Source organism: Blennius ocellaris (assembly GCF_963422515.1).
Source record: "Blennius ocellaris genome assembly, chromosome: 9".
In the NCBI taxonomy this organism is placed as follows: Eukaryota; Metazoa; Chordata; class Actinopteri; order Blenniiformes; family Blenniidae; genus Blennius; species Blennius ocellaris.
The window spans coordinates 12,186,968-12,331,146 of record NC_137658.1 but is presented as its reverse complement, the minus strand read 5'-3'; the positions used below and the strand labels follow the sequence as shown (position 1 = coordinate 12,331,146).

At 41.1% G+C, this 144,179-nt stretch overlaps 1 protein-coding gene across 2 annotated transcripts; it reads left to right on the top strand.

Moving 5' to 3' along the window:
- Positions 1 to 27,256: 27,256 nt before the first annotated feature.
- gria3b (glutamate receptor, ionotropic, AMPA 3b) lies at positions 27,257 to 110,849 on the top strand (the record flags this gene model as incomplete). Of its 2 annotated transcripts, none has more annotated exons than XM_080502788.1 (15): positions 27,257 to 27,335; positions 27,775 to 27,933; positions 52,750 to 52,989; positions 73,205 to 73,392; positions 85,473 to 85,526; positions 86,495 to 86,656; positions 87,391 to 87,558; positions 87,948 to 88,052; positions 90,102 to 90,206; positions 92,085 to 92,291; positions 94,647 to 95,020; positions 95,489 to 95,687; positions 104,909 to 105,156; positions 109,028 to 109,142; positions 110,604 to 110,849. In XM_080502788.1, the coding sequence occupies 15 exons, from the start codon at positions 27,257 to 27,259 to the stop codon at positions 110,847 to 110,849; spliced, it is 2,649 nt and encodes an 882-aa protein (XP_080358914.1). The 2 variants fall into 2 exon arrangements, with proteins under 2 accessions (XP_080358914.1, XP_080358913.1); XM_080502787.1 differs by lacking the exon at positions 109,028 to 109,142 and adding an exon at positions 105,961 to 106,075.
- Positions 110,850 to 144,179: the final 33,330 nt, after the last annotated feature.

The window sequence follows — 144,179 nt, the reverse complement described above, 5'->3', positions numbered from 1 at the left end:
TGCACACATGGATGGGTGCTTCAGCTTCCTCCCACAGCCAAAATACTGGCTTGTGAAATCGATCAGGAAATTGAAGTTGCTTGTAGGTGTGTCTGGGGGTGGCATGTCTGGTCCGAGTTCTGTAATGGACTGGAAACCCCATTCAGGATCTACTCTGCCTTTTTCCTTTTGGCACTTGAGATCTGCTGCAGCTGCAACCTTAAGTTGGATAAAGTGGGTATAAAGAATTAAAAAAAAAAAAAAAAAAAACAGGCTGAATGGGTGCGTGTGATTTTCAGTACTAGCGTTTTAGCACCTGTCAAGCTTTAAAACAGTGAGCGGTGACTATGTGATCGCAGATCTCATTCCACTCATGATTATTGTGAAGCATTTAAATGAAAACTGCATTTGTTTATGGGGTGGACATGTTTTAAACCATGCGCAGTATCAGGGAGCAGAAGGTTCGCTTGACTGTGGCAGGCCGTGTTTACAATGATGGCGCCTGCGACGAGACAGCTGGTGGGCGGTGAAGAAAAGTTGGTTCAAGAGGGTCACAGTGTGAGTCACATTACATAAGGGGAAAATATATGGAAGGTTTCTAATAACAGCTTATTTGTATGGTCTATTATGAGTAATGGACAGTAAAGTCACAGTATTATCCATCACAGCAACATATGTGTGCACCTCAAGTAGACGAGTCAGACGCTTAAAGGGCCAACGATGCCATATGGGTCTCTGTTTTCACACACTGTGTGAGCAATGCACCACTGTGCTATGCTGGACTTTGCAGGTGGTGGGCCAATGTAGTTCTCCCTGCATCCCAGAGTGCAACAGGCTGAATGAAAGGTTCACCCTGGACAGGTCAATGCTGTGCCAGATGAATTACAGAGAATATCTGAGTAAATGAGAAGCTTAATGAATACAGATGCTTTCATACAGGGAAACGAGGTGTCAATGAATGATGGGATGACTTTGAAAATAATATGATTCATATGCCCTTTTCCTTCAAAGTGACCAGATCGCAATCCGACTAAACACCACTGGGAGACTTTGACACATTGGATCTCGTTAGCGTGCTTCACAACGTTTATGAAAAATTATGAAATCTGATGACATCAGATGGGGATTTTTTTTGGGGGGGGTGTTTTTTGGATCATGGTTGCAGGCTGTTAACCTCACTCTGTACATTACCAGCAATCACTGACTTCTATTTTACACAGGCTTCTGAATAAAACCATGTTCCACACCCTGACATCAGGAAGGAAGATATGTTGAAGTGAGACAGCAGTTTAGAGACTGCTGTGGTTTGTTTTGGGAGTATCTGGTGAATTTTGGTGATTTCAGTCATTGAAGGATTATCAGTTCACTCAAACCCCATCGGAGTGTGTTTGAAAGTGGCCATCGGACACAGTTTGTTAACGTGACTAGACACAAGCACTTCCGTGGTGCTGGCCAACATTAAGACAAGACAGAAAGCCAGCAACACGGCGAAATGTCAAGTGAAGTAATGCTACAGTTACTGAAGCGTTTCCTTTGTACGTGAGACACAAATAAGAAATAGCATCAATAACCATCATCATTAGCCAGAATCCTATGAAGGCAGATGTAGATTATCGGAATCGTGCTTTGACCATCTTCATGTTGCTGTCTTCTGGTAGAACTAGTCGCAAGGATTTCATCATTGCATCGGTTAGCTATGTATAAGAAGGCATTGCACGCAGACAACATTTATGATTGGAGGAAAAATGAATAATGCTAATTTATAACAAAATATAATGAAAAAATCTTGGAGGGACCAGTAAGTCCCACAGCTTACAAGGTTAAACAGAAAGTGAAGAAGTTGCTAACTAAATTAGCTCTCAGAGGAATTAGTGGCTTATTATCAAGTCAATTACCCAAAAGTCACACACACACACACACACACACGCACACACGCACACACGCACACACGCACACACGCGCACCCACACACACGCACGCACACGCACATAAAAAGGCTAATGAAATAATGATAGAAAAATCTTACAATTATGCTGATACCTGTTCTCTGTTAGTGCTCAATAAAACACAGATTTTACCTCAACATACTTGTCGATAAGCATAGTTTTAACCAGTTTTCCATCTTCTTGCAGCCAGCTGTAGTAAAAATCAGACCAGATGAAGACTTGTCAGACTACATCCAAATATACTTGATTTTCCATGCAGTGATTGACAACAGCTCCTAATGCCCTGGGATATTCCGTCCTGCTACCATGCCGGGATGATAGGATTGAATGACGGCTTTTCTCTCTCTTCAACAGCATTTTACTTATTAATCACATTGAGAGTATGAACCGTGAAATGAAAGCCATCCCGTTAAACTACTCTGGCCTTGACTAAATAAATGGTCCTCCAAGGGAAATAACTTTTCACGGGATTGGTTTGGTGGCAATATTCAGAGACTATGCAAAACATCTCAAATATGCTGTAAATCAAACACCAACATTAACCTTGAAGAGAACTAAACAAGCCACTTGTTTTCCACTATTTTTAAAGAACTTCACAGTACAGAAAACAATTTTCAGAATCATCATCAAATCTCACTCTGAAGATGTTTGTTCTTTGTCGTTGGACGGTTTTCCTTGTTTATACCCATCTGATCCAGGAAACTCTGACATGCATGTGATTCTTGGAGGTTTTGGAACTACTATTATTGCTAATTTGAAGGGAATAAGTTCCAATTAAACAGCAGACATATTTTGCCATTTGTTCGAGCTGAAAACAAGCCTGAAACTGAGGAAAAAAAGCCCCTAAATAGACATTGTAAGATTTTGTTAAGCTATGAATCTTTTTAATGTTTAGAGAAACCAAATCACACCTAATTTTTAGTGCCAACTCCCAGTGAAACACCATCTTTTCATAATAATGTAAATACAGTAGGGCTTAATGCCGAACAGTGCTTGGCATCAACTTTGTCACATTATATGAAAATGAGTCAGTTGCATCTTCTGATTCATTTAAATGAGCTCAACGAACTGTGAAAATGTTAATTTTCTTCATGGGGGCCTTTTGTGTTCCACATCCCTCAGGAAATGGCAAGAATACATTGCAAAAGTTGGACCAGCTGAAACTTGGTTTCAATTCAGAAGTGATGTCAGTCTCTGGGCACGGGAAAGATTTTCCTTATTTTAGGTGAGCCGGATTTCACCTACTTCATATTCAGTTTTGGGCTCAATAAAAGGAGACTTTCTTTTTTGAAAACAAACACAAATGTGGTATGCTGAGATATGAAAATAGGAAAATTTTTGTTTTAGTAAATCCACACATATGTGTACAGCCTCACTGGGTTGCAATGTTTAAAGCTCAATGCTTGTAAATGCAGCCAGTTGTGTACATCTACATGCAACTTGAATTTCATACGTAACACCTATCACTTCTGATGATGGTGTGCGTTATCTGCAGCGCAGCACTCCACTGGTTTCTGAATTTAATTCGACCTTTATTTGAGAGCTTCCCTCCTCCTACTTCTCTACATTCCCAATGTGGCGCACATTTTCACAGCAGATCAAAGACTTATTGAGATTAAAAAAGTACCACACTTGCCCCCTGGTATCCGTGGACATTGTAATGCACTAAGTGTTTAATCTGTGATTATAAACTATGGATGTTCATAATCAAGCCTGACATCTATAATTATCATTATATAATCCATCAAAGAAAGTGTGACTCGTCTAAGACCTTTCACCATGTAGTTCAAAGAAACCACGTCAGCCCTACTTGATATGTGTTCCACTTTATCTGATGGCTCTGTTTTTAAGAGGCTTTAAAGCTATGTAAAACTCACTTGAGTGATAATGACACCGCTTCTCATTTAACGGTCTTTTCTCATCATAGTTCCACATCAAGGCTATTGTGCTGTTTCAAGCAAATAAAATCCATGTTATCACACACTTTACAATGCACGCATTTCCTTTACAGGGACAGTGATGCCATTATTGCGCAGCTTTAATGGGAACACACAATGTTTAGGGAAAACACAGGCATTTATTTTACTGTAAAATATCAGACAGGATGTAGCAATATGTTTACTCAATGGGAAGGGATTGTTGTTAGAACTCAGTGCTGTAATTTTGTGGTTGTGTTGAGCTGAAAGGCTAAATATTCATGTAGATAAAAGTAATTAGAAGTAAAAGTCTCATTTGAAAAGGGCGGAAAACTGACTGGTGAATGACTGAATCAATATAGACTGAGAGAAGAATTCTACTTGTGCTAGTGAAATATCTTCAGGTTTGAATATTTGTGCACTGCAAATGATGTGACGAGCTTCTTGCCATCTTGGCAAGTTTGTCACTTTAAGTTTTTAGTAAAAAAATTTATTATTATTTTTTGTTCGTATTACAGACGTCTAATATTAATTATTTTCCTGTTAGAGTCTCTTGGTGATCCCATGTGATCTGAACATTGCCAGTCCAATTGAATGACTTTTATTGTCCATTATCATCTACAAAGATATGTAATAATGACTCTCAACTGCACCTATCCAAGGCAGGGAATGAGATTTATAGCCACGTTTTAGTGACTGTGGTGAGGAATAAGAACAGAGTTTATTACTCAGGAATAAGAGGCGACATCGATGGCTGCTTCTTTTTCTCAACTCAAAGCAATGTGGTATTTCCAATACTACTTTTCATATTATGGCTGATGATGGACTACTGCTATTGTGGTGTCTTACAGCTTGTTTAAATGTTGTGTTTATTCGCAATTCAAGTTAATAGCAAATTTTTAGATTAAGAATGAAAAGATTGGAAAATTATTGCAACTTGTTCACTTTTTTTTTTAAATAAATCAAAACACAAACAGTATAGTTAAATGTCATACAAGAAACCCTGAAAAGATTCAGCTTTAGTTGAATGATTTCCGCATGCTTTTTTTCCACATTGAAGAATATTTTTATTGACACTTTTAGCGATTAAAAAAGCATATCTGTTTTGCTAATTGGATCTATCTATCTATCTATATACATATATTTTTACAACATAATTCTTCATCATCTACATAAGCCACAAAATGCAGAAAATAACTACAAATGATGAATATTTTTGGAGAACATTTAGCTTTCGTTAATGGAAAAAAGACGGATGACCTTTCACGTCTGCGAGAATATTAACGGAGGCTTATACCTTCAGGTAGGTTTGAGTCAAGAGCCTTGATGAATGTACATCAGAAAGCCATTCACCGGGCCGTTGGAAAGGTCTCCGGTTTGGAGGGTTTCAGACTGCTGTCAGTGAGGAGGAGAGTGGATCCATGCAGAGCAGCTCGTGACGACACGAGGCATTGATGAGGGGAGCAGCGGGGGCCACACACTCTCCGTCCCATCTCCATGGTGCAACATATTAAACTCTCATTTACTGACAAAAGACATTCAACCCTGCTGTTAGTCACACTAGTTCTACAACAAGCAGAGGCAGGATGAGCGATGGCCCCTCTTTGTCTTAATCACTGTTCACCATATCTGCTCTCTACTTTAGGCTTTTCATTCTCTTGAAAACTGAAATGTTGCGAAGACACAGCAACATAAAAATCACACTGAAAGTAAACAACCAATGGGAAGTGATAGTTTACTGCTGAGTACTTTGATTGTTTTTTTTCTCTCTCTCTCTCTCTCTTCCTTTCACATTGAGAAAATGTAAATTTTCTTCACACATTTCAGTTCCTGTGTTGATAGAGTCACTATTTTCCATTTCAAACAGGAATTAGAAAGCGAATCATTTTTACCAGAGGCATCTAAATTCCTGCGGTACAGTAAGTGGTTTAAAAGCTGTGGACAGGGATAAAAAAACCTGACTGTCTGTTTAATGGGTGGATTTTGACACAGAAACACCCTAATCTGCTGTTACTGCTGTTGTAAACAGAAGTGTTCGAGACAGCTTTGTCAAAGGCAGCACCATCTTTTCATGTGCTGTGCTGTTTTCATAACTAACAAACTGCCTCCTTATATTTTCCAAAATGCATTTTCACAATTTTCAATCAATTACAATACGGGCAGATGTTCGTATTTTTCAGTTGAATTAAGTCAAGCTCAGTGTTTGCTTTTCTATTGCATTTATTCTATTCATCTATATATTTATGCTTTTGTTTTTTTAACAGGAGCACATATTGGTGCAATGCAGTATTATCCCGTGTTTGATTCCGGGTCGGGTTTTGTGGGGTTTGCAATGGATACCCCATGTTATATCTAGGTACCGGTACACTAAAGATACAAAAAGATGATTTTTAGGTTAATTATTCATCGTATATTGCCCATAGGTGTGGTTGTGAGCGTCTTAATTATCGGTCTGTTTGCCCCTCCATGATGGACTGGTCACCTGTTCAGTGTGTGTCCGCTTTCGACCCAACGCTAGATGACTCAAATCCAGCCCCCTGTAAGTGTAGTTTGGGTGAAGCAGATGTGGAAGACGTATGGATTGGTATGGAAGACTTTAAATGAGGAACATAAGGACTGATGGCATTTGGAAAACATTAACATTTTGGGCCTTTGTGTTGGTGGCGACTGTGTTTTACACTGAGTGACTTTGTTTAATTCCACTAAGTTGCAATAAAGCTGCCATAGCTTTTTTTTTTAACCGTAATAACACATTAAATTAAGTTCCATATATCACAAGATTAAATCAGCTAAGTGAGACACACACACACACGCACACACATGCACACACACACACTGCATAGTGGAAAACAAACTTTAGTTTTGCTTCGCGTCTCTCCTGCGATCCATAAGCTTTTTACTTTCTCCCCATACATGCAGAAACCATTCGGTTGTGTGGACTTTTAGATTACATTTGCTGCTTACAATGTAAAACAGAGATCCTAAACAACAAAACAAACCTCAAAAACTACATCTTACAAATAAATTAAACAATTTAAAGGAAGCCGATGGAGACTTTGGTCGTTCAGTAGTTTATCTTATCGCTCCTCATGCAGGCTTAAAGTCTGCAAGGTCTCTGATTCTAGACTGGTGCAACACCAGTATTTTCTGAATGTAATTTTTTTCTTTCCAAAATGAGCTCAAGGTTTTGCAGAAACATTTGTTTCTTCAAGATAAACAAAAACAATAGTGACGTTCCACAATGACAGGCAATTGGGGCAACTTCTGCTCAAGCAACGAGGGATATTATAAAGCATTAGCTGGAGAAACAAAATAGTAAAAGCCTCCAGATGTTAAAGAAAAACAAAAAACACAATTTGAGCACACATTGTTCCGCTGATGAAAACATAAACGTTTACCTCCAGAATCACAAATATCTAAAACCCAAAAAGATCAGCAAGCAACAAACTGCCCCTGCTTTTGACAAATTTGTGTGTATATTGCATTTCATAATAGGAAACTAATAATAGTAGTTCTTTGAGTATAATTTGTATTCTGGTCTGAGATGGATCTATGCGGTGGCCTTGTCCTTTACTCATTCACCTTGTCCCACAGCAGCTTTAGGTGACAAATCCAAATAGAGCATAACGCACCGAGGAGTGTTGCTGGAAGTGGGATCAGTGTACCGAGAATGAAAGCTGTTAGCTGCAGACGTGCTTATGTCAATGAACTGTGATCTCCTAAAGATGTTTCAGTCCCACTGGACAGTTTTAAATTTGTGAAACCTCACCGGGACGCCGGGGCTGATGACGACTGTGTCTGCTCAGTTGTCATTTAAAGTTCATGTGAAATTCATACATGTGGATCATTCAAGTCTATCGCCGACTATATTATTCTCCCAGTAGTGGGATTTTCTCCTGTTTCTATTCAGGAGCACCAACTGTTGAAGAAAGAAACAGCTTTTACTGGCCTTGGATTTCAGTTCATGCTTTTGGTTATTATTGGAATTACGCTCTCTCTGTTCAAGTGTAGGTGTTCTCCAGGTTTCCACCCACACAAAAGCAAGTGTGTGAAGCTGAATGCCCACTTGCCATGGGCGTAAATATGATTGTTGTGAAAATGTTTAAGAACTGATCTGTTTGCCTTGATGTCCATGGTTTAGCATTGCCATAGATGTGTTTGTTTACACGCACACATTTAGAGTCTTTTGTCAAAGTGATAGTCGGGTCTGTTGTCTTCTTCTGTTTACCGGTTGCACATGCGCTGTACCGCACAATGCTGCCCCCACAGGCCATCGGTGGCGTGACTCCGTCCTTATTTATCTGGGAGGTGTTTCAGCAGCAAACATTGTGTCCTACAATAAATACAAAATCCAAATCCAATGTAAGGCCACTACTATGCATCAGTACTTATTCCACACCAACATGACAGCTGATCAACAACCCCAACACATCAAGACACCACTGTGCAGCTTTGCCATCAGATCATCTTCCAGAGTTTCCAACAGGTTTTGCACGGAGGGGAGGGGAAGGGGTGCGAATCTTGTGCACTGCTGTCATGCATGCGTGCTTGTCTGTTTGTGTGCATGATTGTATGGGAAACACCACTTTACAATAAAAAAAAAAAACAGCACCAAATGCCAAAGCAGCACCAATCTAATCCAGAGAAAGTAAAAAAAAAAAGAAAACTAGCACTCACTATCACGTGTAGATTGAATCCATCCTGCACAAAGCCTTTGTTGGTCTGAGTTCGCTCATCCATTTCTTCTTCTTCTACTCACAACAAGGCTCCTGAAGCTGGTCCGCTATCGTATCATCCGATCCTGTTAAATTACCCGCCATCATCACTCCAGAGTAGCCGATAATAACAGTGCGTCATCACGCGCCTGCCCATGGGCCAATCAGTCAAGCTCATTTCAATGACGACGGCAAGGCCAGCGCTCGAAACTTTGCCTGTCCTAAGGCGGTACGTCAGTAACAAATCAAAATCTGGTTGGCTGATAATACTGTCACTCAACATTTTAAGCCAATAGCAGTGTCTATCTTCCATCAGATGGTAGCAATGAAATTACTTCCTGGCCCCCAGCAGAGGAAAGGAGCTGTGATGCGTTTAGAAGACATAGGAGGTTTGACCTCCACAAAATATAACCAGTCGTCTTCTGGATAAAGTTGCTAAAGTCACTAATTGATTGCAGATGCAGATTTCAGAATCACTTTTTTCATTATTAAAAAAAAAGACAAATCATTTTTGACAGGGCGAGCAGTGCTAGCCCAGCTGCCCCTGACTGCACACCACTGATGCTGAACAATTGTGGATCTTCAGCTGGGTTAAAAAAAAAAAGGTTTAAGAAAGGGGAGGATATTTAATATGACTTCATTATATGGTCTTTTTTGTTTAAGTCCAGGTGTGCGTAAGACACATTACAGTGTTGTATCTTTCATTGCGAAAGAACAGTGACAGATGCTGCACTGACATCATACTACTTACCTTTGAGGCTATGTTGTATCAAATCGTTCACCACACCATGTTGAACATTTAATATTTGTATGAATGTGTGCTTTTTGAATAATCCTTGTTGTGGAGGGGAAACCTCCACCTCAAAGTCACACATATTATCTATGGTTCTTATGCAAACAGCATATCCTCCTACTGTAGGTATCCTAGTATTTAGATGGAAATGTATGGTAATTCTAAGCTTCATATGACAAAAGTTGTTCTTTGTAATGAGGCCTAAGCTCCACAGTGAAGCATATTTTGACATAAAAAAAAAATTAGGCATTATACAGAAAAATAGTGAAGAAATTCAAAAAACAACGTGGTCATTTTTGAATGTGCTTTTTGCTGTGCAGTTTTGTGGGTGGTTTATGTCACACAATTTGTTTCAACTTAATTTAGCAGAACAACAAAGGTGTTTAAATTGGGGGTTTCATGTAGAAATAAATCACTTTATAGTACACTGGTGTTTTGACTCTGCCTTTAGAGCTCAGTGAAAATCCCATTACCAATTACTGTAGCTGCCTGACAAGTTACCACATGAGGGCAAAGCCTTTATTATAATGCAGGTTCATTTTTTTTTTTTTTTAGACAAAACATTTGGTGCCGATGTCTCGAGGCACAGCCAGCTACTCAAATAAAGTACTTTTTAGTTGCTTTGTTGTCCTGTTTTTGCTCATTGTTTTGATATGCTGTGAAGAAGTGAGAAGCAGGCATATAACCGCAGTATGTAAAGTGCAAATGTAGGCACACGTGAATATACTGGGTTGGTTGCATTTATTTGGAGCCGCCGTTTTGGATGTGATGGAAGAATAAACGTCAAGCAAGATCAAGGTGAAAGCAATGTTTCAAATGTAGTTCGATGTCTGGTTTTACATTCGAAGAGGTTCATCTTGTTTTAACAATACCACAAGGTATTATTTTAGACTACCACATTCCCACTATCAACATGCAAGCGAAATCCAAACGAGTTGGCACAATTATCAACATTATTTTGCAGTTAGACATGCAGTGAATCGTCACAACTTGTAAATGTGCCTCTGATGATGTTAATTGAGTGTTCTAGACAGTATATACAATATACTGTCTCCAACACTCTCTCCAGAAAGTGTGTGATTTATGCAGTGTACACATACGCAGTCTATTCTGCTCTCCCTGCCTCATATTTCATTGAGATAGACAGATTTTCCGTGGCAAGCTGTTTATCTAAAGAAGAAGAAGAAGAAAAAAAGAAATGCGTGGTCAGGGTTCCGAAGCAAAAGCACGACGTCTTTCATAAGACCAAGAGAAATATTGTGGCTATCGACTGACACTACATGTAAGCTCCATCTGTTAAGTCAATAACATGTTAAAGTATTTCTCGATTCATAGTGAAGAGAAGCCCTCTGATGTCCCGAGAGGAAATTGAGTTTTATCTGAAAAAAGGTTTTTAAGATTCAAGGTGAATTTAGGAGGTTGTTGATGTGATATGAAGGTAAAATAAATCTGTGATGTGACAGGAAAATCCAATGTGAATTGATTCACTGTGACAATTTACGCCTCATGCTTTCTGACATAAATGAAAGACTTTAGCATTTATTCACAGTGCTGTCATCATACGTTTATATACAATTGTTTGATCATATTAACACTGAAGTAAACACGTAATGTTATTTTCCCTTACACCCAGTGACATGTGTCAGTGGTATTTGTGGCTTTATACATCAATGCCATAACTTGTAATGAAAAATATAGCTGTAGAAGCCACTGTGAATAAAACTCTATTATTGTACTCTGAGTGATTAGTTTTGAGAGTATGCATTTGCCGTCTTGTGTCAGTAGATACAACGTAATTTGATATGCAATGTGATGCAGTTTAAGTGTTTTGTCAACTGCACTAAACCTTAATTTGGTGAAAAATTAACAAACAAAAAGTCAATCTTAGAGATCACTGGTCACACAAAGTCAAAATATTGGCTACAACAATGAAAATATCAGATGATAAAGTCATGATGAGCAATATGAGGAAAATATTCTGCTCACACTGACAGCTGCATCACAAATGAAAGGTGTCCCAGTGGGCACTTCCTTTTCACATACTGTAAAAAATACATTGATAAGCAATGCAAGCATTTCAGAGTGGGTAAATCACATTGTGAATTGTACATGAATCTTTCAGCATAAACTCCTCCCACTATTTTATGAGATCAGGGAAACATGCCTGATATTCCATATTCATGAAGGCAAATGCACTAAATTGAAAGTGTTATTTTGCACATGTGTGTGTGTGTGTGTGTGTGTGTGTGTGTGTGTGTGTGTGTGTGTGTGTGTGTGTGTGTGTGTGTGTGTGTGTGTGTGTGTGTGTGTGTGTGTGTGTGTGTGTGTGTGTGTGTGTCAGATGCAACCCTTATACGCCTCATTAGTTGATCAGCTTCCACAGCGTGTGCACACAACATTACATTTGCACCCATTTTCAGACCCTCAGCATCTCGAAAGCCAAAGCCAGCTGACTCTGGTCCATCATAGGGCAACACTGAAATAACACTGAGACACACACCACAAACACATAGTCATCTATGCCTCTGGTAAATTCAGGTTTACCTTTACTTTAAACAAAACAAAACAAGAACACACAAATAACACACTAACTTCACTCAGAAAAATACACATAAATGTCACATTTTAAACAGAACATTAAGAATAGCCTTCACTTTGTGTCTTTCAGCAGCCATAAAGCCCTTTACACTATCAGTCCTATGCACAGATTTACACATACCAATATTTATGGAGCTGTAATAGATGGTGCTCGCCCTCTATTACAAGCAATTTGGAGTTCTGCGTCTTACCCAAGAGCACATTCAAGTTGAAATGGAGATCCTCCAGCCAGTAGTAGGATTCTACGACAGCCACAGACAAGCCATCTAAATTAATGAAACACATGGAAAACATTTTATGTGGATTTATTTATGCAAATATGCCAAATCCCATAAACATTTGGAAAACTGAATCTCTACATGGAAACTTTAGTGGTTAAATGATTGAATCCTGTTGACTGGAAGCAGCCTGCAGCATTGCCACTGTTTCCAGACCACATCAAAAGAGCGAGCAGAGCGAAAATGCCCTTCTCTCAGGACATTTTCTGCAGGCAGGTGCCCAGTGTGAACTTGTAACTTCAGCCTCCATGGTGCTCAGGGCCACTGCAGGGGCAGATTACATAATAGCTGAATACTGTACGCTAAAGGCAGATGAAGTCTGTCTGTGGTGGTTTCTATTTACTTCTCGATGTAGATACAGTGTGATATCTAATAACACCAAACAAACAGCAAAAACAAAAACAAACAAAAAAATCCTTCGAAAAGAAATGAGCACAGCTCCTGCAGTGTTATCTCATGAAATGTTCAATAGTTTGTCCGACTCTGAATTTTGAGTTGCTGCACATTTTCAGGTATCAGCTATGTGTGTCTGTGGGTCAGACTAATCAGCTGAAACACGATTTTCTTTTTCCTTTTTTTTTTTTTAAATCACTGAATGTTCTTGCAGAGCTGAGCTTTTTTTTTTCTTTTATCACGTCATTGCTACACCAGCATTTTGCCTTGAAAACAAACACAGAAGCAACCACACACAACCTCCTTTGCTGCAGACAGTCATCCACCAGAAGTCTGCACAGTGACAAATGAACACTGTCACTCGGCTAAACACCCACTTGCACTTTTATTCCAGTTATGGACTGCAGTTCATCTTTTGGTTTTGTTGTCGTTTGGCTACGTGTGCAATGCTCAAAAATAGCACACATTTTTTTTTTCCTTCTCCAGAACACATCCCTAACCCTTCTCAATATTTCCACACAGCAAACAAGATGGATAAAAATAAAATGCTTGCCCGTGAAGAGCAGTTTCCCTGGTATCTTAATGCGAATGTGACAATAATAGACGACGTTTGATGAGAAAGAGAAGCAGTTGAACAAATGTGTAACCCTGTGCCCTTCACGGCACCCAGCGCTGCATGTCTATCTGTGGGCCATTAGGGGAGTCGCTGAGAGAGCGAATGTCACTCTGCATTAGTCCAGTTGCCTCGTCCATCTATTCCATCCTGTCTGATAGGATGCAGTCTTATATCATAGCCCACTGTGACAAATCTGAAATCACATAGACCGCGCTGAGCATTATCGCCACCCCCGGTCCGATCCTAATCACACTAATGCATCCTTTTATGCAAAGGGTTGGACATCATGTCTGGGTGCAAATATAAAGATGATGTTCATACATGCGGATCCTAGTAAGTCAGCATATCTGCAGCTGGCCAGTCTTGTTCATGTCCTTGCAGCAACATTAGCTCCGGTTCTGGAAATAATTTATCTTGAACTGACTTGAAGGAGCACAGGTGAAAGAGATCAGCCTCTTCCCTTCGCAGAAAAAAAAGTGTTAAAAAAAAAAAAGAAATATGTAAACCACTGTAACTATTATGACTGTGTGACAGCTGAAAGGACACCCCCTGTGGCTTAGGGGCCTGGTTGTTTTTGCTTTGTTTATATAAAAAAAAAAAAGGCCAACTGTGAATATTGTTACATGTGATGTGCCTTTTTCCATTAGATTTGTTTTTTTTTTTATGAAACGTCCAATATCCGAACACTCCTCTTGAACCTGTCACTTTGCTGCATCATGGGAGCGTTTTATCAGCCATGAGAATATTATGTAAGATCTTACAGTTCCAATTAGATCCTCTGCAGCTGCAGGAATGATAGACTGTATCTTGAAGCCTGAAATTCAGCGTTGCTGGTGTTTATAGGACTAATTAAAAATGGAGCTAATTTTGCCTCAGTGAGTCGGTAGAGTTGACTGTCTCCTGCTGATTTTCAGTGTTTCGTGCTGAACTGAAACTGGGTAAAAGGGATCTTAAAATGCTCTCGATAGCTGCGTGCATGATATCATGCAAACACACTGAGGCACTGCATCCTTATCAGCTTTTAATCCCCTTGGAAGATAAAGAAACAGGATTGTTCTTGTGTTGCAGAAAAGAGCTCAAGAGTCCAAGAGCATAAAGTGTGTTTAAGTATGATAAAGAAAAAGGGTATACGTCAGCCCACATGCTGGGACCAATGGAAAACTGTTTTGATTCAATATGGGTAATGTTTAAAGGTACAAGATGTCTGTTAGAAGGATAAATTATCCACATAATCGTGGAAGACGATTTCCGAAGTCACAGAATGCAAGCCTGTTAATGCAAGTGACAACAATTACTTCCTTTCTCGGAAGATGCAGTTACTCAAAAAAATCAAAGGGAAGTAATTACTTGGAAAAATGCCTTGTGTATTTTAACACCTTTAATTCTCTCTCAGTGAGCTTGACTTCAGTGGGTATTTAGAAGTCAAATAGCAATGCACATTAGATATTTATCAGATAATATAACTATCATGCACATGCTTCTGAATAAGGGCTTGACTTTTGATGGGTGAGCAATAGAGCTCTTTTGCCTGAACATGTCTATTTTTCATCTGTGAGGTTTTTTTTCTTGTGAATACATGAAAATGACAACTTGTCGTTTTTGTTTTATTTTACCTTTTAAAAGGAGACCAGGAGTCCCTTTCCTTGTGAAACAAATGGAAGCTGGTGTGCACTATATGCAAAACCTGCACGTATTTCTAAGACATCCGAACCTGAAAAGAGAGCTATTAGTTTATTGATTTGTTTTCCTAGACAGAAGAGGCATTATTTTCATTGCTACTTCCTTCCAGAGAAGGTTTTCTTTTGTACTGCTGACAGTTGAAGAGTCATAATAAAGCCTTTTTGAATGTGAATTTTATTATGAGAGATATTCTATTCATATATATATATATATATATATATATATATATATATATATGGATTTTCTATCAATGCAAATGAGCCATTTTACACTGGAATTATGGGACATATTTGACTAAACTTTGAGAATTGTTTAAGTATTTAAGAGTGTTTTCAGAGTCAAAATATAGTCATTCAAATTTCTTGGCAATTGTGCATAACTTGACAGAACACTTCCAAAGAATGAAATAATGACAACAAGAAGCAGCAGCAGCAGCAACAATAACAACAAACCAGCTGTTATAAAGTACCAATATGCTGACAAACTGTTTTTTTCAAGGTAAGCTTGTGTTTACTTACAAGCTCGAATACATCACAGACATAATGTAAACAAAAGTTGGGCTAATGGTGACGCTAACAGCAAAGATGGACAGAGAGAAACAACAGATTCACAGCTGTTTATGAAAAATGACAACTTTAAAACTTGAGTGATTGTAAGTGCATCAATACTTTTATCCGGGTGATCATTTGCAGTAATTCATTATTCCCAAAACAGTCCTATATGGAGAGAGGTGAATGTAAACTGCATCTCCCTTTTAAAATAAACATCAGTGTTAAAAGAAAAATAAATGAAAGGATCTCAGTTTGAAATATGCTATGCAATCACAATGCATATCACTTCCTCTGAAGAACTCATTTTAATAAAGATACAAAGGCTTTATTCTTGGATTGCAGCCACACGATATGGGAAAATGCATAATTTCTCACAAGCAGACAGTCGCTCCTGCAGCTCAGTCTGCCAAATACAAAGCCTCACAGTTCTGCTGTGCTTCACTACAGTTATTAGTTGTGATTGGACAATTGCTGTTTGGAGGGAGGGCTTTGGGAAATTGTGGATTTAAACTCTAGACATAATTGAACAACCTGATTAAATAATACATAAGCAGATTCATAGAATTGGATTTCTCATAATGATAGAGAAACTGAGAAAAAAAAAGGAGGTTCTTTAATCTGACACACTCGCTTTCTCTATAATGCTGTTGATTTAATATTTGTGAGATACATCTGCACAGTGATTAACTGTTTTTCTTTTCTTTGACAAGAAATTATTTAATTAGCTTGCCCTTTCCCCAGAGCTTAACCTTTTAAAATGTCAGGTGAAGAGGTTTTGAAATAAGTGTGCCACATCCTCAGAATTTTCTTCTTTTAGGGGGCTTATGATGACCTATAGAAATGTGGCGCAAAGAAAGTCTGACAGTGATGAATCTTACAGCCCAGAGCAATTTGTTATAGTTCAGATATGTTCTTAGAGATCTTTTTTAAAGCAGAACTACCACTCTGTTGGACTGGCCCGCCTGGTGGCTTGCATAACAACCGCCTGTCTCGCCTTCGAGAGAACTTGTAAAAATGCAGGAATGTGCTCTGTTTGGGTTTGGGTTTTTTTCTTATAATATTACTACACACATTTCTACAAAATTCTGTGCTTACGAGATAGGCAATAGACGATGAAGTATAGCTATTCCCTTCAGTGACAAGACCATTTGTTTGATCCCAGGCAGATCAATCCAACTCTATCTACTTTGGGTTTCCTCTAGCTTTGTTGCCACCACTCTAGCTGTCTTTAGCAATCATCAGCTTTCATGTCGAATAAATGAGGTGTTTTATTCGCCAGTGTTGCTGTGTCTCCACCACCGGTTGAAATAAATGGATATGAATAAGGGCTATTTCGCGAGGACATACGTACATGTGGAGTAAACGTGGCTGAGCAATAAAGGCTTCTGTCGGAAGGGATCGGCTCACGTGGATGACACATCAAGTGCACTTTACCTCGACAAGTGAAAAAAAAAAGAGAAAACATGTGAAAATTTAATGACTCTAAGAGGAATACAGTGTTCGGGAAAAACGAAGTGAGAAATGTGTTAAACGGCGGCATGTCCAAAAGCCATGTCGCAAGCACAGGATGTTAAAGGAGGAACTTGTGGCCTGTTTGCCTGAGTTCATATTGGGATTTTCCTTCTATTTCAGTCCTCCAGACAGTGCCTTGATATAGCATGCTCCTGTTTAAGCATGCATACCACAGCTCTGTGGTTTAACCGTTTAAAAGCAAGGAGTATTCCACATAAAGTGAGTAAAGTACTTAGAATAACCCCTCCAGCTGTCAGGTGTATTGTATGTTCTACCCATACAGGGGAGCATCTGTGTTTCCTCTGCTGGCATCAGTAAATAATGCACTCCTGCGCATCTGCAGCCTGACTTAATATTTAATTCAGACAACATATGCAGTGAGGCAACCCTTATTACGTTCACACACGAGGTGGGGACACTGCACAAAATGTGCTGCTGCAGACTTTTATTCGATCTTTAAAAATACTGAGGAGCAAGCGTGATTTGCTATTTGTCGATAGCATTATTATCATCAGCTTTGCCACTTGCCTCTATTATCCAGTGTTGATCCGTCTTTCCGTGGTCTCACAGAAAGAATGCAGCCGTAAACTTGTACAGAGCGAAGCACGAATTGGATATTTTTCCGCCTTTGTTTGTGTTGCTGCAGTCTAGTTTTTCTTTCTCCTTCACATCACTTTATCTTGGATGAGTCACCCCTGATGGGAACCTTTCTCTGACGGCCCGAGCTCAGGTATTGTACAGAGTCATATAATCTGGGCAGGGACGGTTCTGAAGGCCTTGTCTTCTGCAGGTGATGTTTATAGGTTGATGGTGGCCTTGCAGGCATTCTCGTATAATTATAGCAATAGTCGAATGCTGAACTGAACACTGAAGCCTGTGCATGCTCCCGAAGCCACCCGCTGCTGCCTCTGACAGCACACTACATGAGAATATGCAAATACGTCTCAAACCGGAGAGAATTTACATTAGGGTTCATATTCCGAGGTGCTGTTTCTGGGGTGATTTGTGATTTGAAGAACGCTTCATTCTCATTCGGGTGCAGACAAGCAGCCCGGTGCTGGCCTTGTCAACCACTCGTCAGCATCATACATGCGAAATATTGCAGTTGGATTGCAGTTGAGCTTGTGTGCACTCAGACAAAAAAAAAGAAAGAAAGAAAGAAAGGGGGAAAACTGGTGTCATTTTAACTTGCGCTGCTTAACTGTTCTGTTGAGAGCATTGCATTAGCTTGATTACAGTTTTATCTGTCAAATGAATGCACAGAAATAGCTGACATAACATTATGTTGCAAATCCAATTTCATATTGATTGACAGCATTCGATTTACCAGCCCCATGTTATGGCTTCCTGCACTATTAGAGCATATTGTGGTGTTATTTGCTTTGGAAAGACAGGGCATTTGCCGGGAGTAATTAGTTAAGCTCCTCTGACTTTGGAAATTTAATTGCAGGTACAGTAGAACGGACTAACAATGGAATAAATGAAGCATTACAGTCTGTGTGGCACTAACAAACAGCCTCCCTCTTGATAAACAGCGCTGCAAGACACACAAACACACACACACACATACACACACTCACACACACATATACCAGCACAGACTGACACACGCTAAGAAAAACATACATGAGCTCCTGACTGTTGCTTAGTTCTTTGATCCATTAATGACGTGCAATATTAACTCTTATGGCCACTGAATGTTTCATTATAACTAGAGAGAGTTGTTGAGTGCATTATCAAGACGTATGGCGCAGACTACCTACCGAATGTTGGTAACGTCGTTGTCGTTTATCACGGCCGTTGGCTTCGGTGTGTTGTTTCTATGAAACGCCTGACCTTGAATTCTGCTTTCATACATGCTCGTGTGTTGTAAATGAAAGCATGAGGGAGTGCCATTAGGTTAATATGTACCAAGTGTGCTTGAAAAACATCTCTGTCTGTTATATAAAGATAAATATTTTTCTTACTATTTTTCCCCCAACATGCCTGTGGTTATTATTTGCGCACGCTTTACATCCATGTACTTTTAGTGCTGCTCATCATATTAGCCATTCAGCCTACACCGAATCACATGTAACCGTGTTGCCAAATCACCTTAATCTGTAGTATTTACACAGCGAAAAAAAACCTGTCATACATTAAAACATGTGAGATTGATTTCTCTTCACATTAGCAGCTTTATCTTAACAGCCAATAACAGCGGAAACATCAATCACTGGAACACCGTTGGTAATGCGGCACAGTGGACGCTGGTAATTATTTAAAAGGATCACTAACTATTAATGGTGTTTTACCTCACCTTTCCCATTATCTGTAGCAACCAGTTTGTTTTCCTCTCAATTAGGCACGCAGGCAGTGAACAACACCCATCTCCTATTACTGGGATATGGCAACAGAGGCCATGGGGGAAGGGAAAATAACAGGCTGCTGTTGTTACTGCTGCCACCGCCACAGAGGGGATTGTTTTCAGCATTTTCTTGGCTGCATTTCATTTCTTTATTCTTTATACTTGCTCCCTTATGAAACATTCGTCACTCGCTGAGGTCTGAAAAGACCTTAACGAACCTGAGTTGGAGCCATGATGAGCTTTTGCTTTTCCCCATTTTTTTATTATTTTTTTTATTTGCCTATTTTGCAGCATTGGTGTCAGAAGAATGAAATCTGTTCCTTTGGTCATTTGATGTTGTGAACAGCTCTGTTTGTAACTTGGAAATTACATAATTGGACATGTTTTCAAGGATCACGTCAACTCCTGATTAATACATTAAAGCCTTTCAGGGTCACTTAGTTAGGGTGGTACAGATTTTTGCTTAAGCTATTTAATAAAAAAATTTTTTTTCCTGAGTTTTCAAAGTAGTGAGACAACCAAATCCAATACATTCCATCCATCCATCCATCCATCCATCCATCCATCCATCCATCCATCCATCCATCCATCTATCCATCCATACAGGTATAGACAGTTTTGGAGCCTATCCCGGCGGTCAGTGAATTAGTTGCAAGGGGCTGGAACCGCTTTCATCTGACCATGATTGAGAGCTGGGTATACTCTGGGGACCCCCACTGCTTATGTACTCAGGGAAAAAGAGTTAAAGGCATTTTATTTAAAATTATGGCAATTGAAAAAATACCAAAGCAAGCAGAATTCTTAGGTAATATTGTATCAACCATTTCTTCTCTTCATGAAAGTAATATATATGTATACAGACATCAAAGTAAACACATGTAATCATAAATAGCTACATTTCCAAATGAAGAAATAGTTCTAGTAAATCAAAGGCAAGGAATTCAACAACCATCGCTAGATTCTTGTGTGCCTTCGTGTGGGTTTGTTATCTATAGAATAATCAATAATACACCTATGAACTCTCTATATGTGTAAATCACCCTTAGTATTTGGAGTATTTGGATGAAACTAACTTGCCGGGATTCCAGGCTTTATTGATAATCATAGCACAAGTTAGAATAATTTATTGTAATAATGTGATGATATTTCACAAACCAACCTCCACGCCTCAAAGTGAATTGGTGGAGAAATTAACTTTCCATCATTTTATGCAGGAATCCTCATTAACAGTAGCCAATACAATGTACTTCCTCTACATATATCAAGTTGAACAAAAAAATTATGATGTTTCAGTGTCACTTACAGTTATTTCAGCATGAATACACAGCAGAAGAAAATCAATGTCGAATGGTCAAAGAGAAACATCATCAACAGTGCACTCTCTGGATGTTGCTGTTTGTTGCTGCTTTCTGAGCTGAAAATGAGCTCCAGCATGTGTAAGTGAAAGTACATAACTGTAATACCATCTTTAAACACAAGTGGAGGAGTAGATATTTGTGCTGCTAACCATGAGGAGATATCACCTCAATAGCATAGTGAATTATACCTTTAATGGAAAAAACGTTTCAACAAACAGCAGAAACATTAACATTTTGCTATGCTTTGTATAGCACATATTTTCAGACATTTGCAATTTTCCTCATCGAATTTGCATTTGAAGATGTCAAGCCGATATGCTCAGACCTCAAAGTAGCTACTGAAGATATGAACCGCGCACTTTAAAACATCAAACTGGAATTTAAATGGAATTTTAACTTCCAGCATCCACATGTTGTCAATCATAAAGGTATCATTTTGAAGTATATGTATTAGCATTTAAAACATCATCTTGACTTTTTTTTTTTTGACATCATAGCCTTACCTGATGTCAGAGTAACATGTTCAGATGTATTTTTATCGGTTGGTAGCCTACATTTGATTGTTTAGCTGGGAAAAGGATTGACAGGAAAACATATGTATTGCTTAGGCTCCTGAAAAACATTTTCTTAGTTTTTTCGTGTTTTTTTAATTGGTAATACAAATAATTGATTTCAACATCACTGTAAATGTTTATTTGTGCTTTTGTGGTAATTAAACATTGCAGCCTTAGTAATTCACACATCTTTTGATCCTCTATAGTTACTTGAGCTACAGCCATTAATCCTCGAACTCCATATCATGTGCAGTGTGCAGCATAATTAACTAAAAAAGCACCTGAGTTTTATTCGTGCACACTTGTGTCGGTGTGCCTACACATGTTTGTCTTGTCCATATTTGTGTGTGAAGTGGGGGGTAACCCTTGTGCACACAGCGTATTACATGTAGCCCCAGCCTCATGTGGTGAAGATGTCTTCTTGCCACACTGCGTTGACTGTTGCGGTCGCATGGTTCTGACTGTGCAAAGCCCCGAGGCAAGAGAGTGAAGTGTGTCAGCCTGTGCAGCTGATAACACAGCCTCTGTCACACTCGGGCCAAAGAGTGTTTGCTGGGGAGCCAAAGCGCGTGATGGGTTTGTGACGTGGCACGCAGTGTTCGGATGGAGAAATTGGGGTAGGTACTTTCCCATCATCCTTTGAACTGTGTCACGTCATTTATTTTGTGCCACATGGTGTATTTTCATTTTCCTCATGGGGAGCTAACGGCGATTATGGCTGAACATCTTTTCCATCAGAATGTTCTGCCTCTTGACATAAGCTGAGTTCTATCACAAAAGAGATTTTTTTTTTTTTTTTACACCTTGTTAACTAAATGTGATTCCTCCTTTGAACAGTGTTCACGCTAAACGTTTTGTTCAAGGAAAGTTGTTGTGTCTTTACATCTGTGTGACACTTTACCACAATGGCAAGTGCTTCCCTATCTCCGTGGGCCATTGCCTTCCCACAGTTTCTTTCAGGGAAAGAGGCACTGGCAGAATAAAGAAGAGCTCCTTGAGAGCAGACTCCCTTATCGGCCCCCAACATCTGGCTAAGACTGATGGGCCCTTGAATAGCACTCCAAATATCATTGAGTTTGAGCTGCATAATGCTTGTTTCACTGCATCCTTCCTACAATACTAATTCACCCCCTCTCATTGTGTGTCTTTTACCAGAGAAGCTCATTTCCATGATTACTGAAATTAGTTTCTCAGCATGATCAGATTGATGCAGCACACTGAGGAAAGACAACAAAAAAAAATTGATTGTGAGTGAGTTAAGTCACTCGTGAGTAAAGTGAATGTCTATGGTGCCACTGACCCTCATCTTGTTTTACTCATCAAAAGAAAGAAAATATTAAATTTGCAAGCTGCTAAGTGTTTAAATCCTTGACACAAAAAAATCTGAATATATTTTCCTGAACGACAAATTTTTTAGTCATGTATTTATTTATCTGCAATAAATCTTGCTAAATATAAGTCATCATTGCTGATTTAACACAAATGGCCTTGATGCATTGCAGCCCATTAGATTAAAGCTCCAAGGTAATCTGTAACAGATTTAAGAATTTATCCAACCACCTGGTTCAGTATCTGCATGTCACTGGGTGCCAAGCCTCTGATCACACACAAGGAGGGTTTGAGCAGATGTGGCGTACTGAGACACTCTTGTTTTTGTCTCCGCAGTGTGACGAGAGCAGGATGGACCAATCAATTATGCTCATGGTTTGTCTCTTTTTGACAGACACATTTATAAAAAAAACAAAAAACAATATGGTTCAATGGTTCACTTTTGTGATCATGCGGTTTTGTTTTCACCTGCAGGGTTTTTAATTTGTTGATTTTCTTTGAGTCATTTTCTTCTTATCTTTCCCCATTTTTAAAGGCCAAATCCTCACAAGCCCCCAGACCTGCAGGGATGAGTCCCACTGTTCACCTGGGCAGGAAGTAGACAGCCGTGGCCGGGCTCCAGTACACGAGGAGTCACCCACTCCTGCTGTTCTTTGACCTGACAGTGAGAATCTCAACAATGGGAGCGAGTCCGGCAGAGCCACGCATCTTCAGACCAAAGACTTTATCAATCAGTGGGAGCAAATCAGTGCCAATACAACAGGAAGCACTTAGATAAAACCTAACACTACCTACAAGTCAAATACTTGTAAATATCAGCAACATAATAGCGTTTTTAATCACCTACATTTAAAAAAGTAACCTGGAGCTAAGTCAGAGACCAAATGAAGAACTGAATAGCTTTCAGTCATTTCAGACAATGTTTTGAGTCCTTGGAAGCAATAAAGCTGAAAATCACAGCAGAATAGTCGGCAAGACGTTGCTTTTTTTTCACACTGATTACTTGAATAAGGCAGACTCCCAGGATAAATCAAAGAGGTCGCATTATTTATTCAATCAAATAGTTCTACAGATAGTTCTTTTTTTTATTTTTTAAGTACACAATACTTGATATTGTTCACCTCCCACAAACCACAAGATTATTTACATAAATGAAAAGGAAGACTGTTTTCACTGACTCATATTGCTGCTTACTCAGTAAACATGCTTGACACAATGTGGGGAGACAGAAAGACGACATGGGGGGAGAGAAAAGGGGAATGACGTAGAATGCAGAGTTAGGAATTGACCTTGGACCTACATGGAGAAGCAGTTGTGTCACTGATGTGCCCTCGCGTTTGTATAATAACCATCGACTTTAGCTCACGTCAAGACTTCAGTTTCAAGAGACAGTGCTTGAAGTGGCATGGACAAAGATTAGCTGATTGTTGGCATTGATTGCCATTAATGACGTCCACAGAGATGAAATATTCTTTAGATATCTGGAAACCAGAAGATTAGACTTGAATGTAGAAACAGTGTTTCAATGTGTAAACGATAAGGGGAGATGAAACAATCTGAACTGTTTGGTACAAGAAGTAGTACAAATCTTTATAGGAGCACTGGTTGAATATGGAAATTGGTCATTTCAACACTCAAGTATTGTTAAAACCAGAAAATAGGCTGGTTTGTGTCCAGGGATGTGTCCTGTAATTGTGACTGTGTTTTATCTTTAGTTTCAAAGGAATAATTCAAACCATTGACCAGATATGGTTAGTTACACTATAAAGCATAAAGAAAATAGCCAAGTAAATCTAACAAATATCACAAACTCCAAAAATATGACATGTGCTGACATGAGGCAAGCTGTGGCAATAAGGGAACATTTCACTTTCTTATTTATTATTGATGATTGTGACATTAGATTAAAGATTTGAGATTTATAGCACACAAACACAGCAATTTACAGCATGCATTAAAATCCCCATTATGTATCCCCTTCAAGCAAAGACAAAACAGTTTAAAAAGGGTACAATTAAGGTAACAAAATAGAAAGGAATACCCCTTAAATGAGTCATGAAATATATATTAATGAGAACACAATAACCGTACAAATACAAAGAAGAGGTGAGTACTGTTTAAAAAGTGCCAAGTCTAAATGTTGTTTAGATGATGAACATTATGATGACATGAATGTACACTGTGTCATATATTTTCACACATAAGTTTCATTTTGTGCTCAAGAGAAAAAAGAAGCTTGTGATGTCAACTCAATGAAATAATTACTTGTAATAATGAGCAAATCAAACACAAATATTTGCACTTGCCCTCTAAACTCCCACAGAAGGAGAGAAGAACCTTTCTTAATTAACCGTAAACACGTCTTAACTTTGTATCCTCAAAGAGGTGAAGATGAGGATTTCACCCTGTTGTGTGTGCATGGGAAGGCAGGGAGCAAATGAATAATTCTTGTTGGTGCAGGCTCGCACTGCTCTGAGCTATAGCCTGTGAATCATCGTCATCATGAGATAAAAGCCTACATCTTTTCATCGGTTTGTCCGCTTTTTTCTCCCTACGCCTGCTTGAGTGCCATTCCTGTGAGTGTTTTCAAACCCAAAAAGGCATATCTCATAATTATTTGTTTTCATTACAGACCTTATCTGTAAAATGTTCACATTTGTGACTGAAAGGAGTTCCTGCCGAGGTGGAGCCTGGAGCGTAATGCGGCGTGGCCAAAATGTCCTAATTGCAAATAATGCAGCAACACTCATCATCATTTATATCAATTATATCAAAGGCTTATCTCAAATACTTGGGCTCCCCTTGTAGCGAATAATATTTTTTTCATTACGGGTTTTGTTTGAAATTCTAAGTGATTAGCTCAGTTCTCACAGAGAATCAGCATGCACTGTAAATGACCAATTAAACTGTTTCTTTGGTATTCTTTCAATTAACTGTTTTGTGTTGCGCTTCAGTAACCCAACATCTCGGGTGGTCCTTTTTTTGTTGCTGTCCTCAATCAAACCGCCATCAGCATTTCAAATCAAGGTGTGATGTGATGAGCTTTGTGGAGACGTCTTGCAGGTCAGGGTTTGACATTGCCCGGTGTGACTTCATTTGCTCAGGTCAAGCAGCCAACATGCCACGGCTTTGACACACAGGCTTTCAGGACCAGCGAATCAATGTGCTACCATTCTACATTCATCCCCAGAGACCCAATGAGTTGTGGGAGCAGACATCAACTTTGACCCTGTTGGGAAAGAAAATCCCTTCCTGTGATGACTTGCTCACACTACATCGCCACTGGATTGAGATGTGTGAATAACGACACACATCCCACTACACTTGTCTTGGTTTGATTTTGAAATGACAACATGTAAAAAGATCAAACACTTCAGTCACCCTGATAGTCTTAAGCTCTATCATTTCCTGTCCTCATGCAAAGCACAGCCTGCACAAATCAATAGTATTGTTCATCTGTTAGTGATGCCAGATTAGCTGCATCTCACCAGCAGAATCAAAGCTGTTGTTGTCAGTAATATTTGTGTTTTTCTTGAACAAATTCAAATGTAGAGCTTTTTTATTAAATGCACACATAGGATGCAGAGTGTTTTTGTGGGAAAGAAATCTTGACGCCTTACACTATTAATGGCTGAAGCCTCAGCCATTTGCAATGCAATTAAAAACTCAATTTTCAAAGCACTTTGGTGAGGGTGATAAATGGGCCAGTAATCCCTTAATTGTCCGGAATCACAGGAATGATAGATGTTTCATTAGAGGCAAAACTTGAGGTAAATAAAATGAGTTTACAGAGGAGCAGAAGTTTATTAGCACTCAAATTACTCACTAAATAGGTGTGTGCATTTTGTGTGTATTGCAACTGACCAGTATTCTTCAGTGATCTGTCAGAATTCATTAAACGATCACGTTTTCAGGACCATGGACAGCTATGCTGGCTCTCTGCAAGTCATTCCGCCAGCGTGTGCCTGTCCATGCAATGTGCGGCACCGTATGAAACAAAGTCAAAGAACATTCACTGATCACGTTGAAATGATACAGTTTATTAATTCAAGAAGAGGGACTCAAACTTTTCCAGACAGTGCGTGTCGCTAATGTTTGTTTCATGACCCATGGTTGAAATGCAGCAGACCCAACAGCTCCAAGTGGTCGGGAACATTCAGAGTCATTGGCCACCTGAGATAGCAGGATTTTTCTTTTTTTTCTTTTTATTATTGATCCGGGGAGCAGTGGGCTAATATTGACAAGTGCCGCTCTTATTTCGAGCTGTCGTAATAATCTAGCGGGCTGAGGCGTTTTAATTTAATGTCGGATCAAGTTTGACCAACATCGGCCCGCTGCGACGGGTCCAATCGGAGTTCAGATCAGCTCCTTCTCCTTCTTCCCTCAGCAGCCCACCCCTCCTCTCTCTCTCTCTCTCTGTCTCTCTCTCTCTCTCTCTCGCTCTCGCTCTCTCTCTTTCTCTCTCTCCTGCCCTATATCGCTCTCTCCCCTCTCTCTTTCTCTCTCTTTCTTAGTTGCAAAAAATGCTCTGCAGCTGGGCTGTACCTCAATGAATGAATTGGTGCACTGTGAGCGACCATCATCTCGCCCCTGGATTTCCTCTGCGCCCGGCTTCCATCCCGAACATATGAATTTGCTTAGACAGACCCTTTTAAGGAGTTGAACAGATAGGTCGGAGAGAAGAAAAAAATATGGCACAACGCTTGGCTTTCTTTCTCCTGTGGCTCCTTGACCCGTCATTCGCAGCATTCCCTAATCAGATTAATATCGGTAAGTGTGAACGGTGGCGGACTGTGGTTCCGTACGGGCAAATTTAATGCAAGATTGCATTTTTTTTTATATATATATATATATATATATATACCGGATACAGCGCGCGGAGCTCTGCGCATCGAGGGGGGGACTAACTTGAATATCCCATATGCTGCAAGCCGCGAGTCGGCGATTATTGAAAACTCGTGTAAAGCAAGTGCTGGTGTCGACTGTGTGATTGTGATCAGTGGCCGGTAATGAGCGGGATGTTTAATCCAAAGAAGAGACGGTCAGTTCCTCCGAGTTGCAGACGGGCGCGCATCAACATGCACGGGAGTTATAGTTGAATAACAGCTGGCTCCTGTGTGACATTACAATGCGCATAGAGTTTGTAAACACTTAGTGAAAACGGGGGCCTGTGTTGCGACTGTCTGATCTTGGTTTCCATGTGTTCAAGGGGGACTGTTCATGCGCTCCACGGTGCAGGAGCACAGCGCGTTCAGGTTCGCGGTTCAACTCTACAACACCAACCAAAACACCACGGAAAAGCCTTTCCACCTCAACTACAATGTCGACAACCTCGAGTCGTCCAACAGCTTCTCGGTCACCCATGCATGTAAGTGCATCTTCTTTTGTCAGTCCGTCCACATCATTCCCATCCACTCCTGTCCACCAGGAACGGGCAGAATTATTTATGACCAACTCATGCGGAGCTTATAGAGACTGCTGCTGCAGCTGCTGCTGCTGCTGCCCCTTGCAGGACAAGCTGACCAGCTCATCTCAATCCACTCCTTAAACTCCTTAAACACATTTTTTTTAATGGTATATGCAGCATTATTACATAATTGTACAGTGTTACCCAAATATATATAAATATCATTATACGGTATAACTGAGAAATGCGATTAGACAGTTTTTCAACACTTTTGCCTGTTTGAGTTCACAAAAGATGGGATTTATTGCAAATGTATTGAATTAGGATTGTGTATTAACTTGCCCTGGTGACATGCATTTAACAGGAAATTACACAAGTCCCCTGTGACATACTGAGCACTGGAAGAGGTCAGGGGTCATGACGTGGAACAAAATGTAATGATGGAGATCTTCAAAGTGACTCTGTGTTCACTAAATGTCTTATATTTCATCACTGGAATTATTCACTCATCAAGAAACATGTTTACTAATGTTTATATGATATGGGATAGTTTTGATGTGTATTTATTCTCATTAAGTGGTACAAATGTATCTTGCAGCAATTTCTTTTCCTTCCCCCCGTTCAACAGCAGCCCCTTAAATCAGCAGCAAGAGAGGAAAATTGGACAAAATTGAAAGAAAGGGGCTTGACAGCACTTTTTTTTATGATGTCGTTTTAAATGGTGACTTCAGTTTGGTTGAAATGCCGACTCCGTAGGCGCACGACTCACTCGGACTGTTGGGGGGGATGTGTCCCTGCTAACCCCTGTGTGGTACGGTCATAATGGCCCCTGTGACTCTTCATGTGCCAGAGCATCTCCGCCTGCTCCATCCTCTGACTCCCCCTGTGTTACAGAGCATCTCCCCCAGCATTGCAGAGTCAGCTCATTAGCACTCAGCCCTCATAGCACCTCACTGTGCTGTCATTGGGTGAAAGGGGGGGGAGAAAAAAAAAAAAATCCATAGCTCCCCAACCAACGCCAGCAAATGAGTTGAGCTCAGACCTGCAGAGGAGGTGGGTCTGAGCATTGAGGGGAGATGAAGCAGAGCATCATATCACAGCCAGCAGAGCTGCAAGTCCTGTAACGGAGGCATCCATAAGAAACAATAAGCAAATGAGAGTGAATAAATAATAGATAGTGCTGTGCAATTTCACGCATGTTGAAGAGGAATGGGAGCATAGAAGGGAAAGGCTTGATATCAGAATCTAATTAAATTCAGGGGCAGACAGAGCTTTCGCAAAAGGAAGAGGTTCCTGTGGGAGCCGTGACCCCGTTTCTTATTTCTTGCTGCCATGTCTTTGCATCGTCGTCAAGAGTGCCGTCTCAGAAGTGCCTTAAACTTCAGATAAAAATGAGAATGTGAGCTCTTTAATGATTCAAACAAGCTCATGTAATAAATAAATAAATAAGTAAATAAATACATTTAAAAAATAAATAAATAAATAAATATATATATACACACACACACACACACACACACACACACACACACACACACACACACACACACACACACACACACACACACACACACACACACACACACACATAGAGGTTCTTATTAAATATCAACATTTGTGGCACTTGGACGTGCATGTATAAAAATATTTTTTCTTAGTCTTGCAAGATTACTCTCAGAGTTGTTGTTTTTTTTTAATACAAAGATGATCAACAAACTGTCCTTCAATCTTTCAGTCTGAGCCGCAGCTTTTATTTCTGTCTAATTTGTGTGATGTATGATCTGAAACTTTTTTTTTAAAGAGGGCGGCATGAGACTGCTGTCAAGCTGAGCTCACAAACCACAGACAGCTCATGCTGAGCTCAGTCCACAAGCACCTCAGAGTGTCTCCACCAATGTAGTGAGCAAAACAGAGATGACGGTTATTAAATATCACTTATCTGCTGACTTCCAGGCCTCTGAGACAACACAGGGTTTTACATTTGTCAGCGCTGTTGTTTGTTCTGCAAGCTGTCACAATTATTTAGTGGACATTTGAATTCCCTGTGTCATCAATAGCCCCATGTGAATGAGTCAGACCTTTGTCAGCAGTCACACGCATCTACTTTATGATTGGACAAGGTTTCACAAAAGTGGCATTTATGTGGGTTTTGGTGGGGGGGGGGGGGGGGTTGAGCTATTTCGGGACAAGCTGCATTGCTTTATTCAAAATGAGCTCTGGGTTGCTTTTTTGATGCTTTTCTTTTTCCGTTTTCTGATGTTATATTGCTTCAGTGTGCTTCCTGTCTTTGCTCTGGGACAGCCCGTGCCACAGTCCTCTCTGACTCATCACAAAGATCACACCCCCTCATTTCCTATACATCCCTCCGATGTATAATATAATGTTGTGCGCGGAGCCATAATACATGCATTCAAATTAAACTTTAGTTAGCATTTTCAAAACAAAACATGGAAATCCTTTACTATTATGAAAACCCAGTCTTGGAAGAAAAATTTCTTTCAAGTCAGTTTCAAGTCCCATGCCATTAATTGAATTAGTGACCGTCAGGAAAAAATAAAAACAAAAACAATGGTTGGCTCCAGTAATCCTTAAGGCCTAGCTTTGTACTGCAGCAGCATGGTGCGTATACGCTTTGGTGGCAACACTGTTGTTGCTTTGAAGTGACATCAGAAATTTTGAAATGTGTAATTACCAGTGCAGGGTCCATAATAGCTGTGGAAGCAAGGAGTCAGGTATACTCACAGAAAAGGCAGGAGTAGTTCAAAGCAAAGGGTACCAGTTTGAAGAAAGCAGACCAGACAGCTTTAATGTTCCTGATGGTCACGGCCAGCCAACTTAATGACACCACCATCCTTTTCTCTCCTGTTTACCCTTCTGCTTCTTCTTCTTCCCCTTCTTCTTCATCCTCCTTTACCTGAGGCAAGAGGGGGAAAAAAAACATCAAGCGTTGCTCTGCTTCTCCTTGCCATGCTATTTATTAGATTACTTGCCTTGATTCTTGTTAAAGGCAGATTTTGCCCTGCTTGGCTTTTGAATCTCATCTCACTATTCCTCATTCCTCATTCTGTCATTAAGCTAATGGTCTGTGTCCCTTCTGCCAGCCTTTTTGTATGTGCCTACCCCTCTTTTATTGAATCCTTCAGGTCCTCAAACCCTGGCAGTAGCAGATGCTTTTTTGGCTTCACTGCTAGGCCCCCCCCCCCTCTCTTGTTCTTCTGCCATTGTTGGCCATGGAGAGAAATGCTTCACTTCAAGCCCAAGAAAAAAAATACAGACTAAAACAAGACACGGTTACTCTGTGTTTGTCTATAATGGCACAAAAAAGGGAGTGCAAAAGAGCAGAAACAGAAAACGTGCATTATATTTTATTGTAAAAACAATGAAACAGAGGTTAAATGAATAGGACATCTTAAGATATATACTGGCTAGTTTTTGCTGAGAGTTGCATGATAACGTTGATACTGCAAAATTGTCTGCAGTATATCGCATAAAGCCGAATAATTTATTGGCAACTGAGCCAGCAAAGTAGCTGGCCAAGAAACAGTATATAAAGGAACCTAAACCCCGGTGAAAACTGCAGTATTGTGTCTTTATTCATGTGTGGACGAGCTATTAAAGTGTAGGAAGTTGCATCTGGCTATCTTTGACTTGAGCCAATTCTAGCTGATTTCCCTGTGTCCAGTTCTAAATGCTCAGATGAGCTATGCTGGCTCCAGTTATTCATACACAAAACAATACCTCTAACACAGCTCTGACGGGGATAGCAGTTGACTTATGTAGTGCAAGAAATTTCACACTGCAGGACCTGCTTTGTCAGATAGAAAATTAATTAGTGCACATTGTGGTGTATTGCACTCTGACTCGATGCTAGATTGATCATAATGCAGAATGATCTTTGGTGACAACATGTGAGCACTGTCAGTGCGGGTGAGGATCAGAAAGTTTATGGAGCCAATTAAGACGCATGGCATTTCCCTTCTCACTCAGGAGGAAAAACTGCAACAGATGCTTGTATTTACGTGTGTGTGTGTGTGTGTGTGTGTGTGTGTGTGATATCGACAGCACCAATCATGCTCATCATCAACTTCCAAGAACACAAACTCCGAGCTCTCCTATTATTTTTGGCGAGACGGTTCCTTAGAAACATCTTCTTTACTGACCTTTACGCCCACCCAGAGAGTGTTTGCTCTGCGTATGTTGCAGAGAAACACCAACAGTCTCTGTACACCGGCGGCCGACACAATGACTGAGCACATGTGGCAAATGGCATATGTTGTGAAGCAAAGACGAACGGGTCCTTATCAAATCTTCACATGTATTGTTGAATATAGCTTTTGGGGCTGTGGCCGTGGTGGTGTGTGAATGAATGGTAAACAAAGCGACAGGGAGACATGTTTTTTCAGTGTTTGGCCTGACAGAGACAGGCCATGGTTGAGAGACGCTCCTGAGGTGATTGTAGTGGTACCACAGTCCTTGTTGTTGCAGGCTGTAACTCAGCTTGAAAGGTGTGACGAGGAAAAGGTGGCCGGGGAAGGTGGGAAAGGGAGGGAGCAACTGTGTGGTGGGAGGGAGGACAGTGACAAAGACTGCAGCAAGAAACATGAGGGAAAATAATGTGCAGACGGATGTTTTTAAGGTTGCTTTGGGTATGTGCGCTGTAAGTGTATGAGTGTTTGTGAGAGGGAGTGAGATCGAGAGAGAGAGAGAGAGAGACTTCTTCGGGCGATGGGGGTTGTACCAGGACATGCCATCATAGTCCAGCTGTGTTGGAGGCACAGATGGAGGTTTGTTTATGCTTTCATAGGCATGTGCATGTGTGTGTGTGCGTGTGTGTGTGTGTGTGTGTGTGTGTGTGTGTGTGTGTGTGTGTGTGTGTGTGTGTGTGTGTGTGTGTGTGTGTGCGTGCGTGTGTGTGTGTGTGTGTGTGTGTGTACAGAGACAGACACACAAACATGCACTCTAATGGTGCATGTCATCAGACACATGACAGACACGTCATATGTGCTTCTTCCAGTTTGTTACACAGGAAGATCTTTTTGAACTCAAACTGCAAGGACACAATTCATCATTCATTTGAAGTTAATGTCAAGGTTAAAATAAATGTTTCATGGTTATCCTGTGTCTTCATGTGCAAACTATATAACTTTCATAAATATGATTTTGGAAAAAATGAACACAACAATGTATGCAAAAAAACCCATGAGTAAGCATATATAAAACACCATGACGGAGCAAAATCCTCAGAGAGAAAGACGAGCCAGAGTGCAGTGATGTAATGGTGTGATTTTGAGGCCAGCGGGTCAGGTGGTCTCAAAGGACCACAGAAGTGGTTCAATGTGGGCCTCGGTCAAATGAGTGGTACAGAAAGGGCCTGCAATGGGGTCGCGATGCTCTGGGAGCTGCAAGTTCCTCAGGAGAGCAGCAGGACGTCAGCAGAGGAGAGAGACTGGCAGCTGAGCTCAGATAAAGAAGGATGAGGCATGGAGAAGGTTGGTGACTGTGTGAGTACAGTCATATTTGAATGTGTTTTTAACCAAGCATTGTGACTTGATGAACTACTTCTTAGATTGGTAGAATTTTGATGAAACACAAATTAATAATTAATCATTTTTATACAAGCACCTCAGCAATCACTGCTACATTACATTTTGTGCGAATGGATAACTTTCCTGCAAAAGTCTTGACATGATTATTATCACTGGAAGTATTTTGTTATAATCACATGAATTTGAAGCCTTTCTATATATTTACCACATATTTAAAGCTTGGAGAAGTTCCAAAGGCCAAGTCTCCAAAGGGAAAATTATTTTGACCTAATTTACGAGCCATGAGACATCCTCTGCTGTAGACTTTTTGTCTTCAGTCAGGCAGCACATTGCTAAAACAGTAATGAGATAGAAAAAAAAAATTAAAATACAGAACATTGAGCGCACTCCAAAGCAGATTCAATACACTGAATTTTTAATCGGCATATCAAACGATTCTCTTAAACCCAACCTGAGGAGAGGTACTGCTGTCAGAGTGTTATTTGTCTTGGAATCAATGATGCTGGCAGATGTTGTTTGGTAAAACAACAGATTTCCTCCACTCGCTACTGTGGTGGCTTCAAATCTCCACCTGCTTTCACACACAATGGGCTTTTGGCCATTTTCGGCAGCTGTGGAGTCTGAAAATATTTTTGTCGGGGCAAATTTTGGATTTGGTCGATCATATCATCACATCATCACATCATCACATCATGGTAGAGAGCTTTCTCCAAACCTGACAGTTTCAATCTTCTTCAGGCGTGTTCAGACAGTCCGTACAGATTTTTTTTTCAACTTTGTATTGATATCCTGCTCAGTTTTCCTGAGCAAATATCATGAATTGCAAGATCGAATTGTTATTGAGGTCGATGATTATGAAGTGTCAGCATGTCACGCTGTAAATATCAACACCGGAAAACCAATAGTTTCAATACTGAATTACTGTGGATATAATGCAACTAACACTCTTAATATAATGCACTGTGAAGGAATGCTTGTTTTGGATACAAAGGCTCTTGCATTAAGAACACATGCATGGATAGAAGCTATTCATGCTCCAGCTTAAATTCTAACCTTATCTGTTTAATTCAACAAGCATAGTTTTATGTACTGAATAGTCAGTGATACACTGACCCACATGTGTGCTTTATGGCAAAGCCATGAACAAGGTGTAGATCAGGCCCCTGTTTTTCCCGGAAGACATAATGCAACATGACAGCCCATCTATGCACTGCACATCTGTTCACCAGCGTTCGAATAATGGGGTGGTTTTTGAACTACAAGTCAACAATGACAGGCTAAGTCTGTGTTCTATTGAAGATGATATCAACACAGCCTCTCACGATGAACAAGAGGAGCTGGCTGTAAAAAAAAAAAAAAAAAAAGAGATAAACACAATGAGGGACCTCACAAGGGGAGGCGCACAGAGTGGTAGTGGCGCATTAAACACATTTGCTGGTGTGCTCTGTGCAGGAGAAAAATGTTAGTGATAAGAAAGAGGCCCTACATGTGGTGCATTTTAAGTGAAATGAACATGGAGAGGCAACTGTGGTGAACTATTCAACGTAGGAGCACTGGGGATAAATACACCAACTCCATGTTATGGCTGGTTTCCATTTTGTTTTCTCTGTCAGCAAAATCGCTCAAAGAGAGTGGGGTATGTTGTTGGCAAAGATTATTTCTCGTCTCAAAATGTCATTTACCTATGTGCACCAGGGAGGGAACACGTAAAAGAGGAAGAAGAAAAAAGGAAAAGCATTGTGAAAACTTGTCACTTGTAAAGATCTTTGGTTGTGAAGTCAGCATTTCGTTTTTAACTTTTTCTCCCTCTCTGCGTCTTTCTCATTTCTATCTCACTCTCTCTATATATATTTAATCCCTCCCACAATGCCCATTACGGCTATGTTCCTGCAGCCATTGCAGTCACACTCAGCTAGCTATTGGCCATTCACTAGAGTCCTCTACAATACCCATAATCACTGAATCAGTAATCCCCTACTTGAGCTGGAATAGCACATCCGCATCGTGCCTCATCGGAAGTTGCTGCATTGGCCTGCCTTCACTGGGTCCTAAAGAAATAGAGGGAACTCTGTAGTCTTCCTCGGTGTGAGCTGCTGACTGCATTGTCCTAACCAAGGTCAGACATCCATGTGAGAAAAGAAAAAAAAATACTTATTTCCTTTATAGAGATGCCAGCAATAGGCATTATTGGGCACCTATGTGTTGTTTGATTTTAGAAGACCACTCAGAATACATCTTTTTTCATTCGGTTTCTCTGTGTATGTGTGTGTGTGTGTTGAGGTCTAAATTGTATATAAAGACAGTCAAAAATGAAGAGGACATCAGAGCTGAGCTGCGATGAATACAAAACACCAACAGGGAGTGTCACGATGTACTCCCCCAACTAGTAAATATTGGATCACAGTGCGACAGGGCTTCCAGCTTCCAGCGCTCCGTCTGCCGACTGAGCAGATTGATCTGCACGTTTCTGGCCAGTTTCAAAAGAGGCAGTCGCTAGCAGAGCCCTGCCAAAGCAGCATGTCTGTGCAGAAACAAGGGCTCCATCATAACTGATTGCTTGTGACAGTTCACAGTCGCCGGGCCACTGAAGCATCATAACCTTGTGAAACTCGTGGATGGGCACTCTAGCATTCAGGCTGAAAGAGAAGAGGAGGGGAAAAAAAAAACTAAAAAACATTAGCATATTTCTTGCAGTGTTACAAGATGCAAATGAGACATGCCTTGCCATGAGAAGCCTCGCTGGGTAATATTAAACATATCTGATATTATGAAAGAGATAAAGCAGAACCACACCTCAACAGATAGTGTGGACTTGTATACATTTGGTGCAGCTGTTATTACAGTTGAAGTATGGGACTGTGGCGGTGTCAGAGAGAAGTCTGTTGATGTGTTGGCTTCAACAGCTAATGACAGTGAAGCAGAAACATCTTCGGGCAAGGCTAAAGAACAAATCCCAGGCCTCTCAAATCACTTTAGCTGTGTTGTCACCATAACAAGCACCAATACACTCCACATTGTCCACTGATTCACACAGAGTGCATGAGCTCAATCCCGTCTGCATGAGTGCTGCAAAGAGTGATAATCAAATGAGCATGAGTAATACGCTGTAAATCTGTCTGAAGCTCCATCGGTGCATTGGTCATCATGAAGGTTGTTGCCATTTCCGTCCATCAGTCCGATATTAAGAAGATGTTTGCACACGAGGAAAATGCTTAAATGACACGCAGTGGTGTGATCTTGCTTTACATGTTTCTTACCGCTGTTCTCCTGTCCTGAGTGCTTACTATCCCCATGAGTGAGAATTAAGTGAACATGATGTGCTCTTTCAACCATGACCCTCCTCTGTTTCTCCCTCCAATGGTTAATTCGGAAAGTGCTGTTGTGTGGCCCTTGCCATTTCACACATGGCTACGTAAAAACCTGTGGGCGGTTGCTCGCAGGCCACTGTCCATGTTTGTGTGTCCATGCATGACTGTGTGATGAAATATTGAAGTGTTTTATCATCCTATCATCAGCCAATGGGTAGCTGTCAGTGCCATTCCTGTCCTTTATTTAATTTTCTCCACTCTTCTTTATCACGGTGGTATGGCTTTATTTTCTGCAGCGTGGCGTGCAGATCAGGGAGGCAAACCTCATCTGGACCCATGACAGAGCTAATCCATCGCAGCTGCAGAATGAAAAGGCCGTTTGGAGTGAATCCATTCCAAAGACCTCAATGGAAAGCTTCTCTCAGATGCCCGTGCCCTTTGCAGCTCTGACAGTGCTAGAATATGATGAAAAAAGACATGGTTGAGTTCAGTGGCTTAGCTATGCCTGTAAAAGCAGGGAACGGCAGAGGAGAGAGAGGCACAGTGCTAAATATGTAGCGATGGAGTGACCGCTCACTGTGTTTGAGGACGTGCATGGGCGCTGGATCGTAAGAAGATAGCACATCGGCTCCACTTCCATTCCTTCACATGCGTGTCGGGCGTGCAAAAGTTGAACATCTGCATTATGCACTTATTTTTCTACACCTCTAAAGAAAAGCCGCACACTTTATATGGTACGCCGACAATGACTGTGATGTGGAAAGTGGCCAATCGCAGCTCTTTGAGATTAACCTACCACAAAGGAATGGACAATGTGCTTGAATAGGGATGGTTTTATAACAGTTTGCTCCACCTCGTCTACAGTCACAGTGAGATAGAATGACGTGTCTTTTTAAACGTGTCAAGGGCACAGATTGTCATATATCCTTTATCTTCTGATGCTTATTTTTTAGCACTCTGTGCAATGCCTTTTCCTCCTACCTATTGTAGTGTTGCTACTGCTGCTGCCGCTGCTGTACAAGTACCATCCCTAAGCTGTAAAGGGATAGACTTTGGGGCCTTTATGCATAAAGAAGCTTAAGTTTGGAAATTGCTCCAGAGTGGACAAAGTTTTTGAAAAGTCAGCAAACATTTGACTCCCACTTTCAGAGGTTTGTCTCTGAGTAAAGCCTTTTTAGCCCTATCGGTCACCTTGTAAAGGGCTGAAACACGCAGGAGTAAAGAAGACTCCTATTGCATGAGCACACATTGAATGATTTGTTTTCTTCTATCAGCCCTCTGTGATCAGTTCTCACAGCCAAAATCATACAGCGTTCATGCTTTTCTGAAATGAATTTTGAATTTGTGTGAACTGACGCAAATTCCATCATGCTCCATCTTTGTCCTGTCAAAACGGAAAATCTCAAAGCTTTCAGCTTATTGTGACTTGCCTTTATTGGAACATGCAGATCATATAAAACTAGAAATCAAACTGACACCAATTCTTTTATTTGGCATTCGTTACTAGCAAATAGATATTAAAAGTCCTCTCAGAATATAATAGAGTTTGTATTTTTCAGTAATGGGAGAAAACTGATTGCACTCTTTTGTTCAAGTCACTCCATGAAGTGGCTCTAAATTGAAGTCCTTTTGCTAAAAATCTTTATTGGTTTTTGTGGGTAGATTTGTTTCAGAAAAATATGGGGAGTAAGGCACATTCTAAGGGTCTGCATACTGAAGCTTTAGAATATAAACAGATTGCAGCTCACTCACTTACACAGGCCCCTGTTTTCCTGCTCAGTCTTTCTGGTACCTTTTCCAGCATTATCATTCAGGGATGAGGCGCCGTCTCAGCAAGGGCACTAATAAGATGAAAAGTGGCACTGGACTCTACATATTTAACCATGCCTGCATCTAGACTGAAAAGGAGAGGGAAGTCTTTAAGCGATGTCTTCAAGGTTAAACAACTAGTACCATCTCCTGCCCTCTGAATTGACGTATTCTATTATTCTTCAGAGAATGACAAAGTGCTGGAAGAGACTAGTCCTGGAAATGTGCTGCTTTAAAATTTGGCCCCGTAATCAAGTCTCACAATGGCAATCCTTCAATGGATTGGTTTTCATGCCATAGGATATGAATGGTGATATGTAATTTGATTAGCAACACCAGGGGCAAAGGCTTAGTTTACATGCGCAGGAAGAAGACTTCATAAGATTGCCAGATAGTTATTCCCTCTAGGTGTCCCTGTGCAGCACACTCTCAGCTTTGTGCATTTAAGACGTACATGAGACATGGGAATCTGAAATCCCCCTAAAGGACAAAAGCAACCAGTCAGGAAACATTAAACTCAGATGATGTGCTCTCTAACTGGAATATGGAGATTTCAAGACTCCTTGCATTTTTGTCTCGCTGATGAGAAAACGAGAAAAAAAAGACAAAGGGAAACTGGCTTAGTAAGTAGAGATAGAAGTGATGGCATACAGGAGCACAAGAAAAATACCCAAGCATTCTGACATTGATGGAAAAATATATTTGCCTGTCTGACATCCATAGAGTTTACTCTTCTCTCTTTTCAATCATCCGAATAAGTAGAAGAACAGGAGCGATTTTCAGCTGCCAGGAATTTTCCCTGCTGTGCAGAATTGGACTCAAAACAAGGCAGTTGGGCGCGGCACTGTATATCATCACACATTTTTAAGTCAGTGAAGCCCGGCTCTCTTGCAATCACCTTAAATAATTTAAAAGAGTTTCTCAAACTATCAATTTAAATGTATTAACATGGTGGCAGGATTTGTTCATGTTCTGTGATTCCGCAGAGCCAATCTTCTCCATTTCATGTGAAGGCAAATACCAAAAATCACTCCCACAGCCAACAATTTAAATGTTTTCTGCAGTGTTGAACTGAGTCGTCTGAGCTCTATTTCATCGCTGTCTTTGTCACCCCGCCTCCTCTATTTCATGTCATTCCCACCAGACGGTGATTACACTGCGATAGGTGATACAGGTACACCTTTAAGTGGTGGTCTGTCCTCATGCAGTTGCCCCAGACATACACACACACACACACACACACACACACACACACACACACACACACACACACACACACACACACACACACACACACACACACACACGCACACACACACACACACACACACACACACACACACACACACACACACAGTCCACACCCCTCATCGACCACAATTCCCATGGTCTTCCTCAAGTTATGCACCATTCTCTTCTCCTCTTTCACAATCATCCTGCAAAGAGGAGCATGCTTTAGGCCCACAGTGCTGATTGGGAGGATTAGTAGTGTGTGAGGGACTTTGTCACCAGCTTCCAGGAAATCCAATTACAGAATATCATAAGCCTTACATGTTTCATGCTCTGCTGAATCCGTCTTAAAAATGCACACAGCCATACTCAACGGGTCAGCGTTTAGCCGCTGTCCTCCCTGTGTGTTGCAGTGACATCCTCCTGAAGGTGAGCGGAATGATCATCTTTGAAAGGATAAGACAAGTCCTGTAGCACTCCTCTTGCCTCTGCATTGCAGCAAATGGAGAGTTGTGTGTGCCTGGTGGAGCTGGGATTGTTGTTTGTTCTACATAATGCACTGGGATCTCTGTGCATGGCTGTCAAGGTGAAGCACGAGGCCGAGGGTTCGGGGATGTTTTCTGATCACGTAGATAGTCCTTAATTGCATGTGTCAGAAAAATGGCAAGCTACGGATGCAAAGTGGGATTCCTGCACATATCGGTGGAATCTTATCAAGCTGACTTTCCATCCAACAAATCTCACAGCTGTGTCACAACACTGTTATCAGAACTTCTGAAATGGACGATGTATTGAACATCTAAACAATATTCTTGGTTAGACCCCTTTGCTCCTGTCGCTCTGCATAATGAAGAAGTAATGGGGTTTCCATGACAATAAAGACATCGCTCCGATGTCGTTCCTATTGACCCGCATAGTGACTTCAGTCCAGCGTGTTGTTCTCTGTTCAGACAAAAGCACGATGCTAAGGCCTTGAAGGTGAAAATATCTGTCAGAAGGAGATGGAGTTGAGAGTCATTAACTCCCTTGAGGATTGCTCACCGGCCGATCGCACAGGTACAGGACTATATCATCCAAATGGCAGGTGAAAAGGAAAAGGAGCTGATGGAAGAAGGGCTGCAGAGAAAAACAAGAGAGGAAAGAGAATAGTAAATGAACTCTGGTGATGTGTGCCACTTCTGACCTCAGTAACTCAGGTGCTGGGGTGAGTAATGCTTTTATTGTACAGTCTTTTGACGTTGATTTGTAGCAGTGGGAACTTTGATGTTTTGCTGAAGACGACGAAACGTTTTTTAATGCGGACCTTGAAATTGACTTAATCCTGTGAGGTTCGCTGTGGTAATAAAAGACAAATGTCTTTTGACAAATAAATTCTGTGGATTTGATTAACAAAAAGCCGGTTTAGTCTTTAATAACACCTAAGAAGTGAGAAACGCTGCACTAAATACATATTATCAAGGTATTATTCCCATTTAAGTTCAATAATTTATTTATTTTAGATAGTTTTTCCAAAGTTTCACTTATGTATATGTTATTTTAGAGTTGTCCTTTCACTCATTCAGGAATACTAAAATATATTACTATATTTCCTGTTTTCTCCAACAGTCCAAAAACATGCATGTGAGGTCAATAAACCCCTCAGTGTGAATGTGAAGGTGAGTTTGTGCGGTTGTCAGTCTGACTATGTGTTTGCCCTGTGACAGACTGGCAACTTGTCCAGGGTGTATCCTGCCCTCGTCCACAGTATTCTGGGTTCGGCTCCAGCGCACTGCGACCCTGAACAGGTTCAGCAGGATAGAAGAAGGATGGATGAGTATTGTCAGTGTTGCCAGTAGCAATCATTCATTGATCGAAATTGTACGAAAACTTGTTTAACTGAGATATTGGATCATTGGATCATATTTTAAAGTAAATAATGTGGGCTTGAGAGTCAGATGAAACCAAAGTACACAGAGAACACCCATGCACACAGAGAAAACATGCAAAAACAAACCGGTGAATAAACTGTATCCTGGATTCTTCAGTCGTAAAGTGAAATAAAAAAAAGTGTATTTGCTTTGCTCAACAGCAGCTCTAATGTTAACAAATCGACTGCCGTCGTCTCGTCACAGCCTCTGCAAGGATAGAAGGAAATATTCCCAAACAGGTTCTCATTGTCCTTTTATCCCCCATGGACCTGATTGGCATGTCCAATCAGTCGGAGCTCTGCAGCTCACAGGTGATCTCCATCTCCCTTCCAATGCAGCTGAGGAAGACCCAACTGTCAAGCGCCACAAAACATTCAAAACATTCCAGCAGATTTCAATAACTTCTTCTTTTCATCCAAAATAAAACAGATTGCATTTTCTGTACATGCTACAAAAAAAATAAAAATATATAAACACATTCTATTTACAATGCAACCATCTTTAAAACTACGAGAAACGTGCAAATTGCCATCACCAAAACACTGATCCAAAGAAAAAAGCTATCATGTGCCAGTGGTGGCTCCGTGACAGAAAGTGTTCACTCAACTGAATGAGTGTTTAGTTCCAAACACCCACAACCATCTCCTTATTAGCGTAAAAGGCTGTTGTCCACGTGACCTCACTGCTCATTTAATTTGATCTACCTTCACAAATTTACAGCACATTTACTTATGTCATAATGTTCAGTTTTTCTATATAAGTTTCTTTGACACACATTTTAATATGCAACATTATGCAACACCTCTGAAAGAGTTTAATTGGAACCTTAACAAGCATAACTGAATGGTATTACCTTTTAAAACAGATGACTCATGGCAGAGCTCTCATTACGGATGGCAGTAGATTGTGCAGGTGTAACATTTTGAGTGTACAATAACAGCTGTTGATGTCAAGTGGGCCCAAGGATGACCTGGTCATTATTTCCATCCATCCATCTTCAATCCCACTCCCTTCTGTTTCGGAGTGCTGGAGCCAATCCAAGCAAACTACAGTTGAGGGCAAAGTACAACATGGACAGGCCAGTCCATCACAACGCTTGGATTCAAACCCACAACCTCTTTACTTTGAGGCGAAAGCACAATTTCTAATATCAACCTTTCCGTGTTACATGGTACCTTGACAATATGCTAGACCCCAGACTGTTTTTGGCTGAAGTTTAGGTGGCTGCCTGCTAATATATTGGAGACCATCATCTTTTTGTGTCTTAAATAAAAAATATTGATTTTAATTCTATATTAACACCTTGCTGATCTATTAGATGCAGTCATATTTTGAGCAAAATTATTCTTATTCTTATTATTTTGCTCAGGCTAGCTGTCGATGAGGCTGCTCGCCTCTGGGGAAGTAGCATCCATCATTTATTGAACAGATCGTGCTGTTTTACCCGCATCATATAACTAGCCCATGTCAAGAGTGTGACTGAGGCAGTTTTGTCCCAGAAATTACAAGAAAATATTTTCTTTGAATTAAAAAATATCTTTAATTTATGAATGTATTCATTTCATTTTTTTATTTTTTCATTAAACAGAACTCTTCTAATCAGATACTATTTTTTTGTACCACAAACATTCCACAAAGTTTAGTATTACTTACAATTGTCTTCTGCAGTTCACCAAAGAGCTGTCTGAGATCTAAGTTGAATTTAGTAGTGAAATTTTACATTCGGATTTAATTTTAACCTAATTTCTTTGCAGAGTTCAGGCAAATACCTCCAGGCAATTATTGCCAAACACTCGATTGCAGGGGTGGGTGAGTTCAACGTCTCACCGTATGAATGAGTTGCAAGTGCAATTCAAACAGCTGTGCCGGTTTATTATTTCTGCGAGAGCTTTCACAGGATTGGCTCATGCTCACATGAGCAACATCAGGTCCCATGAAAAAAATCTGCAGAATGTGAAGAAGCGAAGGAGCACCCACTGCTCTCCTGCTCGCTGAAGGTTTTGTTTTAGGAAATAAAATGATGATGCCAGTTGCATCCCAAAATATGATTAGCATCTTTTGATTGGCTGCTGTCTCTGAAATGCTGTACCACATCTTTAAAGCATCCTAAACATTGACTGGAGGAACATTTTCACGTTATTTTATTAGTAGAAAACTCATTTAGTGATCACAATGTCTGTGTTCACTGGCCAATTGCTATTCTCTCATAAACTGGAACCTTTCAGACCAAATCCCATAAGAAAAGATACATTTTAGCCAATATTGAACTGGCAAACAACAGTACTCCTTAACTTGTGCATTTATTGAACTGTTTTTTTAAGGCTCATCTTTCTCGCTATGGATTTCCTTGAGCCTTAAATACAATTCAATTGAAATCAAATAAAGGCGGATGAGTTTGGGCTTTAAAGGGAGAAAGCACACCGCTGTAAAGGAAGAGTGCGCTGGATTTATAACGCCACAAAACAAGAGGAGCATTGCAAAACAGACTGCAGCACTATAATTGGTTTTATTTGTTTTTCAAGTTCGAGGAAATCACAGTTACAAAAATGACCTAAAAGTAAAGCCAGTTCAATACATTTCTGATGTTTACGAGTTCAAAAATAAAATCTTGTTCAATAACTTCCCCGAAAATATAAAACATATTGACCTTGTTGGCTGAATGAGATGGAGTAATCTTTGTCCACAAAATGTAATTTCATGGAGTCACAATAGATGGAATAAAATAACTGGAAACCTCATACTAAAGATGTACAATCCAGATGATCAAGAAGCATATTGATACTTAAGAAAGTAGAACATCTTCTAGATCATAAATCATTACATATTCCGCACTGTACTCATACTACCATATTTAAATTACCATGGAGTGGTTTGGGACATTCCAAAAGTTCATTGCATCCACAAATCATTCAACAGAAAAGAGCAATAAGAATCATTCATGAGGTTCGATGTCTAGATCGTAATAACACATTCTTTTCAAGCTGAAATGAATCAAATACATGGGTATGGTGTAATGTTTTCTTTTTGTACAACAAAGAAGGAAAGCATATTGTTTTACAAAAACTGTAGAAGAGGTTGGATTTAATAAATGTGTACTTATCAGTATTTCTTTTTAAATATGCATGTTTATATATAAGAATATGCTTTTTTTTCTATTTTATTTTGACAAAACTATTTGAGGGAGATTCTGAAAAGTTAATTCATCCATACACTGCCATTCCAAACTGGGTTTTCTGTCAAATATATACTGAGAAAATGTCTCCACAGCTCCTTCCATGGGACTGGTACAGCATCAGTCAGGCAACATAAGACATGAAGACTTTAACTAATCACATACATATGTGAGGATACAATGATGACTGGCTCTACCTACTTACTGCAATACCATGCCCCCCCCCCCCCCCCCCCCCCCCCCAAAAGAGAATAAAGAGACAACTACTCTGACCAGCGGGTGAATATTTCAGCTTGTTTGTTTTTTTTTACAGGACACAGTTTTGCCTACACAAGATCAGTCATTCTGCACGGCTCATTGAGTTGCGTCCGCGGCTCCCTCATATTCATGCACATTTATCTTATTTGTGCTAACACATTTTGGCAGCGACTTGCCACCATATCATGTTATTTGTCTTATTACAAATGGATCAAGTTTTCATACATGTTTTGTGGTGTATGGCATCATTTTTATTTATCCTGACACTGAAAACAACTGCTTATCCTAATTGTACATTCATCACATGCTGCCATTCAGACCCACGTTGATGCAGACACGCTTATTCGACTCATTAATGTTATTGTGCGTTGTGACTTTTATTACCATATTTAGCAAAGAAGGAAATGTTGGGCGTTTACAATTTGCAGTTGCGTGCGCTTTATAGATACAATAAACCTCACATTCATTTTCTGTTATGAAAGCTAATCATGTATATTTCATTGCTGTTTTATTTGGCTGGAATAACATAAATTCATTTCAAGATGAAGTAAAAAAAAAATCAACAACTAAATTTGAGAATTTTAGTTGGGTAAGATGACTGGGGAAAAGTGACCGTAGGAAGTTAGAAACCTGTCCTCGGGATGACCGACGTGCTCTGTGTGCGGCTGAGCTCGAGGCTAAGCAGCCTTAGTGACAGAACATCCTAAGGGCAGGCTCCATACTCCCCTTCATCCATCATGGACTGCACTGCTCTAACACATGTACATGTATAAGAACACACACACACACACACACACACACACACACACACACACACACACACACACACACGAAAGCACAGGTTTAAACGCAGGACACACGACAAGTCTTGACTTCAATGAAACAATGATGAAACTTTCTCAAATGCTTCAGAGTGAATGTTGTTTTTGTTTTTTGTTTTTTTTGCTGTAAAGGCACCTGGAGAGGTCAAACTCAGTATATGCTTACCTGGAAGCCCACAAATATGAAGAATGCATTTTATCTTTTCTTATTCTCAGAACTTGCTTATTGTGCTGCCTTGCAGTCTTTTTTGTTCTGAGCATATGCATATTTGTACTCTATGGCCATTGCTGCACCTGTACTGCGGTTTCTCATGATTACATCATTATATATATGAAATGACCCCTTTGCAGTCTCGGTAGACTCAAAAATCTACTTTTGTAGTAAGTACTGAATCTGTATTTATTGATTTTCTGTTGTCACTGGAGTCAACAAGCATAAAGTTTCTACTATAAAGAAGTAGTGGGAGTTGATTCAGCAGGACTGGAAACAGCTTCTTTCCACCGTTTCACGGCGCCATCACTCTTGAGCAGTTCTTGAATCTTGGCTTAACAGTCTCAAGCACTTCACATCTCAATATGACAAGAGCTGATACATTCCCCCAGGCCCCTACAAGCTTTCTCCCCACGACAGCGTCCCTTCTTCAGCACAGGACTGGTTGTTCCTGGTGGGGGGGCGGGAGTACCAGTGAGAGCAGCCACGAGGGCCAGAGGGAGGAGAAGACCCGAGATACAGGCAGGGAATGGAGGACGAGTGGCTGAGGGGAGAAACAACGGAGCCAAGGAAAGAAAGTGAGAGTGTGGGTTTTGTGAAAGAGGCGAGGAAAGCAGCAAAAGCGATACAATCATCATTGACATTTACTGTTGCTGGCCTTCTTCCCAAGGCTGTGCAAGGCTTTGGCTCATGGGCCACAAAAGAGCATGGAAGTCCAAATACTCCAAGTGCATGAAAGGGTGGTTTTTTTGTGGGGTTTTTTTTATGAATTAGCTCAGCGTGCCTGCAGGATACCACATATCCTACTGAAGTAGCATTCCAGGCCAGCCATCTCAAGTGATGCATCAGAAATGTAACATCCCCGTAGCACTGCTGAGTGTCCTGATTATAGAAGGGAATGAGGGCGGCACACTGTGTGTGTTTGACCAGTGAACTGGAGACGGGATGCATGGTTCCCTGCAGCAGGAAAGGGGAGGAAGAGGAGGAGGGAGAAGAAGGGAGGAGGCACGGTTAGCTGCAGAGGAAGAAAAAAAAAAGGGGCAAGTGAGATACAAGGAGGAGGAGAAGAAAAGGAGGCCGATGATGTGGAGTGTCTTCATGCAGGTCCTTGTAATGGCTGTCAGTGCACAGATAGTTGTCTGAAGACTTGTGAGTAAATTAGCATGAATGAAATTCATGGTGACACACAATCACCAAATCATTTCAGCTGATGTGTCATCGCTTCAGAGTTTGAGACAGGTTCAACCACCTCATTTCCACATCGGGCGCCACATTTGTTTCCCTTGTATTTAATCACAGCGAGACAAGAGGCTGGTGCTTCTCTCCACAGCAGCCCCGTGCCAGTACTGTGTCATTTATATATATATTTTTGGGGATCTTTCCAAAGTGGAGCAGCAATCTTTGGTCCACTGATGGAGCGCAGAGATATTATGGGGGGAACAATCTGAGAGGGAAAGAGATGCACTCAGGTGGAGAGAGATACTGCCATGCTTGAAGAGGTAGTGTGCTTTGGGGGACAACCAGATGGCCGAGGTAAAAAAAAAAAAAAATGCAAGCAACAAAAGAAGAGGTCAAAGAGGATAGTGACGATAGCGCAGAGGAGAGAGACCAAGGGGTGTTAAAGGCGAAGAAGTTTAGCGCCGCATGGGAAGACATCTCTGAAAGAAAAGAAGTCATGAAATACTTTTAATGTATTTGGATCTTTTCTTCACTTCAGTTTAGTTTTGATTTGAAAAAAAAAACAACCCAAAACAAATCACAAAATCAAATAAATGCTTCAGTAAAAAAATGTGATTTCAATGGATTTATCCATTCCTTTCTCCATGTGTTTTTTAATCACTTTTTCCTCACGCGTGTCATTATTGTTCTGGTTAAAGAAGCACATGTTGATTTTGAGCAACTCAAACAAACCCTCCACATATATACACAGACTTAAATAGGATGTCATGATGAATTAAAATCCTAAATAACAATTGCGAAAGAGTACGCTCATGCTAATAGATTCCGCTTATTTTGCATGTATTTTGTGGCTGATCAGCTATGAATAATAGTGGGATTGACGACATGTGTTTAAATGAGGGTTGCTACTGGAGGATGGAGAGCTGAGTGTGAGCAAGCACAAAAATTTAATTTGGTAACAAGAAGCTGGAAGTGTTGGTGGAGTTACGGTAGTTAAACTCATTGGAGAGACAGCAAGAAAGATTAAAAAAAAAAGAAAAAAAAGAAAAGAAAATCTGAATTTGGATTAAAAGGGCAATAAGGGAGATGATCTGTCACAAATTCAATGCTTTGAAGACAAGCCCGCTATATATACACTATAATATAATCTTCAGGCTGGAACAATTTGAGCAGCAGCAATGAGTGTGCAATCAATTCTTCCTGCACAGATTGCTATTATTTATTAAAAAAAAAATTTATTTGATGATATTTATCTGGCTGACTCTGCTTTTCACTGCAGAGAAGTTTTAAGTTTTTTCATTCTAAGTTGGTTAAAGTTTCTTTCTCTCTAGTTTATGTACTAATAACCATTCAGCCATCGTTATTCGCACTCAAATATATAGAGTTTCTTTAAAATGAAAGGTTGAAAAAGTCCATGCACGGCAAATTAGTGAAGTAGCAAATTGGGTCAGCTTAAAACAAAAATGCACATTAATTAAAAAAGTTACTCAAAAATATGTCATTAAAAAAACCCCACTTCTGCTCTCCTTACAGGCGAACCCTGCTGTTCACGATAAGAGCCAGCACTTCTTTGTTTTCCCTCTCTTGACACGCAAAATTGGTTCGTTCAATTTTCTCTCAGCAGTTTTGAAAAATAATGGTTGTACCTGTTTTCTATTTTACAAAGGAGATTGCATATTTCTTCAATCACTCATGACTCCCAGCCACTTACTGTACTTTAGGTTTTAAGGTTTTTGCAGCTCAGATTTACTCTCATCTGCAGGCCACGGAGCATAAACACCTTCTGAACCCAACAAGCACTAAGATGTGGTTTTCCTGGTTGGCCTCTCGCCATGAAAATGAACCAGCAGTGATTAAAGGGTGAGAAAACAAAAGGTCTTTCCACAGCCCGGCTTACGGCACTCCAATGAGAATCAATACTGCTGCTTCTATTAATTGTATGAACTGTTAGACAAACTGTGGTCAGGCCTACATGGCACACACACACATCCATACACATGCATCTCGGTGAAACCCAGCTTTTTCAAATCTAATGATGTTTGCGAGGGCTCGGGAACATGAAAGTGCTGGTGGAGATCGAAGAGCGAGCGTTCACTGCAGACAAAAAGTTCCGCGATGGTGCAGAACCGCAGCACCGGCTGGAAGATCTGAACCGTTGAGAGCTGAGGGTGTGGGCCCATAAAAACAGGACATATCACTGTCTGTGTGGAACACTGTTATTAACATCACCACTATGAGAGGAATATAGAAGGAGTTCAGATCACTCCTCAAGGCATCGCTGTAGCACATAAAGCTTTCAACTACAATGAGGTGGCAGCGCTCAAAAGGCTGCAACACTGGCGTGGGGGCGTAGAGACATGATGAGGGGTGTGAGTGCAGCAAGACGATACGGTCTGGACGTATCTGTTTATTGAAGCTTGGGCTTGCTCAAAGCTCAACCTAATAAGCAGAGGACAGCTGAGCGGAGAGAGGGAGAGTGCCAGATCTGCTCTCCCAGGGTAGGTTCTGTGTCAGTACTGGCCCAAATTAAGAGGGAGTGCAGAGGAAACCGGGCCTCGACAAGAGCTGCAACTCCTCCTGGCTCCCATTCAGTGTAGGAGATTGCACCACTCACCCTGCAGCACTTACCCACAATACTGCTGTCCATCTGTTGATTCACTTATCAAGCAGCTGTGTGTGTGTGTGCGAACGCATGCTTGTGTGTGTACGCATGTGCTCACGTTTCCATCCGCGCACAGCCCGGCCCTCGTGTGTATGTGAGTATGCATCTAGCTGTGGCTCAGAATGGATGCTTATACCTTGGAAGAGGTGTCTGTGCCAGGACAGATAGGGAGGGAATAGAATTAAAAAGGATGAGTCAAATCCCACCAGTGACTCCATCTCTCATTCACACAGCAATTGTGCTTAAAGAGATGGACACATAAGAGGTGTCATGTTAATAACTGAGCATCAGAAAAGCTTCAGCGGGTTGGAGTGTCACTCTGCACAAAGACACGCCAATAATCATGGGTAGAAAGGGAAAACTAAGTAACACGGTTGTTTATATGTGCAGCTTTAGCTCGAGAATGTTGAAGGCACAAAATGCAAACCGTCAGCCTGCCGATGGATTGTTTTCAGTTGGAATACTAACATCTCTTTTTCAGATCAACATTTAAACAAGTGACAACGCTCTCGTTGATACATTCCTCTAAACGACTTTGAATGGTTATCCAACAGCCAATCAGAATCAAGTACTCTGTCTCGTCATGGCATATGCCTGGGTAGACCCTTCCCCCCCTGTCATCTAACCACTGTACTGGAATATTCAAAGTGTTTACGGATGTTACGAATGCTTGATTACCCAGCGGGAACACTTCAGAGTCAATCAGAATAAGTGAACATTTATTCATGATAGGGTAGGAAAGCAAAACACACCTGTAGCTCTGAATATTAGTTTATGCATTAATGGCGTCTGACTGAATCGAAGTCACCTCTGCCTAACAATTTACGCTGTCCCACTAGAGTGCATGATGAATACACAAACAAACGGAAGTAAGTAATGTAAGATACACATGCTGAAAAAAAAAAAGACAGAAAATTGCTCATCGTGCTGAGGTATTCATTTCCTGTAGTGGTTGTGAAAAACATTTGAATGATTGTATACACAAACAATTTACCATTTTATTCTTCAACCTTTAATTATTTCAGTTAAATGTTTTTACTGAATAGCTAGTTAAAGACATTATTTTTTATGAGGAAGCAGATCTCCAAGGGTGCTTTATTAAAACTCAATTTTGGCCAATTTAAATTTATTATTATTTTTTTTTCATTGTAAAGGCTCTGCTCTTACCGGATCTCATTTGTCATCCAAGCGTGGATAAAAGCAATGTAGGTGTAACTGACACCGTGGCATCAGCTCGCATCGACGTGGGTATAAGGTCATTGAAAGTGATTCAGCATTCACTTTTCACTCGAGGCAGAGAGAGTTGTCTTTTTCTTGCTCTTCCGTGGGAGGCAACAGAGGCAGCGACAGGCAGCGGCGGCTGCGGCGGCCACAGCGGCGGCCGCGGCCACGGCGCTCACAGCGACTGTGAGTGCTGCAGTGAGTCGTTCACTGTGGATGAGGGAGCAGAGCGATAACTGGTGGGAGCTCCTAGTGGGAGCTGGGGATCTTGGCTGAATGGAGAGACGTTTCTTTCCTGACACTTCATAGCAGCACGCATGTCCACACGCACACACACACAGCTTCCATTTGCCAATGCCGTCTTCTTTGTGCATGGTGCATTAAAGCACATTTGTGTTTGCCAGATGCAGATGAAACAACGTTAACCCCTCAACGGCTTTAGGCTATTGTTTTTATTTCATTTATTTCTACCCGATAAAACAGCGAAATCCACAACAGTGCATCCATAAACAAGTAATCTATGAAACGAATACAAAAGGCCTTTGTCCTAACCACCCCACCTTATCAAAACTGTGCTGGATTAAGGATTAACAGTACTATAATACTGAGTAAGCAAGCAAACACATGATTAAACCCATTCTAGAACTGTGCAGTAGAGGCAGCAGATAAAGACAACATTTATTTTAGGCATAGTGAGACTATAGGTGAGTATTTCACTGAAACACCCTAAAAATGACAGAATTCTGCATTAATATCAGATATAGTGGAAGGTGTTAACATGGTGTATAAATCACACAAAAAATGTGTATCATTTTCTCGTGTGACTGCCAATTATTCTCGTTACTAAGTAGATCGATCCTAAATTAAGGAGAGTGTTTTGGGAGATTTCACACAATGGTAATATCTGTGGTCACAGTGGCTTTGCAGTATTTCATTAAACTGTTATATCACACCAGTAAAAGCTCACTTCTTTCAAGTGCCAACCCCCACTTCACTTTGGTGTCTTATAATTCCTTCTTCTTTTTTTTCTTCTTTTACTTTTCTCCAATCCAAGATGATGTAACCCTGACGGCATCGCTGGAATTTGAATTTTCGAGGAATGATGAATATGTGCTCCATAAAAGAAAACGGCTTTATTTGAAACATAAAACATTGTGACGCTGTATGTGAATATTATAAACAGGAAAACACTTCAAGCAACTGTTAAATATATATATATATATATATATATTTATATATACACACATTTTATTTTCAATAATATATTTCAAAGTGCATGGGATATTTAGAGTGTCATGAACTTTTAACTGGCCATTAGTGGTGTGTCAAATAACTCAAATGCTCTATCGCTGCCTTAAAGTGTTGAGGCTCACATCTTTGCCATTGCACGCACGCATTTTGCTGACGAGTGTTTTAACACTGGCGCCCTCTCGCCCTCTCCCTCTCTCCCCAGTTTGCTCTCAGTTTTCCCGCGGGGTGTACGCCATCTTCGGATTCTACGACAAGAAGTCCATGAACACCTTGACCTCGTTCTGCGGCGCTCTGCACACCTCCTTTGTCACACCCAGTTACCCCACCGATAATGAGGTGCAGTTTGTCATCCAGATGCGGCCCGCCCTCCGGGGTGCTGTCCTCAGCCTGCTCTCGCACTACAAATGGCAGAAGTTTGTCTACCTCTACGACACGGACCGAGGTAAGTGACAGCGTGAGCCTGAATTACAGCGCAGGGCCACGTTACAGTGATGCAGAGTAGGGGATACACAGCGGGGTTAGCAAAGGACAGATTTAGCCCATAATACTTCATGAAAGCCTTGTAAATGCTTGAACTGTTAACACTGCACTATTTCATACAGCCGTGTGATGTTATGCAAATGTGAAATATGTTCATGAGCAGCTCGTAACACTTGTAATAACGCATTACACTTAAAGAAACGGCGCGCTCTACGAGCTATAACCTTTGGATTTTTCTAACAGTTGGTTGGTTGATGTCACTTAATCTTCTGTTTAATCGTGTTGTTGATATTGGCTCGTCTTTCATCTGAAATGAGGTATGTCACAGCTGCTACTGAAATGTTTTCCACAGAAATCGGAGGCTGTGGCTGCCTGTGGGGGCTGCTTATTGTGCTGCATCAATGAGGGGTTTTGTGTCGTTCCCAGATTGCATTGCCTTGTTGACGCTGCGTATATGACAACCTGTCAACATGGCGAAGTGTTCATTTTCTGGGATTTCTAATGTCAAACGAGAAAATGAGCTCATTATCTCTCAACAGAATACTGATCCCCTCCTCCTACAGAAACTTTAGTTTGCTCACACTGCACCTGGGCAGGAGGGAGGGTTATTTCCAGGAAGTGACAGACAAAGCCGAATTATGTCCTTGTGAGGGGGCCAGATATGAGCAATACATTTTACTGTTGCACTGTACATTGCACTTTGTATTTGCTTTGTTTATTCGCTCATTATAGAAAGGTCCTGAACTGTAGATATGCTTCGAGCCACCTGTCTTTCCCTGCAGCATGCTTTGCACTTTCTTTCTTTTTTATGGGCCACCCTCATGCCCCTGCCTCCCTCGGTTTCTTGCTTTGAGGTGGAATACGAAGTGAGCTTTTGCGCAGGGTTTTCTGTCCATGGGTCTGTGGGCCTATAGGGCCCAGAGCTGAGGGCCTTAATCCTCCACACAGCCTGCAGATAATATGTGGTTAATTAGGGTCACTCCGACGAGGACACTCATTGGATCTTCCCTGCGGATGCTCACAACCCACACGTCCTTCAGCACAACCGATACAGCTCGGCCCCCGTCCCACTGCTTTTCCACTTCTGTCTGGCAAGTGAGACTGTCTGGGGCAGAGTTTGATTTGCAGTGGAGGAGGGACAGGCAGCCTGAAATACCAGAAAGAAAAAAAACAAAAAAAAAACCAACAACAATAAGAAGAATGAGATGTTGCAGTGAGGGAGAGAGTGATGATTAGAGGAAGGGGACTTAAGAGGAACGAGGGAATAAAACACCAATTCGGTCCAGCAATTAAAGCAACAGCAGGCACGTGTGATTTACAGCCCGTTACCTGTGTACGGACAATTCCCAGTGTACAGTACATCCCTGTGTGCCGAGACGCATGCCAAGCCAGTTTTACCCCTCTCCTTACTGCCAGTGGTGTAAGGCGATCCCTTATTAGTGGGAGGACATTGGCCCCAGGAGGGGATTAAAGTCGTTTATTGATGCACTCCATCCAGCACTTTGGGGGGCTTTGACACTTGGCTCATCAAGCAGACAGATGTGTCAGAGAGCTCCTACCTCCGCTTATCAGGTAGCACAGCTCCCCTGGCAATATGGACACTGTCTGCTGGCTAAACCACAAGGACTGACATGGGAAAATTGTCTTCAAGGGTGTACGCCTCTTTTTCTTTCCGCTTCTCCTTCATCCCTCCGGCTCTGAAGCAAAAGGTAAACCCCTCATCAACCCTGCACCGTTAGCGCTGCCCCATGTTTTCCATTTAAATTCATTAAAAAGTTGGTGACGGCAGACAATAGTGAACGGGGGAATTCTCGATGCCGAACATAACGCAACAATGGCTCATTACTTTTAGTACTGTAGTTCTATATGTTATCATTACTCATTGCCATTTACATTATTGTTTGCTTATTACAACACCAATTTAAGCTATTTTCTTATGTTTGCTCCAAAAACGAAGTATTCATTTGTAATCTAAGCAATTAATGATCCTTATTTATCATCATAAATCTACATTTATCCATTACTTGGATTGTCTTTTTCCCACTTCTGCTCATTTACCTTTATGTAATGAATTAAAGCTTCGAGAGGGAGGCATTGTTGTTTGTTCTGTCAAGAAAACATATTAATCAAGATGAGCTTTAAAGTTTTTTTTCTTAATGATCAATTTTGGCTATTTTGGACAAATCAAGTTGTTGGAAGAAGATTCCCTTCACAAAGCTTGAATCAAATTATGCCCAATGTCCACACACACTTTTCCCCACACCAAGCAGTTGCCTGTGTTTAAAGTTTCTCACATTATAAGACTTTCTTGTTAACAGCTGCTGGGATATGTAGGTAATAGTAAAAAGAAAAATGACATATCTCTGTGTTTGTGAGCTTCTTGAGACCTTCTGTATAATTTGCAACTACTGTAATCCTTGAACTGACTTTGCACTTTAAAAAAACAAACAAATAAATGATGACTCTGCATTACTGATGATGACCTCAGTTAAAAATGTGTTCTTCAGAAATATTAGATACACCTAACACTCACGTGCTTTTATAATGAAAGGGAGAACTCATGTTGTGAAAAGGCATCCCCCTGACCCCGTGACCCCCCAGATTCCTATCCACCATTAGACTTTCTGGTACCTTCCATGGGAGGCCGACACCACACTATGAAGCCTGCAGACAGCCACTGTCATGGTCGTACAACCATGTTTCATTGTTTTTATTCGTACGGTTCAGTTAACTGTGAACCTTTAGATCATTCTAATTAATTTTGCTCACACATTTCTCTGCCTTCTTTCATGTAAAATTTGATGTTTCAACATATTAGAATATAATCCTGGTTGTGAATCAATGAAATATTAGATTTTTTTTTACTGACTCTTGGTAACATGGCCCTGCAATACCAAATGGTTTCGTATGAAGCTTTGATAATAGATTTTCTAACCAATTCCAGATCCTTCTGTAGATAAACAGCAAATTAGAAAAAAACAACCCCAAAATGATGAATTAACTTCTGCCCACAATTCACCTGTTGCAGTGCATTATTCTCCTGAGTGCCTTTTTTGCTTTTTAACTTGTGTTTGATAAAAGCATTGATCATCCACAACACTGGAAGCAACTACACAATTCTCCAAACTCTCCTATTAGAGAGAGAAAAAGAACACAGTACAACAGAAAAAAGAAAAAAGAAAAAAAGCATTCACATAGCTGAGTTCTACCAAGAGGTTTTATTCAGTCAATAGAAAAGATTAATTACAACCACACTATTCATTTGGCTCTGTTATTGGACCGGCAAAAAATGCTTTTAGGGGTTGAAGTAGTGCTTTCAGTCGGAGAGTGATGGTCCATATGCTTCAGGCTCAGATGTATTGGAGGGAAATGGAGGGAAATTTGTTCCCTAAATGCCAATATCAGACAGCTGTTTGAAAGCAGACGTTATGATGAAGGAACTGCACTGGAAGCAAATGGAGCCTCCGTAGGCAGTGTTATACCAGCTTAATAAGTGACTACTCTCCTCTTATCAGAGGTAATATATTGACAAGCTGCCTTATATGTGTGTGTGCATCACAAAGAGGGAAAGAAAGAGAGAGAGAGTTAATATTCGTGTGGGTAGCGAGAGAGAGAGAGAGAGAGAGAGAGAGATGAAAGATCCTAACTGATATCACCACTCTTCCCCTTTGATTCTCCCACAAACACCACATGCAACGAGTTGGGGAAAACCTGAATATTCCTGCAACACACCTGTCCCATATCCTGCCTCTTTTTTTTTTCAGTTCACATCAGCACTTCGATTTCCCCTTAAAAGTGGAGTGGTATAAGGGTGATGGGGTGAAAGTAGATACAGCTTGCCCTTTTGGTTGTGGCGGTCAGGTATGGGCAGATAATTGCCAGGTCTGTGCTGCAGAGACAGATGATTACAGGCTTTATTGTCTCTCCCAGGCACAATCAACCCTGATTCAGCAATCTTACCTCTCCTTGATTTATGAGCCACTCTCTCTTTCCTCTCTTCCTCACCCCCGCTCTATACCTCTTCTTTATATGCTTTGTCTGATGTCCCTCCTTTCTCAGTGTTTACCTTTTAGCTCGCTGCGACTGTCATTGTGCACAATTCACAAGCTTTTTCTTCCTCAAATGGAGCAAAGTGTCACGGCGTAAGATGAATTGGGAAGCAAACCACAAGCAGTCAGACAATTTGTTGCGCATCGATGTTAAAAAACAAATTAGAATTTTTCAGGATCAGTTAAGTCGAATCTCAATGCCGCAGTGCTCTCGGTAATTTTTTTAACAACTGGCTGCTGAAGTATACAAAAGCAGCCTTCTCATTATACCTGATGACTGTCGATTTTGCTGGCTGGAATGAGAATTGTCTCTGGCAGCTTTTATCAGCTCTTGCCGGCTAATTAGGATTAGGTTAGCTCCATAAGTAGGTTGGAAACACTGGCTCACTTTTTAATGCTTCCAGCAGAGTCAATTTAAAACAAGAACCCTGTAAAATGGGTTCCAGATATCAACTTAATAGCAAAGCAAATGGTATTGGAGCCACGGCAGCATTTCTATAGCAAAACGTCAGCTTTATAATTCCACTTGTTGATTGTCACCATCTACCTTAAAATGGAACAGAATGTTGTTTTTTTTAATGTAGTGCACATCACACACAAGACAAGTCAATATATTAGACAGTTAAAGACTGCATGTGATGCCCTTTTTTCCCCAACAGCCAGTGCAGTGCTGGGTGTCCCGGTGAAATGTTAACACAAAGACAAAACATTGAGGAATAAGTGTTTTACACCAAAACAGGGCATCTTTAGGTTGAGTCCATTAGATTCTAATCTGCTTGAATGCAAATAAGCAATTGCTCCTCTTTTCCTCGGTATACTTACGCAAACAAAACATCCCCGTCTCCATGACAACCAGCAGGTTGAGCTGCAACTGAGACTTAAGAAAACTAAGGTGCAAACTATATATAAACTATATAATGGTGAATAATAATCCTTGTAGCTGTATGCAGACTGTTGCTACTCATACTTAAGGCAAGTACATTAGCATTATTAATGATCCTACACAACATTGGTTTTCAATTATCACAGAGTAACAGAGTAACAGAGTAACAGAGTAACAGAGTAACAGAGCAAGATCTAAGCAGGATGTTAAAGTGCTCACAGTCACCTCCTCTGGTCTCTGGAGAACAGTTGGTACTGCACAGAGACTGAGTCTTGATTCATGTCCTGAATTGTCCCGACCTAATGTAGAGAAGCAGTCCAATAGAAAATGGTTGGCACATACAGGCTTTTATCTTTACTTGCCGGGACATTGCCATCATAAATAAAATGAATACAGGCTGGAAGCCTCTGTAGAGGCACATGTCTTTACAGCCCAAACATATTTGCTAAAACGTGGTAAAACTTCTAACTTTTGGATGGAGATACTCAGGAACATATAAAGTAAAATGTTTTTATGATTACTAAGTTGGTGGGCAATTTACTGAAAATGGTTAAGAAATACATGGACTTCTTCCTTGGAAGGCAATCAAGTACCACATCACAAGATACCACAATAAAAGTGATTTTTTTTTTTCTCATAAAAAGTCCCCTTTAATGCAAAGACTATGATGGATAGGCTATGCATAAATACAATATTGCATCTTATATTGTGTCCGTATTGTAAAAGTCTGGATGCAGGGATATTATTACAATTTGTATGCGATGCCCTTTCAGGCATTTATAGGTTGCATTAAAGTAATGCGGTATAATTTTTTGAGAATGATGAGGAGCTTGTAGAGTATTGATCATTAAAAGTTGCTGCAGTGAACCACAGGGAGAAGAATATTGTTATGAACAATACAAATTCTGGATGTAATCTCACATGCAGTCCTTTATCAAGCTATACTTGTTGTTGTATTCATTACTTCATGACATTATGATGGTTTTTATAATCATCATAATGTGATAATATGACTTTAAAGTAAAGTACTTCTGTAGACAAACAAGGTTACAAGCTTTTAAATTTCACTAAATGCTGGCAGATATCCAAACTGTCCTCAGTAGAATCTCAGTATTAAAACTACAGCTGCATTTTTGAAGCAAATAAATTATCACTGTGGTGTGATTTGTTTGCATAGTATACACTACACACACATTGTATTATAATAATTTGAGACTACACACAGTCTTAGATGTCTGCTCATTGATTTAAAGGCTGCATTAAAGCAAGTTGGCATAATTTTACATATATTACAGACTGACGTTTGTGTCTAATACATTTTGTCGTGCTAACTTTTTCCAACAGTACCTATTGCTTAGATATTGTAGTAATGCGTGACAAGGCATCAGGATATTTAATTTCATTCATAGCACTTACACTAAAAAACAAGTATGCCTTTCACACATTTGCTGGCCAGTGATCGTTGCTATTAGAAGTAGTATAAAGTCCCAATTTACCACTCTCTGTTGACTTCTTCTCATTAGCTAAAAGCCTTTAAACTGGAATGAAAACTTCTTTAACACGTTGTCACACTTATTTATATGAACTGGTTGAAACTTTTTAATTATGATTACAGTGTGGGCAGTGGGGGCCATGCTGCTCTTCTAACTGTTAAGGATAAAGACTCATTTACATGCTTGTGCAAACATCTTCTCTAATGGCTTTGGCTAAGGTTGGTGGACTTTAAACTCCCACAGATCCAATACAGAGGATCCAGCTGCAGATAATACCCCAAACCCTGTTAGTACCCAGTTGTATTCACCCCGACTGCATTAATACGATGCATTTGATGAACGAGGTATTGTTCATGCCGGCTACAACCCCTCAATATTAGGCTGTGCTCAGTTACATGGAGCTTTACTGCTTTGTTGCTATGCAGATACACTTTCTTTTTTAAACAGACAACACACTTCTATTTATTTTTGCATCTTTAGCTTTGATGATACTGCTAAATCACTTTAAAAGTAACATATACTTGTAAGACTAAAGCTTTGCAGAACTGCTTTCAGTTTAAAAGGAAGACCTGTTTGGAAAAGGGGTTATCAAAGGGTCAGGTGTGTATTCTTGCTGCCTTCATTCATCCTGTCAGCGTTTACATCACCGCCCTCCCCCTTTGATTTTTTTCCCCCAGTTATGTCCTTGATCTCTGCACAGATGTGAAGAAGAAAAAAAAACATGAATGAAGACATAAATTTAACTTTCCATTGTGTTTCGTGAGTGCCATTCTGCAGTTCGCCTGCGTGGAGCTGCCACCTTTTAAATCTGCCACAGTGTTGTGGTACATGAGGAATTCAGCCTGCTCTCACAGCGTCCAGTGCCAGGCTAAGACACAGATGACATATTGAGAACAACGCCTGTCCTCCTGCTGTCTCTTTCCATCATTTCCTCCACAAATCAATATTCTGAATGTGATCCGGTCGAAATGAAAGCGATCTAACATGTAGCTGCTGGAAGGAAAGCAAAGAGTCGTTCACTTTCATCATCTTGCTTCTGACGGTTGAAACCACGATGGAAATTGTGCTCTATGTCATAGCCTCATTATTGCACGAGGAAGTTAAATGTTCTTTGAACAAAATCTGCCAGGTAGAAGCTGTACTCCGGCACGTGGTCTTAAAATATCTTCAGGGTATTCTTTCATTTGCTCCCTCAATATTTCCAATGACCACAACTATGGCTGAATCAATTCAGCAAGTCTGCCTGGAACAATAAGAAGCATGCAGAGTATTGATCATTAAAAGTTGCCGCAGTGTCTGGAATCACGGTGGGAAGAAGATTCTTTGGTACTCTACAAATTCTGCACATAATCTCACATGCAGTCATTGTTGGACTTGCCTGTTTGTTTTATTCATTACTTAAATATATTGTGATTAGATTGAAATAAAATACTACTGCAGACAAACATAATTTATCACAAGAAAGCCTTTATAGTGTACTTAATGCTAGGAGAAAATGAGCTACACCCAAGCTGTCCTCAGGAGAAATATATTGACTTTATAAAACAGAAGAAGAAATAAAAGAATGCTACTTGCTCCTTCATTATCACTGAGGCAGCTATCTCCCAGACAACAGTCTGAACCAAAACCCAAATCAAACAAGCCAATCTGGAACCCCGATTATTGAAGCAGTGATGAGCTTCTGATGTTTTAAAAACAATTCAATTGATAGAAATAAATTGTCCTTCATAAAAAGGAATACCTTGCAGTGCAGTGCACTTCATAATAAAATGTGCTTGTGGTTGCTTTTTTTTTTTTTTTTCAATTTAAAAAGTGCTTCAATTCAAACCAAACCAAAGTCAGAATAAAGTGAAGGTAGTAAAAACTCTGTGTGAAGCAGCACGCATATAGATGGCGCTTTCAGTTCACAGGCATTTTGATCAGCTAAGAATAACACCATGAGGGGAATCACATGCAAACATTCAAGGATTCAAGGGAGGGTTTAGTGTGCATTACTCTGTGTTTACACAACATTGGAATGCTTTAAATACTATCAGTTCCATGTTTGTTTGGGTTCACCATGGAGTGACTGGATGGAGCTGAGCCCTCACAAGCAGAAAATGAATGTCACACCATGGAGTTACCAAATAATAAACCATGCTACTGAGTTCAGACATTGTGAATCACATTGTGCATTGGACACTATTTAATTAGAACTTAAACTCCTCCAAGTATTTTACACAATCTGTAAGACATGCTATAAATACATTAAATAGTTTATTTGGAAGTCAGTCACACATGTGTTCCTTGATTTATTTATTTTTGGGTTTTTTTGTAGACCTTTGGTTGATTAGGCCCTAAAATAATAGAAGTAACAGTAATTTTCAAAATGTCTAAATATATACTTTATGCCTCGAAATTGATGATAAAAGTGCGGATTCTTTAGGTTTTACGGACTTGTTGTCTCAGTCAGAGGATGCTGACACTATGTGACAAAAATGACAGAGTGGAACAAGCGTGACAGTGACAGAGGACTCGTTCACACTGCTGACATGTTGCCTGTGTGGCGTGAAGGATTTCTGTAATACACGAGTATCAGGGCAGCTGGAGTCTCACACAGCTGCACTGATTTCAGCTTTTGTAGCTTGCATGGTCAGAATCAGAGCTGCTGTGGTGGACTTCATTAACATTTTGAAAGGCTAATGTTCCACTAACAACCATCCCTACAGTCCCAGCCCACTTACAGGAGTGTATTAAACTTTCATTTTCAGCTTTGGCCAGAGGTAACACATCTTTATTTTTATCTGTCATTTTCTTTGATTTTTTTTTTTCCCCCAAGCAAATTGGCCTCCTGTGTTGACATCTCACTCTCAGTTTATTGGTTAATAAAGCCATGCCTCTTGTCTATGTCCACCAAAAGATGTCCTTTTGTTTGAAAATAAATGTGCTTTTGATGATCAGAGCAATGTTTTTATGATACCACTGTTTGGCTGGTTACTTGGTTTTAAAAGGAACATATTCGTGTGTGTTCTGAATGCTTATTGCTTCAAACAATTAGTTAAAAAGCATGCTTAAGCAAAAAAAACCAAAAGAAAAAACAAAAGAAAAGTTTGATTGATATCATTCTGGCTGCATTGAAAAAAAAGTTTCTCTTTGTAACAAGCCTTCATAATTCACCACAGACAGTTAAAGAGCCAGAAACTCCTGGCCTGGCACTACTTGCAGGCCGATGCGCCAACAGGGCCAGGAGGCTTGTGGATGGGAGGATTGGATGACCGCACACAGTTAGCCCCATCTCTTCTAGTTGCTGCCAAGCTACAGCAGATAGAAATATACAAAGACAGATATGATGGGAGGGTGTGCGATCAGCCAGACTCAGACGTAATGTAACTAAAGCGAACTTTGCTCCCTGTTCTTCTGCAATCCCTCTAATTGGCTGTCCAGAGACGGCTGCCTTTGTACCCGAAAAAAAGAGTCAAACAATAAATGCCTCCCGCTGCTCTCCTGGATGTCTTGGATGGCACACCAAGTCAAGTCGCCCATTTAATTTGATTGCAGTGGCTTGGTATTGCGTTTGCTGTTGAGCACAACATAACAAATCAATGTGATGTAGTGCCAAACGCACTAAGGACAGTCCAAACTGAAGTGTTTCAACACATGAGGGACGGGAAAACACTGTGCTGTTGTTTGTCTACTCCCTCATGCCCACTGAAGAAGGTGCAGTTGATGTGCACACTCTCTGTGGATATGCTGTGTATCTCTTAGCTGCCAGCGGCGCGCAGACGCCTGGACAGACAAACTATCAGCTCTCTCCTTCTCTCCTCTTTCATTTGATCATACAAGTAATTTGTATGCCATTCTGACACATTTCACACAAATGATGTCGAGTCAAGTGCAACATTGTCACCCGCAATTGTTGATTTAGATCCTCTGCTCACAGTGTGAGATAATACGTATGAATGCCAGCTCCCTACTGCAACCATGTCTATATCATAGGCCGCAGTCTGTTTCCTTAGCTTTGTGTTCTCATCACAGCCTCTATAATGGCACATCAGCTGCACCCAGCTGAGACTTTACACAAACACACACACACACACACACACACACACACACACACACACACACACACACACACACACACACACACACACACACACCCACGTATGCCCCTTGTGCTTTAGTGGCCCTCTTCTTCATAGCGGCTTCATAACAGCTAAATTATGCATGCATCAGGAGAATAAATCAGCTTGGACACGCTGACAAGAAAGGGCACATCAGAGGAGCCATAAAATGCACAAGAAAAATAATATTAAAGAAATATGGATGAAACTGTGCATCACTCGCATTCTTCCCCTCCTTTTTATTTTGCAAACATAAACTGGTATCACTGCCAAAGTGGCTTGGCAATATACTGGTAGTCCCACCTGCAGCAGAAGCCTCCGTAGCTCAGTAAACCCCCTCTGAAAAAAAAAAAAACGACAAGTCAAGCACCTGTACCTTAAAAAATGCAGTATGAGAGCTATCGTCTGTCACAATAAGCACACAATAAACCACCATGCTCTCTCTGTGTCCTCTTAACTGAACCTGGAATAAAGCCATTTTACCACCTACCCACTGCTAGCTTCAGCAGCCATGAAATTACTGCTGGGAGCTCCTTTTTTTTTCATTATAACAAAATGTCCTGGCCTTTGCTTCAAGCAGCCGTAGAAGAGGTAGATTGCTTTGATGTCACAGGGCCAATTTGTTTGTTAGAAATAACAAACAAAATATATATGTCATCCTCGAGAGTAAACACACACGAGGAATAAGATTTGAAGGTTTTTTTTGTTTTTTGTTTTTTTATTAATAAAAGCCTATGTTTCTCTTTTTTGTCATTTTTCTTTCTGTTTCAGCTGATTAGCTCAAGCTGCCCAGAGACTCTTGGCAACTTTTGTGTGCATGATCAATTCCTTTATACAAACAAACAAACACACACCACACACACATACCACATACACAGACACCGGTCCGTGCGCGCATCAGTACGCATGCTCCTCCGTCTGTATACAGTATGTGCAGATATGTCACAGTATGCAGCGTGAGCGAGAGGGAACAACAAAGACTGACAGGGAGAGATGGAGGAGCTCTGGAATGTCTGTGGGTGTTAAAGCGCCTCTTTCCTCCCTCCTGCATGTATGCACTTCTAAAGATACGGACAGCATGCTGCTTCTGTTTGATTTGACATGTGCTGTCTTTTTGATTAGGACAACACTTGGCAGGGAAACTGTTTTGGTTATAGGCCTACTGTAAATACCACATCAAAGCCTCGGCTACACATTTTTTGGGCTACTTTGGCATTCCCTGCACGGTGAACGCTTCTTCTCTGCCATGGCTGTAAATGTCTGAAGCATTATTTTCCCATCGGCAAAAAGAAAAAGAGAAGCCTTGGCTGGAGCTGGAGCTGATTTCACATATATTTTTTCCTTTAGAATACAAAAATTGAATCGATCTGTTTCAGAGTCCTTTTTTTCATTATTAATTGTCTTTCTCAAAGATACTTCTCTTGCCTTTGAAGCTGCTGCATATTTCCCCCGCAGGCAACAATTGGACATCGATCTGACTCCGTGTGTTCGATGTTGCCGTATACAGTTCACTGGTGGAGTCAAGAGCACAGGTCATGTAATGCAGCGGCCCATTTTATACAAGCTGTGGGCCTCTGCCAGATAATACTAATGGTAGGAGATATGAAGCTTTCCTCCTAAGCCCGAGATTTTGATCTCCACTGCACAAACACCGGAGGGATCCTCTGAGCGTAGTGAGCATATTTAGCCCAGAGGCAAACACTCACCAGGCCCTAAATATTGCAAGTATTTATTCTGGCTTCCTCACAAGACAATGAAGACAAAGCATCTCTGGGAATATTGATGAATTAGCACATGTATATGGATACGGTTAATGAAGAGTGAGATTCTGACACTTGAGAGTTTTAAACAATCGCCTGTATTCTCCACGTGGTGACGGCAGCTCGAATGTGTCACGTCAGCACCTTCCAGCTTGTTCCAAGGCCACATTTTCATGAAAATAGATGCACCCGTCTTCTTTTATCCAAGCACATGTTTCCAAATATAAAGCATGCACATGTTTATTTTTACCTATAAAATACATTTTGTGGACATCAGAGCATGATATGTACAGACATGTGTTTAACTAGCTGCGCACATCTTCATTTTATATGCTCCATATGTTATTTTTACTGCTCTATTAAACGGGATTAAATGGCAATAAAAAAAAAGAAGAAAAAACTTCCTCCAGCTGCATCCATATGTGCAGGAAGTTGTTTCCAAAGTTTCAGACATTCTCCTCTGCCTGTGTCATCATGACAGAGTCGAATAAAATGTTAAAACCTCCAAAAATCTGGAAACAAGATTTTAATTACGACTATCTTAGAAACATGTACACACTCAGAAACACTCATGAGTTAGTTTTTTTTTTTAATAGAATTTCTAAAAAGTAGTCTTCTCCGGTTATGTTGACTTTCTGTTTCTTCTAAGCTGTGCACCAAACCAACCTTCCAATTGTGAATCAAAAACATTATCTTTGTGGTTTCATCTTGTTTCTGATGCCCTATGAGACTCGACACATTATTCAGCAGGACATTTAAGCCCACCGGAGACCCTCATTTAGCAGAGGATTGGCAAGTTCGAGGGGAAGGCTGCCCCATCTAATGTTGGCTCAACCGCTATCGCCTGTTTCTCATGCGTGCCCCTCAGATTGTTATCCCTCAGAAATGGGCTGGGTTCATATTTTCTTGGCTCTGTGTTGTTAGCTGCTTCAGTTGATTGCAATTCACTGTATTTACTGTGTAGCGTGATAACAGTGACTTATTTACTTACATTTTATTATTTGATTAGATTAGTAGATTAGGCTGTGGAGTGATGTGGATTATTCTAATGCCAGTGATAATACAGTGTAATGTTACAGCGTAATGTGAGCAACTGATATGGCTGCACCTCTAAAGCTGACAGTGGATCGTCGCTAATGCTGAGGTGTATGCTTTGAGGAATTTGCAATATTTCTCTAAATTGCCTTGTTAGCCTGGATCAGATGTGAGATAGGAACAACGGGAAAGGAGGAGGAGGAGGAGGGAGAGAGAGAGAGAGAGAGAGAGAGAGAGAGTCAGAAGGAGGCCTGTGACTCTCTGCACCGAACCCTAATGAGAGGCAGGGAACCAAAGGAGCTGGGCAATGAGATTAGATGCAACTCAATTCAATTACTGCTGAGCCGCCACGGGTGACGCTTCAAAACTCATCCTGTTAAGATCCAGCTCACAGACGAAGGAGAGGACTGCAGCTCTCACTCAAGCCCCTGTACGCTACACTGCCACAACATCTCATTCGCAACACTTGTGATTTATAAGCGCACGGGGCGTCTTTGGGCCCCGTCTGGATTTCATAGTGGGAAAATGCAGGAATAATTGAGTGTGCACCCATCGCAATGGTTTATGCGCCGGTCCACAAACTGTACATCTGTTTTAAGAGCACGTTTAAGATTAAAGAGCAACTTAATACTGCATTCCAGCTTGAAAACACCCCATTCACACAAGTGAATTCAGACAGTCACAACATTATCACTCTGCCCTTGCAGTTACCCTGCCACCACAAGCCCTCCTACTTCCCTCTTGGCGCTCAATGATACTTTCTCCAGCATACATTTCACTCCCGTTTCGCTCCCCTCATAAAAACTCAGAATGCTGTTTGTTTCAATTGCTGCTTTCGTAAAGATACTCATAGCACCCCATCATAGGCAAGGCTTTTACAAGCAGCTATAGTTCAAATAACACCCACATCATAGACAAGCCTGTATAATTAGAGAAATAGACAAACAGCTGGACCTTTGTACAGCTCTTCAACATTGTAGCATCACAAGTAACACCATAACACATTCAAGGAGTTCTTTATCTTTGTTATAGCATATATTCTGATGATACAGCAGAATGTATGATTATATCACTAAACTAAAGAAAATCAGGATCACAGGTTGTCGACAAGACTCTGTCTTACGGCTTCACTAAATCATTATTTTTAGCCTCGATAAATAAAGTCTGACAATTCACTGGGTAATAAAGTGCTGATGTCAATTGCCAAAACTATTATAAAACAGAACATAAGCATTCTGTGAGAAAAGCTTGGTTGAGTTGAAGTCGTCTTGCTTGGATTCAGGACAAGATGCTTTTTATGTTTTACAGATAGTATTGATGCAAAGAGCCCATTGTAAGATAATGGTTGTCCATAAGGTTTAGACACGTTTCGTTCACACTTGAACCTCCCGGAGTGATATGCATACTCTATATAGAAGAGAAAATATTGTGCACAGCTTAAAGATCAGATTTGGCTCTTTATCCAAATAAAGTGTAGTGTGATGTGGTTTGTTGTAGTTCACTAGGAGTCACATGAACCAAAGAGCTCAGAAGGAGTTCAAGTTATAACTGATGTGCACAAGTAGGAGACAAAGTTAATTACCAGCAGGTAAACATTTATTCATGGTGTCAGAGGGACAGCAAATGAGACTCGTACTTAAGAGAATAAAAGAAAGACGGGGTCAGAGCAGGTGGTTTGGACATGTGCTGAGGAGAGATCGTTGATATATTGGACACAGAATGTTGGAGATTGAGCTCCCAGGCAAGAGGAGAAGAGGAAGACCTCAAAGAAGATTCATGTAGTGAAGAACGACATGGAGATGATTGGTGTAACTCTAGAGGAGGCAGATAATCCACTGTGAAAATCCCTGAAGGGAGCAGCTGAACAATAAAAAAAGAAGATTTAGTCTGATTATGCAGACTGGATTAACGGTTTCATTCCATAAAAAAAAAACAAAAAAAAAAACAGCAAAAGCCTGGGCGCTTGCCTCTAAAAAAAGACATCCTACCTGTAGTTTCAATAATCAGGTTTTGTTTATTACATTAGATTACTTTTCCGATATCGTCTGGTTCCTCAGCACAGTTTTCTTAGGCACAGTTCAGGTCGTCAGTCACATCCAGCCCCCAGACAACGAGTGTCTCCTGTGTCCTGATGCTGCCTCTGTCATAATTACAGCAGTAACTGGAGGTCATCATAAATCCTGACTGCTGGCCAGAGTATTGAGCTGGACTTTAATGCCACATATTTATGGGACTGATCAAGGAAGACGGCAACAATTCAGTTTGGCTGACAACCTTCAAATATGCTGTCATAACCTACAAACCGGCAGATTCCAAACTGGAGTGAAAATAACTCATTGCACACCAAAATATACAATGAAAAAGGTGCATGGTGGAACAGTGGTGAGTGCTCCTGATGTGGGTGCTGTGGGTTCAAATCCAGGAATGGCTGAGTGCATTTTCTCTGGAAAAGTGCCTGTGAGGTTAATTGCTGATCCTAAATTTCCCAGAGATCTTGATCATTTTAATCAGCATCAGGCCTTGATAAAGATAAAGAGGAATGGACATTTTTTTTTTTATTGTATCCATTCATAGAGTGGTTGTGGCTCATTTGGTACAGTCATCGTCTCAATTGGAAGGTTGCAAGTCCGATTCCCTGTATATAGAAGTATGTATGGATTGAGTGCCTTACATGGCCACACTCCACTGGTGTGTGAATGGGTGACTGTGATTAGCTTTGTAAATGGCTTTAGGGACTGCTGAAGCAGTGGAAAAGTGCTAAATTAGGTGAACTCCGTTTACCATCCATCTTCTAAACCACTTCCTGCAGCTCAGGGTCACAGTGGGTTTTTGACTGGGACACTCTGGACTGGTCGCCATCATGAGATAAACATGGTCACACTCACATCACGTCGATTTAGATTCAACTAAATGCTTTTGGAGCGTTGCCAGTAAACCTATGCATGGGAGAACATGCAAACTCAGCCCACAACTAGTCTCATACTGGGGAAAAACAACAAAATGATTGCGTGTGAATTATTTCAATGTGCAACTAAATTGTGCCTTTTGTGTTTCACAATGAGAAAAAGCATTGATATTCATACAGTACAATTAGAGTAAAGCATGTTTTTTTCCCCCCTTCCTGTTATTATCACTCTGAATGTGGATACACATATACCACAAAGATACTGTACTTATTATTCTGTTTTTATGTTTACCATCCATCGGGTGACAAACAGCAGCGAGCAGCATGTGAGAACTCTCCCCTCCCTGTTCGATGGCATGATTAGTGCTGAGGAGCATAATCAGCAAAAGTCGCCGCATGCTACTACATTTGTACCGGAGGGATTTATAGGTGGTGATAAGGAAACCTTGTTGTTGTCTTTCATTATTTATGTAGTCGACTGTATTACATTTTCTCATGCTACAGAGCTGTGAGCCTCATATTGGTGAGGAGATGTGTGGGATTTATAGCTTTTCTTCATGTAGCGAATAAATTCCACTATCAAAAGCATTTATGAGGGTCTCCGTTGCTGTCAAGCAAAATGAATTCATTGATTAGCTGAAACTAGAAATGAGCATTGGTCCTCGAAAGGCAAGTATCAGAGGTAAATCTTTGATGGAATAACAATATGATGAATTATTTGTACTTGTTGGTATGGATGGTTCTGTCACTCAAAGGATTTTGTTCACTTTCAATTTTGAAGTCTAAATCACAAAATATAAACTTTTCTGCTGACTTTGGAGGAGGAAAAAAAAAAGAACGCTAGTAAAAGCAATCAATTTCTGGACACACTATTTACCACCACCAGATTCCATCTCTTAATTTCCATACAAATGTAAAATCCAGGCAGGCAGGGAATCTTGTGTGAATCTTAAATGAATCCAATTGTTCCCATACAGTTCAGGGTTTGCCTGAGGCAGGGATGACACAAATCAGCAATTTGAAAATAAAAAAAGCTCTATGTGATGGTAATCTGAGTGGCAGAACAGTGTTTCCCATTTTCACGTCAGCATAACGCCTGTATTTTTTTTCTGTCTGCACATCATACTTCAAAGATTAAAACAGAATACTTTTTAAGACCGAACACGAGAGATGTTTAGATATATGAAGTGGAAAATCATCAGTTCCCAAGTGAGCTTTTGTCGCTTTCTTTTTTCCAATCATTTGAAATATTCCGAGAAATAAAACAGCACGGCGATCAGTTATGACACCACACAAACAGATACTCACGTCAAACCCACCATTTCAACCCACATACATAACGTGTCTTACAACCAACACCACGTGGTAGTTCACTGCCATTTTTTTTTTTTTTTTTTTTTTTTACCCCTGCCATCCTCAACAGTTTCCAAACCAACAGAGACCATTTTGACCCAGTTAATCTGCATGACATCTCTTAATGTGAGGAGCTTTTATAGCCGGGAAGGCTGCCATGCTATCCAGCTGGCTTGCGGTAGGTGAGGTTCTGAGCATATGCCTGAGGAAAATAAATAATGCATCCATGTTATTCAAACCTTCGTTTCTCTAACTTTCCATTCCAAGGAGGAGATGAGGAGAAACACAGTACAGGAGAAACTCGCTGCCGCTGGGTTCATGTAAAAATAATTGTGAAATCTTTAGATCTTTCACACATTTAAGTTCAACTTTGAGTGTTTTTTCCCTTCATTTTCAGAAGGAATCGTGAGACATGTACACAGATGTCCATATGTATGGTAATCTTAAAAATGTCATATATAATTGAAAAATTACTTGTTTTGTCAGTGTTTCTACATTTTCCTGATTTTTGAACTTTTGATTACTCTGGTGGGGGAAAAAATGGAAGATATAATTTAAGATACTGTAGATAATGTATTGAATATAACAACAAAAGGATTGAACTCTTTCATACTATAAGTAATACATATAAAATGTATTTAATTTCCACTGTTAGAATCAGACAAAAAAAAGAACTTTGTCATGTTATCTATAATTTTAAGCTGCACCTGCATGTTTGCTGCAGTGCAGTGATTAGCAATCTCGCCTCACAAAGGTTCCCCGGTTTGAATACTTGCTCTTAAGCTTTTCTCTATGGAGTTTGTATGTTCTCTCTGGGCCTCTGTGTGTTTTTTTTTTCCTCTGCGTCGTGTGTATGCGTGTGTGTGTTTGTGACGGACTGTCTCTCTGCGTTTGCCTGGTGATGTACTGGCGATCCGCCCATGCCATCCACTGTCAGCTGGGATTGGCTCCAGGACCCCATGACCTTAAGTTAAATAAAGAGAATGGATGCCCCTCGGAGCACTTTCCTGCACTTTGTCATGACAACATCTCTGAGTTGTCTCTACTCTCCTATGACCCAGAGACTTGGGAGCCACTACATGTGTAGGTATCATGTGGACTGAGTGTTAGGCTACAGTTTCATTGGTGAACTCTGGGCCAACTCCATGAAGATGCGACCTGATAAGTGGGCTCCCCACATTACCTCGAGTCCTGACTGGCTGATGTCTCCAGGCAGGATGCCAGTGCTCCTCTGGACAGATGACACAGTGTGTCCCGGTCTCCTCTACTTTGCTATGTCACTTACTAAAAGGTTATTTCATAGAGAAGAGGTAGTGTCCTGTAGCTTTGCCTCTGCGTGGGGAGTGCAGACTCACACGATGCAGCAGAGTCAGAAATGTCGTAATGAAGAAGAAGAGGAAAAACAATGAACGCGACTTCGCTTTTCAAAAGGGCTGGAAATGAAGGGAAATTCCAAAGCAGAGAAAGGAAGAGAGTCAAAATGTAACTTTATTTATTTATGTAACTGTAGTTTCTTTCGTTTCCATGTTGGCTTTGTTGGCTGTCTGCAGCCAGTTCATGGAGATAAGGTTGTGCAGAGAAGCAGCTTATAGAGAGAGGGGGCAAAAAAAAAAGACAAATGTTTACTCTGCCCGCTGCGGCTCAGGCTGTGTCAGACAATTTGCATAGTACCCAATCACACCAGACTCTACTAATCGTCAAATAAAATCTGCATATTACTGCGTGTGTGCCAGAACTTGCTGTTGTTGCAAGTTGTCTTTTTCTTTGTCATTCTGTTTGCATTAACAGGCAAAAAAAAGTATTGTACACAGTTTCAATTGTATTCTCCTTGTCCTAATGAAATACCAGCTGTGTGTTTGATTTCCATTAATAACCCTCATGTTCAATTGTGTTCATTGTACATGGGAAGTGAGTGAAGCTATTTCTATTCCAGCTTGTGCTACATGCAATCCATCCCTCCCAGAAAAGGGGCTCCATTATTCATTCTGTGGTATGTGATTTGACCATAGTGTTTCTGAGCGCTCTGTTTAATGAAAATATTTCACGTGTGAATTAATCATTAGAAGGGCTTATTCACCATTCCTCTGGTAGCATAATGATCTCTTTCTCCACCACTGGCCTGGATGAATCTTTCATTGTCTTTATGTTTAAATGAGTTGGCACAATTCTCCAAGGAGACAGGGGGCCGCGGTGTGTATCACCGCACTGTCAAAGTTAACATGTGGCTGGGCTAAATGCCAAGCGCAATAACATCACCCACTGATCTTTTAATAATATGGAGATATGATTCCTGTCCTTTCACTTCATTATGATATTGCCTTCTCAATATGCAAATGTGAATTCACACACACTTACACCCAGGAACACAAAGTCTAGACTCTAGACAATATTTTAGTGGGCTTTTCAGAGTTTGGAATGCTATTTTAGATTGTAATGAGATGGCCTTTAACCTTTGAATTTGAGCAAAAACCTCTCCAGAATAAATTAGAAGCCACTCAGTTCTTGCATAACCATTACTGTGCACCAGTCTCCTTTGTGTTTAATCCTCTGGGCCATTTCCTCCCTCTCCCTTTCTCTCTCTGTATCGTTCCTCCTCTAGGTTTCTCCATCCTGCAGGCCATCATGGAGGCAGCGGTAGCTAACAACTGGCAGGTGACTGCTCGCTCTGTTAGCAGCTCAACGGACGCAGCCGAGTTCAAACGCATCATTGAGGAGATGGACAGGAGGCAGGAGAAGCGCTTTGTGATTGACTGCGAGGTGGACAGGATCAACACCATATTAGAACAGGTGAGTCTCACACACAATGCGCACCAGGTACTGCGGCACCAAGACGTGACCGAACACATACACAGCCCGTCCAAACTTGTTTTTTTTGTTGTTGTTTACAGCTCCGGATGCAATTTGATGGATAATTTTCAATTCGGTGGTCAAACTGATATATGTTGACCTTGTGGGAAAAGCTGTGCCATAACTGTGTCACTTTAGTGGAGCTTTTGAGTCCTTGAGCATGTGAGTCCTGAAATATAAATATATGGAATAAAATGCTCTATTTTAGAGTGGTTTGACTGTTGTTCCAGCAAAAAGCCTCATCGAGTCTACAGTGCAAGTAGCAGTGACTTGCTATGGCAACTCCTTCAAAAAGAGGGCAGCAAAATGTACATTTTAAACCATGTGTGGTGATAAGTCTTTAAATTGACCCTTTCACAGTCAGATCTGATAGTTATGGCTTGGCATTATAGCTTATTACATCAAATTAATTTGCCTTCAAGGGATTAAACATTAATTTTTCTTCATATTATTATATATTTTGCATCTATAATATGTAGATGATATAGTTCTGTGGATTTATGTATTTCAAATAATAAGACAATGATGTTTTGCTGATAAAGAAGACCAAACTAAAATGTGATACGAAGGAGTTGGGCGTGTTGGTGGAGTTTGTACACATCTTTATGCGAGTCCTGTCAAACGACTAAAGTCTCTGGTTTACCTCGTCAGTATGTTTCTGATAATTATAACCAATAATTAATTTGCTCATAAACCAGATAATGTAAAAGTTTAGATCATTACAATATCCCTACACAATATTTTTTCTTGACTGTGCAGTTCTCTAGCATGTTCTAAATTTAGCAGGACTTATTTTATGGTATGTCTGCATTTGCTTTTATTACTGTTTCCAGTTGCAGATACAGCTCCCTGTAGGAAGCAAAATATTTCAAATCCAACTGTGCTCTGGTTGCTCAGCCAGCATGCTGATGAGGTGAGGAAAGAAAAGAAGTGTGATAGTTAATTGCCTAAGTGGTTCCTTTAATTTGTGAACTTAAATCCAGTCTATATTTCAGCTTCTTGCCTTCAGAAGACAGAAATTATGGCAAAGTGTTTAAGTGTATCTTGAGAAGGAGAATTAAAGACAGCTAATTGTTGAACAACCGGATTGCTCAGCCGACTGTTTTTGGTGGCTTGTTGTGAGGCCGTATTATTTGGAAACCAGTGAGTGTCGGAGTTGCCAGAGAGCCCGAGGTGGAGAGGTCTGAGCGTGAGCAGCCATTTGGAGAGACCACTGATGATGCAGCCTTTTTAATCCTCTTCGCACCACCCGAAACCCCACGGTTCCTCCATCACGTCCATTGCCTGAGGAGGAAATGAAAGGTCCACCAGTCCTTGTAGTGGGGGAAACATAATTACCATGAATAGATGAGTGGCTCTTATGCCATGCATCTCGTCTGTTTGCCTGCCCCGCTCCACCCTGCACCCCTGCCTGCTGCCGCCTGCTCATAAGGCAATCAGTCCCTGAATTGGATTGTGCTCGTTAACATTCATTTAGATATTGGCTTCTCTTTGCTTCACAATATCCCCTCAACGACTGTTGGTTTCACTTGTTTTTTATGAATCTAATTTGATCCCAGAGTCATAGTTTAAAGCAGAATTGCTTTTAGTATTAATTTGCTGTGTCTAATTTAATTCTTGAGCTGCATTCCCCTCCACCCCTCTTCAACAATCTGAGGACTGTACTGAAATCTATTTCATTTCTCTGTCACGAATATGCATCAGCTTTTAAGAGAAGCTTAGACTATTTATTACAAATCATGTGAGGCATATTAAAGGTTGCGTCTTTAATTGATTTTTCCCCTGCAAACAATAATAAAGCATGCAGGGCGATAATCTGTTTGATGTTTTTCCTACCAATGTTCCCATTAATGAATTGTATCCCTTGCTTAGTGAGCTCGTTCTTTCTCACATCTCATCCCTCCATCATACATTTTCAGTCTGAGTGGTGTTTCAGCTCAGAAGAGGAGCGTAAAGCACATACAGGAGCTAACGCAGCAGTGTGTCCGGTTTTGCTCGTTGTTTCAGTGACAACCTCAGCATGTGATTTTTTTTCTTTTTTTTTCTTTCCTGAAGCTAATTGAAATAATCTGGCTGGTGCTGCCAATACAGATGAGTCACGGGCATTCAGAGAAGCTGCTGGACTTCACTCTGCAGCTGCCCCCTATTGGGCCACACCATTATACACTGAAACAGGAATGGACTGTCTCCCATGAGGGCAATCACACCAAAATCGGCACCCACTGTCCGCTCTGTGGAAACATGCTGCTTGTCCCTGCTGTTGTAGTTCTGTTAACCAATGATTGCGGACAGATAGAGTTTCTTTCCTGGCAGACTGGTGGGAGGATTTAAACCCAACCTATGCGCCGAGGTCATCGTGCGGCGTGTCGTAATGTCGTCGAGACGTCGCTTCAATCCGTCAAGGTCACTGCCTGTTGAGAGAGGATCATGAGGCAGAGCTGATCCAGCTCGCTGATTGCTGGGGGGAAATGGGAATTAGTTTTATGATTTCAGTTGCAGTAATCCCACTGCAGAGCGAACGCCTTTATACCAGGCAATGAAGTTCATGGAGTGTGGAGTTGTCTTGAATAGGCAAGTGTTGAGCTTCCACACTTTGGCACGATTGTTACACACAGAGAGAGAGAGAGAGAGAGAGAGAGAGAGAGAGAGAGAGAGAGAGAGAGAGAGAGAGAGAGAGAGAAAATCCATGCTGCTCTTCATTAGCACCACTTTTCATCCAGTCACTGCTAATGCCTCTTTTCAGTGTTTCGGTAATCTGCCTAAACGACTAAAAGGACATCCGGTGGTAGCATATTTACTCAAGTGCTGGACTTAAGGGACACCAAAGCAAGACATCTCACAGGCTTTATTACACTAAGTACGTCTCAATAATTTCCATTTTAGGCTTGTACTTCGTTATCCTTCGAATTAATAAACTTGACTGCTCGCCTATATATAGTTCTTAATTATAAATACAATATATTTTGATCTAAAATTAGTTCTACTTTCACATGCTGATAAGCTTCGGCTTTATAATAAGACATCAATCCCGTACATCTTTAACTTCAGATATTTCAGATGAATATATGTCCAAGCAATGCAGTATATTTTCAAATTCACACTTATACTATGTCCATTTTGCTGCACCTTTTTTTCAGGGTTGACCACAGCAAGCCATTGCAATCACACTGAAGACTTGACTTCTCTGGATGCCCTTATTCTTCTTATATGGCACCATAATTATTCATATGCATGACTATTATTACCAATGTCAATTAATCTGACCTGATTGGATTTTGAAGTGACTACCTTGTAGCTCAGTTTATGGTATTCCAGCAGTTTATTATTTGGTGTAAATCTCAAAACACACACAAATATGTTTCGCTTTTCTAAGAAAACATTGAGAGATTAAAAGATAACTGCTGTTTCGGTGAAGCAAAGATAACCTGAAAGTTGAAGACCTTTTGTATGTATGAAAATATTCAGGTTCCGTCAGACGTATTAGAATTATAGAAGCATCACTCTTCACTGCGGCAACAGCCTATTGGTGTCCCTGCTGAGAAAATGTTTTGTTTGCCATATGATTGAAGCAAATGTTATTGTTCATTATACATTGGTACATTAGCGAGTGAAAAAAGCCATGTAATGACTGATTTCTGGACAGCCCACTTTCACATCTCCTGAACATTGCAAGATGTGACCATCCTTGTGTCTTTTATATCTTTTATATTTGTCATAACCGACAAACGTGTTAGATTAAGGAAAAGGAAAGAACTGGGGGTAGTGAAAGGTGCAGGGATATAAGTCTATACCTTTAAACCACAAGTGCTGGTTGAACTGATGAGGGAGAAAACAGCAGAAAGTAGTGAAAAAAAATCATTGTTCTTAATTAAATAACAGTGATTAAACAGTTATTAAATCTGCTGCCCCTCAATTTTCTGGTTGTGCAATTGATTAACAAACTAATTGTTTTAGTCCTGACTCCTCATCAAAACGGTCCAAGAGGTTCAGGATACATACAGAAGTGCCTCTTCTGATGAATCCCATTTTTATGGCTTCATCTTTCATTTCACTTGAAGTCAAAACACAGTAGGGGGAGTATTTGCATACTGCTGCATCAGGACAAGTTTTGTTTATCCCAGTGCGAGCAGAGCGAGAGCCTCCTTGCAGATTTGTTTTGGGCTACTGAGGAGAATGCTACGCTCGGGCCATTATCATTTCATGCTGGAACAACCACTCAGGATTTATCACCTATAGGACTTCTCCATCAATACTCCACTGCAGATAAATTAACGCTATGGCTATCCCTCCTTCATGACAAAAATGGGATAGCTTCTGCCAGCTCTGCTCTCTCAAACACGTCCAATCAATGTGTTTCATTGAACCAGCAGCAAAATAGAAATATAGGAATAGAAATAAGGGGAATGATTAAGTGTAAGTTAATAATTGTCTTGTTGCTACAACTTGTGATGGTGATTGTTTTGAACAAGGTGTAAATATTCTCTGGACTTTCTTGCTTATGTGTGTTTGATCATGTATATTAGCATTCTCTCCCTCTGTCAGGCTGCGCATATCTATCGTTATGTTCCTCACTCGTCCCCCTCCTCCTCCTCCTGGGACTTCGATACTGGGGTGTGCTGAGAGGCAACAACCTGCTCATCACTAGTGTAAAGAGAAGCAGGCAGAAAGAAGAAAAAAAATAGAAAAGAAAGAAAAATGGCGTCTGGGACCGGCCCAGGGCAAGCAAGCTGTTCAAAGACAGGCAGACAGTGAGCGCTCTGCCACCCACAAAGCAGCATTTTTCTGCAGGAAAAAAAAAAAAACAGCAAGAAGTGAAAAGGACTTTCCAAAAAAATAAGAGAGAGACAAAAAAGAAAAGCACATCTGGGGATTTGTTAGAACAACATTCTGCCGCCTGTAGAGGCATTAAGGGTGGCCATATTGCCTCCCCATGGAGAGTTGGAGATTGTCCATACTCGCCTATCTGCTCTTGAATACAGAACTCAGACAAGATCCAGTTCGATGTACGACAGTCTGAAATCTTGGTGTGATATCAAATTTAAAAAAGGGAAGGAAATCTGACCATGAGATATAAGAAGTAGAGGGAGAAAGAGGGAGAGAGTGAAAAAGGATGATAGATTGCCAGAAGAAGATAAAAAAAAAAAGAAAGAATGTCAGCAATAAAAAGAAGGTGCTCAATCAATGCTGTTGAGAAAAAAAAGAGGAAGCAGCACGAGCACAAACCTTCGGATGGCATGTTGTGATGCGCTGGCAGACAAAGATGTAACTGTCGTCATGAAAAAGTGAAATTAAGTCTAAATAAATGTTGACTGGTAATCTTTGATTTCCCTCCAGTTAGAAGAGAAAATCTGCCACATAAAACTCTCTGAGGCATTCGGTGCTTTGATTACTTTGGCTCTGTTTTCAAGTAACATTACCTGACGTGTCTATCACTTAGCTTGAAAAGATAAAGATGAGAAAAGGGAGAAAGTGAGAAAATGTATCCGCTGATATGCAAGGTTTTTCTGATCTCTGCATTGGCGTTTTGTAACCAGGTTGGCGAGAGGACAGGCTGCAGGGAATATAGCCCTTTCTTCGATGCAAAGTTGTGGATACGTCGTGCTTTCAAATCCCTGGCACCTACCTCGGTTGTTAAGGTCCATTTACTGACTGCGATTATAGAATTAAATGGGATTAAAGTGTTATCATTAAAGAGAAAAAGACCTGCTGACTCAAGCACTGAATGAGAGGCAGAGGCCGGTGTGCTGCGGCTCTCAGATTTGAACGCGTTGCAGGAACTGCATGAGAATACACTATTTAATAATGCAGTGTATAAACCAGAGAAACCATTTTTCCTTTCTTTTCTTTTTTTTTTTTTTCTTACACTATCAGCCTGACAAAATTACCCCGATCACTTTCAATAAAACCGGGCAGCCAATCTTGGTGTTTCAAAGTTTTTGGCACAGAAACAAGAGGACGTCTGAGCTGCCATGAGTCCTTCCTCCAGAGGTATCGAATCTCTCGAGTTCTTGTATCTCAGTGCAATGATCGACATAATCATCTGAATATAACTATGAGTCAGGTGTTTCTAACATGATCTGCATTTGGCGGGGAGGCCAATGCTCGTGCCCTCTTTAGGGGAATATTCTGCTCCTGCCAAGAAAAGCATCTCAACCACAGCCACTGTTGACTGTTAATTAGAAGCTTCTCTACTGAAAACACATACAGCAGCATTGAAGTAAAAAAAAAAAAAAAAAAAAGGAGGGAAACTGGAGGAGGGACATCCTTTTACATCAAGGCATGAAGAGCTTTAATTTACGCTGTAGATCCTCTGTGAGAAGTGGTGACTTTAGTAGCTCTGCCGTCCAAATGAATATCGCTGTTAACAAAGCTGTTAATATTCCTTTGTAGGGTTCAAGTAATGATGACTTTAAAATGTGTTTTCTCAATGGATGGCACATTTAAAGGAAATGGTTTCCGTTGCTCCCCCCTAACAGACAGTTGTTGCCTTCATACTGACTCATAAGTGTACCAATTTGTCATGACGTCAATAGTGGACTAATGGAAGAGTTGCTGGACAGACGATTATCAGCAATTTTGATATTCATTAACTGCTCAAGTTGTTTAGAACAGGTAAATGTCCGAAGCACAAAGTGATTGTTTGCAGCTCGTGAAATGGCAGGTGTTTTTTATTCTGTTTTGTTTTACTCTAAACATAATGTCTTTAAAGTGCAAAGCACTAATTGGACAAAACAATATATTCAAAGGTATTCCTTTGAAGGAGAATATATTTCTTTTTCTGTTTTGTTTTGACAAGAAAGGCATCAGTTGCATTATCAAACTATCAGAATGTTTTGATAGTTAATTACACAACTACACAACACACACACACAATTACACAACAGTTTAACTTAAGCAGCAGCACACTGGCATCAGTAAGGCTGTGATTTGCACTGACTTTGATAGCAGAGTGGAACCAGCCCTGAATAAAAGAACAAATATTTCTGTTCTTTATTTTTGGGGGGATTTTGTAGAGACCTATAGTGTTATGTTCAAGGCAAAGCCAACTGGTTTTAGTGGCATTAACACCATATAAATGCTTCCCAGTGCTGTTAAGCTGAAAATCAGAGCTCAAAGATATATTTGAATTCATATAATCAGTTTACTTATATTATAGAAAAAAGTTTTCTATACCAGTTAAATATGGAGTTTGCCTGATCTGTATTTTTCATCACGGAGTTGGGAGCCTAAAAATAATTGCATGGTTATTTGCTCGTCTTTAATAAGCCTCAGTGAATGGTATGATATTTACAAACTCTGGGGAGCCTATCGTTTTCAGTCAGCCTCTTCCTGTGTTGTGGCAAACTCTGCAGTGTAAAGGTCACTCTTGGAGGAAAACGTTTATTAAAAATGTGTAGCTGTAGTTTTACATTTGGGGCTCTCCATCTGGTGGTGCCGAGGCAGGATGAGGGTGAAGTCAAGGTCATGCTAGTTGTCTGTCCTCATCAGGCTTTAAAGAAAACTCCAGTCTGCAGAAAAGCGGCTTTTTTCCCCCCCTTCTGCTGCAGAACAAAAGGTGGTGAAGCTAAGCAAGCGGATCGATGCACAAGAGGTACACTATATGAAAAAGAGAAACTGCATTATTGAAGTGGCAGATGCACTAAACACATTTCTTCTCTTCAGTGTCACTGCGAAGCAAAATAATTGGTTAGTGGGCCTGAGACTGTACAGTATTTATGTGATCTATGAGAATCTGAGGCAAAACGTAGAAGGGCAATTATAAATAATGCAACGTGTCTGGATAATTTCAGAGAAATCAAGACAAAGGATCGATAAATATTGGTTTTATTCTGAATCCAATTTGCAAAGGCAGCAGTCGTAGAATCTATGTATTTTTAGTAACATTTAGTTTGAATTGATTTGAGGTGTTATGTATATAAAAAAAAAAATCGCATCACTTTCACATTTTCGGGTAACACAAAGACAGGAGGCAGGAGGAAGAGTGAAACAACAAAGCTCCTCAACAAAGGTGTGAGTTATAATCATAATTCTATTTAAACTGTCGTCAGACTGTTGGTTTGTAGGTTATATTTAATGTGTGGGAGCACTTCATGAGGTACTAAGCTGCTCGACGCATGCTGCTCATGTCACATTTAATCACCCTGCACATGCTTGTAAGAAAAATAAATTAAAATAAATTCACCACCAAGTGGTTTTCAAAGTGTGTTTCAAAATATGACCTTGTTTGCTCAAACCAGCACACCAACAAGTTCTTCACAACATCAAACCTTAATGTGAAACAATGTTTGGGTCCATAGGCAATAAAAAGTATAACTTTTCTCATGCTAGTCAAATACTTTTCACCGAAAGTCCTTTTTTCTCCTCTTCAAATCTTCAACTTTTACACCGAGTTATACTTCTAACCATCAGTTCTAAAAATAGACATTGTGATGAAGTCATGTATTATTTTATCACCCACTTGCCTCTTTTCCTCAGGAATTTTTATCAAATGTTTATTATAAAAACTCATTTTGAGCAAAGGTATCTCCTTGAAATCTTTCTTGTGCCCCCCATTGGGTAGTAAATATAAACATTTAACACTTCCAAATCTCCTTCGGATAACCATATGTTAAATCTGTCATAAGTCACATGTTAAAGTTGTGAGATTTTATGTTTTTTTTGTGTTTAAAACAAGAGAGTCTGAAAAACTTACTTACCTACACAAGTATATCTGAATATATTTTCAGTGTTCCAATCTGACATAAATATTGTTGAGGCTAATTATGTGTTATTACTCTAATAAATTGGATTTTAAAAGGAAATGTAGCAAACAATGATTGTTTGTATGAATTGAATTCAAAAGACGGCCACAGCCTAAATTATCCGAGAGCCCGCGGTGCATCAACAACCACAAAATGTGTCCGTCTCCGCTGGAGTCATGTCTTGCCGTCTGCCTAATTAAAGAGATTGAGGGGGAATGGTTTGTGTGTTCTGGCCAGAGGATTTGTGTGTCCCACTGCCATCAATGTCTTGCTGCGCTCCATCCCAAGGTTGCTGCTTGTAGCCGCTGCCAGGCCGGCTGTGAGCTGCGAGCTGTGGGCAGGTGGCGAGCTCGTTCTCTGCCCACCTCCAGGTGCAGGTGTGAGGAGGCTTACGGCCAGAGTCAAGGTTAGCGCATGGCAAAGGAGTGTGGAGCCAAGGTCTCGTACAAGGAAAAAAAAAAAAAAAAAGACCAGTGCTTTTTGAGAAACTTGAGGCCAAAGAGGTCAAACTTAACAAGCTCTTGCTTTTTTTTTTTGGGGGGGGGGGGGGGAATTGAACACTTGGGGAAACAATGGCACAGTTGGCAGAGCAAGTTGTCTCTCTATCAGAATGTTGCAGGTTCAATTTCCCATCTGTCCCCATGTCAGTGTCCTTGTGCAAGAGACTGAACCACAAGCTGCCTTCAATGGATGGCCTGAGCTCCTTGCATGGCAGATGCCTCCATTGTTGTGCGACTGTGATTTAACTTTGAAGGCCGTTACATCAGCAGATAAAGCACTTGTGTTTTTGTATTTTTCGCAGCAATTCTGCATTGACGAATAATACCACATTTATGTGACAATTACAACAAAGAACCAGGAGAGGATGCAAAGACAGAAACACAAAACAATTCACCAAATGTCTTAATGACCTACATAAGGGCGAAAGAGAGGGAAATGAGAGTCCAAACATGCAAGACAGACTGAGACACTGGGGAGCCGCCAACAGAGACAAAACAACAACCAGAACACACAGAAGATGCTCAATAAATACCTGAACCACCAGGTGAAGACAATCACACACTCAGGCACAGGTGAAACACATTAAGGAGCAGCAATCAGACACCGGGAGGGGAAGTGAAGGAGTCTGAAGTGAGAAACTGAGTCAGAAGCTCAAAAGATCAAAAGAGCACAACATGTATCATGACACGTAAAAACTCAATATTAAATCCTTTGGTTTTCTACAGTGCCAGGTGGAGTGGTGGAAAGTCCTTCATATTTTAAGCCAAGACATACAATATTTAGGTTAAATGTATTTAGTTTACTGAGGGTTAAACCCTTTATTGGCCCCTCATTGGAAAATCAAGCTTCACCGAATCTATCCCTATATAAGGTTGTTTAAGAACTGCTTGCTTTTTCCTTCAGTCTGAATAAAAACACTCTCAGACAAAATAAAATCCACTTTGAGTCGAAAAACATCTTTACACGACAGAAGTTTGGATTTCTATATTTTTTTAAAAAACAATCCTGTTGAATTTTACACAATAATGTGTAAAGATGACACAAAGAGTGCAAATTTGCAAATCCTCCAAAATCTTACATAAACTGATGAGCTGCAATGTTTCTGTGACTATGACTGTTGTTTGTTTGGAAGAAACAAGAAGAAAAAAAATGTGTTTGCTTTACTTAAATAACATTTATATATTAATCTTCATCTTCTGTAAAAGGGTTGAGGAGGATCTTACATTTTGTTTCCCCAATATGGTTTCTGTCATTAGGATCAAATTGATAGTTCCTGAAAGCCAACTCCAGCTATTTCTGAATTATAATCAGCTCATTTCCTCTTTATTTCTCTTTCACTTTCTTAGTTTGCTCCTCGCCTGTCTGACATCCAGCAGTGTGGGAACTTTAAAGCCTTAATGATGGGAAGCTGTCAGAGAACGCTGACCCACCCGAGCAGCTTGATAGCCTGAGTGAAAGGCTTTGTGTGTTTGTGCTCCCTCATGCGCCGCTCTTTGTGAAAAGAAACAATAACACCCCCCCCCCCCCCCCCCCCCCCCCCCCCCCCCAGTACGCGAACAACCTTCAAATGTCCACAAGGAGGGAACAAGTGTTTATTTAATGTGTGGAGGGCGCCCGATCTGAGAGGTTATTTAATTGTTTGGTGCTGCCATGCGACAAGTGCAGCGAGGTCAGTGGAAATTAGCGTAGGTGACATTAAAAGCTGTAATCGTCGATGAAGCGGGAGACAGCGAAAACGTTCTTCAAAGATTATTTTTTTTCACCTCGAGACGAGTGCTTTTCATCACTCTCTCCTACTCAGCGGAATGTTGTAAATTATCCACAGTAACAAAAATCTGACATCCGACAGACACACACACACACACACACACACACACACACACACACACACACACACACACACACACACACACACACACACACACGCACACACACTAAAAGATGATAAACTGACAGTTTGTTTTTGTGACAGAGCCAGGGCATGTGCAAACATGCTGATTTTGCTGTAAACTTGTGTTGCCCTGTTTGTAGACCTCAGATGAAAACCGAGACATGGATGATAGGTTTCTGCATGGCAGCTGCTCAGAAGTCCATTCGCAACACACTGCAAGCTCATAAATAACAGACCCCATAAGACTTGGTCAAGAAAAAAAAAAAAGAAAAAGAAAAAACCTTGTCCAACATGTAATGCACAGAAAGCTATCTACACGATCGGATTTATCTGCAGGCCCAAAACAAGAAAAAGAAAGAAAATCTGAAATAAAGGCAGCATATGGTTAGTGCCACGGTGATGGAATGGCTTAGAACACCGCTTACTATTTTCAGACAAGCAGCGTGGGTTGAAACATGCTGTTATGCTCCAAAGGTGTGATATTTTCAAAGCAGAGAGAGAGATCTACATCTTACTGTCTCACTGTACATTCCTTTGAAACGTTCTTTCTCCAGCTTCCACCTTCTGTCCAGCAGTTTCCGGGACGGCATCATGAATGACTTCAAAGTGAGCAGAATATCCAAGGAAGCTCATGTTGTTCCTGTTTCTACCTCATTATCTATTCCTCCTTAATGAACACTTCCTCTAACGTCTCCATCTTCTGTTATTCCACAGAAGACTTTTGCTTTGTTTAAACTTTTGTGGCATCCTGTGTATGCTCGCATGACGCCGACGTGTTTTTCTGAGACCGCTGTCGCCGTTCACGACGGCCACGGCTCTTAACTCTCATCTCATGGGTGGTTTGCTGTATTGATGTTTTTTGTTTTGTTTTTTTTTTTCTCCCATAGGTTGTGACCCTGGGGAAGAACAGTCGTGGTTACCACTACATTCTGGCCAATCTTGTGAGTAATAACCATGGCGCTCCCCTGAGAGGGAGTGGGACTTTCTTATAACTACATGTGTGAGAACTTAGTCTCAGCCGTGAGCTGAAATGTGCGCACAATCAGTGGATTAAAGGCTGTATATATAGTTAAAAAAAAAAAAAAAAACCTGGCTTGTATATGTTTTGTTTTTCTCCCCGTATATGTATATAGGGCTTATTACATTTGCTGCCTGCTCTTCATAAAACACAATCCTGCATTCATACAGCCAATGAATGTCTTTTAAGTATGCGAAAAAAGTAAATGACAGTTTTGTACAATAAATAAACAAATTTTTTTTTTAATCTTTTAAACTATTTTCCCACAGTCTGGGGAAGGAAACGCTCAATATTAGCATTGGAGTTTTAAAGTAAATGCTGATGCTGTTCTCACTCGCCGATCTCCTGCTGCCTTTTCTCTGACTTCACAAGATGTGATTATGCAGCAGTCAGACACATGTCCTTGCACACCATGACACAATGCTGAACCTAAAAAAACTGCAATTTGACCATAAAAAGAAATACCTGTCATGGTTCCAGGGTGAAGAAGTGAATTTAAAAGCAGCTGGAGCTGCATAAGCATTCCAAATGCATTAGAAAATGTTTATTTTACAGAATGAAAGTGGGCCAGCTGGTTAAAGTGAAATATTTTGATGTTACATGATATAACGCAGTACCTACTGGCTGGTTGTTAATATGGAAATGGATTTAGGTAACACCACAAAGTGTGAATAAAAATATTAGCCTCAGTGTAATGTCAAACACATGCTGGCTTCTCATATGGCACAGGAGTTTTTAATAAAATGCACCTTGCACACTGCCATAATAGTTGCAAATATGTTGTGGTTCTTTGCTCCAGGTTATATTAATAAAATAAAAATAAAAAACCTCAAAGACAAACAAGTTATGTGAATTTCCTCCTCCCCAATTTCCCCCCATTTTGTCTCACAGGGATTTTCTAATGTGAGCCTGGACAAAGTCTTCGCCGGCGGAGCCAACATTTCAGGGTTTCAGATAGTCAACCCTGAGAACCCGATAGTGCAGCAGTTTATGCAGCGCTGGGAGCGGCTAGATGAAAGAGAATTCCCAGAAGCCCGAAACTCTCCTCTGAAGGTAGTGTGCATGCAAGGCCGTTCACTATGCATGCAGAGTATAACGATCATCCCTTCTGAAGTGCTCTCCATCGGTTCTTCTCCTCTCATCCTCTGTTTGCCTTTGTCATTCTCTCGTCCTCCCACCCCTTTCGCTTCCTCCGTCTTTGCTTTGCATCTCTCACAGCAATCGATATATTGATAGGCAGTGCAAGCCAAGGTTATATTGCAGCTTCAATTTACATCTAATTAAACAATGATCAAGAAAGAAATGGATTTTGAATGGCATTTAATTAGATTTTGTCATGGTGCAGTGGTCAACAAACAAGTGGCTCAACCCTCGGTGGTGAAAAGGTCAGACGAAGTTGGAGGGGAAGTGCGTGGGAGATAAACTCAGGCATTAATTCTCTCCTCTCTTTCCCTCCGCACTAAAAGTTTTGAAAGAGTCATATAGTCCTGGCTTTCTCTATTTAAATCCGTCTAATCAAATGTGTTTTTAATCATAAGCAAAGCGTCAGAGCTCGCACGCACCGCAGCCACACCAAATTGACCTGCAGGCGCTGACTGCCCCAATTTTACACTCTCATTTTAACAGCTTTTACTACAAAAACGGTCGTCTCATCTTATCTCTTGCCTCTCGCCATGTTTTTTGTGTCACTGTGTGTTCTGCTGTGTTTTATTGTTATTGTTTGCTTTGTCTCGCTGTTTTTATTCTCCCTTGTTTTTTTTTTCTCCCCCGCCCCCCCCTCTGTACAGTACACATCAGCTCTGACCCATGATGCCATCCTGGTGATAGCAGAGGCCTTCAGGTACCTGCGGCGCCAACGTGTGGATGTCTCTCGTCGAGGCAGCGCTGGAGACTGTCTAGCCAATCCCGCTGTACCTTGGAGCCAGGGCATAGACATCGAGAGAGCGCTCAAAACGGTGAGAGAGGGGAGGAACAGAGAGAGGAGGGGGAGAGAGGGAGCGGGCTGAGTTGAAAAGTAAAGAAAAGACTGGAAGAAGTGAAGCAGAGATAGTGAGTGAGAGTGTGATGAAGATGGAAAGTGACAGAGAGAAGGGAAGAGAGTGCAAAAGCTATTCTCCTCCCTCTGCCTCCAGATATCTCTGCACAGCGCTCACTCAAATCCAGGCCCTCATTACCATAAAACTACATATTTTATTAAAGCGTATCCAGTTCATCATTTGATTAGCAGACTACGTGCACTCTAGCAGCTCCATGGACACGAGCACCTTAATAGAAGCTATATAATGTATGCAAAGGCATGGCTGTTGCACATTCTGATGTGTCCCTCCGTCTGTCTGTCCGTCAGGTCCAAGTTCAGGGTATGACCGGGAACATACAGTTTGATAACTATGGCCGCCGGACCAATTACACCATAGATGTTTACGAGATGAAAACAGGTGGGCCAAGAAAGGTAAGACAGACCACCGCCCTTCCTCAGCTCTCATCTGTCATTTGTCAAATCATGAGCTGATCCAGGAAATCTTTATTAAAAAGCCGCTAAAAGCTGTCACACGTCAGACTGTGGTTAATTACTTGTCAGAAAATGTGGAATTCCGCCAAAGAGTCATTTTAAATGATCGTTAGCGGCTAAACTGAAGAGCAAGATGTATCAACCACATGTTCAGGCTCTCAAAACCTCACAGTTAGGGGATAAAAAAATGTGCAGTAGTGGATTTTTTTTTCTTTTTAAAAAAAAATAAGCCTCTTCTTTCATTTATTAAAATCTATACCAAGGGTTTTTGGCATTCATGTGGGGAGAGCAGGGATGTAAGGACAGCAGAGAACAGTTCTTATTACCTTTCTCTACCTCTGTTAGGAAGCAGCACTGATGAGCTGTGCCAAGCATTACAAGCCCCACAAATCACACTCCGCCCGCAATCTGATAGCTAAAACTGCCCTATCAAAAGAATGATGTAGGACTATGTCGCTGCCGTGGGACAGCACAGATAAGATATTTTTGGCCTTCTGCTGACAGTAATTACCATTCAAATAACCAATTACTCTAAAGGGGATTCAAGAATCCCTCTGGCTCGTCTTCAAAATGGTAATTCCCAATGGTACATTCACGTTATAACCAGTACCATATGATGACCTCTGGTTTTATTTCCTAACCTCGCCAAGTTCCACGAGACAGCTGTGAATTTCTCGTTAGCTGGATAAGTGTGGGCTCAGTCTGATATGATGTGTGATTATGCCGCCTGCCTCCCAAGCCTCTAAAGCCCACACTTCAATTAGCATAGCATAGCCACTGCCACATCCCAGCACAGCGACGTGGAGGATGAGAAAGCAGGGAGAGCGATGGAGAAAGAGAGTGGGAGAAAAGGAGGTCAGTCGGAGAGTGAGGGAGCGAGGGAAGATGAGACAAGCTGGGCACGGCACTTTGTCAGGACCTGCAGCCCGAGTCACCCCAGTGACAGTTAGAGGATGAAGGTTCTTAGCTGGGACTGTCACGAGTGATGTATGGGCTGATATCTGTCCCCGCTGCTTTGGGGTGAAATCAGGACGTTGCCTCTGGAGCAGCTCTCCACAGCGCAGTTCCCAAACAGTCGTTTCCCCCGAGCAAAGCTATTCAAATATCGCTGTCGAACAAGAGAGTAAACATTTAAGAGTTTTCCCAATGCTGGCGAGTCTGCAAACTGCAGCCACCACAGTATCCACTGTTGGGTGCTGAAGTCTGAGAAATGTGCTGCTTTCTAGCGCCTCCATTTGGTACAGAAACTTGGTGCGCTCTTGTACACCTGCTTGTCCAAAACATTTTGAGATCTGAGGCAAAAAAAAAAAAAAACTAAAACAAATGCAGACCAGATGTGAAGGGGGGAAGCCTAGCCAGCAACAGTTAGACTATTGGCAACAACATATGCAACATGTTTCATCGTGAGCCAGAGCGGCCATTATTTCAGATGGGCAAACAAACACTTGACATTGGTCTGACTTGAGCATCTGTACAGCAGAATGTGGAGTAACTGAATTAGCAGGTCTGTGCACGGGAGAAAATGTGGAGCCACTGGAATATTATGCTAAATAATTAAATGTGTGTGCAGTTCACAGGCCTGAATATCAATTATTTAGCATTAAACCTGGGAAGCTGAAGGTGGAGGGAGGGAGGGAGCGGAGTTGTCGGCCATATGCTCATATATTGCACGGGACCAACCAGTTTCTGCACAATCGGCTGTTTGAAACTGCTCAATGAAGCCAGTGATATTTATGTAATCATAACACTTAAATGCATGTTGATTTTAGAAAGCTGAGGTTACTGGGAAATGTATGTCATTCTGGTGTGCTTCTCATATGCAACTGTACTGGCTGAACTTCAGGGCAGAAGTAGTAGGACCCCATGAAATGGACTTTTGCTGTATTTATGAGCCATACTTTACTGTAATTACCAGTGATACTTGCTCGTTTCACTTATATAAGATAAACTGGTTCGTCTCTATCACTTACCACTCTTTTGTCTTTGCAGATTGGGTACTGGAACGAGTACACGCGATTTGTAAATATAATGGACCCGCAGGTCTCCAACGACTCCTCAGTGGAAAACCGAACGATTGTGGTCACTACTATTATGGTACACTTTCCATGCAGTTATAAATGTTTCACTTATTCTGCCACTCAAGGTCATGGTGTTGATTCCAATGAGTGATACATTCTGTCCTGGGCGGGTAGAACCACATCTTTTTTGTGTTGCTTTCCATCCACTCACTACATGTTGAAACAGTCGGTCCGACGTGGGGAGTGTTTCAACTGTATCTGTGTGGGTGTCAAAGCATTTTGATTTCCCATACTTCAGTGGCCTGTCGTAGCAGTGACATCACAATAATGGTATAAATGATTATGGTTGACTCCATCAATTATAAAAAGCATACAAACGCATACGTAAGTAGACCTGTCTGTCCTCATCAAGTAAATGTTCAATGACACTTGGGATAGACTGGCCGCAGAATGACTACAGAATGATACTGCAATGGTTTTCCAAGCAGGGCAAAGCAAAATAAACGGTATTGGAGGGGGATATGAAGGTGTGGTATTTTCCCTTGTTATTGCTTCTCCAATCTATTTTTCATTGCCCTTCCATATGTTCTGTGTTGAAGTATACATAACTTCCAGTGTTAAAGAAGTATTTTTTTTTAAATAATTTGTTGGGTCCAAAGGATGATAAACGAGAGACGTGTTTTAGATACTTTTTTTCTTAAACAGTATTAGCACAACTAAATGTGTGAAGCTTATTGGACAGCTCCCATTGCTACTGTATTTACTGACCGTATTATGTTGCCATAATTACCTGATGAAGTACCTCATCTTTTGCAAACATTTCTCAATCATGAAAGGAAAAATTTTCAGAAAACGATAAGTGTCTCTTGAAATTGTGCACAGTTTGATTTGTATTCCAAGCAATAAACAAGCTTCACTCGATAGGCAAGTGGAAACATTTGACATCTCCAGATGAGAAATACAGTCGGGAGGTAAACATGTGTTAACTGCAGGGAAATACTTAGTTGATCCAAGGTGAGGGGGATACATTCAGCACAGAACAAACAAACCATTGCTCTTCTACTTGCACTCTAATTGTGTGTGGCTGTAATGACAATGCCTGCTCTCCTGAGCAGTCATACTGTTTGATAATGATGATGACAATGTGCTCAGTAACAGAAAAGGCGAGCAGCTTCAGCAGTTTGGAAAGGAGAGTAAAACTAGCACGCTCCTGCTCTCCTGATGTAGATTTTTCATTGTAATTATTTTTATTGATAAAGTACTTTTTGCATTATTACTTTTAATAACAAATACTGGCTCTTTTTGTTTTTGTTTTTTTTTGTTTTCTAATTTTTGTTCATTTACTTATCATTTTTGTTTTGGAATGAAATAGCCTTTAAATTCTGCATTAGTGCAATGTGCTTGAATATGACGGGATAGTATGGGCACACTCTGATCCCTCTCCTGTCACTGGCATTTACTTATGAAACCCATCCCCATTCCCATCCACACCCACCTGTGCTGACCCACACCTTCCCGATGACTCCCACCCTATCAAAAGTCAGTTTGGCCTTTTGTATTGTCCCAGAGAAAAGAGTTTTACCCCCTGCTGTTGTCCCCATTCACTAACCATTGGTGATTATACCAGAGTTGCACCCTTTGGATCAAATTGGGTCGGGCACATTGGGCTTGGTGTCTGCTGGCTGCCACGGCTTGATGAAAGCAGTGCGACCATGTGATCACGCTGCTGTTATCAGGGCATATTTGTGCATTCGCAGGGCATCATCTGTGTATGCACAACTGCATGGATGTGGTTAAAACAGCTTATAATGATTTCAATCTGTGAGTACATATGAGTGTGGGCGTGTGTGAGTGTGCACGGACACATATGGGTGCATGTTTGCATATTTTCTGTATAACTGAATCCGTGCGAAGGCATGGGAGTGAATAAACCAGCGTGTGTTTGAATCAACAGGAAGCTCCTTATGTGATGTACAAGAAAAATTATATGCATCTGGAGGGGAATGACAGATATGAAGGCTACTGCGTCGATTTAGCATCTGAGATTGCCAAACATGTTGGAATTAAGTACAAACTGTCTATAGTAATGGATGGAAAGTACGGAGCCCGAGACCCTGAGACCAAGACGTGGAACGGGATGGTGGGTGAACTGGTCTACGGGGTGAGTACTGGGAGTCTCGATTTCACTGATTACATGGCAGTTTGCAAGGAACTTCAACATGAGAGGAGATCTCATTTTTCTGTCTTAAGGTTATCACCAACCCGTTGTGAACTCATCAGCTCTTGCCCAGTTCAAAGTGTAATGCTGTGTGAGGACGCTCAGCTGTGAGTGAATTTGTCAAACGCAGCCTCAAGCATTGGGGAGTTGGTGATCATCTTGAGACGGAGAAAATGAAATCATTTCTCAGTGCTGTTCATTGCAATTAATCCTTCTTGCTTAGCCTAGAACGCTCTCTCTTTTTTGCAGTCGAGACGGAGGTAGGTACATGAAAACAATAAGTCCATATGGCAAACATACTGTAATCACTTTGATGAATGAAAGACTGTACCGCTTTGAAGTGAATGTGTAATTATGTTCAATGTTTCAAGTGTATGATGAATATGCCACATTGTAAATTCACAGCAGAGAAAATCTGCCACAGAATCGACAGCTAAATGGCGGTTAGCGGTTTTGAAACAACGGCATCCATATGTGTTGCGCTCCATAAAGGTTGAACCTCTCACATTAGCCGAGGGTCATGCCGTGTTTTACATCTGACAGCGCCCGAGCTCTCGCAACACCTCCAGCATTCCTAAATTAACCCCCCTCCCACCCCGTCTCTGCGCCCAAGCCGCCTTCCTCCCAAGGCCACAATAGTTGAACAGGGGCCAAATACGAAATGCATGAGGGTTAGGCTTCCTCATCTGTTCAATTTCCTAACTATCAGGCTGAGAGATTGCCTGGTTTGATGTGCTATCGCCACCAAATTATCTTTCAAATGGGAAAAGTCCACTCCTTGCAGATGGGAGGTAAAAAAAAAAAAAAGAAAGAACAGTCACATCACTGTCAATTCTTTCCGGTCCTGTAATTTTACAGCATGTGGGCCGGGACTAATAGTTTTGTACATTTTGACCTTTTGACCAGTAAATTAATTTGATTTTAGTTGTCTTTTAAAGGTTAGGCCTGAGGCTGCACTTTATTGCTTTGTTTCCCTCACCATTGATTGAATGCTGCTTACGCCTGCACAAGGATTAAATGGTTATAGCCCGTCACAATGCCGTGTTGACAGGGTAAAGAAAACAGTCATGTTTATTGGCTCTATTTGTGTTGCTCCCAGTCTGACCTTGTAAGAAACGTTTTCTGCCTCATTTTCTGCTTCAATCCAATGTTTTCTCAGTTTCAACATAAAAGGACAACACAGCCCATTACTAAGAACTATCTTTTTTCTTAGGGGCGGCTTTGAAGAGGAGCGATTATTTAATTAATCACATGCACACGAGCTTCAGTAACACTGTCTAACATGATGAATTATTTTTGGATTGCTTTTACAGAAGAAGGCACTGTGATTTCTAAAAAGGCAGCACCACCTCTACGGATGTGTTTTGATAATGTAATGTGATTGAAGCAGCAGAGCAAACCAGGGAGATAAAGAGAAACAGCTTGGGAAAAAAAACAAAACAAAACAACTAATGGCAGAATAAGCTTTGTTTTGAAAATCTATCAAACAAGCTTGCGATAAAGTGCACACAGCCAATGCTTTCCGATTTCCAAATAATCTGCGATTTTTACCACTTCCAGCATAGACATACTTAAACTACAAGTGTGTTGTTAAAAATTAGGATGTTTGAAAAGTCAATTGTTTTGTCACTTATTTTTACTTGAGTACCTCTCAAATTTTAATTGTGAAAATTTTTGCCTCCGGTGGAAAAATAAAAATCGAAATGAGCCCATCAAATGAAATTATTATGTTTTTTTAGATACTGTGTTTTTGATTTTCATCAGTTCTAACCTGGAATTGGTGGTACGTCAGGAAAAGACTTGACCTTGCGTTTGGATACTTACTATGAGCTCGAATTATGCACATTTGTTTTAATGTTTCGTAAATGGAAATTATGTGGAAATCCCAATGTTTTGATTTGATTAAAAAAAAAAATATTTCTTCAGAACCAACATAGCTCAATTACACCTCCTCTTTATTGAATTGTTTTCAAGCTACCTGTCTGAATTGAGGGCTTTGTCCCATTCATACTTTTAAATGTATTATTTGGACAAATTTCACTGTTTTGCTCTGAGATGTTGCTCATAACCCAGGTCATGACTCTGTTTTCCCAATGTTTAATTTTTTTATCTGACTTCAATATGTGACAGGATGTGGCTTACTTCTGAAAAATATGTGCAAAATGTGTGATAAAAAAAAAACAACATGTTTTTACTCTCCCTTTCCAGCTCCAGCCTTTTCACACATGCATTTTAAAAGTGACCTGTTTCTCTAAGCAGGTCATGACTAACACTTGCTGTGCATGTTCCTGTTTCCAGAGAGCAGATATAGCCGTTGCACCTCTCACCATTACTCTGGTTCGAGAGGAGGTGATAGACTTTTCCAAGCCCTTTATGAGCTTGGGCATCTCCATTATGATAAAGAAGCCACAAAAGTCCAAGCCCGGCGTTTTCTCCTTCCTGGACCCGCTGGCCTATGAAATCTGGATGTGTATAGTGTTTGCCTATATTGGGGTGAGCGTGGTCCTGTTTCTGGTCAGTCGGTTCAGTCCTTATGAGTGGAACCTGGAAGAACAGGACGAGACCAAAGACCCCCAGACACCCCCCGATCCTCCCAATGACTTTGGCATCTTCAATTCCCTCTGGTTCTCATTGGGCGCCTTCATGCAGCAGGGCTGTGACATCTCGCCCAGGTGGGTTTGCTCCAGTAGACACCAGGAGGGGACAGCAAAACCCAGTAGGCAGAAAAATAGACCATGACGTGAAATGTAGTCTGCACATGATGATATGTGATGATACTTGCTACAGAATCAACTAGTCATCTTTATTTCTTATCAGTTTCTTTTTCAACTTTTCAATGATTTCATAGTTATTACAGTTATAGATGTATAGTCTGCTTTGTAAGTTTCTTCACTAAAATCAACACATTTACTTTCATTCACCATTGCTGTTTTACAGCCATCTCAAGAAGATGTGAATTTGCTACAACTTGTGCTTTTTTTGAGTGCCGACGCAGCACTAGCTTGTTTTAGTGACTGACACGGAAATTCTGATTACTGTAAATTAAACACAACTGGTAGATGTTAGCGGGTTGATGGGCACCACGTGTCGCAGTGTAATTACATTTCCGTGTTTCCCTCTCATCAACCTCCCTGTTTCAGGTCGCTGTCAGGCCGTATTGTCGGTGGTGTGTGGTGGTTCTTCACCCTCATCATCATCTCCTCCTACACAGCCAACCTGGCTGCCTTCCTGACAGTGGAAAGAATGGTCTCTCCTATTGAAAGCGCTGAAGATCTGGCCAAGCAGACAGAGATAGCATATGGCACTCTGGACTCAGGCTCTACAAAAGAATTCTTTAGGGTGAGTGAGTGTCTGAAAACTGTCTGGTTTCACACACACACGCACGCACGCACGCACGCACGCACACACACACACACACACACACACACACACACACACACACACACACACACACACACGCACACACACACACACACACACACACACACACACACACACACACACACACACACACACACACACACAGCAGCAGCACCATATTAATCAACCAGTGGCTTCTTTCCTTTCAGCTCGAATGGCAAATAATGTAAAGGATTAACTTTTTGGCACTCAGCCGCACTGAGTCATAAAACCTGCTCCTTATAATGTCCTTGATCAACTCCTCCTTACAGTTTTTCCATTTTGTACCTTTAGTAATGCACTCTTGACCTCCAAGAGATTGCTCCAAATGAGGCATGTTGACTGAGAAGCGGTTCTTGAACTCTTATGACACAGACACACAATTTATGCAGCAGTACTGCAGTGTGCAACCTTGAAGCTCCGGGGCTGTCAGCAGAAAGCGTGATAACAACATGGAAGACTCAGAGGTGATAAAAAAAAAAAAAAAAAAAAATACATAAAAAATAGGAGTCTAATCAAAGCACCCACATCAGACCCAAACTCAGAAGGGTCAGTTCACGAAGCATAATTAGCGAGCTGGCCGTGGCCAGCAAATTAGACCTGATGAAGAAGAGCCCTGCAGGTCAGACGAGGCACTCTCAAAGACATTTTCGAAGAATTAAGCAATATGTCCATCGGCATGAGAGACTGGCGTGGCAATTAAATTAAGAACTAGTGAAGATCTGAAGCTAAGGTACAGAGTTTCCAACAGACGACCGCACGCTCCATCACGCAGGAGCGAAACAGCGATGCATATCCACAAGGTGATTGAGCTTCTGCTGTGAAACTCATTGACGTCTTTGCTCGTGGCGCGCCTGCATTAGCAGTTCAATGCCGAAAAAGAATTAATGAAACAGCACTCTGCTTGTGATGGTGAAAAGGCAATATGACAGTCTTTTATCTTGCGCTCCCTCATTACTCATCAGCAGGAGAGAAACAATTCATATGTTTCGCAGCTGCAGTCTGTTGGCAGAGAGAGCACTTCATTTGTATTACCCCTGGGTTGAATTGCTCACAACAACAAAATGCAGAATCAAGTCCGTGTTTTCTCAGACAAAAAGGGACAAGATAGCGTCTGCAGAGTTTGATATTTAAAACCCTTTTGTTTACAGGCTGTAAACTCTTAGGAGCTGGATATAAAAGACTGTCTACTGTGAAGATAACGCTGTATATTCAGGGTAACATGGCATAGGATTTGCTTGACAGCATCGCTTTAGTCTCCACAGAACACCCTATCATCATTTCTCTCTTCCATCGACGGTCCTGCACAGGTGTATATGAAGTGTACTGTATGGATTCTTTGCGTAGAAGACAAGATGGATGCCAATTACAGATTAAGTAACAATGGAGCCAGCAAAGGTCTGCTGGTAGAACAATGCAGAAGTGGTCGGAGAGTGGCGGTTTCTCTGTGTTCTGTATAATGAGTGAGTTAGTTACATCCCAAGACTTCAAATAGGAAATGACATGTGTGAACTGCTATTCGAAGAGACTTTTAATTAAAGCTGCAGAAGGCTGACAAGAAACCCCCCCCCCCCCCCCAAAAAAAAAAAAACATTGATTAATAGGAGTTCAAGCTCTATTTCAAATCTGTTTTTCAGGAAATGCATTCAGGCTTAATTAGACCCACATGGCATCAGCCAGCTGGAAATTTTAAATCAAGTCCAATGTTTGAAACAAGACATATGTCATCATCTCTGACATTGGTGGCCTTTAATATTTTATGATTTCACCTGGTTTATATTCCAGGTCCTCTGATAGGAGGAAGATGCTCATGAAAGTGAAATACTATGCAGATTTGTGGATTGTGAATATAGCTAATCCTAACATGGCATAAAAATCCTTCAACTCTCATTTAGGTGGTTTTCATGTGCTAACATCGGCGAGATTATGCCATGGTTATTTTTATGAAATCACTCGAAGGCGGTTTTCTCGGATCCTGTTAAGTTGACAGTTTGGACATGCGGCTTATTACCTGACAGTGACACTATTCTTGTGTATCTCCTTTTGATGGAGACAATGTGCAGAAGCTGTGGAGGAATTTTCAAAGAGAAAGACCTGAGAGTAGATACCACCCCCCCCTCCAATTCTGCTGCTCACAACCAACTAGGACAGCTGGCCTGGGAGCCTGCTGACGTGCCCAATGGACGCCTGAGCAGCTCTCTGCATTTGGCAGTGCCTCTTCACCCACTCTTGGCTCCTCTTCCCCAGACTACCCTGCTTGTTTGGGCACCCTTTTCCTTCTCTGTCTCCAGCTTGTCTGTTGCTTTACCTTGAGACAATGCGAGATAGCTTTAAGCTTTGTGTTGCTCTCCCTCAACATAGCAGCTGTCATGCGCCACGGCACCACTGTGGTTTGTTTCATCATTTGAATTCCTGTCATGGATTGTTTCATGCAGTCAGTTGGATATTTGTGTTTTGGATGATTAGAAAATGACGAGTTGCACCACTGAGGCCATGTTTATCCTCTTGATGAGGTTTCATTCCATCTAAAAGCTTGGCTCGGTTACATTTTGAAATGTACATCGGAGAAGCTGGATGGTAATAATGGCTGGGATGATAAAATGAGCTGATGTGGCTGTTTAATTACGTGTAAAGACCGGGGTGAGACCATCAAAGACAACCACACTGCTGTCCCTTCATGCACCTCATTTAACAGTGTAACAATGAAAGAATGATAATTGCGCAGAGAAATGAGACCACAACATTGTTTTCTATTCTCCTCAAAAGATTATACATTACTCTGGGCCTCGGCAGCTAACCATCATGCATCTTACTGATCTGCAGGTGTGGTGGAAATGGCAACAGCAGCTTGAGTGTAGCCGCCAATGCATTTTACTAAGCATGAAAATCAATTTCACGTCTCAGCTAGTGTGGCACAGACACTATAGCTTCTGCATGGCCCGACACAATGTTTAATAAGTAGCTTTTTATACGGAGCAGACCTGCATTAGGGCAGGGTTGCATGAAGAAGAGCCAGCTTGGAGATTTACACTAGAAATCCTGAGGTTGCCCTGCAGTCATATGCAGCACATTGTAGCACAACTCCCTGAGCTCTTGTCACTTTGTGTTTCAATACAGTGCAGAGTAAAGGGGAGGCCCCAGTAAAGATTACAGCCTGTTTGCATAAAAGAGAACGCTGACAAAAGTGACTAATGCAAGATAGGCATAACCTCTGAGGGAACGCACATCCTCAGAGGGGCCCTGTCGAACTTTCGATGAGCGGCAACAGCAGGCATGGGAGGTGCCATTGGAGTCCAGCAACAAGCATCAAAGACGAGCGATTAGTATTCAGTGTGTAGCATGTGGAACTTCAATGACAAAGAACAAAGTACGCAGAGGCTCAACTTTCATCTCTGCACACTTGTGATACAGGTAGTCCTGGCATATAGGATATTGAGGGAAAGCGGTGCTGTCTACAAACAAAATGGAAGGGGAGTGAGGTCGACTGAAATGTAGTGTTGGCTGTTTGGAGATGGCATTTAGATAAACACGCAGTGGAGCAAATGTGGATGAGGCTGTAATGAAAGCCGCCTGCAACGCCGGTAGAAGAATAAAAAACAGGCAGCGGTTCGAAGGGCAGTGGACAGAGGTCTGGAAATGCTGCGTAATTCCGAATCAATACAGATTAAGTGTTTTTTTTTTCTTTTTTTTGAATGGAGAGGTCAGTTTCTTTGACTTTGGACTTTAATCACTTGTCTCCTCTCAGACATTATAATGAAATTGTTGGAGAATCTCAAACAGCAGAATTCAGCAATAATCTTCATGAAATACAGGAATCTAACATGTGATGACTTTTTCTTTCCTTTCTGCATCACTGAAGACGTTAAATACTTTTTTACGGGCCAGTGAGCATTTTATCTCGAGACAGCGAAGATATACAGCACACTGTTTAAGAGTAATAGCGTCATCATCTGTGGCACTTGTAGGCAGCTAGTAACCACAAACTAATGGTCTCCTTAAGTTTTTGTCAAAACCTTTATAGCGCTTCAAATAAATCCTCTGCAGATAACAATATAATACAAGACTTATGCAAATCCAAATAAGACCTCTCTCCACTAGCTCTGGAACTCACTGCAATCTCAATTAAGCATTTTTATTTTTATCAGTCTGAGTGACGAAATAGGCTCCTACAGAGTACCATGACTCTTCTGTACGTTGATGCAAAAAGTAAAACCTCTGTATTTCAGGCAGAATAAAAAAAAAATAGACTCCTCACGTAAGAAATAAACTCCAACAAAATCAGATACATCCTTTTTTTATTATCTGAAAGGCTCCTTTATATATCCTACATTCAGTGCTATTGCTTTAGAACCTGATACTCTCTGTCATATTAAATAGGATATGGATTAGACAAAAGAGCGGGGGGAAAACGATAATGTTTTGAATATTCGTGTGATGTAAATAATTACCATTTGGATTTTAAAGTCCTTCATCTTAACTGATAAATAATAATATATAAATAATATACTGTATTTAAATATATACGCTATATATTTAATTTCTTTTGCCTAATTTCACCAGGTGTTTGTAATGCACATGCTCGGTCACAATCTGGCTGTCATCCTTTATCATTTCTTATTATTTTCAAGTCCTTACAATTATGTAAGTTGCCAATCCTTGCTCTACAGCACCAAGTTATCTATTCGCATTTAAAGTGTGTTCCATAGCATTTTACATATTCATCCATAACAAAGTTAAAATAGGTCACCAGACTCCCCGTCTTTTTCTTTTTTTTTTTACTCCCTTCTAACCTTACTTTTCCTCAAGACGAGCCGAGTTCTTTTTAGTTCTTGTCTGAGTCGAGCAGCTATGAATAACAGAGCTGAGCTTGTCTTCATGAGTGGTGCACGACAGCAGGAAACTCGCTGCTTCAGACAGATTTGTAGGAGGAACACCTACACAGATGATGTAACTGTGTCGCCTAGGTAGGAGGCCTGGCTGAGATCAACTACTTAGATATGTGATTACGCAGAGAGCAGCAGTGTGATTGCCTCCGTGGAATCGCATCTCACACGAGGCTATTCCATTTGCAATTTGCCGAACACAAATTGTTGTTTCTTTTCACTTAAAATCATGTATGAACGAGTGATTATACGATGTTCTTTACACAAAGCAGCAGCATGCTCCAAAGACTGACACATGTATTAAGCTATATTCATGGCAGACTCTAATTGCCCAACACATTTTCTCTTCATTGCTGATGGACTTCTGGAGTCATTATCCCCTAATTGAATTTTAAATGACCACTGTAGTTGGGAAAGTGAATTATTATATTTTAAAAGAGATGAGAGTCAACTTTTGCTGGCATGTTCACGGGGTGTGTTGTACGTGTGTGAAGTGTTGTCGTTGCAAGTATGCACATTTTTGTACCAGCAGCCAATAATCATCTCTCTCTCTCTCTCTCTCTGTCTGATGCATCTGGCTGGTGACTCGAGTTGCGGCAGAATCGGCCTATTTAAGGGTTTTTTTGGTCGCAGTTCGCCTCTGCTGATATTGATGAATTGGCTTCATAAAGCACTGAGGCAGCAGGCTCTGTCGTCAGTAATCAATGCCCAGATCCATTCTTTTCTCTTCATTTGAAGAGGCGTTGGGAGCTTTCCCCACAGATGAGCAGATGAGCCCTGTGTCTTTGGGGAAATGTCCTCCAAACTCCCGTCCTTTTCATGATGTCTGACACGTGCAGACCGAACGCAGCGAACAAGAGCGTCGACCAAAACATCACATCTTACTTTGACTCTTGTCCTCCCCCGCAACCCATCCGTCAAATTTGCATTAAAATAGAATCACTCCGACTTCAAGTCATTTCCATTTGAGCAGGCAACATTCATCATACGGAGTTTTCAATTTGCGTTATGTTGCTGTCTCATCTCATCCTCACCCTTGGCCTCATGCTCTGTGACAGATGCCGACAAACAAATTGTATATGATTGCATAAAGCCAGTAAAGCACTTTCGTTAGGTCAAGGTTAATGCTTTTGTTTATTAATAGAAATGCATTAGGGATGGATATGCTCTTGTTAAGGGGGCTTTTACAATTTCAAGACAGCAATGTGACTGTTGAGCGTGTTTTAGATGCGCACAAAATACAGAATGGACCCAAGCACTCTCGGCACATTGTCATTCATTTTACTCAGTCTTCAGCTTGAGAAAAGAGCCTTTTATTAGATTATCTTGACTTTTTATTAGGGGTTTTTTGTGTTTATTTTTTTTAACAATGGTTAAAATAAAAACTTGAAAAAAAGAAGTAACAACAGTTTTTTTGTTAGTTACTCTCTCCAGTTAAATCTAATGTAACTTAATCTGAGCAGCAGATCCATAAGTAATCCAGTTAAACACTAACTTTATTAAAATCATGTCATGTAAACACTTCTATCTGATTAGATTGGCCCTGTCTGATGATTAAAGATTGTATTGGAAGAGGTGGTTTAACCGTGTTCATGATTTGATCAGTCTGTGTAAGTGGATTGATTGTTTCTGTTGGAACTTTGTATGTATGTATGTATGTTATGTTAAGTGACCTTCTGACATGAATGCACAGTGTTTGTAGAAAATAATTCTGCTCTTTAATATATTAAAACACTTTAAGATAACAGAACATTTTGATGGATGTCCATATATACGTAGCCAATAGCAGGTGGTGATCCATAACCATACAGTATTCCCAAATGTCATCCAACATTTCAAACGTTTTTTTTGTTTTATTATATTGAGTTTTTGAATGGGTGAAGGGACAGATTTGTTTTCCATATTTATGTTATCGATATGTAAGTCCTCTCCTCTTCAACATGTGGTGCAAGATCACAGTGCAAAGCATAATGCAATTGATCCACTGACACTACATGTGATGACCTAAATGGGGCAGTCTAATTTATTGGAAAGAATTAAATCAGAGTGACAAAACAGTTACCATGTGAATGTAATTGCATAGTAGAATATGTAGAACCAGAGCATGAGATCGATACAGTAGAACAAAGAAGTTTCCATAATTATTTCAACATAAACTTAGTGATTTACTAAAACCCTGTGGAAAGAGTGTTAAACTGCATGCCCAAGTAAATACATTCTTCTTGCAAGTGTTTTATGGTCGATCTTAAAATCTTAACATAATTCCAAGAATGACATACTCCATAACCAGGAGTTTTAAAATGAAGGTTAAATGTGCATGAAAGCATTATTGGACACAACTATCTGCTGGACACTGCATCGATCTCTCTGGTTTAGAGTTTGCTATGGAGTGATGGGATGGTCACGGTGTTGAGAAAGAAATATACAATATGGAAGATAATCAGTCACAAAGTCAACTGTAGGAAAAAAGGACAACAGGGAAGATTCACAAATGACTTGCAAGACCTACGAAATGGCACAATGCTGTAAATACCTCCTAAGAAAACCCAAGAAATAAGTGTCATGTTGAGCGGGCTTCCCACAATAACAGCAGTTGACGTTTCCTTTTCAAACACATTAAAAACATTTGCAAGCATAGACAACACAATTGCAAATCACATTACACATTATCTATATGCCTAAATGCCTTGCAGCACTTTTTGTAATCTGGAACACATACCCCATATTAAAAATATTAAATTGGATTGTGTTTGTTACTTTGCGTTTGTGTCAGAAAATATGTATCATATCCTATTAGTAATTCATTTTCTGTATGTGTGTATGTAGTAGCAGTTTTTCTTGGCTCACAATGATGTAAACTCTGTACGTGGCAGACACACCAACATGCCTGGACAACTAATGTACAAGCACCTCTACTAAGAACTCAACAACTGAACAACTACAAGCATAATGCAAATGTGACAATACAAGGCACAGTGAGCCAACAAATATTACATACTTACTAAAAAAGCACAAACACCACTTCAGTGTCTTTCCGCAGTTAAATTTTTTGGTTTATTAAGCTTTATCCAAAAACTCAAATGTGTTTTTTTCTCTCTCTTTCTCCTCCATCCAATAGTCTTTTGGTGTTTTGACCTCTTCTTCGTGTTCGAAAAGAGAAACGTGAGCTTGCATGTGACATGTTATGCACTGAAAGATTTCGCTCATCTCGCCAAGTTTTTCGTGTTTACTCTCAGACATAATTGTGGTTGTGGACTTTTACTGTTTTTCAATTATTTGGCTGCTCATTATATTCTAGTACTATTGAAGTATTATTATCCATGGTCATATAAAATGATGAAATAGCCACAGTCAAGTATCCCTGGCAGAAATAATGTGCCATTTTATTTTAATCCAGTCAACTCTTTTTGCCTTTTCATTGAACCTAACTGGAAGACAGCGCATTATTTTATGTGAAATCCAATCTTCAGTGGCTCGTCACTACTTGGACCAGGATCATGCAGGATGTGTGAAAAGCCTTTGCCAAAATAAATCCAGCAGCATTGAATAATTTAATTGATGCTTATTATAGATAGTGCCCAACTCCCCCAGATTCTTACAGACTCAGTAAGCCTGACCCCGGGCACTGGGAAAAGGCTCCTCTTTTGTCACTGTTTGATGGGTTGCCTTGTTGTTCACCTCAACTGCCTCTCTTACACATTGCCTTGGAGTCACAGCCGAAATATTTCATTAACAGTGTTGTTGAAATGAATGACTGTAATAAGCCCAGAAAGTTGAATTGCAAATGTAAGCCAGTGCTTTGGTCACCGGGTCTGAATTTTACACCATCAGATCCACAACTCTTGCAAGTTGGGTTCGGGTTTTGCAATTCACTCTTACACAAGGGGATTTCTTTTGCATAGATGAGCTACAAATACCGTATTTTTCAACTCAAACTGAATTTGCATGCCAGGAACTGTACATGATTTGTTATTGTTATTCACATCCAGGACACTGGAGATTCAAGCAGCATATTTGAAGGGTGTGTTTATGCTGTTTAAGAAAATGGATTTTGTAAATTCTTGTACCTCATGATCTGGTGAAAGTCCGTCATCTGTATTTCCTGGAAGTATTTGAAGATATCAGACAGCGTCTTCTCAAGATGTCTATAAATACTTCACGAGCCACTTAAAGTCGCGTGATCATTAAGCACAAAAATCCTACAAAATCCATTACACGTACGTGGTTGTCGGATAACTTCTGAAACTGCCTCTCTTCTCCTTTTTCCTCTCTGCGCAGCGATCCAAAATAGCAGTGTATGAGAAGATGTGGTCATACATGAAATCTGCTGAACCATCAGTGTTTGTTAAGACCACACCTGATGGCGTAGCCCGGGTACGAAAGTCGAAGGGCAAGTTTGCCTTTCTCCTCGAGTCCACCATGAACGAGTACATTGAGCAGCGGAAGCCGTGCGACACCATGAAAGTGGGCGGGAACCTCGACTCGAAAGGCTATGGTGTGGCGACGCCCAAAGGCTCAGCATTAAGGTGGGTGGAATAATATAACAATATTCCCCATGTTGTTATAGTATTCCACCTACCCTGATGTCCCCCTGTTGTCATTCTCTTCCTCTTCCTCTTCCTCTTCTTCTTCTTCTTTTTCTTTTTAATGGACACAGAGGTAATGGTAACATGATTTTGAATGCAATTGGATACAATGGTTAATTATTGCTAATTGATAATCTGTTTTCTGCAGTGTTTTCATATGAATGTGTTGCTATTTTCTAGTCGAGGAATCAAATCCAGATAATACGGCTAAAGCTAACATTCATTTCATATTTATGTCTCTCTTACCGTTGCTTTTCTCTCTCCTTCGATCTCTCCTTCTGTCCTGTGTGCTGTCCTACCTGACTGTTGTGTTGTCACTTTTAATTTAACAGTTCAATGGTTTTTCAATTTAGCCCTTTAAAAGCTGCGCTGTCACTTGTGACGAATGTTAATTGCATGATGTTTGTTGTTGTTACTTTTCTTCTCAATGACAAGTGTCCCCATCCCGCACACTTCAGTTCTAAACTACGTAACCCTTCATGCCACCTTTTCCAAGATTTAACACTGTCTCTACCTTATTATGAGCCTCTTTTATCTTTCCGTATTCCTGAAATTTTTAAACAATTTGTCCTTTCCTAGACCATTCTGACCAACAGATAGTGTTCTGTGCTTAAGATCCTGCATTGACGGTGGTAGTCTCACGACCATCACCTATTATTATGATGCTTAGTACAATTATTACTTTGCATTAGATTTCTCACGGACCTGTGCATTTTCTTACAAGTTATGTTTTATCGTTTCAAGAAATGCTGTTAACCTGGCAGTTTTAAAACTGAATGAGCAAGGCCTCTTGGACAAATTGAAAAACAAATGGTGGTACGACAAGGGAGAGTGCGGCAGCGGGGGAGGTGACTCCAAGGTCAGCCTCGATGTCACCACAATCGGGTACCATAGTGCAGAGTAATCGGCAAGGCTGTTACAATAGAACAACTGTCACCCAGCCAACTGTCCACCCTCAACCAGCCAATCAATCTGCTGCTGCTGCCCACAGGCAGATTCTCAAATTTTCCGACAGTCTGACCAGATGGCTTCACAACTCAGATCAAACTCAGGAGCTCTTGCTTAACAAACAGAATCATTTTGTTTCTTCATAGCCCTACAAAACAGTGCAAATATGCTTTAGAATATGACTTTTTATTTAGTTTGACCAATTATTAGCTACCACAGCTTCTCAAAAATGACCGGTAAGGTAAATCTGGCTGTCCTGCACTTGTGAAAAGGTTGGGCTTTGTTCATCCACCGTTGTACACGTGTTGGGCAGATCATCTCGTGCCAGGTATTAAGACTTAATCTCGGTAGCTTTGATAGCCTCAGTTAAACCAGATTAAGTCATGAAGGTGTAATTCAAGAAGAAGTTTCTTTTGTTTGCCTGTGACATTGCACTGAAGTGGGCCAAAAAAAACTCCCGACATCCATTATTTGAAGGTGAAGTTTTGCTAATCCCCTAAAATATGGCTTTGCAGTACTTCACTGCACAGTCGCAAAACATCCATGACACTGGCCCAGAACCTATGAGCTTAAAAGCCGATCCTCCTTAGCAGGGAAAAACCTCAAAATGGCTGCTCAGCCGAGGCCGATAGGGAGGCAAGGGGAACAGCGGCGTCTTGAGGGGACGAAGCATTGCAGGAAAACGTGAGAACTCTAATTAAAGAAATTACTTGTGATTCCTTTTTAATGGGTGATCCGATAAACTACCTGTGGTGTGATTTTAGTACATGCACTCCCTGCCTGAACTCATTAATAATCCAGCCGTGTCCCTTTTGACCCTTAAGTCTCTCCATCTCTGTGTGTTTAAATGATGAATGATTTTTCCATTATGACAGCTAATGGTGCAAGGTGTTGGAACCCCACTCAACCATGACAACTTAGTGTAATGCTACTTAGTCTATGTGCCATGAAGCATTGTGCTATTTTCATAAAATTGCATAAAAGGTAGCAGCATCATATTTCTCACAATGCAGTTTTGCAGAAACCTTTTTATTTTTTTACAGAAAGGTATGCTGTCTGCACACATGTGATCATAAAAGGTAATTCCGTATACTACAGACCAGCTGGAAGGCTGCATGTCCTGCAGATTGTGTCACTATACTCTGTCATTTGTATCGATTTGGACTGCAGGGAACACTTAAATGTTAATGATCAATTTTTACTTTCTTTTCTCTCACAAACACCAGCACAGAATGCTGCATAAGGCACATATCAGAAAGTGTGTTCGTAAATGATTGGGTTTCATTGCCGGGATCGATTCAAAAGTTGGATTGTCCACTGTTGCTGCTAACATCGCTATGCTTTCTCACCACTGAGGTCACAAAGCCTCCCTGTGCTACTCAAAGCATTTGAAAGCATCTGTCTCTTGTGCTGCCATCGATCTCTTATCATGCACAGGTATGTCCCAACTGTCTGTTTCCAGGCTTGTTTGGGCTCTCCAGGACTCAGTGGGAAGGCTCCATTTAGATTTCATAAAAGTGGCCTGGAGCGCTGTGTTCCAAACAGTGAATCGCTTGGCCCAGCCCTGCTCAGCATGTTCCAACAGACAATCAGGAGGCGCATGCAGCCATGCACATGCAGCTCCATTCACAGCCTCTCACACAGGAGTTAACATCACTGTTTCGTACCCTCAGGCACAACATAGTCCACAGCCTAGATTGAGTTTCAGACACAGAGCATGTTACAGGGTAATTGCGTTGTTAATCAATGTCTCTCCAAACCAAGACAATGGTCTGGTCTTCACAGTCCTTTTCCCCAGATTGGCTATGAGGGATATACAGTGGTGTAATCTTCTTTCAGTGCATTATGCATTGCGTGGATCCCCTCGGGGGACATTGTTTCCTGGGAGTAGTCAGGTCACTCATTTATCAATGCACTATTTTTCTTTGCTCCTAATTTGCTTTACACTTTCACAAGAAAGATTGACCTAAACCAAAATGATCCACTACTGTGATTGCAAAGAGTGTGAGCTTCATCTAGTTTTTTTTTTTTTTTTTTTAATTCTTTTTTGGGCTGAGGTAATTTAGGGAAACAGAATATTATGCAAATGTATATTGATTCACAATATAATACGTCATAATATAATTTCTAGAGATATCAAACAGCTGTGTCAATCGTTTGATTGTGCAGCTACGGGCAAATTTGAGATGAATTATTCCACTGATACTTTGGAGTTTGGTCCTGCAGCTCTGTGCAGTTTGGTCGGGACACATTCATCTGACACTAATCTGGTATAATTGGAAGATAAGGTTTTCTGGGCGATATGCAGGGATGGAGCACATAAGAATTAATTAAGCTCTCTCTTTGGGGCACAATTGCTTCTATCTGAATGTAGTTGCAAAGCTTCCAAAATTGAGTGCTTGTCAGTGCAGTGACGGTTTTATTAGTGGTGGAGTGAATATGACATCTAACGTACAAAGCTAGTTTCTGGTTGTTTATTAATTAAATGTTCCTTCCTGTTTGTTAAGACAAAGCTCCAGGTGGAAAGAACTTGTTAAGTGCCTTACAAAAAGCCTCTGGTCCTTTCCCTACCCCCGTCAACACGGATCACTGTCCCATTTTAATATACAATGACATGCAGATCATACTGTTAGTACCTGCTTGTCGACTTGTCAACAGCGTCTGCCGATTACTCAAAGCGATATGGGTAGGTCCTGGCTTTAGACTAGGGGTTATGAAGGTAATAGGTAGAATGCCTGCTCTTTGTGATGTTGACATAGCCAGGTGCCCTGCTTTATCGCTTTGTAAAGTATGTAGTAGTTTAAAAGTTGAATAACATAAAATAACATAATATAATGTTATTTATGTTATTTCCCACGTGAAGAACTCCTGTAAACCTTGCAGTATTGAAACTCAGTGAACAAGGCATCTTAGACAAGCTGAAAAACAAATGGTGGTACGATAAGGGTGAATGTGGAACCAAGGACTCTGGAAGTAAGGTCAGTCGCTGCAGGTCTTTTGTACTGATTCCAAATTGCATTTTGACGTACTGTTCATATGCAAGACAAGACTTCTCTAACATCTGTAGTATGCATTTTGTTTATTTGCCACACATATTATTTTTTTCCTTTTTTTTTAGCATTTGAGCTTTTTCTGCCTCAAGCTGTAACGCAGCTGATACGGGGCTTTTACGCAAGGCGCTGCATCCCCAAGTTCACTTCTATTCTTTTGTGCCATTGAATTCAGAGACTTTTTTCATGCAATCAATATGTAGAAACACTCTTTTTTTGTGTCAAAACCATAATGATAACACTGTGGGGAAATTGCCAAAGTGCCTTTTAGGTATGCTTTTTCAAGTGAATCATAGCAGTAAACAGTTGTTGATAAATGCTATTTTTGCTCATTTTCATTCTTGACATTCATGGAACTCGGACCATTATGCTGCTGTTTCTATTTACCAAACTGTTAATGAAAATTTGATTTATTTGTGTTGTTACTAGTTTGCATTGAGATGTGTCTATTAGATTCTTTGGCCTCCTGTGGTGTGATGAACAAGCAAAGCCTCTTATTGTAATGATTTGTACAAATTTACCGTCTCTGAGCGGCGAGGCCGCCGTAGGGTATCCTCTCAGTGTTGTTGCTGCGTCGGGATGAGGTTGGAGGCTTTGTTTGCACATTACAAGAGGTCGAGGAATGTAATAAACTCACTATTTAACCCTCTGAGAGACAGCCAAAACAACACAGGTTAGAGGTTAAATAGCTTTGTACGTCCACGCTCATTGGGTTAAAAACTGCAAATAGTAAAACTCTAATGAACAAATTTTTAATGAATATGTTTGGTAGGTAAGCAGCAGCAAAATGGTTTGATTTTTAGTATTTTTTAACTTCAATTGAGATCTCATTCATCTACTATGAATTTGACTGTACTGTATGACAGTGTTGCCATGAGAGATATACGTACATGTCTGAGAGAATTTAAAAAAAAAAAAAAAAAAAAAAAAAAAAGACAGGGATTTTCAGAGCTGTCGACCTATGCGATACTGACCAGCTTCCTTACATGGTCAAGAGTAGAAGCCATTATGATTCTAAGTAGAACAGGACAGGGAGAATCCAACATTCACCAGCAGATAGAGCATAAAGAGTTGGCTTCCTTCTCCTTAGTGGAGAGCGGTTTGACTATGGCAGTCTGGAGTTCCTTACGAATCTCTGAGAATGATAGACAGGTTAGTTAAAACGAGAAACTTAGCACCTTAATACATGTTTGATTTCTGTTGCTTGTAGCTGTTAGTATCCATAAGCTTCCATTAGTAGCATCAATAGCAAAGAGTATGATCATTTACCACTGAAGTAGTGCTAATGTTGAGTCAAAGATAAGTCAAAGAAGAGATACAGGCTGCATTTTGTTCTGCTGCTCCGGCTCCACTGCAAATCTCTTAACTATGTTATTCACTTTCCCCCAGGACAAGACAAGTGCTCTCAGCCTAAGCAATGTGGCTGGTGTCTTCTATATTCTGGTCGGAGGGCTGGGGCTGGCCATGATGGTGGCTCTGATAGAGTTCTGTTATAAATCACGGCAAGAAACCAAACGGCTGAAATTGGCCAAGAATGCACAGAATTTTAAGCCGGCTCCCCCGACCAACACCCAGAACTTTGCCACATACAGAGAAGGCTACAACGTGTACGGAACCGAGAGCGTTAAGATCTAGAGGTACGTCGCCCCTCACCCACCGTCCGCGGGGTCCATGCGCACGGCTAGAGATGAATCATTTAGCTTCCCGTCATATCAGTGACAGTGAATTATTTAGCCACTGCGGCGCCGCTGTTTGTGAAATTGTTTGTGGTTGTCATGTCGAACGCACCAGAACACACATGTCCACTCAAATAGTAAACCTTGAGATGCAGCTTACACTGTGCAGCACATGGCGTCGTGGAACGCGCCTCAGGCTACGTGAACACGAGACGACAACCTCTTTGCACTTTTCCAGTGTTTCTTTTTTTTTTCCCCTTTGTTTTGTGCTCTCATTAAACCATTGTTTGGAGTTATTTTCTTCTGTTCAACAGTACATTACTTCAAAACGCATCAAAAAGGGCAGTTTGATATCTACAAGGTCTGTTGTCGCAGATCATAAAACCATAGTTTTCTGAGATTGCTTCGGCTGCACTTGCTTGAGTTTGATAGGCTATTGTACTACAGCTTTCATTTGTGATGCCCTTCCACATTATTTAAGCAGCCCTGATTTATTTATTTTTGCAAAGCTAATATGAACACATTTTTACACACATTGTTGCTGTTATCTGTTAGATTTTTGCTCAGTTTTATTTCCAAGCAACTCTTGAAGGAATTAATTACTCGTAAACTTTTTGCTTGTTCATTGAATTGAATTTTTAAATGAATAATCGAGAAACTATGAAAAGATGTTTTGCAAAAAAATACAGTTAAAAAATGCTGCTCATGAAGAAAACAAATTATAGCTTGTTAAGCAAATAAAACACTTCTGTTTAAGTTATTCCAGTGCAAATTCACCCGTAATTATCACCATCAATTCATGGGAAGTTACATAATAATTCAATGCAGATGTTTTTTTTTGTTTGTTTTTTTTCTACAGCATTGCACTGAGCAAAGGAAAGCTCTGAACATTGGATTGTGAATTCAGTGTTAGTTTCATATTACAAAAAAACTGATTGTATTACTAATGGCCACATTTGATCAATCATATTTCTGAATGAGCGATCGAATCTACTCACAACACTCATGATTAGCAAGATTGTTTTTTAATCGTGTGTTTATGCTCCAATCGGGTATTTGACATTGCATTTTGCATTGAGAGATGACACATAATAGATGATGGATGAGGATTGTCAGTGTAATTTGATGAAACCACGACTGTTTTTAATTAAACTCCATCCGCGTTTGCTGCTGTTCTTGTGTGTTGACGCAGGTTTCGGAAACATTTCCACTGTCCCTCACAACTGTGACTGAACATCTATGAAGGGCGCAGGATCAAGGGGATTGAGCTTCACGCCAAACCCTCTCGGGTGGACACGGCACGATAATCTGCAAAGACGACACGACTGGACTGGTCATGGGAAGAGCCGACGTGGTTCCCTCCTCTCAGTGCCTTATGGAACTCTGAGTCCAATCAATGCAACTCATTCACAATAATATTGCTTTTTTGCTTGAAACTCATACAAAACAGAAGAATGGCGCAGATATATATATATATGTATATATATATATGTATATATATATATATATATATATATATAAAACACAACATGAATGACAGTACTAAAGCCATCGTTTGCAACCCTAAGCACATTTTGAAGTGCCAGAAAGACAGTAAATCCTACACGACAAGTGTCTAATTGGTTTCTTGTAATCAATGTGATTGAATTGCTCTTCATCCTTCCGTTGCCAGATTTTCACTGGTTATATGTCTTCAAATTATTTTATTAGATCTACTCAGTGCACTGTAAGACACTGGTTATTAGACAATAGCTTTTATACTGCTGTGGGTCACTTCTGATGACCTTGTACTTGTTTAAAAGATTAATCTCATTGGAGTGAAATGCCATTCAGCCCAAAAAAAAAAACAAACAAACAACGACATATGTTGTTTGTGCTCTAAACTTTGGTGCTGCTGCCACTTTCTTCTAAAGGTTTGATGGGACTCACGAAGATGAGAAGATGATCTGCACCGGGTCATATTTCGCACCTCCAATACTGCCAAGAGTGTGTTTTTGTATGACAAAGAGTGTGTAAAGCAAAGAATTCATGCCTGAGTGAAGGAAAAACCTGCTTGTGATTTACAGTTTGTAAAATATGAAGGAAGCGCTGCCTCGCTGAGTGTTGCTGCTCCGATCCGTCTTTCCCTGAAGTCTAGAGTCATTCAAACCTTCTGTACATCAAAGTGAAACCAAACAAAAAAGGGTAATTCAGTTGTAGATTAACTGCAATCCAATTAAAGGATAACAGTAATGGCTTTTAAACTGTAGTATTTTGGATTACCTTACCATTTACTTTAACAAATGCACATTTTAAAATGAGCTGTGGTTTGCTTTAAATTTGATTTCCTCTAACAAGCATTATAGTGTTTGGTGACTTCACTTAGTAAATGAAAAAGAAAAATGAATGAATAAAACAGAAAATAGATTTATACAAGGTTATACCAGGGAGAGTCTTGAAGCTTAGCACATTTCCACATTGCTGTAATAGTTTCTTTTCTTTCAAAAAGACTGTGATTCCATAGGATTTAGGACGATACTTATTTAATTACCTGAAACTATGGACAGATAGTTTTCTATATAAAAAAAATTCAAATAAAAACTGATAATGTGAAGAAAAAGAATGAGCAGACTCAGAGAATCATGTGTACATTTAGATAAATGAGAAATATTTATATAACATGATAAAAGATTGGTTTTCCCCTTTTCTTTGTTGCTTTTCAGATTTTTTTTTTTTTTTTTCTGACAAATTGCATGTGAAACCAGTGATGCTTGACGGGCTCCGCTACTCACAAACTGACCTTAGGTTAATGTTAGAAAAACCCAGCCCTGGTAATTCTTTTGTAAATCGGTTTCACCCTTCCTTCTTTTTTTCTACGTCTCACCTTCTGCAAAAACAAAAATCGCCAGGCATAGTAGTGGGTGCAAAAGAGCAAAAGATGCATGCATAATTTGCTGAACCTCATTAGGGAGGCGCTGTACAGAGAATTTTAATACATTTTGTAAATAAAATGTACAGAAAGGTTGCTGTGTGAATGTCATTTTATTCTCTGAAGCTCTCGACAATGAAAGGGGGGGTTTCTTTGACCTGTCGGCATCATGGGAAATGCATTTCAGCTCAGGTTAAAGACTATAATTTAACTCCAGGGGCATCAGTACAGTAGGCCAACAAAGATCCCCACCCCCCCACCCCACCCCTACGCACATGCACGCTTGCACACACACACACACACACACACAGTTCTGCCTGCAAACAAATACAAGAGAGAAAAAAATTCTATGATATTCCAATATTGAGCCATTGGTCAGTGTGTGTGTGCGAGCGTTTTGGATCAATAGTAAGCACCATCTGCTTCAGTCTGGTTCCCCTGCCTTGCATCCTCTGATCGAGGGCTCCATTGACAGCTTCATCTGGCATGTGATCTTTCTCCCGCTATCTCTTCATAGGACGCTTTGTGAGACAATCAATAATGAATTATCATAACCACCAACTGCTTACAAAGCACACTGTGAACACAAGCTGTAATTTCTTTACATTTTTTTATTTTTTTTATTTTTAAAGGGTAACTGAAATGTTTTTCAGATTTCATCTTTAGAAAGAAGAATAAATATGCTTTCGAAAGGTATATAACATTCCCAGATAAAAGTGCGAATTCCGACCCTTTTAATTGACTTTACATGATGCAGCAGACAACGGTATATTTGCGGGCCATAAATGTGAGCCGCCTGAGCTAGACCGGATAGGACGTACGAGGGGTTATATGTCCCAGCCAAAACAACATCAGCTGATTGAAGAATGGAGGGGTTTGGCGATACAGAAGCACCTAGGAGCGATGTTAGCGAAGATTTAAGTGACGTATCGTTGGTTTTGGACGAAGATGAAGGAGAGGAATCATCGGAGGAAGAATTAGAAGAAAATCAAGGCGTTCAACCATACATGTTTGAGCCGTGAGTACATATTGTGTGTGACCGGGTATTTACCCGTGTGCACATATTGTGCGTGACCGGGTATTTACCCGTGTGCACATATTGTGCGTGACCGGGTATTTACCCGTGTGCACATATTGTGCGTGACCGGGTATTTACCCGTGTGCACATATTGTGCGTGACCGGGTATTTACCCGTGTGCACATATTGTGCGTGACCGGGTATTTACCGGTATTTACCCGTGTGCACATATTGTGCGTGACCGGGTATTTACCCGTGTGCACATATTGTGCGTGACCGGGTATTTACCCGTGTGCACATATTGTGCGTGACCGGGTATTTACCCGTGTGCACATATTGTGCGTGACCGGGTATTTACCCGTGTGCACATATTGTGCGTGACCGGGTATTTACCGGTATTTACCCGTGTGCACATATTGTGCGTGACCGGGTATTTACCCGTGTGCACATATTGTGCGTGACCGGGTATTTACCCGTGTGCACATATTGTGTGTGACCGGGTATTTACCCTTGTGTCAGAGTGGGTGTTTTGCAAAGTTTATTGGCCTATTTGTCTTAAGTTTTAGCAGGTTTTAAAAAGACTTACTGAAGGTTGGGTTTAAAAATCCGTTAAAAAGCCGTTTAAAAATGGTGGGGACAGAACCAGGTTTCAGGATACGTTTCCTCTTCACATCAAAACCAAGTGACTCTCGGATTGCGGGTGCTGTTTCGTAACAGTCATCCGTGAAATGTTGACTGCAGAGATAGGAGGCCTCTGTTGGTGTCCAGTTGGAGCGAGTGCGCTGCACTTGTTTTGTCCATAATCTCCTCAAAGTTTCATCTTTTGGGAATTTATGGACACTTACAGACGGACTGGGCATTTGGGAACACCCAGCCGCAACACAACGCTTAGGCATGACTCTAAAAAACTGCTAAATAACGCGATAATGCAGAGCACATGTAAACAAGACACTACGATCAGCTGTTGTGGGCGGAAGTAAATAACTCCTCATACGTCACAGCGCAAAACTACGGCAAGTTGGGAAGACTAGGTCAGATTCACAGGGCGGGAGATTTAAAGGCATTTTTAGGCGTTCGGCGCTCAAGAGCAAGATAGTGGTGTGATTGTCATTGGTGTGTCATATATCATTCGAAAGGGGGAAAAATAATGCTAAATACTGGTGTATTTTAATAGAATTATTTCAGGGACCCTTTAAACTTATTTCAGGAAGGAAGCCTTTCAACGAGATTTGCTTAAGTGAATTCAGCCAAAGGGAGAGTATAATGGTTCAAACCCTGCTTATTCCCCGAGTGTGAATTTTCAAACAGACTGTAAACTACCACAGCACTGAATGCTGTGCAGCCCAGTCTGTCATTTTGCTGGTCTCCGGTTCTGCATTGTGTGGTAAAATGAATTCTTCCTTCCAGAGATCCAGGCTGCCACAGCTCAAATAACAAATCCAACAAACATGGCGAAACACCAGTGTGTGTGTGTGTGTGTGTGTGTGTGTGTGTGTGTGTGTGTGTGTGTGTGTGTGTGTGTGTGTGTGTGTGTGTGTCTGTGTGTGTGGGTGTGTGTGTGTGTGTGTGTGTGTTTTTGGTTTTTTTCTCATTTTTGGATGCAGAACCTATGATTCAGGATTTACTCACTGCAGCAGTGTTGTGGAACAGACTCGGGCTGGATGAAATGCTACTCTACGATCCAAACAACCCATTTCTGACAAAGCATGAAAGGATATTGCTTTTTTTGTTCTTCCTTTGCTTTGTTGTTTCTCCTTTTTGGGTGTCTTTTTTTTTTTTCTTCTTTCTTTGTTATCCGTGGACTGCTTCCAAATAGGAATAAGCCAACGTGGGGGAGTGGAGCTGCACTGCAGTACACAATACTTATGAGACTGCTCAGAAATTAGTTTACTCACCCATTAAAGAGGGCGTCACAGTGGCAGTGTTTGTCCTGCACGAATGGCAGATAAACAAGGGGCAACAAGCAATTAAGACCGGCCGTTTCATTGGGAGAGTGACACGGGGAAAGGAACCGTTAATCTCATCACAGGAGCAGGAGAGCATTTCCTTCTACCAGAGAACAAGTAATCATCCCCCACTGTGTCATCGCACACTTCTTGGATGTGTTGAACTGTGCGACGAGAGGCTGGCTGCTCGTTGCTTCTCTGGGCCCATGGCTGTGAAAGTTAATCTGATCTAACATGGGCTCTGTCACCAAGAGGAAGATGGTTATATGTATGTGTGTGTGCGTATGTGTGTGTGCGTATGTGTGAGGAGGAAAGAAAACTCAAACGGCTGAAGGAGGACATGTCGTGGGGAGGATACTTTGATTACTGCTGTAGAAAAAAAAGGCTTTCTGGTTCAATGGCTCCCTCACTTTGCTGTGTGCTGGAGTCTTTCACCCTATCTCACTCTCCTCAAGGACACAATGAATAAATCAGATTCCAACTCAGTTGCTCCGTTTCCCTCTTTTCGCCACTTTAGCTCTTCAGCGATCTCCGAGTGTACCTGAAGAGGCCTACACTCAACAAGAGCAGTTGACAACGATCAGCTTCCCAAACATGTGCCCTATCATTGAAAAACAGTTCAAAGTCATAGTCATAAATAAAGCACTTTTTTTTTTCTCCCCAAGTGAAAGTGCTTTTCAGCTTTCTTCTTCATACATTCCAGCATTTCACTCGCCTGATTTCCTGAACGCTGCCAAATGCTCGTTTGCTTTCATTAATCTCTTTTGAAGCGCATTTTAATGAACACGAGAGAGACAATGGAAATGTGGAGATACCACATGGAGATCACATGTGGAGCCTCCAGGGCACCGTTGTAACGAGACATGGAATGAATATTAGCATAGAAACACCATTTCAATCCTGCTCTGAATAACAAATAATAGTTTACAAAAACTATGCCTCACAACTCATTCCGCAACATCAAATCAAAGATTTACATTTGTCCTGTTTTGTAGGCAAGTCTCCCACTTATGCAAAGCCTAGCTTCTCCAGACAGTGAATAATGCAGCTGTGACTCACAGAAACCATGCAGACAGAAAGAGGATATCCTGTTACTGTTTGATTAAACCTGAGTGGGCAAGGCTCGTGATGCAAGTTTGAACACAGCGTGTGATTGCTGTTGATGGATGTGCCAGCTCCAGCATCTATACAGAGATATCTGCCCTAATAAGAGTTTTCGCATTACACACTCCAGGTCTACAGTTAATGGAGTCTGAATGTTGCACACATACAGTCGTGACAGGAGAAACAGCTCAATGTTAGAGGTGAAATGAGAGTGACAAAGGTTGCATGAGCTGAAAGAAAGCCAACATGGATGCATGTAGGAGCTCAGGATATAAAAAAAAGGTTCCTTGTCTATCTGAAACCTTCTTTCTGGGTTATTCATATAAATATAGGATGATGTGATTGATGAATGAATTGTTCACGCATCCATCACAAAGACAGGTAAGACCACATAACGATATTACAGGGGTGGAAGTATCAAATTACAAATACTCACTGCAACTACATTCTCCGACTTTCTTCAACTATGACAATATGTTTTGAAATCTCTTCTTTGAATGGAAACAACTCCTTGGCCTTCATACAGTCAACTGGGATGGAGTCCAGCACCCTGCGATGCTACGTTGGATAAAGCTGTATAGAATATAAATGAAAGGATGAATTCCTTCTTTTGAGTTTCTTTTTTTTTTTTTTTTACGATTGTGTCATTTTTTGAAGTTTCTTTTTTATTTATTTGTCACAGAAATGTACCTTGGACATCAGAAGTTCATACCTTTATACCAAGGCAGAAACGTTTACTACCTGCAGTATTCCTGTTAACCCTTCCTGAACCCAGCACTATCATAATCTCACGAATATCATGACATTTGTTGTGAATCATCCAGTGCGTCTATGTAAAGAATCAAAATCCTAAGTCTGATGCTTCCTATTGAGAATACAAAAAATATGAAATTATCAGGAATTCGCTGCTACGAGTTTTTGATGCACTCCTGTTCCACTCCGTCTGCACTGTTTTCACATTCCTCTAGTCTGACCTCAGGTCATGGTATCTCTCATCTTCCTCATTCCCATGCAAAAAAAATAAAAAATAAAAATATAAGTGGTGCTCGGAGAAAGACCATAGGAGATGCTCAACCCCGTGCTCAGAAATACAAAACATCTTGCGGGTGTATTACATTATTGATTGTTTGGGCTTTTGTGGAGGAAATTGTCTCTCCTCCTTGACAACAGCACTCATGTGCTCGTACTCATGCAAAAAGCTGAGTGAAACAAGCCTTTGTACTTCGATTGAAACCGGCTCTGGACTGGTGGTTAAACATTATCTAATGAAACACTGTTGTCGTCATATTTCATCCAAATTGGTCCATTTATCCTTCAACCCATCACAAAAAAACGGAACTACATTTCTGAGTAGTCAAGTTTGTTAATAGCCATGTAAGAACCAGACGTAACGGTGAAGAACTCGGTAATAAATAACTGTATTTCAGCTCACGCGCAGACAAGAGGTTTGATAACACTGAGACGAATTTGATGAATATGAAGGCGAGGCCAGCAGCTGGTTAACACGACACAGACAGGAACAGCAGCGACTCTATGGAGAGGGAACGGAATCTGTCTACCAGGCCCCCTTAACCTCAGTAATTAAATGTTATTTCTTGTTTGTCTATAAAACCAAACGGTGAACACTAAAAGGTTCTGCAGGGAGTTATGTGCCAGAATATGTTTTGGCCAGAGGGGCTGGCTCATTGATGGGGTTTTCAGATTCTGGTTGGTTTAGTAACTGTCGCAGTGAGCAAGACGAGCTGTTTTCAAACTAAGATGAGCAACTGCAAGCTGGAGCGTTACTGTTACTGATAAATGCAAGAAAGATGTTGGTTAACGCATCACGTAAACATATGCCCTGCATTCCAAAAGCAGCCATTCCGAGTTATTTAGAGTCACCAACTGGAGTGTATACTTTTCAAACTATGGGAGGAAACCAGAGTATGAGTGACAAAGCAAAGGGAGAACATGCAAAACACACCGAAATTGGCCCAACCAGACTCAAACCAGAGACATCCAACGCATGAAAACCATAATATGAGCATCAGCTTGTGAAATTATGCATGCCGAAGCCAGAAGTCAAGCAGCCAAAAAAAAAAAGTGGCAGAGTTTTGGCAACATGAATCTGAAGTGAAATTTCAGTTTGCACTTATTTTCTAAATAATAAGTTTCCCATATCAGATTTTAATTAATAAATAAATGTTTTCATGATGTGTTCATCTTATTAATGTGATAGAAAAAACAAAAAAAAACAAAAAGAGAAACATTTGGAACTTTAATTGTTTATGACTTGGTATTGCTATTTGCGGCTTTGGGATCAAACTGGACTGTATGTGTGCCTGTCTTTGATGAATAGAAACCCAAATTACAGTTATATAAGAAATAAATCCTCACAATACGGATGTAGAACGTGCAGGTACTGCATAACAAGCACAAGTCAGCACGGACCCACATCCCCGCAGAGCGCCGCTGAGATCTGGCTTTGATGAAACCTTCTTTTCTCGAGGTAAAAACAAGGGCCCGGGTGCCAGTGAAGTGTGAGCGAAGGCTGTGATGAACTGATTTATGCCAGCTCTCCTTTGATTGTTCATGTATGTAGCTACTTTTGTACTTTTCACCGAGCATGTGGAAGACAGAATAAAGCACTGTGGGGAGTTGCAGCGTTGGATCACAAAAATCAGAAAAAATGTGGGCGGGGCTGAAGGCCTGCAGAGCGTCGTTAATAGCTCCATTAGAACTGACAAGTAGCACAGCGTGACTTCACATCTGGACATTGCACTTGCTCATTATAACTGAGGGCAGCTCTCGTTTAGAAAGCAGTAGTTTTGGCACCCATACTGACGGAAAAAACAAAACAAAACGGAGCCTTATAAACAAAATCCACGAGGATCCAGAAATAGTGCACGCTTCATTCAACTCTTATGAAGTGAAATGATCATCAGTCATCTGCTGACACAATGTTACAAGCGACCTCGTTTCTGGAAAGATACATTTCCCTTCTCGTCCGCTTGTTTCAGTTGTGCTGGTCACCGGTCTCCAGTGTTGGATTTCACAGTCTAATGTGCAATCCAAACATCATAATAGTTTTTTTCTGTCTTGTTATGATTACAGCCCGCAGTAACAAAGGGCGAATATGAATCAGCTGGGGTCCGCTCTTCTCGAAACCACTGATTGGCTTTGTATAAAAGTTTGGCGGTATGTTACCCAACAGCAGCCTTTTCTAAATCACTGTGTTTGTCCTAAAGGAGCACTTCATGATGGGTTTTTACTAAACTGTGAGGAATTACAACATTCTCACATATTCATACATAAACACATCATCCGGTAGAAAAGGTCACTCCATGATTTGTTGATTTATCCGTGAGTCATATCCAATAATGTCTGAGATTGATCTGGGCCATGTTTCCCAAAAGCTTGTTGATGCTTGAATGATTGTAGCACATGGACTTACAATCATACTGAAATGATCTAAACCTCGAAGGAAGTGCCTGATATTTTTGGACGATATGCTAATTGGATTTCCTTGCAGAGACTTATAGCGCCATTACAGAAAGCATAATTTTAGGATGTGTAATCCGTAACATGTATAAACTGGAATTTGATAACATCACTGCACAAGATTGTAGATTTTGTGCGTGACATTTCACCAGTTTTTATTTTTAATTGGATGTTGTATGAATTAGCTAGCAATTACATTTTGAGAAACATGTATAGTCGAAGCAGTTATATCAAAATCATTTTAGTTCACATTAAGCTTGATCTCAGTGAAACCTGACCAGTAAAAAAAAATAGAATGTTAGCAATGAATGAGGAAAACTAAATTTTAGTCGAAGTACAATTACACACTGAAAACGTACATAATCTGATTATTTTATTCAGTCTTCGTGTAAACAGGCCATTCTGATCCTTGTATCAGATAGAATTTAATCTGATTGACAAAAAAAGTCACCATGTAAATGCGGCTAATCTGATGTTTCATTGGGAAAGAAGTCAGACTTGATATACTGTATAGTATATTATTTGTTTCCTACCGGGAGAAAGCATTCATACTCTGATTGTCAGTTGATAAGAACTCAATTTCACAGCCTTAATAAAACAGTATGACCTCCTCTGGCTGGTTCATTGGAAACTTTGTATATCAGATATCAAGTCACTACCTGTCTGTGTATGAGACCCCATCATTGTTTTTAAATACCAGGCTTCGACAGAGTAAGACGAGGCACCAGCTAAAATGTTACCTGAATAACAAGGATGAGGCAGAGTCAGAGAAGTCATTTCATCAATTCAGTGGAGGGAAAACAGTGTATTTGTGCCAGTCAGTGAACCAGTGTGAGGAGTAGAGAAGAGGATGTGGTAACACTCTGGTTGTTTGATGTTTCCATTCACGACTGACAGCAGTTACAACATAATAGCAGTGCTTTTTAAATGTGACAAGCCCAGGAGTAAATAAATAAAATGAGAGGATGTGAAGCTAAAAAACAAAAAAAAACCTGCATAAGAAAGACAGAAGCTCACCTCATTACTGTCGTGTGTGCACTGAATGACATGGTCCAGGTCTTTGAACACTTGATGTTGTGATGCGATGTTCCTGTCGACGGCACTCCTCCAGAACCTAATTAGAGCACAGAAGGCAGAGTGACTGTTCCTCGGCGCGCAGGTATGAATGACGATGTACCTTAAAACACCTTTGAGCCATCATCAAACAATATATCAAAGCTTGACTGCAAATTGCTTCTCTATACTCCTTTTTTAATCACACATGCTAGGTTACAGTCGATGAGATTTAAAGTGCAAATGCCATCTATGCAGCGTGTTTTGCATACAAAAGTCTCCGCACACAGCAGTCGCTAATGAGTATCATTATAGGCACTCACATGAAGAAAAAGGTCGATTACAAAGAATTATATGCTGTATAACTACCATTATATACTGGTATTGCAAATCTGGCAGTCAGTTCTTGATGAGATATTTTAGCCTCGGCACGGAAGTGAGCATTTAAAATGTCTTTGGGATTTGAATGGGATTAATGAGGTGCTGCTTCATTTTCTTCAAAAGTTTACAGTTTTACTTCATAAAAAGCAATAAGGTCAGGATTTGAAGGGCACAGCTTCCCTGGCGGCATGGGTCAAACTGAAGTCAATCATGTAATAAAGTTGCAACCAATCATTGTGCCATAAAAGAACATAAAAACTCAAACCTGACAGTAATTTGAAAAGGAAGTGAAGGGCTACACTATAAAGATATTTATTGAAGTATTTTAATGTTGAAAATCAGAAATCAATAGGATGACAGACAATGCTAAAATAGAATTTGTCTTGTTTTACGGCATTTGTACTATTGAATAGTGTAAAAAATTAATCAAAGAAACAGACGTTATGGAGTACAAAACAACCAAGAGAATATATTCAGCGCTTTATTAATGTTGACAGCCTATCCAGCATCTGAACAAATAGAGAATAACAAAAGCAACATGACTAGATAAACACACTGGAACCCCAAATAAGCCTAATATTAACACAATGCATTTTAATTTTTTTATTCCACTTTTGGCCTCTTAAGTCTAACTCTTGTTACCCCTGCATAAACCCACTGACCCAGCCACCAGTTTTGTGAATGAGCCCATGCAGACGTGCATGACCTCAGAAACACTTCAGTCTGTAAAGTTTGTGTTGCAGACATGAGGACATTATGTTGTTCTTCTATAAAACCATTCCAACCTTAATGTTTATGCATTCCCATGCTGTGCTGGAGACTTAGCTAAAACAAAAGGAAAAAAGAAAATCCAGACTTGTTTGAAAAACACTGCTGCAGTGCGGTCGCTCGCACATGCTGTATCTGTTACCCTGGACAATATCACGTCGTATCATCTCCAGAGCAAAGCCCCTGCAAAACATCATGGGAAAAGCCTTGAAATGTAGCGGCAGGGCGAGAGAGGGTCTGCGGTGGAAGCGCAGCCTCGTTTAAATTCAGAGGAATTGCTGTTTCAAGTGGAGTCATCAGCATATTTTCAAATTCACTGTCATTTTCTTCATTGACCATAACAGCAAGAACACTTCTTCTGCTCCCCCGCTTGACGGGCGCTATTCAACAGGGACTGGCTCAATAGAATTGCCGAGCCTGCAGGAAGGAAGGCCACATCCAATCAGGAGGTGCGGACAGGCGTAGAGAGAGAGCAAGAGAGAGAGAGAGAGAGAGAGAGAGAGAGAGAGAGAGAATGTTGTCAGAAGTTGCACAGGAATGTGTGAACAATAGAAGTAGTTCTGGTCAATAGATTCTCACTAAATGTCAGAGAAGCTTTTTTCTTTTTCTTTTTTTTGGAGGGGGGGTGACCTCATGCAAAGCTGAGGGTGAAAGGAGTTTTGAAGAAATGAGGATTTAGTTGGTGCAATGAAGAAATAGAAATCTCCATATTTAAGCTACACAGCCTTTACAGTTAACCTTATACACTTGTGGACATTCGATTAACTCAAAATACAGTATTTTTACACTCAGACGGTAATGAAGCGGGCAAAACTTCAAAGAATGAATCCTTGAGGGGAAAAAAATGCTTTTCAGCGCCCAAATTTAAGGGATTTTTCAATTGTCTGAACATAACACCCATGTCTTATGTGTGGGGCTATTTCTGAGCCATCTCCCTCAGCTATAGTTCAGTTTAATAGAACAGTAACTGGATAGTAGCCTAGAACACTGTTCAATTTGATTACGCAGTTCATGGGGACTGCGGACTTTGATAAAGGATTGATTTATTTTTTCAGGGAGCTTGAAATAATAATCCTCTGCTAAACCTTCATGGCCTCCAGGCTGAAACTTTTAATAACGTTATGAGAGAGATGAGAATAGCGCATCTCTCCGGGCTTGGTGCGGCTCCGCTCAGCCATCCTGTACAATAGGCTCTTCCTGTAGCTGTTGGTGCTTCTGCATGATGGGTTGTTTGTTTTTGGACGCCACAATAAGCCATCCAGGAATGTGCCCTTGGCTTTTATCTTAAAAGTCATATGTGCTCTTAAATAACCTATGCCATGACTCATGGTGTTGTCAGTTGTTTACAAAGACAGTGCTTCTTTGTAAAGGCTGCAGAATCCCTTTAATGGCTGTGAGGCTTGTTATTAAAAACTAGCAGAGAACTCAGAGGTTATGGGTTTTGTGAGGCTGTAGCCAAATGCAAATTTAGGAGCGGCTGAGAAGGGTGCACAGGAGGGAGATTGTGATATAAACAGGCTGAAGTGCCTTGAGCTGCCACTGGGGGCTCATAAAAAGTGAATGGAGACTGCGCTTTGTGTGAAATATTTAAATCTGAAGGGCAAAGACCATACAGATGCTGCATGCTTAATGAGTACGCATAAAAGTGGACAACGTTGCCAACATGACAAACAGCCCCCGCATAGAGAAACGACCAGCAGAAGCCAAGACTAGATGTGGACATCAAAAGAAGTCAGAAGAAATGTACAAACCAATGTTGAAGGTGGAGCAAATAATGTTTCTATGACGATATTTAACAACAATCACTATGTATACACATGTAGTTATACCACTATACCTTTCATAATAGAGTTCTGTGAAGAAATAGGTCTTGTGTTGAGATACGGTTTTATACAACATTAGCTCAACTATTGAAGTGCAAACTCACAATAAAGCATGCAATTTTTATGCAGTGAATTTTTTATCTTTGAAAGAACCAATCCTCTGTTGAAAGCTAAAAAGGATATGTTGTGTTTACTTGAAAATTCTTAAATACCATTAGTTGTAGTTACAGCCACGACAATACCAACCAAATTGAAAAACATCTCAGAGTGTTTTGGACGACAGCTACAATTGAATGTTGTTGATATAACATTTAATGTCTCAAAGAAAAACTCAAGAATTACTTGATAAGTTTGAGGCAAATTCAGGTATCATTTGTGTATCCGGCTGCTCAAGCTAAACTGAACGTCTCCAAACGAAATCAGAGTTTATTGAGAAAATTAACATTGGCACTAAACATAATACTTTTGCAGTCATTTTTCTGTCCATCGAGCCAATAAACATCCAATATTGATTTTTTTGAGCTAAGCTTTGAATGCAGTGGGAAATACCAACCCATTAGTGGGGAAATGCCCCATTATGTTCACCGTTTTGGGCTGAGCTGGTGAAATGCCTCGCTACTGAAAACAGCTCCTGTCTGCAGCCAAAAACAAAGATAAGAAGTTAAGTAAAGTTACAGGAAACACAGTGCGGAACTCTGACTGGGAAGCTCCCGCAAGCCAATGTGCATTTGTCATTATGAGCGTTCCCACAGTCAGTGAATCTATTGTTCATGTCAAAATATTGATCACAGCCACTTTAAGGAAATGAACTGGCGGATGAGTTCAATGAGAAGAATCATCACTATCTCAATACAAAAGCCATTAATGTGCTAATACCTCCATCGGACGAGTGCCGAGCTATGAGATATGATATGCTCATACTTCGTCTCTCACACCCGCCATCATATCAATAGGTTGGGATGAGATAGGTGCCCGGTCAGACCCGCTATCATCAGACCAAGATGTTATTATTTCACCAGCCGGCGCTCAACTCCCACAGACACAAAAGCTCATTACGATTGATAACTGATAGCATCTCTTAATCATGGCCGGACAAAGGCCATGGCCATCCCAACAAGTCCCCCCGATTGAATTAATGGTATTCATTAAGCCCCAATGAGAGCCTTTACAGATGCTACGACCTTATCCTGCCACTTCATCTACTGGGCATTGACTGAGGTAAAATATAGGCTCAAAGAAAGAAAGAAAGAAAGAAAGAAAGAAAGAAAGAAAGAAAGAAAGAAAGAAAGAAAGAAAGAAAGAAAGAAAGAAAGAAAGAAAGAAAGAAAGAAAGAAAGAAAGAAAGAAAGAAAGAAAGAAAGAAAGAAAGAAAGAAAGAAAGAGAGAAAGAAAGAAAGTGGCATGGGGGTATGTGAGATGAGAATGGGCCCCCAGAGAAAGCGAATGTTAAGTATGAAAGGTGTTCATTGCACCAGTAGACGAGCACATTTCCACTGGGAGGACTGGTGCCAGCACGGATTGTCCCACAGCAGATTAGCTTCAGCTCTGCAATGACTTGAGCTTACCTGGACTAATGGCCCTCCAATGCCACATTTCATCAGAGGCATCTTGAAACATATGTGAGCAACATTACAGAGATGGGGGGAAAATCACTTCTTCCTCATTAATAGGAGTAACCTGGGGCATAATCTCCGCTCAGGGACCCCAGACCTTGACTTAGAGGACATCATTCAGCTGCTGCTTTAAAGCCAGGACTAGCATGAACGTGCCTGCCTGTACTATATGAATCATTTACATCCACGCCCCAACAGCTTGCTAACACGCCGCTGTGCATTCGGACTCCCTCAAGCAAGCTCCAACCAGCAGCTGAGGAATACACAATGATTCTGACCCCAGATGTCCATGCAAGAGGAGCAATGTTGTGTAGTTATAAGCAGCACTGCACACTTCTCAGCCCACAGGGAGGGCCGAGCAGTGGGTGAGGCCTCACTACACTCCTCCTCTCCTGATGGCGCTTCAGACCTGGTGTAGGCTTGACTGGCTCGGACAAATGAATGGAGAAAGTTCTCTAATGGACTTGTAACAGATGTGCTTCCAAGTAACACAAAATGGACTGGGACCATCAAACAGTTAGAAGTAAAAAGAAAAACATGAAACCCCCTACAGGAGAAGAATGAAGAATATGCACACGCCAACATGGAAGTCAAACTGTACTTACATTCATAAAAGAGGTTGTGTGTGTAATGTATCATAAACTATTATTTTGAAACACTACACCACACTTCAGAGTTCTGCTCTATGTCTTCGGTTTTTTTCTTTTACCTTTTCACTTGTGAACTTTAGTTTACCTGCTGCTGAGAGTTGAGTCGCATTACAAGCACACATTTTAAACATTTATCCTGGAGGAAGAGTCACTGAGAGTCCATATTTATTTTCTTTTTCTTCAAAGAAGAAGCATATTCAGGCTTTGTTTTTAAAAAAAAAAAAAGTTTGGTCTTCCTCAAACTAAAGGGTTTTCATGTTTCAAATAGTTCTCATATATTCACATGAAATGACGAGTTGTTACTATTATTATCAAGCAGGGGTCTCAAACTCAAGCTGAGCCAAGGTCCACTGCCAACTCTGTTATCTCATTCGAGAACCACTTAAGACTGTGAGCAGGTGGGAAAAAGCACATTTAGTTCTCAAAAAGTGCTCATTTGTTTCAAATATTGTATAATAATACAAAAATCAAATATTAGGTGTACACCTTTTGAATGAACAAATAAAGAATATTTAGTTTCCTCTCTTTCTTTCTGTGACAATTTTAGACTTTGTCTCGTATCATTAAGGCCCCATTTACAATTTTTTTTAAGTGAACACAGAAAACTTTGTTTGCGTTTTGGGAAAAAGTAATCTTCTGACTCCGTCTCCATCTCCGTCTCCATAGAAGCGGGTGAAAATGCAACATATCAAAAATCCTTTGACTCTGTGTCCATGGAAATGGGGAAAACACCATTTTTCAATACTTGTTTTGATTCCGCCTGTGTAAATGGAGAGAAATTGAGCTGCGCTACCAGGCATGCTCACCACAGTTTATCTGCACATGTGTGAGTAGATGGAAAATAACAATAATGGGGGCCTCCAGAGTAACATGACTGCTAGTCCATATATACCTGGTACTTGGTAGTTTTATTATTGAGAGTCACCTGCAATCCAACTTTGTCGTCGGTCCATACCAATGTTGCTCTCTGCATGCATGTGTGAGTGGTTTCACAAAAACGCGACCATCAGTTGAATAAAGCGCAGTAGATAGTGGATGTTATCATTTATTAAATAGATTATATAAAGAGGTGGACAGGGTAGATGGATGGCATGCATAAAAGTGGAAATCCACAGACACAGATACATTTCTTAAACTGCTGATATAGAAATATGTGATATTGTGCAACTGTAATGATATTTTCCGAACTTTTTGAGATGGACATCAGTGTGAACTATTTTCATATTCACAATCGACTCATTATCCTTGTCTATTGCCTAATATTTGCAAAGAAAAAAAAAATACATTTGATGATGATTGAATCCTGAAATTTAAAACCGTTTCAAACAAGACCGTGTGCTTGATCTGATCGGATGACGGGGACCGCTTTTAAAACATTAATAGATTTCTGTCTTACAGACAGCCAAGCAGTAAAACATGAGCCAGCAGGGTCAGTAATGATTTATGTAATCAGCTTCATTAATAGTCCAGCGGCTCTGTGTTGAGATATGGGTCAGGGTGTCCTTAAATTAGCACAGTAAGTCAGGTGCACGTAGACCTGCTAAAAAGAACAAACACTAAACACACCCTCACGAGTTAGCAAACGTCCCAGCCACCGTCCATGTGTCTCACAGGCAGCAATAAATTGAATACATCTGTGCTCCATGCTGTGCCTTTACACTGGATAAACTGGGTTAATCAAATGAGAGTGAAACCCTCGACTGCACACATCCAGGGATCTATCACTGTAACATAGCGCCCTCTGTTAAAAACTCCACCTATGGATGCGAGTTTTATGGAGAGCTTTCATCTCTGTTTTATTGTACATTTGAGGTAGAGAGCGACACACAGGAGAAGTGACCCACTCGGTTTTCAAAAAGTGTGAATGGAAAGTGTGTGGAAAATGAATGGAAAGTGTGTGTATATACACGCAATTTATGGTGACACTTAAATTCTGGATTGCAGGAGGTTTGAGAACAAATTGCCCAGTTGTTGAGCACTAAGCCATACATCATTGTCAGCAGCGCACAAATAGCACTCCCCCAAGTTGAAACCTATAGTTGACTAATGAATGTGTGGCAGACATACCATTTCTTTCATTTAGTCACAGTCCAGTGGTAATTACACAGAGGGACAGCTATCAGAGCTGCGCTGCTCATCCGGCTATAGCGATCTGCATTGAAAAGGGAAGACAGAGCGCGGCAGAGAAAGAGAGAGAGAGCTTATATTCCTCTGTAAACCTTTCAGGGTGTCAGATTTGCAAAGAGGCAGTGGAGAGTGCACAGTAAAGAGAAAAAGGTGCACAATCTGTGAAGGACCTGCTAAATGTGCTTGTAATTATCGACTCAGATGTCATTAATAAACAAACATGCTCAGGGCAAAAGGCACTCGTCTGTCACCGCTCTTTTTTTTTTTTTTCCTCTCTCAAATCTTCATAGCCCACAAGCCCTTTGTGTTTTCCATAAAATGAGCAAGTGAACATGTTTTTTTTTAAAAAAGGCTCTAAAATTCAGAGGTCAAGGTATTCTGCTTCTCTCTTCTTTCTTTCCTCACCTCTTTCACTGGGTTAAAACAGCCGCGGCTCATCTGTGAGCCTATTAATTAGTCCAATCGCGGGCAAACAGGCCTGCATTATCACTGCAGCACGACAGTCTTTCAAAGCTGAAATTAAACCATGCACACTACTGTTTTGGTGCCAAGGGGAGTAGAGATTTAGCTCCACTGGCACACTGCATGGATAAATCACCACCACTAAGAAGCCTGTAGCACTGCCATGGCACAAAAAAAAAAAAAAAAAGAAAGGAAAAGAAAAAAGAGAAGGAGGAGGGAAAATTAAATGTGCTGCTGTTTATGATGTGAAAGACCATTATATATGATGACAAACCAGCGATGAGCAATTTGGTTCAAAGAGAAACTGTTCTGCAACTTCAAAAGGAGGGGATGTCTGTCAGAATAAGAATGGAGAGGCAAACGAGGAAAATACTGCAGAATGTGTATAGCTACTAAAATGTGGGGGGAAAAAGAGGGATTTCAAGACGTGTTTCAACAAGCCAAGGTCCCCTTTTATTGAAGGAGAAAGATGAATGGCAGAAGAAGTGAGAATTAAGTGACAGGTAGAATAATTGATAGAGGATGGGAAAGGCAGCGAGTGGAAGTGCATCAGTGAGTGTGTGTAATAGCCATGTGTGAGCGTCTGTATGCGAAAAACCACGTATGCACCCAAATGTTTCTGGCCCGGACTTGGAGTTAGAGGAGTGTGGTGAATCCGTTTCCCAGCTTCGGGCCTGTTTACACCCCTTAAAATGCAGATGTTGGTAATAAATCCTGCGTTTGCTCATTTATTTGGGGGACTGCACCTTGCTTTATTAAACCCATCTATCACTCAGGGCTCCTGAATCAATGGGATGCAGAGGAAAGCAGTGTCAGCACAGCAGCACGCAGGGAGAATACAAGCAGCCTATACAAAAGTCAGAGGAGAAAGGAGCGCTAAAGCAAGGATGGATCAAAGCACCTGTCCCCACAGTGTGAATACATGGTGACAGAGGTCAGCTCGTCGTATGCATGAACATCCTCATTTTTTCTTTTAAGAAATATCAGGTGTAGTATGTAAATGCAGACCTAAATGCAGTCAGGTAACTAATTACATTCAATCTGTATTTAGTATTCAGATATGCAATGTTTACCCGTATGGTGCTGATCTAGGGAAACCAGGGGTGAACTGCTTCAAACCGGGCCCATCTGGAGTCTCCCTCTCTGGGATTTACTCTCCTGTGGTAGCGAGGGCCACATCAACTTCTATTCCACAGCTGCCACATCCACCTCCCAGCCTGCCAGGCGCTTGTTAAATAAGTCTGTCTCAGCCTGCCGACCTGAGCAAAAGGAATATGGAAGAGATCTGGCTCAGCGGAGAGAGATGAGAGAGTGAAGAGAGAAGAAAGTTGGAGAGCCAAGTAGGAGTGGGAGGGGACAAATGGGTGGAAGGCAAAAGAGTCTGCAGTGAGAGAGTTTCTATACAAGCGGACATCAAAGGCTCAGCACTGGTACGTACTTTCTTTGTGTTGCTGCTAATCGGTGAGCTGACGCAGCCTCCACTTCAGATGTAGGAAACACCAACTGAGAGGCACAACTTTTTTCAAGAAGCGAAAGAAATCCCTCCGTCCATCGTTCAAGCCGGGAGTGAGCTGTCAGCTGTAATAATCAATGTTCTGTAATCTGTCAGTGACTTGTGTGTCTGCCCACTTGATTCTGCTTGCTTATTCATATTGTGGGTAGAGACTGGACAGAAACAAATGAGTGGCTCATCCATTCACAGCGGCATACTTTGGGTTTGGCACCTCTCGTCAGATTCTAAAAATGGGGATTTGACTGCCACTTGATTGCTTTGGACCAGGGTTGCCCAGTCCTGTTCTTGCAGAACATTGTCTTGCATGATTAAGACATCTCTTTGCTCCAACATATCTGAATCGTATGAATGTGTCATTATGAAGCTCTGCAGAAAGCCAGATAAGGAGCTATTCATTAGTGTCAGCCAGCAACTAACAGGCAGGTCATCCAAGACCAGGATTGGACTCCATCACTGCCAAAGATCGTAACTTGAGTTCCATGACAGCAATACTAAATTGTTGTCATTTACACCAGATATAAAGCCAATGTACTGCACACAAGAACAGCAGTGCCTTGAGTAAAATGCTGAAATGCAACTTGAAATGTTGGCAAGGACACTTTTAACATGCTGGGTTTGCATTTGCCTCCAAAGATTTCTGTCTAATTTAGAGAGTGGATAGCAGGCTACATATGGCCCCCTTCGCGGATTTTGTATTTTAATGATGCTCCAAGGTTATATTTCAGGGAGCAAAATCTGAGCGAGTGCCTTGAAAGACAGATTCCATATCTCCTCACGTTGTTTATCTAAACAAGGTAGTATTAGCGTACGGTAGCCAGATACAGTATACAGACAGTAATTAAGGGAAAGAAAACATTATGTCACAACCCGTGCAGGTCTCCTACTGCGTTGTTGTTTTGTGTGTGTGTGTGTGGGCGTGTGTGAGTGTAGGCGGAGCGGACGGAGCAGGACGCACACCTGAAGTGAATGAGGGAAGCCAGTATTTAAGGACCGGGATCCCAGGCTCTCATTGCAAGATCGTTACGTTTACTCTGCGGTACCTAGACTCTGCTCCTCGTGATTATTGTTTTGTGTTTGTTCGCTTCTTGTGTGGAAGCAGCTCAGTATTCTGACCTCCGTTTGTTCTCCCGTCCAGTCCCGGTGTGCGCCGCTCTGTCCTCCTGGGAAGACCCCGTCTCCGTGATGTCCGCCTCTGCTTCCCGATCCCTCGCCCCTTCCCTCCAGTCGCCTGTATAATGTGTCCCGCCCCGAGAGAGAAACCATGGAGAGGTACATCCACGAGTCCCTCGCTGCTGGCCTGATCCGTCCCTCATCGTCTCCCGTGGGGGCCGGGTTCTTTTTTGTTGCCAAGAAAGACGGTACGTTACGGCCATGCATTGACTATAGAGGACTGAACAATATAACGGTCAAGAACAAATACCCCCTACCGCTAATGGACTCTGCTTTCCAGCCTCTCCATGAAGCTACCGTGTTTTCCAAGCTTGACCTCCGGAACGCCTATCACCTCATTCGGATCCGCGAGGGAGATGAGTGGAAGACGGCGTTTAAGACTCCTCTCGGGCACTTTGAATACTTAGTTATGCCGTTTGGACTCACAAATGCTCCTGCAGTATTCCAGCACCTGGTCAACGACGTGTTGCGGGACATGTTGAACCAGTGTATATTTGTATATTTGGATGACATTTTGATATTCTCTCGCAGCCAGGAGGAGCATGTTCTTCACGTCCGGGCAGTGCTCCAGCGTCTTCTGGAGAATCGGCTATTTGTGAAGGCGGAGAAGTGTGTCTTCCATGCGACCTCTGTGAGCTTCTTGGGGTACATCATCGAACGGGGACAGGTGAAAGCGGATCCAGCCAAGGTCCAAGCGGTGGTGGACTGGCCCAGACCAACTACCCGTAAACAGCTGCAGCGGTTTCTCGGGTTTTCCAACTTCTACCGACGATTCATCCGGAACTACAGTAAGGTCGCAGCCCCTCTCACGCAACTCACGTCCACCTCAACCCGTTTTCAGTGGACACAGGCAGCTGAACAGGCGTTCAGCACCCTGAAGCAGCTGTTCACGCAGGCCCCGGTGCTGTGTCATCCTGATCCCACCAAGCAGTTCATCGTAGAGGTCGACGCCTCGGACACTGGCGTTGGAGCGGTGTTATCCCAGCGTGCCGAGGACTCCAAGACTCACCCCTGCGCCTTCTTTTCGCGACGCCTGACTCCGGCTGAACGGAATTATGATGTCGGTAACCGGGAGTTGCTGGCAGTTGTACTGGCATTGGAGGAATGGAGACACTGGCTGGAGGGAGCCCCCCAACCATTTGTGGTCTGGACTGACCACAAGAATTTGTCATACCTTCAGTCTGCCAAACGACTAAACTCCCGGCAGGCACGCTGGGCATTGTTTCTGGGTCGGTTTAACTTTACCCTTACCTACCGGCCAGGCTCCAGGAACACGAAGCCCGACGCCCTGTCCCGGCAGACCACCATTGAGAGGACTGAGGGGGAACCAGAGGATATACTTCCCTCCACCTGCATGGTTGCATCTGCCTCCTGGGACATCGAAGATCAGGTCAGACAAGCCCTACTCACCCATCCCGATCCGGGTAATGGGCCGGAGAACTGTCTCTTTGTTCCTGAGCCTATGAGGTCTAGGGTTCTGCAGTGGGGCCATTCTTCCAAATTAACCTGCCATCCAGGCTCCCAGCGAACCCTGTCTTTCCTGAGGCAACGTTTCTGGTGGCCCTCCATGTCCCGGGATGCCCAGACGTTTGTGGCTGCGTGCACAGTCTGTGCCCGAAGCAAGGCATCCCACCAACCGCCTGCAGGGCTGCTCCGTCCCTTGCCCATCCCGAGTCGACCCTGGTCCCACATTGCTGTCGACTTTGTTACCGGTCTCCCCCCGTCTGAAGGTAACACAGTGATAATGACCGTTGTGGATCGCTTTTCAAAGGCTGTGCACTTTGTCCCCCTTCCTAAATTACCCACGGCGACGGAGACGGCTGATCTGCTGGTCAGGGAGGTGTACCGGCTGCACGGGATCCCCCAGGATGTGGTGTCGGACCGAGGCCCACAGTTCACGTCCCAGGTCTGGAAGGCATTCTGCAGAGCTCTTGGAACTTCTCCCAGCCTCTCCTCAGGGTATCACCCCCAGACTAATGGTCAGACGGAGAGGGCCAACCAAGACCTGGAGACGGCACTGCGGTGTGTGACGGCTCGGCACCCATCCTCCTGGAGCTCGCAGTTGCCATGGGTGGAGTATGCCCATAATTCCCTCACCTGCTCGGCCACTGGTATGTCCCCGTTTATGGTGGCCCTCGGCTACCAACCCCCCCTGTTCCCCACCCAGGAGGAGGATGTTGCCGTGCCCTCGGTGCAAGCCCACCTTCGACGCTGCCGGCGGGTTTGGAAGGAGGCGAGGGCCGCCTTGGTGCGTTCATCTGCCCGCAATAAGAGACTGGCGGACCGTCGAAGGTCTTCAGCTCCCGTGTATCACCCGGGTCAGAAGGTATGGCTCTCCTCCCGCGACCTTCCACTCCAGGTAGAGTCCCGCAAGCTGGCGCCTCGTTTCATTGGGCCTTTTGAGATCGAGGAGATCATCAATCCGGCGGCGGTGAGGCTGAAACTGCCGGCGTCCTTAAGGATACATCCAACGTTCCATGTCTCGCTACTGAAACCAGTCCACTCCAGCCCTCTTAGCCCCCCCACCGAGCCCCCGCCACCCCCCCTGCTCATTGACAACCACCCGGCCTACACAGTCAACAAGATCTTGGATGTTCGTCGCCGGGGCAGGGGGTTCCAGTTCCTCGTGGATTGGGAGGGTTACGGTCCTGAGGAGCGGTCATGGGTACCGCGGGGTCACATCCTGGATCGGAGTCTGCTGACCGACTTCTACCGGGAGCATCCGGATAAGCCGGGTAGGACGCCAGGAGGCGTCCGTTAAGTGGGGGGTACTGTCACAACCCGTGCAGGTCTCCTACTGCGTTGTTGTTTTGTGTGTGTGTGTGTGGGCGTGTGTGAGTGTAGGCGGAGCGGACGGAGCAGGACGCACACCTGAAGTGAATGAGGGAAGCCAGTATTTAAGGACCGGGATCCCAGGCTCTCATTGCAAGATCGTTACGTTTACTCTGCGGTACCTAGACTCTGCTCCTCGTGATTATTGTTTTGTGTTTGTTCGCTTCTTGTGTGGAAGCAGCTCAGTATTCTGACCTCCGTTTGTTCTCCCGTCCAGTCCCGGTGTGCGCCGCTCTGTCCTCCTGGGAAGACCCCGTCTCCGTGATGTCCGCCTCTGCTTCCCGATCCCTCGCCACGGACTGCCGCCCCGTTGGAGCGACTTAAAATAAACTTTATTTTCAAATTACATCCCGGACTAGTTGGCGTTTGAATCCTGTTCACCACCAATCCTGACACATTAAACATGAACAAGTGGACAGTGACAGTTCAGTGAGTACATTTACTACCTGACTGATGAAGGATCTGCAGTAACCTTTGTCTCACATTAGGTAGTCTCATAGTTGAAATTCTTCGAATGTCCTCATAAATGTATCAATACAAGAATCCTTATGAATTTTGAAAGAGAGATCATTCTTTGAAAAGCTTTCAACTTTAAAATGACCTGTATAACACCTTCAAATTCTGCACCTGTGATGACTTTTGGTGTTGCAGTTGTTACTTATTTTATAGTTTATCAAACAGTTATGATTGTTAATGCGTGTTAAAAATATGCATTGGCTGCACCCATCGATTCAACCCTTTTCTATTTCATCTGTCATCAAATTCAATTTGATTTGATAAATGTGAATAGAGGAAAAAACCGTTGTTAGTTTTCAAAGAAATAAATCAGTATTTTAGACCAATGGTTTCTTAAGCCCTCATGAAGATAGAAGTCTGGAGGTTACTTCAGATTTTGATAGCTAATACGTGTTCTTCAACATATACTGTATTATAGGCAATGGTGACCTCGTCGGTAAAGAAGTGATCTTGTGTGTGCATTTGTTATGTTTATTTGTTTTGTGTGTTTTTATGTAATTTTGTTGTAATCGTTTGAATAATTTAATTTGTGCTTACATGTCCGAAATAAGCTTTCAATTCAAATTCAAATAGGTAAATAGAAATAGCTTTCCAAACGGGATCAATAAAATAGAAATGGTATTCATACAATCTGAATACTCCTGTCACACTAAACGCTAACATTTAGAGTTGAAAGTTGCTTGCAAGAGTCACCGTGCAGAAACTTTGGTAGGATGAGGAAGCAGAGAACTGCATTGGCTGTCAGAGCTCGCAGGGTAACTGTGGGACACGTCGCAGCAGCTGCGCACGCCCAGTGACGACCCTCCGTGTTTTTCGAAGGGTCATCACCCACACCCACTCAGTGAGCTGAGCTCACCGGAAGGTCACCACACACATCTCGCCTCTGACTCTCATAAAAACCATCAATCATCAGCCCAATTCAAGTCTGTAGCTGGCAAGTCAATTAGAAGAGCCAATTATGCAATTATGACAGCCTAATAGCAGGTAATGTCAGTGAAAGCCCAAAGTCAAACACAGACATGCAACAATCTGTATACTGAGTGTAGTTTGCAAGGATACATGACAGCTTACAACATGTTTCCTAATGGCTTTGTAGAAGCACTTAGTAAATATTAAAACAAACAAGCCACTGTTATCTTATACTTCCACTTATTCAGTTGTGTCCCCGCATGTTTGAGAATGGCCTGTGAGTGATGTTGTGGAGTGCCGAACGCAAACATTTTAAGAACAGAAACAAAAGCTCTAATTTTCAAGATTTCAAGGGCTTCTATTGGGCGGGATAGTCTTAAGGTGCTATGACGCTCATGCATAAATCATGCAATCATCATCAATGCATATTCAGGGAGGCTGTATCGCTCTGCTTCTCTATGGGAGATAAGAGGGAGCCCGGACTGTGACAAAACCCAACTGATTGTAATGAGCTTTTTTGTGGCTTCCTGCACTGACAAAACAAGCCTAAATTAATCATGATACGACCCTCCTACTGCGGCAAGGAAGCCTAATGCTTCCATCGGCACACCCTGTTGTAAATTGGACGCTGAGACAGAAATGTCTATGATGCAAAGAGAATCAGGCTCCAAAATGCTTTAATTTAAGTCATTCATAGCAAATGGGTGAAAGAATATGTTTTCAATAATTGGCTTGCCTTTATGAAACATGACTCAAATGGTTGCAGTTTGTTTGTTGCACCATCTGCAGTGAAAGGCATTAGATAAGTAAGGGGGGGGGGGGGGGGGGGGGATAAAGAGCAGCAAAAATCCCAAATACACTAAAACCTACAGCTGGCACTGCTGGAAGCAGGAAACGAGCACATGTATATGTTATAAGTTTGTAGGGATCAAAATGAATTTAGCATATTCCTATAGCGGAAAAAGTATAATATTAAACACTTTCTTAAAACTAAGATGTTGTGTTTTTGACAATGTCATTAAGCAAGTCCACCATTTGTGACATTTTAAAGGTTACCAAAAGTCTTGGTGAAGGAAGAATCTCATCTCAATTAGGCCGGATTACAAAACTGTGACTCTGAAGTCTTCTCTTTTCGTCAGTGTAAAAAAAATGATTAATGTTCACATTTGCTATACCTTCACTTGTCAACTGATAATTTTTTTGGGAGCAGAAACAAGTACAATCTGTTTGATATGTAACTTGTCCCTAAAATTTTTAGTTCCAAACAAAAAAATCCTGTCCAAAAAATCCTGTCGTGCAACTCATCATGTCACCATGTGGAAGAAGCCCAAAAACCCTGCACTTGCTCATGGGAACAGTTAAGTAAATGATCCAATGTGCCAACATTTTGATATGACATCTCTTTTACAGATTTTGATGTGAAATAAGTCCTGACTGTCTTCTGGGCTGCCATTACAATTTAAGTGCGAATGCGGCTGCATGACAAACAATCAGTGACTGTTTTAATTTCATTTTAATTTCCCAAATGTGCTGCAGAAAGTCAAAAGTGGCAGCCCAAAAAAGACAAAACCTGGCAGCTGTTTCATATTCATAAAATGTGTTGTTTATATCTGAAACTTCATCGTAAATGACATTGTCTTATCAGTGTATCTGCCATGTGTGGGTGTCCTACCGGTCAAGGATGATGACATTGTGGAGGTTATGACTTGACGTGAAGCCAGATACGTGTCTCATCAGACTCTTTAGTCACACTAAGAACAGATGCTCGCTTGCTCTATGTCTAACTGATGCTTGCCTCATGATTCCATTACCGAGAGTGCCAGAGGGGCCCATGGGACAAGAGCCATCCACACTAGGGAGCCAAGAAGCAAGTGAAGGCAGGGACGAAATGAAGGCAGGTGCTGGGTGGACGAGTGCAACATGAATATATCAAAAAGATTTGAATGTCTCCTCACTTGGCAAACAGATTGCCTGGGTTGGGTGGATTTCATTCCAGCCACAGGCCTCAGGGATATACTGGGTCTTCTCATTTTAAGGCTCATCTTCCCATTTTTGCGTGTTCAACATTTTGTGATAATGGAGAAACTGGGTCAAACCAGTGCTCTCACATTCCAGGCTCATAATTCCAATAGAGAGCGAACTTTTGAACATTTTTTTTTTTTTTGCATTCAAGTGTAAATAATTCTCAAGTTTGCCAAGTTTAAAAAATGCCAGGTCCTCCGTTGCCTGGGAAACATGAGAACCTGAAGAGTGAAGAATAAGTTCAGAGTCTCTTATTGATTAAAAGAATCTTAAACCAGCGAAGTTGAAAAATAAGAAACCAAATCAGGAGCTCCACAGTCACAATCATCAGAGGCAGACTTTATTCATTTCCCCCTGAACATGAATAAAGTAAACTTGGGCACTTTGTTAAATTGTAAGTGGAGCATGTCTCTTGAGATTATTAGCAGACAAAACACTCATTTTAAGACAAAACAAAACTTTCCTGTATATTTTCTTAAAAAAATTTAAATGAAGGGAATTACTTCTCTAGTCTAAAAAAAAAATGCAGGCTGAAAGGACCAGTTGTCTTTTTAAAAGGCTTATTTTAATCACTTGGTGAATAACCAGAATACATTCAATGTCAAACATTTTCTTTTTTGCAAAGTTTTCAAAACTTGTCTTTCAATGTGAGAGCTAAAGATCATTTAAAATAACTGGAGAACAGACTAATGAAAAACTATCTGAAATATAGATGAATTCCACAAGTAAACTGTGAGAGTGTAAAATTAGTTCAAAGGAAAAACCAAGATCTTAAAGAGGCACCAAGACAGGGAACAAAGGCAGCAGCCAGACAGCAATGCAGATAAGAAACAGCATGAAGACTCAACAGGACTAAACAGGTAAATAGACAGAGAATATCCAGTTTAACAGACTGACTGACGAGGGCAATATAACAGAGGCTAAAGGCAGCCATGCACTGAGTCCAAGACAGATAAGAGGCAAGCAATCAGGGTGATATTTCTGATTGTAGCTCAAACGTGAGACAGTGGCTCTGAAATTTCTGACATCGTCACCACACTACTATGACTGCTGTGATAAGCAGCCATTTACCGCTACCATGATTTCCATACTTGGATTTTGTTGTTTTCGTTGAGTTTCATAGAGATTTATTAGTGTGAATGTGAGTGTGTGTGGTCGTCTGTCTCTGTGTTTGCCCTGTTGTGAACTGGTGACCTCTCAAAACTGGAGGGAAAAACTCATGTTTGTGTTCTCAAATAGCCGCTGCTGACCGAGGCTTATTAACATCGTAGTTATGTCACGAGTTTGAAAATAGGGATGCATTTGTTTCCAGTAGATTTTTTTTCCCCTCTTCAATATGCATGTTTTGACCTATATTCTCAGGTGTTCAGTATATTGAAAAAGAAATGTGGGAGAAAATGACACCAGCATTGCACCAAAACAGTAAAAAGTTGGACCACATTAACAGTCTAAATCCATCCGGAGCTTTTTCCCTGCGCATTAATGCTCCAAGAACAATGGCTTGATTCCTGGTAAGCTTCATTTATTTATTTCCTGAAGGCATCACGTAGATGAAGCGGGCTAAAAAAAAAAAAAAGCTTTTATTCTTGAACACTGTAGAATGTCTTAGCAGTTGTCACCTTCGATTCAGTGGAGGCTGACATTGTATAGTCAAACTTTTTGTCATCACCAAGTTTATGAAATCCATGTTACACATTGTTGCAAGTAATAAACGTATTCGACTGTAGAATCTTTCAGACAGCCGGAAGTAGGAAACTCGATGAGACAGTTCTGAGACAGACAAAGCCGAACCTGCGTAGACATACAAGAAACACAGAACATGTTACCATCAAGCCCTTTTGCAAGTGATGCCCTTTTTTCTTGTGTTATTTTTTCTCTCATTTAGTGCAGTTTGAAAGACTTTCTGTGGCCATCTGCTCACCTCTACTGGTCGATTGGTCAATTGTCGATTAGGCCTTACTAAAGCCCCATTTTGTCTGTTTACACGACACCCGTGTGTGGATCCACTGTATCCGCAAAGTTTTCGTCCCGGTCCCCAAGGTGGAAAGATTCTTTCACGGTAGCGCTTCCCTCCCGTAGAGACTGCCGGAGGCTATAGAGCCTGTTACTGCGCTTGTGCATATCTCCGCTTCCCTCAACCTTTCTTCTGCTTATGCACTTGTAAACAAACATGGTGGTCCCGTAGCGGGATGACTCGCGGTCCGTATTCTAGTTTTATTGTCCATATCAGTAGTTTTATGGTTGAGACTCTCTCCCGATACTATCCGATGTGTCTACAGTACAGACAGATGTCGGGTTCGCTCTATTTTCTTCACGTTTACAGCGTATTGTTCTCTGTACACGTCTGAGTGGTTTCATTACAAAATCAAGTAACAGTGCCCTCCCATGGTCCGGCATACTAACTATCTTGTCACTATGTCTACTGCTTCAGTGTAAATGTACTACATTACTGTGTAAACAGGGTCTAACTCATGGAGATGGGGGGCCAGGAACCCTGTGCATGCATAATGGGTGCAGTACTTGCTCTAGGAAGAGGACCTCATGAGGACTTACGGAGAGGCAGCCTTGCTGCAAGACAATAACGCGACAAGACACAAAACTATAGACAACAAGGAACTATTGGAAAATCAGAGACTGTTTCCCCACGATGGTACAAAACAAGGCAAACTGTAAAAACAGAGTATTGGGGCTGTACCACTGAACCTTGGTGACTCTGCTTTGCAGGGTTACATGGAGAAAGTCAGTCTCACCAGTGAACTGTGGTGTGTAAAAAAGAAGGGTTATATGTCTTGTCGTTTCTCTTGGACTCCTTGCCTTGAGGTGATCAAATCAAAAATCTCCCAAATGCACCAAAAGTTTGTGCTGTGCTTATCGCAGAACAAAAGTAAGAGAGGTGTACACATCCTGTGGGCTCAATATGAGAGCAGGGATGCCCCCAAAGTAATTTACCCAAAATGACCTGGCACATGAATAATGCACAAAAGCCATACAATAGCACAAAAAATAACTTTAATGGTTTTACCTTGCCTTATCCAAACTATCCCAAGAGATGTGACATTACAAAAAATTATGTGGAAAGCACTCCTTTCAGGGCAATATACGCCATAATAAACCTGCTGACTGCAGTAAAAATGACTCTCATCTCAGCCGGCAGCACAACCGGTACTGAAAGGTACCGAACTGAAGACTGTGCAGACTGGAAGGACATTAACAAGGAACACGGTAATTGTGTTTATCAATTCACGATCATCTTTTTTTTTTTTTAAATGTCCTCGAACAAAGATTCCCCGTGCAGGGGGAAACAGGCAGATGGAAAAAATAAGTGAATGTATGAAAGGAGAAGTCAGAGACAAAATGAAAAGCAAAAAGTTGAGCGAAATTAAAGAAGGAAACCACTGAAAGCATGGGAGCTCGAATTGGGCCACTGTACCCAGGGAAGACTATAGGCAGCCATTTGGATGCCACCCAGACACCTGGAGCTGTTATCAGGTTTGCGGTGAGCAGGGCTTTCAGAGAGGAGTGAATGGAGAGCCAGAGCTCAGCACTAACAGGCATTTCAAGGCTCTGTCTCCCTGTGATGATGGTGGCGTTTTAAGGAGGCCAAGCTGACAGGGCAGCAGCCTGGACCTCTGTGCCCTGATCTGCTTCAAGGGAATCTGACTGAAAGAAGGAGACAGGGCTGCTCCTGGAGCCACAGTACACACATCAGGGAAGAGAACAGCATGTTCAGCCAGCAATACATCAGCAAACATGCACAAACAGCAATGTAAACACCTACTGTAAATCGCCGGGCATATAAACACAGGCAGTGGCATTCCTCCTCTTGTATAGATTTCCATGTGGAAAGAGTAAGAATGGTTGCATGTGTCATGGTAAAATTCTAGCTTCAAAAAGAAGACCTTCAAAACAGGCTTTTATAAAACCGTAAAATTTGGATAAAGCAAAAATCAAACACAATCTGCAAACATGGGCTTTACTCGTGTAGAATTGTTCACAGTGTCAGCAGTCTTAAAATGAGTGGTCGCATTCACCCTTTTTTATACACACTCATATACGCAAGGTGCAAGGTGCTCGCTCACACACCATTGGGAGCAACTTTGGTTACAATGTGTTGCTCAAAGACGCTTCAACACACGGAAACAGCGAAAGGGTCACAAACATTAGGATTGAAGACAACCTGCTCAAATTCCCTAACCCTAACCTGAGCCACAGATACAATACAAATAAAAAAATTTATTCACAAAGTTTAACACAGCAGTGTGACAATGCTCTACTTCTCTTCAATATGTAGTTAAATTACCTCAAATGAATGATGTTTTGTGCAAACACCTTAAATTATACACCAGTGAGTTCACTTTTGACCACCTATAATTGGTCCTCTTGTTCCCATGACCACTGGAGACTGAAAACATAATTTTCATCAAACAATAATGTGCATGAATGTGTGGAAATATGAATAAGTCTTTGCACCAACAATGATTCCAGCTGAAAAGAACCACAGACAATGAACGCCTGTAGTCATTCATCTTTCGCCGGTGTTCTGGCTCACTGAAGCAGGCGGGCAAACCATAAGGAAGACTGGGAAAGAGGAGCTTTATTTTTTTCCTCCTGAACATTAGTCCTTGGGCCTGTCAGTCAACGCTGAAACAGCCTTTTAGACTCCAGGTTGATTCGTCTCCTATTCTCTCAGAAATGCTAATACGGCAACCAGCATCAGCCATTCGCTGACTCAAATCTTCACATCTCAGGGACTTCCAGGTGCGCACAAAAGCAGAGCTTGGTTCGTTCCTTTTTAAAATATCTACAAACGCAGAAGAAGGTCAGCAATCAAGTAGATTTTGCATCCTCTAAGACACGAAAAAAAAAAAAATTGAAGATCGTCACAATTTGCCTATGCAATGACCTTTCTTTAGTAGTCAAAAGAGACAATTTCAGGAACCTTTACCGGTTATGTGTGTGGATGAAAGCCATTATTTAACTGTTATTCTAAACTT